The sequence below is a fragment of the Astatotilapia calliptera genome, chromosome 23 (genome assembly GCF_964374335.1).
Source record: "Astatotilapia calliptera chromosome 23, fAstCal68.1, whole genome shotgun sequence".
Taxonomy (NCBI): Eukaryota; Metazoa; Chordata; class Actinopteri; order Cichliformes; family Cichlidae; genus Astatotilapia; species Astatotilapia calliptera.
Window position 1 is genome coordinate 21,437,320 of NC_137443.1, and position 131,144 is coordinate 21,568,463.

At 41.0% G+C, this 131,144-nt stretch overlaps 1 protein-coding gene across 2 annotated transcripts; it reads left to right on the forward strand.

Annotated features, from left to right (window-relative positions):
• Positions 1–4,568: 4,568 nt before the first annotated feature.
• Positions 4,569–98,469, forward strand: LOC113016477 (zinc finger protein GLI2-like). Of its 2 annotated transcripts, none has more exons than XM_026159321.2 (14): positions 4,569–5,007; positions 18,455–18,563; positions 56,878–56,983; positions 67,441–67,643; positions 70,075–70,257; positions 79,982–80,183; positions 80,611–80,803; positions 83,188–83,298; positions 85,137–85,277; positions 89,272–89,421; positions 89,986–90,150; positions 90,932–91,210; positions 94,383–94,734; positions 95,700–98,469. In XM_026159321.2, the coding sequence occupies exons 2-14, from the start codon at positions 18,464–18,466 to the stop codon at positions 97,724–97,726; spliced, it is 4,212 nt and encodes a 1,403-aa protein (XP_026015106.1). In that variant the 5' UTR covers positions 4,569–5,007; positions 18,455–18,463; the 3' UTR covers positions 97,727–98,469. The 2 variants fall into 2 exon arrangements, with proteins under 2 accessions (XP_026015106.1, XP_026015107.1); XM_026159322.2 differs by having other exon boundaries at positions 4,638–5,002.
• The last annotated feature ends 32,675 nt before the right edge of the window (positions 98,470–131,144 follow it).

Consider the following 131,144-nt stretch of genomic DNA (forward strand, 5'->3'; position numbering starts at 1 on the left):
TTATTGTCTTTCCTCAGGAGAACAATCTCAAATAGATGAAGACCTGGTCAGCATGGTGATTGAGGACTCACAGCCATTTAGCATTGTGGAGGACAAAGGATTCAAAAGATTTGTTAAATCATTAAATCCTAGCTATGTTCTCCCCACTAAAAAGGTCATAAAAGCAGTGAAAATTTAGTTTTTACAGAATAAAATGTGAACAGGCAGGACTGAGGCTCCTCAGTCTGTAGCTGTCCATACCTCAACGTTACAAAAGCACAACTACTGTCCACACCCCAACCACACCTCACCTCACAGTAAATGATCATTTCCATTTCAAGCATTTCCAAATAATCATTTCCCATACTGCCAGTATAAATATACACAGTGTACTGCCATCACTACAATATACATGTTTTACACACTCCTTTTGTTGTTGACATTTACAGGCTGTGTGCAAAATGCCACACTCTTCAAATTCATGCCAACTAATATTTTTACGTCCAGTAGGTGTCCTACTAGAGCAAATGAAGCTTCATGAAGCTTCGCGTTGGGGTGAACCAATTGGATGAAAAGCTTCAGTGCTTCATGGGGCTTCATCTGCCCATCACTATTTCTAAGTATTTCTGAACATGAGCTGTAACCAGCAAATTGTTTCTGGGACACTGACATCTTCTCAGACTGTACTCTGTACCTGACAGACACCTCGCTACAAATGTAACCGCACATGAGGTCACTCTTGCCTGCAGTGTCTGTGATTGGCCTGTTCCGTATGATTGTTTCCTGACACACATTTCTGTTTTCTTCTACTGCCATTTTTCAAATGACCAGAAGACGCTGAATCAACTTGAACAGAGGAACACCAGCTCCAACTAGTGTCTTGATGGTGAAATGACAAATGTGAGCCAATTGTAAGTTTAAATCATAAATCATAACAGATAAAAATCTCATAATTATGCAAGGTCTGATGTAGGGCCCTCGGGGAAATAAACATTCTGGGTTTATCATGTTTACTTGTTATACGTTTTTACACATTAACACTTTTTAGTCAAAAAGCAATCTTTTTTTTACCATTTACCCCAAAATGTCTTTAAATCTTACTGTTAAGTCTCTTCAGTTAAGTATGTTTCCAGTGTTTTTGATGTGAATGATTCTTGTACATTTTAACAAAAAGCAAATTAAAAAGAAAATGTGCTCATGATATATTTGGCATTGTTTTGTAAACTGTATTTGATGAAGAAGTTTTAATAACCAACCAAACATTTTGAAAGTTTTTCATCTCATTTAGTTTTTTTAATGTTTCCTATCGCCAAATGTTGTATGTTCATACATCTGAACACTTTGGGAGAGCCCCTTCAGTATAAATGTCCAAACCTGTCTAGACCTGTTTTTACACTTACAGCCAGTAAAGAGCAGAGATGATCGACACATCTCCAGTGAACAGTTACATGTTCAGAGGCTGATGGACTAAAGCTGTGAACTTTGCCTCCTCCATCCACTATGACGCACTTCACTTTAAACCCCGAAAAGTCAGATTTCTTCCTGCTCTGGGGACGAGCACAGGAACGTCTGTGGAAGTCATCAGGATCAGGTGTGGAGATGGGAGGCAGATTTCTCACGCTCTACTTTAAACAAGAAAAGATATTCAATATTATTTTTGCTGTGAGGCAGGATTATCTCCATATGGAAGTGATACGAGTGATACATCACCTTTTTTTTTAACCGTCACGAACTGAGCTGCTTTATTTTCATTTAATTTGGCCGCACAGATGCAGTCGAGGATCAGACTGCAGATGGTCCAATTTTCTGCCAGGAGGTGACACCACATGTTTAACCCATCATAATTTATTATTTACAGTAATATGTATTATTATTAATATTATTATTATTAAAGCTAGCAGTAGTAAACAAGTAACTGGAGAACCGTGTGGTTCTTATAAAACTAAAGTTCTCAACACTCACCAGCAGGTGGAGATAATTTGATGAAATACAAAAACATCTCTGCTTTCTCTGCTTTTTGTCAGGTCCTCACACCTGGCTGCAGAGTAATCCGAGTACAACAGCTGATGGATGTTTCATTTCCCAGGAAGCATCTGGAGGACTGCGGAGGCTCATCAGTGGAGCTGTAATCAGTTAAGCTCAGGAGATTCCTCAGTGGAAGAGTTTTTATCTTCCATATATACATACAGAAGACATAAACTGCCATAAATAAAAAATAAATGCATTTAAAAGAAAAAAACATGAAATTCAACATAAATAATATTTTTAAATGGATGAAATTATAATGTATTATAAATGTATATTTTTATTTGATACAATTGTATTTTCTACTCTTTTAATTTCTCTATTAATGCACTTACTGTTTACCTACTAAAATACGGATTTATCTACACGAAACATAAATAGGTAGACGTAGATAGATTCAGACATTTTAATTTATTATCAATTATAACTGATAAAATTTTCAGTCACTTTTATTTCTTCAATTTTTTCATTCACTAAATAACTGAAATGTATTTAAAATGATTAGAAACATGACTTTATTTACAATATGTAAAAATATATTTCTGATTTGATCTGATTTCAGGCAGCAGATTTAGATTCATTTTTATTTAACATATTTAGTACTTAGTGTTGTAAGATGTACAAATATTTATTCTGTTTTTACTTTAGTTCGGTGATAAGCTGCAATAACGAGAGCTAAAGAATTGTGATTAGTTCATATCATGTCAATGGCTGAATGACAATAATGTTGAGTCTGAGTCTGATCAAATGTCTGTATGTGGACAAGAGTCGCCCAAAGTCATGCATAATCACATTTACCACATTTGGTGTAGGGAATTACTCGCTTTAGCCTTTTATCATCAATGAACAATAAGCTGAAGGACAGAAACACCATATATTCACCTTGTGTTTGTTGTAGTCACACAGTTTATCCACTGGGGGGCGCTGTCACAACACAAGTGTTGGTCACAGCATTTTGTAAAGATAAAATGAGTGTCCGTGAAGAACAGTCATGTTGAAGGACACGTGGGGTTCATACTTGTCTGTTTAAGGTCAGATACCTCAGCGCCTCTGCTTTACTTCCTGTTTGCTGTGTGTCAGTCATTTATAAAATTAATTAATACACTTTAATTTTTTTCTGTCTTTGCAGAAATCTCCATGTAATCCAAAACTGTCTGCATTCCTCCTAACTTTATATTTTTTTTCTATTAAAATGGTGTAAAACATGTAAGAATTATTGAATGTGTACTCTAATAATACTCAATACTATTAAAATATTAAAAGAAAATACAAATTTGCGTTATGATTGCATTATAAACTAAAATACTATTATTGTTGCTGTTATTCATATACAAAATACAGAATAGCAATAATGTTTAACAAATCAAACTGTGTGATTATAAAACACAGTACATCTTTAAAAATAGTAATAATTATTATTAAACAAAATAAAAAGTGTACACATAAAACAATTAGAGCCTCTGCTGGATAACAATACTACTACTACTACTATTAAGAGTAGCAATAAAATGAAATGTATAATAAAAAATAGTACATAATAATTATAATAGTCATTATCAATAAAGTACTAAATGCAAAAATAAAAATATGAATTCACTGTTAAGATGATTACACAATAATAAACCACTGTTGTCATCATTATTAATATATGTACAACATAGATTTGTTGTTACTGTTATGCCCAAGATTAAAGTCACAGTGATTTAACTTTAACTATATGATAATACAATAGTTTTATTTAATATTTCGGTGTCTTTTAATCAGAAAGTCATTTAAATTGATTAATTAAATAGTTAATTAATTATTAATCAATACATTCATTCATAATTATTTAATATCTGTGTGTCTTTGATATGAGAAGGTTATTTTATTTCATCTATGTTTAATTTTTTTTCTACTCCTTTACATTTGGCACGGAGCACATATACATTGATAATAAAGGGAAATTCTATTCTATTCTATTCTTCTATAATTATGTGTCTAACAAAGAGAAAGTCATTTCATTTATTTTGTTTATTTATTCACTACATTTTACTGTCTTCATGTTCATGCGTCTGTTATGAGCGACACTCGTCGTGCAGTGGAAGGCAGCCACCGCGAGGTGTCAGTATCACTCTGAAATGCACCTGTGCGTGTTCTCCTTCCGCTTACTGCGCTTTCAGGAAAACTAAGTTTAAGTAAAACTCTCAGTCAGGAGCCTGAGTCCAGCTTTGAAGACAGAACACACACACACAGTTAAATTAACACAGGCAGTTTTTTTAATCCTTCTTTTTCACAGAAACACTCGGAGTGTGTTTGAAATATTCACCTTTAAAAACTGAGATCGTGTTCGCAAACCTCAATTATGCGGAGACGCGCTGAGTGGCTTTAAATAGGACACACACACACACACACACACACACACACACACACACACACACACACACACACACACACACACACACACACACACACACACACAGTTTTGCACTAATATTAAACATCAAACTGATGAACTGACGGGGTAAAGTGAGCCGGTAATGCCTCTGAGGTAACCTGAATCTCTCTGTTTCAGTCTGAGTTATTGGGAAGTTCTGAGGTTTGCTGTGTGCGCGGAGTCAGAGTCACTCCTCTCCTCTGAGGTGATGAAGAGGAGGTCTGTCCGTCCCATCAGAGAGAGAGAGAGAGAGAGAGGGAGGAGAGAGAGAGGAGAGAGAGAGAGGGGAGGGCGGTGAAGCCATCCAGAGTGACGCTCCGCAGCATCCCCGGACAGGAAAAAAAGTTCCTCCTCTCTTCCAAACTTTGGCGTGGAGAGCTGATCGGAGTCTTCCTCTGCTGCTCCGAGTCCCACTCAGGCTGTGCGCTCGGACATCTTTCTGCGGATACTTTTCCACCCGAGGCGCGCACTCCTCCGCGTGTCTGCGTGCACCGCACATGGATTTCAAGCTTTGTGGGTCTTAGATGAGAGGAAAAGTTTGAGTGGAAGGACAGAAGGAGAGAGCAGAAGACTGAGGAGAAGGTCGGGTGAGTCTCCGCTGGTCGGCCATGTGCTTACGGAAACATTAGAAACTCCGAGCAGAGCGCAGTCTGCAACTTTTAAATCAGTTTAAATAATTGAGTTTAAATATCACACTTGCTTTATTTTCTATCAGTTATATTTTTTAAAATTAATTTCAGAGTATTTTTACTTAAATTTGCTTTAAAAAAATCATCTGATTTTAATACTTGATCGTTTTCTGGCACAAGAGGAGGTGAGAAACGGGAGAAGAAGACACTTTGGGAGCTTTTATTCCAGGTGATGTTTGAAGGTTTGCAAGGAAGCAGGAATTCCAGGAATGTGCAACCTGATATTTAAGATGCTCTCTGAGCTTTTCCTTTACATTACTGTCACTTTTTACAGCCTCAAAATCAGATGAATTTAAAAGCTGTTCTGATGGAGGCTTCCTGAAGGCCTCAGACAAACATGAGGCGCACTGACACCTCCTTTCCTCCCTCAGCTCCAGTCCACAGCAGATTTTTTTTTTTAATTTGAATCCTGAAAGGCCGGTTGCATTAATTTGCATCAGAAAAAAAAGTTTTAGTGCATTTCCATTGTGCAGGATGAAGAGTTCCAGCAGTCAGGGAGGAGGAGGAGGAGGAGGAGGAGGAGGAAGGGGTGCAGAGATGGGAGAAAATAATGGAGGGCCCCCCTTTATTCAGGATGACATGGGCATGGGCGACGGCGGACGGGGACGTCCACTTTCATCCTGACTGAGGCTGGAAGAAGTGAAAGAGAAAACTGGGGGAAAACGAGGGATTCGGGAAGGAGGAGGGGGGGAGAAAAAGATTGAGGCGAGCGAGAGAGGGGGGGAGAGAAACGCCCCGCTGTGAGGACTCAAAAGTCTCTTATCCCACAAAACAACAAGTCCGCAGCAATTACGCCGTGTGGCCCCGGGGCATCGCTCCTGGTGGGTTTCAGTGGGATGAAAAGCAGAGGAGGGAATTGGAGGGAGAGAAGCAGATTCACCGTTTAGCACAGAAAAAAACACACTGTGGACAACCTGACCTCTGTCCTAGGAAAGAGGGAGCCCCGAGAGCTGAAAAAAACACATTTGAGTGTTTAAAAGTGAAAAATGCCTGAAAAGAGACTTTTTTAATTGTCTGAACACCAAACTAAACACACAGATTTACAGCTCCTGCTTGTTTCAGACACAGAAAAAAAGTTCTTTCTCTTTTGAGAAAAGAAGCAAATCTTCCATCTTTGCATCCTGTATGATTTGAGCTTGAAACTTTTTGTTATTTTGAGCGAATATTTGCACCGGTTAGCAGCCGTCTTCAAAACGCTCAGATTCTCAGCTGCTGCAGATGTTTCCCACCTGAATCAAAGGTCACGCTCTAAAGTGAGAACAACATCCAGATGTGTCGCTAAAGCCGTTCACTGATGAGTCGGGAGTTGTTGTTTTGTTCCAGGATAATATTTGCTGCTTTCCTTCTTCCTAAATGAGAGCAATCTGAGCAGGACTTTTTTAGGAGTGTGTTGGAAAAATAAAATCAGTGTGTTGTGAATTAACTGAGATTAAAATGTTGAAAGTGCAGAGAAATCAGCAATGCAATGATTGTTTTTTTTGTAGGATTTAACAAGGGGCTGAAGGTGAAGATAAAGCCTGCTTCTCCTTCTGCCTCTCTCTGTCTCCTTTTGGGTTTCAGTCCAATTGAAACACTTCAGGAGTTTAAGGGAAAATAAATAAAGTCGTATAAAACCTAAAAGCCGCAGAGGAACTCAAAGATTTTCCCATCTTTATTAATTAAAGCTGACGTGAAGCTCCGTCCGCTGATTTTCTTTGGTGCTTTGACTTCATGTTGAAGGACTGAAGCAGTTCGGGCTGAAAAGGAACCGCGCTGATTCTCAGCTGTTCTAAACATCTGGATCTGTCGCTGAAGCTGAAATCTGTTTATTAACTGAAAGCGGTCGGCTTCTGTTTCACATATTTTTGCTAAAAGACCTGCTCTGTCATTTCTGCTTCATGAAAGCGGCACATGTTCAGGCTTTTTTGTGTCATTTTCCCCTGAAAACAGAAATCATTAAACAGATTCCAGCAGCTTCACCGACACGTCCACAACGTTCAGATACAGCATGTTTTTGCGCAGTCGGAGATTTATTTCTCTGTGCTTTAGAGAAAAACAAAAGGACTCCTGAGAGCAGATTTCAAAAGACCGAAAAAGAAACCGAGAGAAGAGAAACGTCCACGTCACAGGCCTTAGAAACTCTAATTAACCTGCACCTTCTTTCTGACCTAATAATCATTTCTACCCCTAATTTATCTGTAAATTTACTTAAAGCATTTGAACAGCCTTTCTTTGCCCCAAAGTCCCTAAAACCTTCTGAGATTGTACAGATTTTTGTGTCATTTTTCCCTGAAAATCACTACCTGACTCATCAATAAACAGCTTTACCTGCTTTTCTTGTCCCTTTAAGTTTATGGTGGCCTTTCCCCATAAATATGTCCACTTAGTTATCTTGATTCATCAGTCACATTAAACATTTAAAGCCAGAATGATGAAGAATCCGTGGACAGAGCTTCCTTTCAGTTTTTCCTTTCGGAGCTGTTTGGTGGTTTTTAGGCTGCAAGGACTTTGGAGGACGCTGATTAAACAGTCTGATGAACAATTCAAACCTTTGGTTTTTCGTTTGTTTTCGTTGCAGAGAAGAACTTGTTTTGGATGTGATCAGCTTCGCTCATGTTTTCAATAACCAGAAACGGACAATGTTTGGGTTTTAGATCGTTGTTCAGAGAAAATGAAACATCTTTTCAGTCTCTGAGAACTTGTCTCAGGCAACAGTTAACCCTCGAAAGGTAAACTGTGCTCAGGTTTTAGTTGACCCTCCTCTGCTCACTCTCTCTGCTGGTTTTAAGTGGCTGTTTGCTTTCCTTGCCGGCCCCAGCGGGTCAAACGAGGGGAGGATTATTCAGCCGCTCGTGGGGACAAGCTGCAGGAATAAAGAGTCTCTCAGTCGCTTTCAGATCTACAAACATTGACTCTGAAGCTCGCCCCGCTGCTCCTCCACGACACGAGAAAACTTCCTCCAACAGAGGAAACGCAGCCGTCACAGAACGTGTTGACAGCACGCACATGTAGAAAAACACTCGGAGGACCGGCAGAAATCAAAGGTTGCCGTGGTCCGCCGGGGGCCTGTAGTTCCTCCTCTTTGCTTTTCAGGATCAGCTTTGATGCTTCTTATAATTAACTCCTGCAGGGACAGCGAGCTGATCTGAAGGGCGGATGTGAAGGATGCTCCTCGCTGCGCGGATAGACACCCGCCATGACGCGCTGACACGTTAAGGAAACGCTGCATCCTTCCTCGCCTTAAAACGAGCTCTGAAAAGCTGCCAAACTACATCAGCTGACAGAAAAAACCACTTTCTTTTAAATACTTCTCCAACTTCTTTAACACATGGCGTCCCCGCAGGGCTTCTGGGATTCTTTAGCAATCAGTCACCCCTCAGTAGCGTTTGTACATGATTGCCGACCCCCCCGGACACGCCCAAAACTCTGAGACAGGAACCTGTGAGGGGTCGGGGATAGACTTCATCTCCCAGGAGGCTCTGCAGGTATCAGCTCTGCTCTGACCAAACGACCAAAAATCTCCTCTCAGGATGATGCCTGGTTCACATTCACTAAAGGCCCATTAGCTCTGAATAGATAAAAACTGATGAACTTTCCTATTTACTAATCATGTCTACTACGCAGCAAAAGCATCAGAAGGAGGTGTCAATTGAAACTCTTTGGGGAGAGCACTAAACATGCAGCACTTTGCACCGCTACCACATCAAACTCCAAACCGTGCAGTCGACACCATTTTAAAGGTCTTAAAGTTTGCAAATGTTGTCATTCAGCTTGTAGGATGGCAGTGATGTGCACCTTTACCGGCATATAAACTCAACAGCTCATCCTCGATCATTGGTTCAGCAGGAGCCGATTAAAGAGGCATTTACCCAACTACTTCTAGTTCTTCTTTAATACCGATACTTTGGATTCAGGTGCTTTTCAGTATATTGAGTAGAAAAGCGCTATGTGAGAACCAGTTCATTTACCATTTACCATATGATTAAGCTTTAATTCTTGCTGTGGCAGGGACACTTCTTATGTGTGTTATCACATCAGGATTGACTTAAAACAGCTTTCCTAACAAATACATAAAATAATAAGAATCTACTGAATCTGAATTTACTGTATTAGGAAACAAAAATGAATGATTCTGGGGACACAGAAGTGACAGAAACCAAAACTTATGAGGAGCAGAAGATTCATCAGTGTTGTAGCCGTTTACTGTTAGCTTGTCACTTCCACAGCTGGTCCGTCAGCTTATTGTCTCCCCAAAAACGGTTGTGTTGTGTTTTGTTAGGTTTGCTGCACTTTTCTGATGGCTGGTGTTTTCTTAAGCTGCAGTGCGTTACTTTCTCCTGTCACTGTGACGACACCTCCTCACACACAGAGTGCAGAAGTTAGACACTAGAAAAGTCAAATAAGAATAATCAAGTTGTCAAAAACATGTTATGTTACTGTTAGTGAAAGTGAACCTGACCAACAAAAGTTAAACCAAGCGTAAGGAGAGAGAAGCTGACAGGGAAACCATCATCATCATCAGCGTCGTCGTCTGAGTTTACCTTAAGCCTGCCATGACCACTGCTAACAGGTAATCTGTGCCTTTTAAAGATGCAGCAAAAGAGAAACTTATGTACATGAATAACCTTTTCCTGCTGTGATCTTTGTGGACATAAACCTGAAAGTTCATGTGGGTCAAAAGTTGCCTTCATAACACTTAAATAATTCAACTGTGAAGACTTTTCTCCTTTTTGGGAAAAACACACTGAATTTATTTAATCTGATTGGATTTACACTTCCACTTTTTTTTATTTAATAAAAAACATCTTTATGAAATGAGAAGCATCCACACACAAAACGAGTTCTTGTCTGAAGTTCACTGGATCCTTTTTAACATCCTGTCCTCCAGCTCTATTGCAGGTTGCTCTGGTCACACAGCAGTTTCCTCGCTATCATGTCACAGTATTGAACAGTTACTACTTCTAACACTAACTCTAAGAATGAAAATGTAAGAATGCAGTTTAAAAGAGTTCAGTAACAACATCTGGAGTCAAAATAAGGGTGCTGTTTCCATCAGTAGTATTTATTTATTTGGTTGGGTTGTCAACCTCAACATGACCGTTTATGGACAAATAAATTCAAATTCAAATTCAAATTCAAATTTTATTTGTCACACACACACAACCATACACAGTATGACATGGGGGTGAAATGCTTGTAGCTGTACAATGCCCGACCATTAAATGACAGAAGAAAAGTTTTACAATATTTACAATTTACTACAAAAATTTACAAATTAACTTCGGAATTTACAGTAAAGAATGTGCAGATAGCAGAAGAGATTATAAAGATAAGGATTATAAATTATAGGAATTATAGGATTATAGGAAATGTGTGGTGGTGCGTGTGGTGACGAGTGGGAGAGTCCAGTCCTACACCTGGTTCAGGCCCCGAATAGCCTGGGGGAAGAAGCTCCTCCTCATTCTCTCTGTTTTGGCCTTAAGGGAGCGGAAGCGCTTCCCAGACCTCAACAGTGAGAAGAGTCCATTGTTGGGATGGGAGAGGTCCATCATAATCTTCCTAGCTTTGGACTTGCACCGCTTGGTGTAGATGGACAGCAGGTCAGGGAGCTCTGATTGAATGATGCGTTCTGCCGAGCGCACCACCCTTTGCAGATCTCGTCTGTCCTGCTTGGTGCTGTTCCCAAACCAGGTGCAGATGTTTGACGTCAGGACGCTCTCGATGGTGCAGGAGTAGAAGTTCTTGAGCACCTTCAGTGGCAGATGGAAGTCTCTAAGTCTTCTGAGGAAGAAGAGACGCTGACGGGCTTTCTTAACCAGGGTGTTGATGTGACAGGACCATGACAGGTCCTGAGTGATGTGGACACCCAGGTATCGGAAACTGTCCACTCTCTCCACTGGCGTGCCACTGATGATGAGGGGTTTGTAGTTCCTCGCCTGCTTTGTAGTGAAGTCCACGATCAGCTCCTTAGTCTTGCTGATGTTTAGGAGGAGGTTATTCTCCTGGCACCAGGTCTCCAGGTTCCTAATCTCCTCCAGGTAGGCCGTCTCGACGTTGTCGGAGATCAGGCCCACAACAGCAGTGTCGTCAGCAAACTTGACAATGGAGGTGGTGTCGGATGTCAGAAAGTGCATTTGAGGATGAGGTGGGGATGGGTGTGGGTTGCAAAGCAGCTTGCAGATGCACAGACACTCGCTCAGCTTATAAGATAAGATAAGCAAAAAAAGGTGAATGATGTAAAAACTACTTAAAAGAAAGGAGCTCAGTTAAATAAAACATGAAGTAAAAATCAAATAAAGGAGCTCAATGAGTAAAAATGTAATTAAAATAAATAACTGCTCATTCAAAACAGCAAAAACAGACTTATTCAGACTCTAGTCAACAAAGAAATTATGATTCATCATTCAGGCTATGAGGCCTTTAGTTTGATGTAAATCTGTACTGCTGTAATATCCATGATATATCCAACCAAATCTGTGTTTGGTGTAGATAATGTAACTGTTATATTAGTTATTTATTGAGCTGTGCAGCAATTGTGTGTCACTATGGAAAATACTAGACCTGTTCCAGAATCACCAAAGTTTAGGATTTACTGTAGATCCACCCAGGCAGCGAGGAGGAAGTCTGCGGTCCAAAGTGAGGCTGTAAAACAGCAAGAGGCCGGGCTGTAGACGGACCATTTGGCTGGGGGTCAGGGATCAAAGCGATTGGTCAGCGTGGACTCGACGCCATCGGCACGCTCAGGCGGTCCTTCAGAGTGTAACCTAATAAAAAAGAGGCAGAGAAGAAGGAGAAGGGAGACACTTTAGGTGTTTTACTCACGGTAACGGGATTAAGTGTCAGGAATCAAACCTGAAACACGTGCAGGACTCAAGTAAACTGTGACTTGATCCAGTAATTTACCAAAACATTAGGGACACAGCAGTATTATTTTAAGCTGTGAATCATGCAAAGCTATTCAGTGGATCTATTTTGCAAATGAGCAGAATAGATCCACTGTAAGGCAGAACTGATAGATAATCCCTGCTCTGGAGACAGAACTATCAAACAGGATATCTGAGCATTTGTTTTTCAACTTTGATGTTTAATGTTTTTGGTATTACAATTAAAAATTAAAATTTCAGTTAATGTCAGCTGGAAGTGTCTGACCCTTTAAAATCCAGATTAATCATTTAAACGTAGGGAAAGAAGTGAGAACATCTAAGCTCTGCTTCTTTATCGAAATGAATGCAAATACATTCAATAACAATAAAACGGAATTTCTCACATGTACAAGCTGAAAGAAATATCTTCCTGATTAATCATCTAATTGATAAAGTAAATAACACATTAACCCTGTTTATGTGTTTCATTTTCACTTCTGTGTCTGAGATGACTGCGTGAGTTTTGTTATTATTGAATTATTGAGGAGATTTAGAAGACTAAAAATAAATAATAAAGAATTTCAAACAGAACAGGTAAGGAGAATACAAAACACCAGTCAGGTATCACAAAGCTCTACTGTCAAAAAACACAGATTAAAAATAATTCATACATTTTTTTTATTAGAAATATAGTATATTAAAATACAATTTTGAGTAAGATTAAAAGAAGAATTTCAAACTTGTGTTCTATAATATTCTTGTGTTATAAGTAAAACTAAATTATGGTTTAGTTAAGATAAACTGTTAGAATTAGAAAATCTATAAATATTTAAATTTGTATCAAATTGTAATAAAATATTATGAAATGGCAGTTTGTATTTATTTATAATAAATAAGCATTTTAATAAAAATGCCACAAAAAATGAAAAAGGTAACAAAACATGGGGACATCTTGGTAAATGAGTTTAAAAATTCTGGTTAAATGTCTCTAAAGTTTTATTTTGATATTTTAATTGGTAGCTTTACTTAAAACATTTTCCCAGGTACAGGCCCTCGTAGTGATGGGTTCAAATTTGATGCTTTTTAATTACATTTCCAGCATTTTTCAACAGTAGTACAGGAAATGGAAATATTTTAAATTTAATGGTTTAATGGTTGACAAACACATTTAGGCTCTACAAAGAAACTAAAACCAAAACTTCAGAGAGAGCCTTTTTGTTAAACTTTCAGTGCTCATATCACCATGTGGCACAGGCGGCTGGTCCAAACTCCTGGTTGTAGTGTATGAAACATCTCCTTCTTGGTGTATATGTATGATTTTTTTCGTACCTATTTAAAACATTTTCTTTCAGGTAAAATGTGGGTTTTATTTCCAGCTTTGAAATAACATGAGTGCTCTGAATTCCTACGAGCCTCGCAGAAAGCTCTGGGCTGCCTCAAAAACAACATAAAAGTGAGGTCAGGGCATGCCATGGCACTCAGGTGGGAGGCATCCATTCATCCCGCCGTGCTGCTTTCTCCTCTGAACTCGGCCGCCACATCTGTTTGCTGTTGGCGAGGGCAGGAGGAGATCAGCCACAGGATATTGAACATCCTCCTCTGAGGGGAATCTCACGGAGAAACATCCAGCCTGGCTGATGGTCCGAGTCTGTTTACCATCAGCTGAGGGACAAATGGGGGCCTCGCGGGGGACGTTTCCTCGGTATAAATCCACATGTCACCGTTAGCCTCTGTTTGTGCTTTCACACAGTAAACAACCACCCCTTCTATTTATTTTATTTTAGACTTGCCACCGACCCCGGCTTCTTTTACGGGATAGCTATTATTCAAGGGAGAATAGGTGTAGGCCCCAGCCATAAATTCCAGCAAGTGGCCCTTGGAAAAGGGGGTACCGCTCCGAGGAATTGACTGCGTGCTCTGTGATTTTACTCCACTGCGCTGTGACCTTTTGAGTCGAGACAGAGTCATTTGTTTGCCTGACAAGAGCTGCTCTAATAATTCAGGCAGACGCTGGCTGATGAGCCAAACTGTACTCGAGTACACCTAGAAAGGAGAGGCATTTGTTTCCCGGACGCAGGGAATACCCTTCCACTGCAGGCCCTTTGATTTCTAGAAGTCGTGGCCCTCCACAGGAGGAAGATATATCCTGTGTGTCAGCGGCTGTTAGTTAATTTACACAGTGGCAAAGGTGTTTCTCTCAGGTGACTTGCTTTGAAATTTCAGAGCGGAGGCAAGCACAGAAAGAAAAAAAAACACAGGTTGTGCAGACTGTGCATGATTGCACAGTTAAAAACTGTACGTTTGCGACCAGGAAAGCCATAAAAATTAAAGTCAGATGTGTTAGTTAAACAAACTGCTGTGTTTGTGATTTAGAGTGACGGGAAAAGGATGACTTGGCAGGATAAACAGCCGCTGATTTCCTCACAATGACTCTGCAGAAATCGGGGGAGGGACGCTCTGAAGCTGTTGTTCCGTTAAATAACCCCATTGCAGGGCTCTCTTTCTGAGCTTTTCCACTCAAATGAATCATTGTGAGGTTTTTGAAAAGACCGACAGACAACAGTGGGAGGCCACGCTTAATTACCTCACTGACTGAACTGTTGACTTGCTAACGTGGTTGTTAGATACTCCCACGAGTAAATTCACTGATGCTTTTGCTCACTGCCATGCTCGCCATTTAATTTTCACCATAGTTTACTTTGTAGACTTTTTGAGGAATTAAAAAAACAAACATATGTGACCTCCAGCTACACAACAGAAATCGTGCTAGATAACGTTATTAGCTAACTTTACTAGCTATAAGTTATTAGCTAGTAAAGCAAGTCAAGTTGATCGTATGTCTTTAGAGCTAAAGAGAAAAAATGGTAGGGTGCAAGCTCATCTTTTATCAAGAAAATTAGTGCTTTGGCAGTTCTTCAGCACTTCTTAGCCAATAAATAGCTGGCATCACCTGATGACTCCATCATGTCATCCAAATATGGCCACTTTTGCATTTACAGATGCTACTAAGCTAGCAAGAGATAGACCTGATATAAAAAATTAAATGGAAAAAAAGGATTTTGGTTAAAGTTTAGTGAGTGAAATTTTGGTATTTTATTAATCTGTCATTCAACACCAATTAGCTAACAAAGCTAGCAAGCATTAGCTGATAATGTCCCTTTTTTCCTAATATGGTCACTTTTGCAACTTGTGTCACTATGAAACGAACTAATTGTATCTTTGGAACTGCGCAGGGAAAAAAGTTCAGTTCAGGTTTTATTTAAGTGAAATTTGAATAAGTTATTAGTCTGATGCTCACAATTAATTAGCAGGTATATTTGTTTTACCAATCAAGTTAGGTGGTGTTAGCTGGTGACTGACAGACTAATGTGTTGAATCTATACTGTACGGACATTGTTAGCCCTCCTGAAACCCTACAGTGTTACATAGATCTAGATTAACCCGACATGCACGCCCCTGAAAGTGTAACTACACCTCAGGTTGGCGCAGCCTACAGCTACCATGCTGTCAGTTCCTCTTATGCATTTCTATTTCCTTTTTTTTAATGTATTGTTGAAAATTCTGAATCATGTTAGAAGTTTACATTATAAAATTAAATAACTGTCATATTTGTAAGTTTAGCAATTGGTATTTCTGCCTTTGTGTCTTTACAACAATTTCCCAAGTAATTAATCCCCTTTTTAGGCCAAGAACTGTGACTCTTAGAGACGAATGTTTTCTGAGAGGCCTACACAGCTAAATGTGTGAACAGTAAATGTTAAGCTTGACTAATAATGATTTGCGAGGACACATCAGAGGGCTGTAGGCGTGAAAGGCTGCCATTACGTGCCTCATTTATCACCTCAACTAAAAGAGGTTTGTGTGTGGTGAGGAGCTTCCCATGAGGCTCCACTGCTGTCCTCTCACACCTGTTACACTGATTCATCCTGAAGACAGCAGGCACACCTGTCAGTCAGACTACCTGCTTTTTCACTAGAGGCAGTAAATTGACTTTTGGTCACTGACAAACTCAGTGAACTGAAGGTTTATCAAAGTCTGCAACCTACAGCAGCCAGATTGTTGTTGGAGCCAAAAGGTCAGAGGTCTGTCTTCTGAAACTGCCACTAAATCATTAAAAAGATACAGAAGATATTATACATGGGGCAGGACCAAAGACTCTATTAGGGACCAAATCTGCATATGTCAGTTTACCATGTAAAAACATTAGGGTTTTCAGAAAATGTACTTTAGTGGAAATAATCAGAATCAGAATACTTTATTAATCCCTCAAGAAATTATGTGGGTTACAGTTGCTCCAAAACAGTAACAGAACTACAATGCAATACTGCAATACTGCAATACTGCAATGTAAAAAGCTTACAAGCAAAAGACTTAAAACAACTTACAGTATATACATTTAATGATAAAGTTAATCTTATTTTATTTTAATTATTTTATCTTATTTTATTTTATTTTTTAATTTTTATTTATTAACAGTGCATTTTAGCACTGAAAAAAATCAGCAATTTTAAGTTGTCAGAAAAACATTATGAACCTGAATAATTAAGCTGAGAGAATTTTTCATTGGTTTCTTTACACGACTTTCAGTCAATTCTTGATACGTAGACTCATTTAAAAAAAAAAACTGAATTAATCCAAAGATTTGTTGTGGTTTTGATGCAAGCTAGTCCTGAACTAGCATTTCTACTGTGATACGGTTTTGCTAATAAAATAAGCAAATATACTAATATTAATAAGCTATACCATTTAGCCAGCTAACTGTCAGTTAGCCTCACCAGTCTAGCGACGTTTAGTGCATAACATCATCTGATAAAGTAATTTGAAAATGAAGTTATTTAACTTATATTGCTTTGTTTTATATTAAAAGACCAAAAATGTCTTTTTAGAACGATATACCAGCATAGTACTAACTGATTACCTGTTTTGGCTCTTGTTGAGTAGGTGGCATGTGGCAAACTCTTATCAGGTTTCTAAATTTATAAACAACTTAAATGATCAGATGTCTGTGTAATTAATTTACACTGACCCTCTTTCGTGTCATGTAAATCGCTTTCTATCCGTATTTTCATCTTTAAATGCATGGGATTGTTGCCAGTGGTGCCCATTGTTTGACACCAGATTTACTTCTGCTGGTTTTGGATCCAGTCCAATCTGATCTGCCAGGCTTATTAAAGAAACAGAAGGAGGAAATCAGGTTCCCAGATGTTTAGTTTTTTCCTCCTTAAAGGAAAATCCCAGTCACACTATAGAAGCTGAATTAAGAGTCCTCTTCATCTCCATCTCAGCTTTGAAGATAAAGTTGTATTGTTCCAACTTTTTAAACCACGCAGCAGCTCTGAATAGCAGTGGTGGAAAGGTCAGTAGTCAAATAAACTTTGATGACATGCGAGCTAAGACCCCCACCTCCTTATCCTCTAACCCCTTTAACCCACAAACTGACCCCCATGGTGACCCCCGAGTCCCCCCTTCCTTGTGGCAGTGGAGCAGATTGAGTCGTGAATAGCGAGAGTTTGCGAAAAGACAAAAATCTCGTGAAGTGAGCTGCTGCTCATCGTAAAATCCTCTGACATGTTTGCTTGGTGCTCTGTGAGATTATCTCACCCCTTCGTGGGTGACTAACGAATGGTGCTTGGCTTTGAGCCAATCACAGCACCAAGTGGAACTAGCTGATGGTTTATGTTCAGATTTTATAGCAGCACCTTCATTCACAGATCATTCACAACTTTTTCTTCTTCAAGGAAATATTTGATGATATTTCCCCAAATTCACGAAACTATAGATGATATAGTGAGCTTTGATTTGTGTATTACGATCACTTCTTGCAGTCCAACACAGTTTAATTCCAACTACGGGTTAAGAGACTCAGTGAAGAGTCAGAAGTCAAAGAACTGTATTGTTTGACTGATGCATTTCGGCGTACAGCCCTGTCAGGGTCATCGATGGAGGTCCATAAGTTACAGTGTGTTGGCTGCACAGTGCGTTTGTGCATTTGCCCCCCTCAGAATAATTTTTTCCATATAATTATAAATGTACTGTCCAACCAAAATGCTGGCAAAGCTTTAAGGTGCTGAAAAAACATCTTCAGAAATTAAGAGTCCAGAGTTTTTTGAATGGGTTATCTTTCAAATAATATCTTATATGTCGATTTGTGCTGATTTTAAAGTGAAATTTCTGCTTGGAGGTGGAAACTTCATAAAAAAAGAGGTTGATATTAACAGAACCATAACAGAACTTGGTTATGTTGGTCGATGTAAAGAGGTTAACTTGTTAGACATGTATTAAAACTACTTTAAAAGATTTATTTAATATAGCTGCTGTTCCATTTTGAGGTCTTGGCCTAAAAAGGCTCTCTTTGGGTATTTTTCAGGAACCTCTAAGTACTCTTAAGTGCTTCCAGAGTGTTTGTGGAGTGTCCTTTTCCTGGCCTAAATGAACACTTTCTTTCGAGTGTGCTCAACTTGGTCGGCTCTAACACCTCTTTTTGTCTCCTCTTGCTTTTGCAGCTCTCGACCATGGAGACTTCACCACAGAGAGCCACAGATAAAAAAGACAAAATGGACGGTAGCGGATTCACCGACCTCCCAAAGAAACCCTCACCCTCAGAGACCAGAGGTAAGGCACTTCTTAAAACTTTCTCCTTAAACCAGTGACTGAATTTGAGTTTGGAGCCCAGCATCAGGCCTGGCCACGCTGTGAACCGAGGTCTCCCAAGTGTTCAGCCAGGGGGCAAAGAGGGGAGCAAACCAAGTGATGAAATATACATTTCAAAGACAAGGCGCCAACTAGGGAGCTGATGCTCGTGGCTCTCCTTAGATACTAGCAGCAGTCAGAGGTGACTTACAGTAGATGTCTGATAGGAATCCTAAGTAGACAATGCTCAGATGAGCATCATTAATGGGCATCAAGGCCCAGTGTCTACAGTCAAGGAGTGTGGCACCATTTGTAAACGCTGATGAGTGGATAACAAGAGAGGTGGTGGTGGTGGGGAGGGGGTGTTGGGGCAGGTGAATGTTTGTGTTGTTGAACTAAATGAAGAGTAGCACCGATGCTGTCTCACAAGGGAGGGACAGACAGAAAGAGAGAACCCATGTTTTAAAGATGTCAGCGAACGTGTGATGAAAGCTTGGCATAATGAGGCTCAAAGACCTTGTTCTTACCTCCAGAGTATAAAGGCAAAAAAAAAAAGTGGAGCTGACGACACGGAGCTTCAGAGATCGACAAAGATGCAAGCCGATGGGCTGGCTTTGAAATGCAAATTAAACGTGTGATTTAGTGACATTTTTACTCATTCATGAAGGACTTGGTGGCCTGCCATTATAAAGAAACACTCATTAACTGGTAAAGAGGCGACAAAGCTGGCAACGCGGCCCAAAAGTCAGCACCTCGCCAAATCACAAAGGATTTTCTAGTTAGTACAACTTGTATTTTGTCAAGTTTTATTGGATATTATAACTCAGTGTGTTGTTTGAATAGAGACGTAGAGGAAATGGAGTTGGTTTCCTATCATTTTCCAACAGTTAATCTTTAATAATTCAATGAATTAAGTGTTTAACCTGCCTGTGCCTTACCTTTCACAGTGTTTTTGCAACTATATGGACTTGATAAAGCCCATTCAGAAAATGGGCTTTATTTGTACTCATGTGATTATCAGGAATAATTTGATGAAATTAATAATAATGATTAGTTAAACCAGTTTAAACCACAAATCCGAGGTCAAACTGAAAGCCTTGGTCACGCCAACCTTATTGCAGTGAATGTGGGTTAAACTACAAACTAGAACTAAGCACAAAACCTTTTGTGCAAGTTTTTTCTATCAGGAAACTCAACAGTAAGTTAATTGTTGTGTTTGTATTGTATTACTTATTTCGTACGTCTTATATTTTAACACAACACAACCTAAAACTGGATGGGGTCAAGAGGTAGAGGAGGTTGTCCGGTAATCGTATTTTGAAGGATGGTGGTTCGATCCCCAACTTCTCTGTGCGTGTTAAAGTATCTTTGGGCAAAATACTGAACCTCGAGTTGCTCCTGTCTGAGTGACTATTAGGTCCTGAGTGACATCCGGAAAATATTTACTGAGCTCATAATTAATGTGAGAAGTAGGCTCACGTTCCTATAGACGTCTAATAATGAGACTTCTGTTTGCAGTCACATCCTGTTGGATGAAAGCAGAATCACTGCACTTCACTTTTGTCTTATAATATAATGTGGATCTGCTAATAACTCATAAACCACAGTCTATGCTCAGCCTGTATTAATGTGTACAGGTCCCTGCAGGAAGACTGGATATGAGCAAAGATGAGTGAGTTAGGATGAGGTGATAGCTGGACATTTTTACTAGCCAGATTGTTTTTTTTTGTTGTTTTTTTTTTTTTTTTTTGGGGGGGGGGGGGGGGGGGGTCCCATTAATGCATAAAATCAATCAATATTTTCATTTTAATTATATTTATATAAAATTATTCAGCCTTGTTACAGTTCCACTTTGCTAACTTTCTTTTAGAGCTTAAAGTAACTGAGATTTGCAGAGACGTTCAATTATTACCTCAAATCTTGGTTTCACTGGCCATAGAAACGTGAGCCATTTTACCCAGACTGTATAAAACAGATTGAATGAGTTAGTATAGCTACAGGTTTAGATATGAAATTGGAAATCATCTTTTGGCTTTTCGAATTGGGGGGTCTCTACTCTCACCTCCACACTCCTGCCTTTCCTTCTCTCTCACTATCTCCTAACATGCCTCTCCCCTCTCCTCTTCCTCTGTCTTCGACCGACAGTAGTACAGTTTCCAACCTCCAACAGCAGCAGAGGCAGTTATTAACTGAATCAGCTTATACTGGCGTTCAACTTCATCTTATAAGACAAGCCATTTTATCTCATGAATCTTTAGGGTCCAACTCCCTAAAAACCTGCTTTCTTCTGACTGGCTGACTACAGAAGTAAAAATAACAATGGTTACTTTTAGATACATGTATCTGCTTTTCTGAAGCTTCAGTGATGTTTAATCCAACGTTGTATTAATGACAGAAAATAAGGAAAAGAAGAAGATGAAATTGTGTGAGTACCTTCAGCTGAGCCACATTTAAACTACATGAACCACCTGCTGAGGTATTTTCATGATGAATGTCTCGTGAAGTGACATGAGAGGCAGAAAGAGATGCATGTTTTAAAGATGTCAGTGAACGTGTGATGAAAGCTCTCGATAATGAGGTTAAAAGACCTTGTTCTTACCGCCAGTGTATAAAAGGGATGAAAAAAAAAAGGCCTGGTGGAGCAGCTCTGACGTGGATGCAGAGTGGGCCGCGTTTGAAATGTAAATACAGCCAGTGATTTGGTGACATTTCTTCTCTTTATTAATGGAGAACTTGGTGGCCTGCCACAATGATGAAGAAATACAGCTTTAATTGTTCATATGAGACTACATGTTGGGTTCAAGTGAATGGCGCTCCATTTCTGGACGTGGACTTCTTTAATATTTTAATAAAACCACACGCTTTCTTCTTATGGCCAACACTTGGACACACATTTTTACACACTGGGTATACCCTTAGCCTATTCTTTCAACATGTAGGGTAGGCATCTGGGCACTTAAGGAAACGTACTCTCGGACTTTCACCCAGGAGACTGGGGATCGTACTGCATGTCAGACCCAGAAACTGAAAGTAAAAACATGAACATAGCCACTGTGACATTACTGCTTTTTTTAAGCATATTTGATGAAAGACTGCAGTTCTCAGCGAGTTCCCAGCTAACAGTACCTAGCTTAGTTGGCAGTTCATTATCCCATAAATAAAACTACAATGATAATCTATAATTCCAATATGTCCAGATTTTAACTGTGGACTGTGAGTATAAAAACAGGACATTTCTGATACATGGCGATTCATCTAAAGTGAAAAAACAACAACTAGGAGCTTTTACCAACCACACAAATCACCACTTCAAGCCCGACCAATTAAACAGCCATCAGTCGTAAGAGGAAAGGTGAATAGTTGCGGCACCAGAAACCTCTTTACAATTGCTAGCGCGGATGCTGTGCCAGCCTGTAGTTTGCAAACCTAACAAGTGGAACATTTTGTGTTCCACTTTTCGGTTTCATTACAACTCAGAGACCAGTTGGCAAGTGTTTCTAGACAAGTTGACATCTTCTGTGCAAACTATAGCAACCGTAGCAATCTACTACCGACAGAAGCAAATAGTGCCGCACCGTATCCCTCTTTGGAATCAATTTCAGTATGTGACTGCTAGCAACCTGTCACCAACCAATTCAGGAAAAAAACATTTTTCCCTCATGACCAGTGGTTGCCAGATAGTTGCGAATTGATCTCTAGGCCTGTGTGACTGAGGTCATTATTATTTTGTTGACATTTACAACAAAAACGACATCACATCTACTGGTACAAGCTCCAATTTGATTTTAGTCACCTCCAGCATTTTGCTGTTGCCACAAAAGCACCATAAGAATAGAATAGAATAGAATAGAATAGAATAGAATAGAATAGAATCGAGTAGACTTGCTCATTATTGTCATTGTAAATGTACAACAGAATGGTAACTGCAAGTATAAATGGATGTGGCTGTGTGATGACATCAACACTGGTGCTCAAAGCAATGGGGTCTTAAGAAAGCTGTAAAACTCAACATACTTCATTGTTAATGAGAAAAGCCAAATTTATGTCCTATTTCTTTGCATTTTTAATTTTTTAGAGCCACCCACTGGGCCAGATTGTATTTGGCCCAGTGGGTATTTGACATCCCTGCTCTAAAATGTCTTTTGATTATTATTATTTTTTGTTCAAAGATCTGTCAGATTAAAGTCTTAAATAGAGAAAATCGACTTTGAGTCTTCGAGAAAGATTACTGGTACAGCTGCAGTTTGCTGCAGAAAAATGAAAGAGAAGCTCCATTTTTCATCCAGAATAAGCCCGCTTTGCATGAACTCCTCTGACCCTCAACACAGCTTTAGCTGAACTTTAATAAGCCTGCACTATTGTATATTTATATGTAGCCATTTTTAATCTTCTTCCTACCTAAAATAAAACGTCTCTCCATAACTCTTCCTCCCTATCAGCCTCGTGTTTTAATCTTAAATAAACAAGAAGCTTCGATTCTCCAGCCCGCTGCCCGTCTCCACCAATCAGATATCCAGCCTCGGTGCTAAAAACCACAACCGTCTGCCACTGCGTCGGGACAGAGCAATTACTTATCGTGGTAATATGCATTATTATTCCTGTTGCCAGCTCCTGATAAGTCAATATGCAGCATGAGAGGGAGGCAGATGAGCCGAGGTCCTTGAACCTGAGAGCGTATTTCCAAACAAAGCTCGGAAAAGTGGAGGATATACGGCTGCTGTTCGGCGTCTTTTATTGGCAGCGTATGCTTTACTGCTGTCTGCAGCATTCCTGTCACCTAAGTCATGCCCACCTCTGAGCCTCGGCTCCATAACAGCCCGCCCTGCTTTATATTCCCGTCCCGCGTTATTTATTTAGAACAATTTCCTCTCTATCAAAGGACATGGCTAATGCCGAGTTTTAATATGTTATTTACACATAAAAACAAGCTATTTACAGCCGCGTACGGGTGCAGAAGGGAGGAAAATGAATGGGCCCCCGCGCTCCCTCTCCGATCTGTTATATCACAGTTTAACAATCTGGATTGCTAATAGAACCATTTATCATGGAGCGGTCATTTATTTTACGTGAGCGGCCCGGGTCCCGTTCCCAGAGGCCTATGGAAATGGGGTGCGCATATAATGAAGCTCAAGTGAGAGTCACTTTGTTTAAAAAGTGGGGACGCCACGCTCCGAGTCAATTAGGATGGACCCAGGTGCTCCAGACGCTCCTATCTGCTCTGTTTGATGATCCGCCCTACCCCCTCGCCTTCCCCTTCAGGAGATTTGTTTTTTTTAGAGTGAAACATAAAATAAAACTCTGGCATGGCGGCTTCTGGACCAAAGTTTGCTGTCATTTACCAACACTCGGCCCCAGCAGCGGGGTTTTAAATAATTTTAAAAAATCTGAACTCCCCTCTCCTCGCCTGGCCGAGCCCGAGGCTCTGCTGCCCAGTTAATAGATTCAAATGAGTGCTTGTATTTCCTTTGACAGCACGCATCTGTCTGCTCATACAGGCCGGGCCACGGCACGCAGATTTACGCCAACTCTGGGACCTCTATGATTTCAGGCCCATTCTCATAACTGGAGGTATTTAGAGGGGGAAATATTACTAAGAAATGTGCGAAAATGACAAAGAAGCCACCAAGCTTTTATTGATGTATGTGTCAGTTTGTAGACGCGGGCCTCGGAGGATTAAAGTCACCCCGGATTAGGAGTAAAATCCCCCCCGCCTGTTTATATACATATATGTTCAGAGACATTTTATGAAGGCTGAGCTGAAATGTGATTTTGTTAAATTTAGAGTTATTGCCTTTTTTCAGGTAGTCGAGGAAACACATTAAAGGCACACTTGATCCATAAAGGCTCCCATACTACCTGAAAGTCATCCAGTCTGGCCAGTTTGTGAATATAAACTGGAAAACCTCCATTAGGATCAAAGGAGCCAAGCAGTGCCTACCTTGTTAACTACATTAATAACACTCCATTTAAAATTAAAAGGAGTTTTATGCGTAATACATAACATACACTTCTGTGCATTGTTTTTAACACCTTTATGCCTTTAGGGTATTCAAAAACTGTTAGCAATACTAGCTAAAAATAGCTTAGAATGCAGACTACTAATCACTAATGCCACCAAACAACTGTCTCCAAGCATGATAAGACTCCACATAAGAGCAAAAATACTAATGCTGATGTGGCTCCATAGCAAATTTGGGTAGATTGCAGCCTAGCTAGCTGCTGCAATCGGTTCAGATTTTTAGGTAAAATTTCTAGCTAAAATTAGCTCGCTTCCTTAACGAGTCTAAACCAATTTAAATCAAACTTTGCATGAAACAGATATAAAGTTAACCAAATGCAATTCTAAAAAAATTAGTTTTTAGTTGTTTTTTACAAGACACTACTGAGTCCACAGATCTTAAGCTTAGACGCAGAGAGTTCCACACTCTGGGGGCCACGGTGGCAAAAGCTCAGTCTCCCTTAGTTCTCAGCCTGATATGCCGTAGGCCCTGATCACATGACCTCAGCGACCTGCGAGGGACATAGGGCTGTTGAAGTTCAAAAATGTAAGCTGGTGCTTGTCCATGAAGAGCTCTAAAAGGCAAAACCAGAATCTTAAAATGGACTCTGAATTCAATGGGGAGCCAGTGCAGCCGTATTAGCAACGGTGTCACATGTCAGTACTTAGATTATTTGGTCAGAAGTCTTTCTGCCTTGCAGCCTTGCTGATGTTCCCCATTTGCATTTCTTTCTTGTGCCACAAAACGCACATGACCGCACGTAACCGCATGTAACCGTATGTAACCGTACGTCACCACGAAATACGTTATGAAGAATTTAAAAAGTAGGTACACAATGGCTTCCAAGAACATGCCCATAGGACAGGTTTTTCCTTGCAAACAAGAGTGGCCTACAGACCACTCAGTAGGGCTGTGCGATATGACCAAACTCTCATATCCCGATATAAGAATTTTATCGTCCCGATAACGATATAAATCACAAAAATGTAACATTTTCTGTAAATTATGTGAATCTCGGGCAGCTCGACTTGCGGGAAGTGTTTCCAGCTGCGCGTCATGTACCTGGAGTCGAGTGTTTTAACAGATGCATGAAACGATACATTTTTAGACATAAGTTGTGACGGCCGCCGATTTCTTTGTGAGTATTTATTACACGGCGTGCTGCGGGGGAAAAGCCTGTTCTAACATTTGAGTCTAAGGTTTATTTTTTAGCACCTGGCAGCTCTTTTTTAATTCTCATCCGTAAATAATCTGCTCTTCACGTGATTCTGTTTATTTTGAAAAGTCTCAACAGGATCTTGAGCTTTATTGTGAAAGGTTTATGTGGAACATAAACAAGCGGACATGCGATGGTGTTACCATCGTTGTTGCTAACCACAACGCATAAAAACAGGTGCATGTCCGTCCTTAGTGTGGTTATGTAAAATATAAGAGAAAGAGAGAACTTTAAGAAATTAATATAGCCACTACAGTGACCATCCAAACGATGAAAAAATATTGGCGTAAACAGTTTATTTTGCGACACCAAGAAACAAACGATAGCGTAAAATGAAACGATAGACGTTTTTATATCGTCATCCGATATATATCGTTATATCGAACAGCCCTACCAAAAAGAACCTCCTTGTGTTTGCTTTGGTCGCTAGCATACAGCTGCAACCGTTGTTTGAATGGAAGTAGCGGACAACTCTTGAGGAATGTGAGCCTGACATAATGTGAAAAACCTCGACATATGTATTTAAGTATTTAAGTATTTATTTATTTATTGTCATTGTCAAGAACAATGAAATTGCGTTTGGGGCTTCCATACAACCCAAAAAAAAGAAGAAAAAAATAATAAATACCCCTTAAAACCCAAGTGTACATATTTAACCCAGTGTGACTCCAATGCAATAAGACAATCCTTAGCAATAATGTTCGTAGAAATTCAGACAAAGACCTGAGAAACATGACAAAATACAACAATGCAACCCATTCAATATTATTGTACTGTGAGATATGATATCAGATATGATAGTTATCTATTTAAGAAAGAGGGGGGGGGGGGGGGCAGGAGGGGGAAGAGAATAAAGATATGATGCACCAATGCAGACCAGTTCATTGCTATTAAGAAGTTGGATATGGTTATTGTCCGTGAGAGGGGGGCAGAGAGTTCAGGAGCCTCACAGCCTGTGGATACAGGCTGTTGGCCAGTCTGGATGTTCTGGCCTGTATAGACCTGTACCTTCTCCCTGAGGGCAGCAGATGGAAAAGGTGGCGCGCAGGGTGATGTTGGTCCCGCAGGATACTGTGCACCCTCCTCAGACAGCGAGTGGGGAAGATATTACTGATCTCTGGCAGACTTGTTCCAATAATTCTGCCAGCTTCTTTCACCACCCGCTGGAGTGCTTGCTGATCGGCCTTGGTGCAGCTGGGGAACCACACTAGAAATCCATACGTCAGAACGCTGCTGATGGCACAGTTGTAGAAGTTCAACATCAGAAATCTGGGAATGTGTGCGCTCCGCAGTCTCCTCAGGTAGTAGAGGCGCTGTTGGGCCTTCCGTACAACTGAGGTGATATGGTTGCCCCAGGACAGGTCCTCGGTCACAGTTACCCCCAAGAATTTAAAACTGCTCACCCTCTCCACCGCCTCACTGCCAATGAAGAGAGGCAGATGGTTGTTATGACCCCTCTTCCGGAAATCTACAATGATCTCCTTGGTCTTTTTGGTGTTTAAGACCAAGTTATTGTCGTGGCACCATGACTCTAGTTGTTGCACCTCTGTCCTATAGTTTGTCTCATCATTGTTGGATATAAGTCCGAGCACTGTAGTGTCATCTGCAAACTTAACAATGAGATTGGACGCGCAGGAGGAAATACAGTCATGGGTGAAGAGAGTGTATAGCAGAGGGCTCAGAACACACCCCTGAGGGGCACCGGTGTTGACCACAAGGGTGGAAGAGGTGTTCTTACCCACTCTGACACTCTGTCTACGGTTATGAGCTGTCATTGTACCGATACAGACAGTATTTATGCTCCTCGCAGTACAGTATTTGTAAATCTGCAGTTCCAGTGGCTGGACGTGCCATTGAGATGAGTTTTTCTGGATGCTATGCTCACCTAATTCAATCTTACCACTATGTCCTTTTAGTGGTGCTTCTTAGGATTTCAGTGATACCACATCATCCATCACTTCAAGCCACTTTTTCCTGCTTTGACTTCAAAGTTCATTCTTGGGAAATGCCGTTTTTCCTCCTGGTGTATTTAGAGTATTCTTCCAGGGCTGTTTCGATCTAACATCAGTCTCCTCTCCTGCTGTTTCCAGGGTCGGGATTGGTCAGTGAACCTGAGCATTTTTAAAGCAAGCGTGGGTATGAAATCCTTTTACATGCTCTGAGAAAAATGGAGGCCGCATATCCCGGTGGTTGTGTACTTATTTATTAGTTTATTCTTATCTGGCCCCGGAGCTGATCTGAAACCAGAGTTATTACACGTGAAAACCATGTGACCTTTAAATCCTTCACCGGCTGCAGATTTCTCTCTGTTCTCGCAGCATTCAGCCGGAGCTCGCCGCTTCCTCTCAGTCTGTGTCGCTAAACTAGGCCAGAGGAAGCTACTGGGTGCCGCTAATGATTTGATTAACTGGTTTCGGCGGCTCCTGACATACATCTTACAGAGAGTGAGTTTGTCATTCGGGAGGGAGATTGATGTGCCGCGGTCGGCGCCCACCGCCTCCCACCCCATCCGATCCCTCCCAGGTCTATCTGCTGAGCCCGGCTGGTCCTCCGGGAAGGAGCCTAAGTACTTAGCACCTCCTCGGCTTCCCCGGGGCAGGCTGGGTGTGTGTGTGTGTGTGTGTGGGGGGGGGGGGGGGGGATGTTGAGGGGGCAGCACACCTAAATAGGCTGTAGCATTCCTGAGCACATATATTCTGGAAGCCTGTCAGGAAAAATGATCAGTTAACCAGTTTTTAGCTAGAAATGTATTTAAATTTGCTAAAAATGATAATTGTTTATTTGTTTTACATCGATGCAGGTGGTTATTTCTGGGTTTTTAGCCAAAATAAAGAAATGTTAAGATTTAAAACACCAAAATTGCTCTTTTTTTTTAAACAATACTAATGTGGGACTAGTTGCCACTTTTTCTTTGTCCTCACTAAAGTGGTGTGTTTTTTTAGGGATTTAAACTAATCCTCTGATTGGCCGTGACAGCAACCGGCCTCCTTTGAGATGCTTAACAAATACAAACATCTGCCTCGGGTGTCACAGAGTCAAACTGGAGTTGGGCAGAAACAATGGGATCACGCCGAGCTCCCTCCGTTAGATGAATGGCGACATGGCTGGGCTGTGTAAATAGTATTTTAAGCGAGCCGGGGTTCGTGATAAGGACAGATCTCTTTATCGGGCCGGGTGGACAGTGAGTAATTGATGGTGGCTGGATGCGCGGGGCCCCGCCGCGGGCGAGCGAGCTGCACGGGGAGCGCTCAGGGGGTCAGGCCCGCTGGCAGAGAAAAATGTGACAGGGAAAAAAAACTCAGCGTCCACTTCCTACTCCAAAAGGACGGCCACTAATCTTCCTGAGAAGAAGAAGAAGAAGTAGGAGGAGAAGACGGCGAGGAGGAGGCAAAAGAAGAAGAAGAATAGGGGGCAGTTCTTTTCTCCTTCTCTGCCTCTGTCTAAATGAGGCCCAGCCCGGGGAGGCCAGAAAAAGAGCCCCCTGACATCAGATCTGGATTACTGCACAGATGAGCTGAGCTGACACTGAGCGCTCATGCTAAGCTCATTGTTAGTGTTTCATCATAAAGTGACCCTTAAAATCAAACTTATTTACAAAAACGTTCCTCTTTATCCATCCAGATCAGGGATGCCAAACATCTGGCACAGGGGCTACAACCAATGTAGTGTGAAGCGCTTTGGGGTCCTTAGGGACTAGAAAAGCGCTATACAAATGCAGGCCATTTACCATTACTCTCTGAAGGACCTGTGATCTAGGTTGTCGTCTAATAAGAAGAAGATGACTTGATCAAATCCCCCAGCTCCTCCTGTCCACATGTTGAAATATTCTTGGACACTATACTGAACCAGGAGTCGCCCCCGATGCATCCATCAGTGTGAATGTTAAAGGTGCTTGTGTGAATGAGGCTTGCAATAAAAAAGCAGTTACTCAAATAGATAAAAGAAACACACACACCATATAAGTACAATTTACTTTATCCTGTCACTGTAGGCATCATTGACATCAAAATAATGACCTGACGCAGCAGCGCTGGTTTGTGGGCTTTTAAAAAGGTCAAAAACAGCAAATGTCTTGTACAGATGTGAGCCACAGCAGAAAGCTGCCCAGATGTGGCTGCTACACCTAAAGTGTACTTTATACTTCCACATTGAATCTTTATGGAGAATGACCTGAAACGTAACAGAAGAACCAATGAAGAAGCTCCTTCTAGCAGGTAGATGGCCTTCTGATGTAACCCAAAGGGGAATTGTGTCTCTGACTGGAATTGAACCAGCAACCTTGCACTTGCCAAGTAAAAGTAGAAGAACCAGTAGCTGGGAATGCACATAAGGAAGTGTTGGAACTAAACAGACCAATCACAGTCATTGTGGGCAGATTACAGGTGTTTCTGGATCTTTGGGTCACAGCCGTGTCACTACACATCGTTTTCCAGAGCTTTATCTCAACTAATATGTCTATACCACAGCTTTAAAGCAACATGCTGTGACAGGGAATACAGAGAGATAAACATTAGACAAATTTTGGACAAATTTCAAGTTAAATTGAAACAAATGGAAGAGACAGTTCAATTAAAACTTGGTGTGTTACTAATAAGAATAAAAGCAACACTAGATCAAAAAGAAAATCCACAAGAAAAGATGAACAAATGACCAACACAACACCAAAGAATGTGTTTTAAGGAGCCAAGAGCCTCGAATGTACGGTTACCTGCTGGGCTGAGCTCAGATTAAGCCTGAATGTGTCTGCTCTGACACTCAGGAGTGTTTACTTATTGTGTTTACAGGAGTGTTCTGTACGGTATTTTTCACAGGATCAGCTGTGAAAAATTTCTAGAGTTTTCCCAGATTTGTGTCAAAAGACGTGCTTTTTAAGCCTCAAATCTGGCTCTGTGTCCCCTGAGCACAGCCCCTCAGTGCAGTACAGTTTCCAGTAATCACAGTGGCTCTCTGCATTTCCACATGTGAACCCGCTGCGTATACAATCATCGAGGCTAATGGGCTTCCTACACACACACACACACACACATTTCTGCGGCTCTTTGTAAACATTTAGCTTGATGACTTTCCAAGATGCCCTCGTACCATTTGATCTGAAGTTTCCCTCTGGGGACCGGCTGGTCTGAGGAGCCTCGAGATTAAACGAACTGAAGTAAAAGCAGAATTTTTTTTTTTTTTCAAATTTCATCTATTTATAGGCGGGTACAGATTGCTGGATAGAAAAAAAGAAATTCTACTTCCAGGCACTTATTTTTCCTTGTTAGTTGTTTTCAGACTTGCGAGCAGTCATTAAGGAAACTTGTAAAAATATGGCCTAGATTCACGGGATGAACGGCACCTCACATCTGCTGGGAATCTGGCAAGTCCATACCAAACTTTGGCACTTTTAATGCCTCATACCTCCTCTTTAGGCCATTTCCTGGCACCTTAAAGATGATCAAACATCTCCTGTCTAGTTTCCTTTTAACAGAGAAAACAGTAGATAAAGAGAAACCCAGATTAACACAACCAGAGCTGAGAAAGTGGCGTTTTGGGCTTGAGGATCAAAGTAACTGAGGCTCTCTCGGCCCTGAAAAATACAACCACAGGCTTCAGGCGACGTCTGGAGACTCTGAGGTTTTCCTTGCACTGGATCCAAAAACAACAGGCTGCATTCCTGCAGATTTACAACTGTGGGGAGTGAGCGCTTGGGAGCGATGTATGGATGTTTTAGAGGATTAAGCCAAAACTCCCCAACCACCACCACCGCCTCCTCCTCCTCTATGGTGTCCCTCCTTTCCCCATCTACTAGACTACAAATGAGCTCTCCGCCCCCTCTGAGAGGTGGCCTTAGAGGTTTGGGGGGCAGGTCCCAGGTTTGTCTGGGCTCAGCACACAGACACTTGCATGGGGACCAGCCGCTTTGTCACCATTCAGCTGAAAGAGCTATGACTAAATGTATGTGTCGCCTTCCGTGGTTGGAGTTTGGGAGGTGCAGAACTGTCAAAATTCTCACAGATAAGCCACGAAAATCAGTTTGGTTTGGACCACTGTTGTCATAAAAGATTTTTATGTATATCTGCAGTCAATATGATGCTGATTATAGCACGAAACTGCATGGAAAGAGCAGGAATGGTGGAGGAGGGTTGCAAAGTAGTCTGCACGAGCAGCAGTAGCACCTATAGGCTTACTGACTCATCATTGCCATAACTTTCAACACATGCAAAGTCTGTGCAATCAGGTGAATGCGAACAAATCTGAGTTGATTAAACTTCACAGAAACACATAAGCTGGGATCCTCCTGACATGAACACCAATATGAAACAGAGGAGGAGCGTATTGATGCACATATTGGAGAACAGTGAGATGACTTGATGGTAAATCCTGAAAATACTTGATTACAGCTATCAGCTGGACTCTTGTCATCCTGGTGGCTTCCAGTGTGACTGCATTAATACCCCATGCTAAGTATGAGAGCACCATTATTTTCTTCCTGTGCATTTATACTCTGACACAAACTGTAAATGCAGACTGCTAATCCAGCTATTAAACACAGCCTACCTCCACCATAGCTGCTCCTGTCATGTCTTTGGTGATTGATCCTGATGCTGAAAGAATTAATAAAACCTTCTTTTGATCAAAGCGGTCCTGACCAAGCTGATGTTGGTGGGTTTTAGACAAATTAGACTTTTTCCAAAAACAGAAACGCTGATTTTAATGAAAACATAAAGACACGAAATCATATATTTGTTCTCTGGTTCGCTGAATGCTACTTAAAAAAAATATTTAAATCAGCAAAAGTCTCTGCTACAGTATAGATAACCCAGTTTTTTCCCTGTGTGCCTCTAAGATTTAAGATCTTAGAGGCACACAGAAATATGTCATCATCTGAACTCTCCACTGTCTGTTTCTGAAAAATAAAAAATCAGTTCAAATGCCTCACACTTTAAGCCAGCTTCCCCCTGATTGGTTGACACTCCTAAACAGAGGAGGATGGGAGGAGCTTCTGTGTCTGAGGTGACCCTATTAGTTATTTCCCCCACTCTGTGAGATCATGCAGAGCCAAGAGTAGAAAAAAATTGTCTGAAACTGAGTGTTTACATCAGTCTCAGGTTTGAGGCTTTGATTCACAGGGATGAACCATTTTTCCACCAGTGGAACAACTCATCTTCATCAGAACAGCATTCAGTCCAACACAAGTTGGAAGAAACTGAGCTTTCCAAAAGTAAAACTAGATGCTAATTTAATAAAAACCTTCTCAAAGGCAGCTGAGGAAGCCAGGGCTCCACAGACTAGAGAGCTGTAGCTCAGTCAGAGCTGCTCCGAAGCTCTAAAGTTGACCACAGATCCCCTCTAAACACACTGGTGGTGGTGGTGGTGGTGGAGGGCCATCTTACTGTGTATAAACAGGCCGTAGCGGTGGACTTGCTGATGAAGACCCAGACTTCTTTTCATTACTGCAGGCACATCTGCACAAGTCAGACAGAAAACATGTGGAAATGCTGCTTGTGTGTGTTAGTTTAACTTGTGACCCCCAGTGCAAACAGAGGGATCAGTGTAAATGTCACTGTGGAGGCCATATTTGCAAAGCACTCTTAAACCATGGATATCAGAGCGAGCTGAGTAAACCGCCAAAACAAACAAGTGGAGTGATGCTGCAGCCGGGGGAGAGCATACAGCATACAGTTATTAACAAATCCTCATTATCCAGCAGACCCCAACCCTGCACTCATGCACATGTGATTGTTGGCTTTTGAGAAATATGTCCTCGAGTCTTAGCGTTTCAAAAATGATCCAAATGACTTGAATAGTTTCCAGAAAAGCTTTTTTGGCGTTTCTCTGAAACATGAGGCAGGAGGAACATGCTTCTGCAGCTTCATCAGATCATTAAATCAAATCTTTATGTTTGAAACTGTGATTCTGACATTTTTGAGAGCACGGCAGAAACTTGTCTGTGTCCACTGCAGGAGCCTCCTTTGGGTAACAGGAGCCACTGGCATGTGTTTATATGCCACTGCTGCAGGACTTTAACTGTAGTCTTCTCTTTGCTTCATTTTGTGTTTGAGGTCTTTCAGATGGCTGAGGCTGGTGGTTGGAGGTCTCTTTCTTCACTCCTGCTCACAGCGGATCATCTGACTGTTAGAGGGTCCTCTGTAATACTGAGGACTGTTCGTGTTCCTATTTAAGTTCTTTCAGACAGCTTTGATGTGAACTGGCATATATATGAATTGAATTTTGAGGCTCTCGATTCTTCTCCCTGCATTTTAACAGGAGGAAGCTGGAGCTGTGGTCAGGTAATCTTATATTCAAGAAAATATTTACGTCCAAAGTGCTAAAAGTATTATGCATACCAATTAAATTTTATACCTTGATTGGTATGCATTCAGTGTATACCAACCAAATTGTTCATAACGATTAATTATCATAAAAAAGTAAACCTTTGATTTTTTTATATTTTAGCTGCATTTTATTCAGAATTGTTTCATGAGTATAAATCTAAAAATCACTCCTTCCTCCATACAGAACACTGTTCAGCCTCATTTCTGACACAAGTCTGAACCTACAACGTCCTGAAGGTGAAAGGCATGTGTTCTCACCATGTTGTTCATGCTTTGGTTTATTTTTACCTCCTAAAATCACTTCAGCTGTGACCAAACAAGCTGTTATACTAGTTACAATTGCTTATATTGTAATACAGTCATTAACTATAGTTGAAGGTTTCACAGCCGGATGTCGCCCCTCGTTTCTGTCGAGGCCTGAGAGGAGACGACGGGGCAACGCTCAGGGTCAGACTGCTCATGTGCTGCTGATCTGACCTGTCTTTAAATCAGCCTGCTCCCACAGGTCCAATGAACTCATGTAGCAACTGTTAGCTGCTGCTGGTGCTTTAAATCTTTAGCAGAGAGTCTGATTCTAAACTAAAACCCATAAAAATTAAATGTGCTTTGGTTAGAGTGGTGTAAAGAACCATGCAAATACCGGGACAGTGACTGTAGGAAAGCAGAGGGGATTGGAGACGTTGCAGATGCAGAACATTTTCCTCCCCTTCTTCCCCTCCCTGCCAGCTGATGGAAATCCCCGGACCTCTTTCCATCCAAAACAAACACCAACCGCATAAAGTAAACCTTAAAACACCCTCCACATGTCCTCACATCAGCTCGTCTCAGGTCAGGTCTCATGGAGACAGCAGCGGCCTGAAACCTTTACCTGCCCACCAATGTGGACTGCTACCCTCGTTATCTATCAACAAAAATCAAATTATTCCACGTTATTCCAGGCTAAAGCTAAGCATGTTTTCCATGTTAGTGAAGGCCTGACACGTCAGGTTGACAGAGTGTAGTGACGGGCCTACAGCCACAACCTCTGTCCTGTGAGGCAGCCGCCGACTGAGCTCCGGCGCTCTTTACACAGTTACAGTGAAATGAGAAGAGGCACGCTAATTGCCTTGTAAGTATTGCAGAAAGCAGCTGGAGATTAGCAATAACAGCTAATTAGCAGGGCTGCACAGAAAATCAAAGCTCGCACATGAGGATAAACACACGGTCTGGTGTTTGCCCGCCGATTATAAATCTTTATGAAGCACAAGCTTGTCACGTTCATGGATTTTTAAAGCTCCGGTCTGAGAGACAGCGAGTCGGCTCGCGTTTCACAAACTTTCCCCTCTTAGCACTAGCGCTGTGGCGACCGTTAAAAAACACGCCACAAATGACGCGGCTCTCCGCTCAACGCTGAGGAATATTTTCCCTCGTAAACGCACTGAAGTAAGTGGTTTACACGCTGAAAGCCCATGAAAGTGATTAGAGCCTCATTAAGAGGCCTTTTTGTTGGAGTCGGACATCAGTTCTAACACTCTGAAATGACTCTTTAAAGGATCGTGTTCAAAAAGACGTGGACTGACAGGATGGTCTCAGTGAACAGGCACAGGCTGCCAGAACATGAAGTTGTAGAAGTTGTAGGGCTGCAAAGGCCCCCGCCAACAGAAATATGCAGAGGACACTGGTGGGGGTTGTAGAGGTAGGATGTAAAAGTCTTCAAGATCTTTTCAGACCAGAGAAACTGAGAGACACATGATTCTCTTACAAGATTTCCAAACCCACAAAATCACCTGGTTTTATGATCTAAATGCAACTGGGATCATAAAATTCATCAGCAAACACTTTTCTGTGGTCATAAATTGAGTGAGAAGTTTGGATGTTTCCTGATAGACTTCTAGAGGACTCGACCCCGTCAAGCTATTAGAATCAAGGTTCAGATGCTGATTAAATATAACACTTACTAGTTTTTTGGATCCATTCTCATCCTGAAGATGCGGTTGGTTCGTCAGCCGTAGCAATATTGGCCACCGAGAGTTTTAGAGACCTAAAGGAGGGGTCACACATGATGTAACTGGCTTTCTACTCACTGGTTTGGTTTAGTTACTAAATACTGCTTTGTTACATTTAGGAAAACACTGTATTTTGTGGTAAAATGCAACCGTTAGTACTGCAGTAGCCATGTCCTGCTTTAAAGCCTTGACTTTAACCTTGTGGCCGTCAAGATATTGTTCTTAGCCTCTGTTTTTTCTGTAAATCAGTTTTTTTCCAGTAATGCCCTTTTCTTTCCTTCTTTTGTGAAGCTTTAACCTACTTACTGAAGTGAAGCAGTGGAGCAGTGAAGGTGAAAGGGTTACTCGTACAGGGAGTGCAGAATTATTAGGCAAGTTGTATTTTTGAGGAATAATTTTATTATTGAACAACAACCATGTTCTCAATGAACCCAAAAAACTCATTAATATCAAAGCTGAATGTTTTTGGAAGTAGTTTTTAGTTTGTTTTTAGTTTTAGCTATTTTAGGGGGATATCTGTGTGTGCAGGTGACTAGTACTGTGCATAATTATTAGGCATATTTATTTTTACCAGTGAAACCAATATAACATCTCCACATTCACAAATATACATTTCTGACATTCAAAAACAAAACAAAAACAAATCAGCGACCAATATAGCCACCTTTCTTTGCAAGGACACTCAAAAGCCTGCCATCCATGGATTCTGTCAGTGTTTTGATCTGTTCACCATCAACATTGCGTGCAGCAGCAACCACAGCCTCCCAGACACTGTTCAGAGAGGTGTACTGTTTTCCCTCCTTGTAAATCTCACATTTGATGATGGACCACAGGTTCTCAATGGGGTTCAGATCAGGTGAACAAGGTGGCCATGTCATTAGTTTTTCTTCTTTTATACCCTTTCTTGCCAGCCACGCTGTGGAGTACTTGGACGCGTGTGATGGAGCATTGTCCTGCATGAAAATCATGTTTTTCTTGAAGGATGCAGACTTCTTCCTGTGCCACTGCTTGAAGAAGGTGTCTTCCAGGAACTGGCAGTAGGACTGGGTGTCACGGTCTCGCTGGCAGACCGTGGGGATGTGGGGAAAGGAGGACCCAAAACGCAGACTCTGCGATGCAAACAGTGCTCTTTATTTACAGTGGAAAGCTGTAAACACAATAACTCCCCGTTGCTCCCTCGAACCCCGTGTGCGTGCTTCCCTCCGACGTCTGTGCTCGTGCTCCCCGCTGTTGTGTTATTGCACACCCTGTGCGTGCTGCCCTTCTGGTCCCTCGTTTCACCTGCAGGACAATACAGAAGCAGCCGTTAACACTGAACCCGCGCGCACACACACGATCAGCACTTCCTAATGCTACACACTGACTTGGAGTCTTAGCTTAATGATCCCGCGCCGGTGGGAGCTCCAACTCTCTCCTAAGTAGCTCCCCCGACGAGCCCTGATCACCAACAGGTGTGGCCAGTCCTTCCGCAGGGCCACACCCCTCAGGCCTGCAGGTGGCTGAGCTCCATCCTCCAGCCACACCCGCAGACATACACACCCATACCCTGCCTATACATATGAGTGGGACACAGACTAACACAGCACAGTGCAGAAAAACACACACATCACCAAAATAATAATAACAACAATATCAACAGTCAAAACTGCTCACGGACCCCGAGTCCTCCAGAGCTGGGTCCACAAGCTCATCTTTGATGATACCAGCCCAAACCAGTACTCCACCTCCACCTTGCTGGCATCTGAGTCGGACTGGAGCTCTCTGCCCTTTACCAATCCAGCCACGGGCCCATCCATCTGGCCCATCAAGACTCACTCTCATTTCATCAGTCCATAAAACCTTAGAAAAACCAGTCTTGAGATATTTCTTGGCCCAGTCTTGACGTTTCAGCTTGTGTGTCTTGTTCAGTGGTGGTCGTCTTTCAGCCTTTCTTACCTTGGCCATGTCTCTGAGTATTGCACACCTTGTGCTTTTGGGCACTCCAGTGATGTTGCAGCTCTGAAATATGGCCAAACTGGTGGCAAGTGGCATCTTGGCAGCTGCACGCTTGACTTTTCTCAGTTCATGGGCAGTTATTTTGCGCCTTGGTTTTTCCACACGCTTCTTGCGACCCTGTTGACTATTTTGAATGAAACGCTTGATTGGTCGATGATCACGCTTCAGAAGCTTTGCAATTTTGAGACTGCTGCATCCCTCTGCAAGATATCTCACTATTTTTGACTTTTCTCAGCCTGTCAAGTCCTTCTTTTGACCCAAAGGACGTTGCCTAATAATTATGCACACCTGATATAGGGTGTTGATGTCATTAGACCACACCCCTTCTCATTACAGAGATGCACATCACCTAATATGCTTAATTGGTAGTAGGCTTTCGAGCCTATACAGCTTGGAGTAAGACAACATGCATGAAGAGGATGATGTGGACAAAATACTCATTTGCCTAATAATTCTGCACTCCCTGTATATGTTAACCACCTGTGTTTAAAAAGCATTAACAGACGAAGAAAATTTACCAAAATCACGCCTGCTAAGACAACCTTTATTAGCTCTGTGAGCCCGTCATCACTCATAGATCGTCCTGATTGATCCTCCTGGCAGAGCAAAGCTCAGGGACTTACAGAGCAATCTGAGAGACGGAGGGGAAGCCCGTGATTAGGAAACGAGAGCTCGCCTGAGGGGATTGGGGAGAGTGGGGAGGCCTCTTTGTGAACGTGGGCGGGAGGCTGCATGCAGTGGTTTCGTGTCAGCCCTCGTGGTCACTTAGGCTCGTGTTTCCTCCCGAGCTGGCGGTGCTTTCAGGAGGATCCATGATCCAGTTTCCCCGTCAGTAAGAAACATGCCATTACACCCACCCTGCTGTTTCCCTGCGCTCCAGGAGCCGGAGGTGGGAGCAGATTAACTCCTGAATGACAAACTGTTTAGATTTAACTCCTCTTCTCTCCTGTAGTGATCACACAGAAATTAAATGTTAAAACTCAGCTTCACCGTTCTCCATGTCTACAGGTTCAACATCTTCACATCCGCCACATGTGATGCTAAATACTAGCACACACTTAATGACGACTAATCAAATGAATGAATTTTTGGTCTAATAATTTACTTATTTCAAAATTTGGTCATTTGGGTTTTTTTTTATTTTGTTGTTGATTTTGGATGTGTTTTTCTTGCTAGAGATGGACTGATTTATATATATATATAAAAAAAACAATATGGGTATTGGTTAAATATTGGCCTAGTTGACTTATATCTGTACACCCACCATCCTCCTCTTTTATTGAGAAAATTAAACAATTCAGCAGGGTGTTGTTGGGTTCTCTGTTTGTTTGGCAGGATTACTCAAAAAGTGAATCAACTTGTAAGTGATTAACATCTGGAGGATTTGTTGGAAGGACACTGTATTGATATCGGCTAAATATCGGCCCACTTTACTGATATCGGTCAAATATCAGCAGACATCATGAACAATATTCTAGCAGCTAAACTCTGATCTTTAGCATGAATTTGTTTGTCATCTACAGGCTCAGATGCTGCTCATAAACTATGGTACTCTACCTGTTAACAGGTCTTTTATTTTAGCTCCCTTTTGCTTCCCTAGACTCCCGGAGCTGGAGGTGGGAGCAGATTGACCTGCTTGACTTAACTCCTCTTCTCTCCTGTTGTGATCACACAGAAATTGAATGTTAAAGCTCAACTTCACCGCCCTCCACTTTTACAGAAAACTTAAACCTCTTCACATCCACCAAGTGTAATACTAGACCCTAGCTGACACTAATGACAGTGTTTTGAGGTTAATCTCATCAAAATTGATATAAAAGGTGAAGTTTGTAACCCTCTCCTGTATCTGTTTTTTCTGGCTCTAATTTATTCAGGAAGCTTTTTTTTGGACTAATTGTTGTCCTGATGTGCTTTGTCTTCTCACCATTGGTGGTGTTTTCTCAAGCTAATTAGCCACCAAACCAGGCCAAACTGGGCCTGAAATAAGGTCAGGAAATATGCAGATTAGAGCTCTTTTTTAATAAGTCCAAACATGAGTCATTAGTCAGGACTTTTAAGATGAATCACTGTGATGATTTAAAAATTTTTTTGTTGTCTGCATATGCTTTAAAGAGGAGCTATTTTTTTGGTCTGAAATGGTGCACTTGATCCCTCCAATTCCCGTGCTTTTGTCCCGTTACGATTCGCTGAGGCAGGTCGAGATGAGGTGCGAGTCAGCGTTTAATTGTGCTCTCATTGTGTGAGGCGGCCTCTTCTTCTTCTCCTCCTCTAAGCTAGGCACTTTATCTTTACACACTGCGCTGCTCGCTGGGCTTTGTGGAGCACGCAGCTTCCATTCAGCAGACTGAATTGTGCAGGTCAGAGGTCGCCCACTGGGGATGAGATGGAGGGGGAGAGGCCTGATGCAGATCAATACTACACTCTGCTGAGGAGCTCGGTGTATTGTTACTGCAGCTGTTTGAGTGCATCCAGTAGAGTCAGTTATTAAAGAACGGTGGGATCATTGTTCTGATAGAGGAAGGTCACAGGTTTGATTCCCATCCTAGGTACTAATCTAGCTGGGTGTTTAGTCAATAGACATGGCTGAAGGAGCATTTCCAGCTGTGGAAAGTGAAATTACTACAATTTGACAGCTTTTAAAAAATGACCAATTATGAAAGAATACAGCTGTCAAAAAGTAAAATAAAACACTTAATGAAAATAGTGTAATTTCCTTAAACACATCAAAGATATACATTAAACATCACCCATGGCATCAATTAATTCAAAATGTGACATTTGAAATGCTTTAATTTGCTTGATGACTAACTTTAAATGACATCCTCCACAGTGGCATTCTGAAGGTGTTAAACAGAAATAAAGTTTAGGAAAATGAAAACTGGGCAATAAAAAAACAACAAATAAAGCAATTAAGTAAATAAAAATAAATGAATCGTGTATTAAAAAATAATAAAGATATGTAACTAAATCTTTCTTACTCTTAAGAAATACTGAATAAATATAAGAATATATACATAAAAACTGAGGCAGAAGGGAAAGTAAATAAAAACAAGAATCATAAATTAAATAAAAAAATATACGTATTGTTCATTTAATTTTAGATTTTGATCTACTGATATAATGGCCAAGTATTGGTAATGGATAAATATTGGCTTTGTTGACTGATAGCTGTGTACCTATCATCGTCCTCTAAAATCAGTAGTGGTTTGGTTTGTTACTCCAGTTGTTTTGCCGGGTTATTCAAAAAGCGAGCCAACTTGGAACTGACCAGTTACTACAGGACTATTTGTTACTGCATCAGTATTGGCCTGGTTTACTTACATCTGTCAGCAAACATGATGAGTTTTACCAGTGATTTTATCTGCTTGTTGCACATCAACTTTAAGAGCTGAACTCTGATCTTTAGCATGAATTTGTTAGGTTTGTGCACCCACCATCCACCCCGACCTCCTCCTGCAGACTCACATGCTCATAAATTCATGTAATTTAGCCAGTAGGAAAACTAAATTACTGCACCTGCTCAGAGTTTTAGTTGCTAATGACAAGACAATAACTGTGATGAATAACCAAAAAAATAAAGAGCACAAAGATGAGATTTGGCCATTATTGACTATCATGAACTCTGATTTCTGACTGTGAGCTCCGCTAGGTGATGCAGAGATGCAGGGCAGGTTAGAGGAAAAGCAGTTTGGCCTTTCTCAGCTGGAGATTCGTGACTTTTATTCTTCCTAAAATCTATCCAGAACAAATGTTTAATCAACTTCTCTTCATTCCCCATAAAATCCAACCTTCCCTCTCATCCTTCTGTGATCCAGCAGCTGTCTTTACTCACGGACAAATAGCTTCATGACAGCGGGGATTTGCGCTGGCATGCAACCTAACTGCAGACACAATAAAGCTGCTTCTGGTAGCTTCTCTTCTTCTTTTTCTACTTCTTCTTCTTCTTCTTCTTCTTCTTCTTTTTCTTCTTCATTGTGTCACGTCTGTAGGTCAAAGCATATCAGATTATCCAATCAGGTCAAAGTTCTGACTGATACACATCAAATTTCTGCAGATTTAAAAAACTGTGACCTGGGGCTTCTTCACGCAACGGTTTCTTTGAATTCCCATCGTAAAAGATCATTTTAGATCCACTATTAAGGTAAAAAGGTCAGAGGGATCCGCTCTGAAGCAGGACTTAAGTAACACTGGGATTAACCCTGAGTTATGAATGAATTTTCAGTTTAGTGGAATCACCTGCTTTGAAATTTCCTGGAAGCCGTTCTCCTCAAAAATTTCACCACAGTCTTTGAGCTGGTTTGGGTTATTGGTAGAAATCTTCAAAGCTTTAAAGGCCTGTGGGTTTTTAAGATGTATGAGATGTGGGATATGTTAAATGATGACCATTTTGGGAATGTTTTCAGCTGTAGCAACAGGCAGTTTGATTTGGGGAAGCATGCTTGAGACACTACATGTAGATGGCTGAGCTTTAGCAAGCAATATAACCTGATGAAAAATTACCCAAAATGTTAACATCAGCCCACCTCCCTTTGAGCCATAAACCCAGGCTGATTTGTGCTGTAAAGTCAGAGCGAAGAGAAGGAGACAGTGAATGCAGGCGGGTCCTCCTGCATGCTCGGGTCTCATAGGGTGTAATTTTTCCTCTGTTTAAAGCTTCATGGCAAAGTTTGTGAAACGCTTTGCTTCGTTTTGCTCGATTACAAGCCAAGCAGGCCTTCTAAACTAAACTCAAGTCAGGGAGTGGTTTATGGGGGGGGTTCTAACGTGTCATCGAGCTGTGGACGTCTGGGTCCTGTAATTTTCTGCTCTGCATTGTAATTCCCCCTCTGTGTGTTCAAGACACTGATCAGAGGCAAAGTTGTTGGAGTTTGTGTGAATCCAAACTTCCTGACCTGCAGCGTTTGCACTGAGTGTGTGTGGCTCCTGAAGCAGTGGGAAAGTGTTAATCAGGATTAGAAAGTCAGCTCCCTGCAGCTTTGTCTCCTTTTCTTGACTCCTTTCTCCCACAAGCTTCTGTTTAACACAGAAAGGAAGGACCAAAGGAGAGTTTGAAGTGTCTAAAGAGAGTTTGTGTGAGGAGTGTCAAGAGTAAGAAAACAGAGGTCACACAATGGTGGTGAGTGGAACAATCTGACTGGGTCATTCTTTTTCTGTAGCATCAGTTTATACATAAAAGTTTACATTAGAGGTTCTCTGTTTAATACAGAGCTGAACACATATAACCACTCACGCTGGATAAAATTTGTGGTGATTAAACAAGACGGGGACCTCCAGGCTCAAAAGGAAAAAACTGTGGTTCCTCTAACCAACACTAGAGGCTCCAAAGGTGAGTCACTCCACCACAGACTTCCATGGTAAAATGTTCATAAGTAGAAATATTCAGGCTTAAAATTTGTATAATTAGAAGCTCCTACTTGCCTGCTTCACTTCCAAGTTACTAAACTGGACCCCTGGAACACAATTAGCAAGTCTAGTACTAGCTACCCAGCCCTTTTGAAGTTGGCCAATCAGAAAAATTTGACTTTTTAGTGAGCCTAAATTAAGCAACCTTACAGAGATTGGAGCTAAAATAGTTTGTTTTTTGAAAAAAGATTCATCAAAACTAAATTTTGAAAAATATCTATGCCAGGTGATGGATTTACTCTGCTAATTAAGCTAGCTAGCATTAGCTGCTAACTTAGCACTGCACCCACTTGTCCAAACATGGGCACTTCTGGCTGAACTGACCTGATATGGCAAAAATTCTAATATTATGACTCCAAAATGAGTCCAAAAACTGATGTGTGGCATCACAGTTTTTTATATACAGTCTGTGATCGTAGCAGTTGTTGCTTTGCTTCTTGCAGCTGTTTCTAGGTGACCTTCTTGTCCAAACATGGTCATTTCTGGTCCCAACAACCAACATGTTAAAGACCAGAAGTCCAGGCTTCAAAATGGATGTTTGCAAACGAATGGGTGATGTCACAGTTACTCCGTCCATCTTTCATATACAGACTACGATGTGACCATGAGCCCTGGTGTCTATGCTAAGGCATTTTCTTGTATTAGATCAGACTTCTGATTTCTTCTGATTTCCAGTTGTAGTCAGAAATGTAACCCAAATCATCTTCTGCCCTGTCTGCGCCTGCTGGAGGGCGTTCATTGGAGACAAGCAGCTCCTGGCTCATCTTTATAGGCCTGATGAAGTCAGCCAGGGGCCTGCTCTCCATCACACGCAGCAGCACAATGTCAAACAAATAAAATCGGTTCAGAGAGTGGAGCCGGGGGAGTGGCTGGGTCAAAAAATAGAGACAACACTGCTTCAGCAGATTGTGTCAGACGTGCGGCAGAGCGTTTATCAACACGGGAGGTGGACGGGTGCTGACACCACAGGACGGAGGCTCCATCTATTCTGGTAGATCGAGCCGGAGGTCCGGGGCCTCCTTGGAGAGCGGTGTGAAGACAGAGAAGACGTCTTCTGCTTCCACCTGCGAGACATTCATCATCACAGGCGCATCACTCAAAAGATTCCCCCGTGCTGCCTCCCTCTCATTGTTCACCAACATCTGTACCTGCAGAGGCCTCCGCCTCATTAAGACACCAGCACAACAACCTTACAGAGCTAATGTGCGCTCAGGTGTTATTCATAGCTCAGGTTTGTTCCCCTCTCACCCTCCACACTCATTTTCGGAGAGGAACTAGGTCTTTGTTTAATTTACAGATGGCCCATTGGAGTCATTTCCCTCTCAGCTGCTCCACCAGTCCGGGGTGAGGCATAATCCCAGGCGCCCCCCTAGCGAGGGTGCCGGCGGGGTAATATGGATGTTAGCTGGGGAGCATGGTGACAGCCCCAGAAGCGACAATTTAATTCATTGTATTTTAATTATCGCTCTCATTCAGCAGCTCCGAGGCCTCTCTGTGGCTCCTCTCGACAGCAGGCCTTTATCACCAGCCCGTTGCACCACATAATAAACTTTTGCTTTCAGGTAATTACTTAATCTGGACAAACCTGTGTGTTAAGCAGTGCTATTAAGCGAGGGGGTGATAAATCAGGCGCGCAGTGGAGGTGGCTGATTACTCGACGGTGCAATCAGTCTTTGAACCCTCGCCGTCTTTTAAGTACCTAAATTACACAAACAGCATGCTAACAACGTGCTGCTTGTAGGACGGCCCCGTCAGCCCCCGCCGCCTGCTTCATTTGGTTAATGCCTGCCGCCGCGCCCTCACCTTCAGCCCGTTGATGCATGGAGGTTATTAGCACATGGCCTGAGCCCAGCTGTCCGAGGCTGATAAGTAACTCTGTCCCTCGTGGCCTCCATGCTCCACACAGTCCTGCATGGAGGGACTGGTGGTGGTCTGCCTGAGGTTGAATACACTGATACGCAGCAGGGTGACCACAGGATATGCCAAAAACTTCTTAAAACTCTATTTTTTGAGTTAAATTTAGTTATCAAAGAGAAAAAACAAATTATTTAACAGACAAAAGTATGTGGGCATCAGTGAAAATATGAGGAAACCAACCCCAAACCATCCCTCAATGTCATTATTTTACATTAATTGGCTAATCATGACTGATTTATGGTCAGAAGCAGTGAATGACCTGCGAGACCCCCATGTTGAGAGTTCTTCAGGACTGCTACAAGAAGATAATCGCTGCAAAAATCAAAACGTTTGTTTTCTGGTCCGGTTCAGTCAGAACAGCATTTTGTTTTCATGGCAGCAGCGAAAAGCTAACTTTGAGGTCAAAACCAACTCCTTCTTCTATGTGAAGTCCTTTACTAGCTCTGTGGTCGGCATGAAGCTGGACACTCTGGTGACAGTGGCAGAGAAAAGGACATTAAAGAAACTGCTGGACATTATGAACAATGCTGGGCATCCTCTGCACACGGCCATAAACAATCAGAAGAGTCTGTTCAGTGACAGGTTGCTTCTCCCCAAGACAAGAACTAACAGACTTAAAAACTCCTTTGTCCCACACGCCATCAAACTGTTTAACTCCTCTCTGGAGGGGAGAGGGAGGGGAAACAGGAGGACAAAGGAGGGGGGAACAACTAAGCTGTAGTGCCTCTGCACCTCACTGTACAATACCTTGTGCAATACTTTTTGTAAATAGTCAACAGTGCAATAGACTCAATACTTGAAATGTGCAATTCACTTGTATTTTTATTTTTTATTCCTATTTATTCTATTTATCCCCTTTGTATATTTTATTTATATTTGTCTCTGTATTTATATATGTGTGTGTGTGTGTGTGTGTGTATATATATATATATATATATATATATATATATATATATATATATATATATATATATAACAATTCTGTAACTGTGCTTTTTTTGGAAGTCAAATTTCCCAGAGGAACCCACCCGAGGGATTAATAAAGTTCTATCTTATCTTATCTTATCTTACTGTTGTTGAAGATTCACAGATTGATTGGATCAATGCAGCATCAATTTTTTATTCCAGTTTGAGAAATTTCCCCAGTGAAACATAAAGTGAGAGGGCATCAGAGATGGTGTTGAAATACATTGGAAATAGACAGACATGTTTGAAGGCCTGACTCATTCCCTCTGTGGTAAACTGCTTGTACCTTGCAAAAATACTAATACATTTCTGCTCCTGTAGAGCAGGACTTGCTTATCGTCAAGCTTCTGTAAAGTTGCAAAGTGATGTTTACACTGAATGGCATTTTTATGGCTGCAGTTTGGGTTCATTTGTCCAGGTTTTGAGATTTTTGCCTAAGTCTGTCATGTCTATAGTCATTCCAACACAATGGAGGTGACGGTGATGGAAAGTCCCAAACCACCCCCAACTACCACAACCATCAGCTTTGTTCATGAGGACTATGTGTCTGGTAGACAGTAACTCCAGTTTCACTATTTCTCTAAACATGTGTTGTTTCCATTGAGCTGGGATGGAGGCAGAAACCTATTTTTTAATGGTTTATAGAACTTGGTAACAAATAGAATCACATCATCAACATGTAGGGATGGTTTATGCTTAATCCAGTCTTTAATCTGGCCCTTTGGATAGACTCATGTATCTAAACTTTATTAAACCTAAATTTATGCATAAGTAAGGGCTAAGCTGACTCTCCCTTAGCTAACTGGTGTTAATGAACTGTTTGAACTGTTGCAAATGGCCTGGTAAAGTTACTGGTCCATGCTGTTGTCCAAATACAGCAACTAAGGGTTCTAAAAAAGCAAGGTGGTGATGGCCAAAAAGCAAAGTCAAGGATTTACAAAAAGCTATATCCTCCTATATAGCTATATCATATTCATCCTACATCTTTATGTAAAGCCCATTTAAAGTGGATATGTGTTATGTGATCGTTGCCGAAATGAGTCAGTTGACGTTAATTCCCACCAATTTCAATTAGACATGCTGCCAGTCAAAGCAGTATGAATTCAATACAATTTTGACCAGCCAGAAACTCTTGTGAAGTCAGAATACTTTAGACAGAATGCTGAGTGAATCATTCCTACAGCACTGGTGATGGTCACGCACTACTTAAGGCTGCACTTAATGGACCTTTGTGTCATGACGATGAGACGTCAGACTTGGTGGACTGTTCTACAACAAAATATTTCTTCATTTAAGCAAAGGCAGGGATCACCTGGGTGGGGGATGACTCAGAGGGGTGGGGCTGTGCGATCTGCAGGGTGAGAGAGAGAGTGTAAGTGAGAGGTAGTGAATGGATCGCAAATCGGGGGGTCAGAAAGTTTGGTCTTAGCCACGGGGGTTCCAGAACTGGGAGGGACGAGTCCATACTACAGTCCAGGATACTGGGGAGTTCGGTGGAGAATGGGCAGGTGGTTACAGTTTGGGAGAAGTGTTGTTGAGTTCAGCTGGCAGGCTAGAAATGACCACTAGTAGGTGAACCTCAATACCACAGAAGAGGTTAAGATAATTTGGCGATGACCTGACACACATGCCACCCTTAAATATTCCATGTCATTACAGACATTACAGCATACCAATGTAAATATTATCTTCCATGAAGAGATGCAGTGCAGGTGTGAGGGAAAGCATCCAACTTCCAGACTCCACCCTGAGGCAGACCCTTCCTCTCCAGAGGAAGTGAGGAAAAAAACAGTTTCCACACAAAACAAAAAGAAACAGAAATACCCTGGTCATGACATATTTGATGACATTTCAAAACAGGCCACATGTTTTAAACTTCTACGAAATACATGTCCTGACTTTACTGTTGGCTGCAGAAAGAGCATGTTTAAGCCAAAAAAGGATCGGATTCAGAAAATTAAGACTTTGACAAAAATGCAAATATGAACATCTGCAACTGTACAACTGAGCAAACTCTCCTGCAGAGGCTCTGAAATTGCTGCTCAGAGGACCTTGAAGTAAATTGTGGTGTTAACTGAAACTGGTTATATGCACATATTCTCTCTGCACGGTCATCACCAGCCCTCCTCGCAGTTTTGCGACTAAATTTAGCTCGTGCTTCACTCTAACAGCAGAAAGCCGCGTTTCTGCTGTGTGTGTGCTGAACGGAGGCTGACTATGAAAAACTGTAGCCAGCCCTCTGCGGCGCTTCACCAGCCGCTAAAACAAATGTTACCAAGCAAAGACTAATAGATGGCTAGAGCCCGAGCGGGGGCGCGGCAGCATTGCCTTACGCTGCGTACGCCCAGGGGGGATCGGGGCCCGGTGAATCAGGTAAACGCGCCTCTTGAACTCTCACGAGCACTCGCCTTTTGTTCTTCCTGTGGCGGCAGAACAATGGGGCTGTCTCGGTGATGGAATAAGCCTGCATGGTCAATCCCCGGCCTGGACTCCCAGGCCCAGGCCCGCAGAGGAAACCTCAGTGTGGATGGCTGAAAAGCTGACAGAGCGACCGGCTGAATTACTTCCTCCAAGTCCAATGTTTCCAAGGTGGAAGAGGAGAAATCTATGCTAGAAACTCTTCTAGAAACAAGTCATTACCTCTTGATTTAAGTCAATTTAGCTTTGACTCAGCTCGGAGTGCATAAAACCTTTCAAGCACATTTATTAAATCTCAGCCAGTTTAGTTTTGCATGTCTTCAAACACTTGGCAAAGTTTTACCTGGTTCTAAGTAAAGATTAATTTTCCCTTTTTTGTGCTGCTGTAAACAAAACCTGCTGTTTTCAAAGGATATTTATGAGTGTGATGCTCAGTTTACTCTATGCAGCCAACTTTCTTACAACCATCTTTTTTCAACTTTGATCATTTTGTGTCTTTATATTTTTTTCTTATCTCCTGCACTTTCCTTCCCATTCTTCCTACTTTCTTTCATTCTTCCTCTTTTGTTTAATCTCCTCTCTCTCTTTACTTTTTCCAGTCTTAAACTGCATTGGGGCTTTTATTTGTCTTCCACGGTTGCTTACAGTGGTGTAGAATTAAAAAGACCTCGTCCCCTGACCGTGCTGTTTTGGTGACCCAGATTTAGCTGCTCTTTGTCTCACCCCCATCCTCCCCTGTCCTCCTCCTGCCCCCCCTCGCTGACCCCCTCTTACAATTCACCCTCCGACTGTTATGAATGGGGCATTAACTCGAGCTGCTCTTTCAATCAATGGGGCCCTTTAGTGCTCTCTCGCATGCACACCGAGCTGCTGTACTCGTGCAGTCAGTCAGAGGGTAATTATACCGGAGCGAGCCAAATTACAGCCAGGGATGTCTGGGACAGTCGGAGAGGGCGGTCACAGAAAGCAGGGAGACGAGGAGGGAGAGAAATAGAAAAGAAAAAGAATGAAGATGAGAAAGGCAAAGCAGAAGTCCACAGAAAAATTGGAGAAATTTCTCTCTGAATTGTGACAGAAATACATTTATATAAAGAAATAACAGTACAGATAGAGACGGGGAAGGAAAGGTGTCGACACAGAGATGGCTATAGAGGTGTAGGACTTATAGAGAGAGACAGAAATAGAGAAAGAGAGCAGAGAGGAAGGGAGAGCTATAGAGGCAGATAGGAGAAATACAGAAATAGAGACATAAACAAAAATAAACAAGTTTACAGGTAACATAAAGACAAGAAAATTAAATACAGTAATGACTAAGGTGACAAGAAAAGGCAACAACGTGACAGACTGACACATGAACAGATAATACAGATTGTAATAGAAAGAATCATTGAAAGAATGAAAACACAGTGAGAGAAATAAAAATACAATCAACAAATAGAGACAAATGCAGGGAGAAATGTGGGTACCGGAGATAGGAAAAGACAGCATAGCAATGAAAACATTATCTGAGGTTACAGCATAAGGGAGGAAAATGCAGGACACAAATAAAGATTAAAATAGGAATAGAGAGAGAAAAAATGATAACAGAGGAAGATATATAAATGTTTCAAAATAAATGTTTAGGCAGATGTTAGGATTTATGTGAGGAGCTGACTATAGAAACAAGTAAGAGTTTAAGGCATTTACAGATAGGAAGGCTGGGATATATAAAGGCACAGCCGGTGGTATTGAGAGCTATGCAGAGCCATCGAGGTAGATAACAAGTGACAGAAAAGAAAGAATTAAAAGAGAAATTAGGTCAAGAAATAAAAATGGATTCAAATGTTACAAGTCAGAATAGAGATAAATGGCACTGTCAGCAGGATGGATGTAATAGAAATAAACACTAATGTGCATATATATATATATATATATATATATATATATATATATATATATATATATATATATATGTAGGAGAAGATGGTTACCACAGAAAAGTGTGTGTGTGTGTGTGTAAAAGTCAAAGAAACAAAAGATGCAGTTATAGGAATTAATGTGATTAAGTAAAGAGGAAAGACATGACAGAGCAGGACTGATGGGAACATGTAAAACAATAAAGAACAGAGATCATCATGAGAGAGGGAGAAAGCTGTGGAGTTAATAACAGAAGTGGACATAAAAAGACAAATAATACAGATGAAACAGACAAATTTGTCAGAGAGACTGATATCACAGAGATGGGTGGAGTGATTCACGCCTCCATTTTTAGAACTGACTTTTGAAAAGTCAAATCAAATCCTCTGATTAATATACTGTACATCCGAGGATTGGGATAGTTATTTATCTCTTTTTTGTGTGGGATAGAAATAGAAAAGTAGAGATGGGGTTAGGGAGAGGTGGAGACGTAGCTGTGGAGATGCATAACAGGAAGGAGATAAACAAATGAACAGAGACATAACAGAAAACATAGCCAGGAAAATTAAACTTCAGCCGGATGGATAGAAGAAGAAAGAAGAGAGATGAGACGAGTTTCACAGAGAGAACAGATTAGAAATAGAGACAGAAATGGAGCTAAAAGAGATTAGAAGGGACATAAAGAATATAAAATTAATATATCATCAAACTGGCAATATGAACAGAGATAATGGAAGGATAAAATGATGTTAATTAAAGACTAAATAGAGATAAATACAGGAAGAGGGGTGTCCCTAAATAACAACGATCTAATGAGACATCATTAGATAATATAACAGAGATAGGAGAAGATGATTACCACAGGAATGGAAGTCTGAGTTATGTTGACAGGAGGTAGACAAATAAAAACAAAGGATCAAAAAAAGAAGAGTTTATAATGTTGTGAACGGAGATAAAAATGACAAGAAAAGAGATAACCTGTGATTGAAAAACTGATACAGAGGAATTGTAGAGATACAAGGACATAAAAGAAGACCAAATGAAAAAGAAGAAAATGAAATAAATAAACATGGAGATATATTTGGATATAGAGATGGCTGAAAATAGCTGTAGAGTCAAGATATAGAGCGAGTTAAACAGTGACATAAATAAAAACAGCAGATGGAAGTAAATTTAGGCAGAAGGATGATTAAAGAAGTTGATTCGTGGCTGTGGTGGCTGCAAATGGTAACAGAAAATAGAAACAGAAATTCAAAACAGACATAAGACTTAAAAACATAAATACAGATAACATTTGTGGAAGGATTTCAGTGTTTTTGAAGAGCTCCAGAGGTCCTTTAAATAGAGATCAGTAGAAATCAATAAAGGTATCAATAAAGCATGAACAAAGACACTGACAGTTTCCTCTCCGCTCCACCACGTGCTGCCGGGGATCGGTCTATTTACTGGTGTAACCTCTCTGCAGCACTTCGCTGCTCGTCCTCTTCACAGCTGCTGCCGTCTGACTTTTGAATGTCACGTTTGGAGCCTTTAATTAATGTGAAGCACTCCAATAAAAACACGCGACCGCGGGGCTTTTTCCACGACAAACAGCGAGGAAGAGGAAGGGGCGGCTTCGCCCTTAACACGAGTCAGTCATGACTGGAACTCACAGGAACAGATACAAGCGTCTTCACTGCTAACCACAGATCAGTTTCACCCATTTAAAGACTTTTTTTTTTTTTGAAATCCAACTTGAAACCAATCAATAAAAAACTAATAACCATCAGAACTTTTTCAGAAGAGGAGGAAAAGTAGGACTCTCCCACCTGTGGTTCATTAGATTTGGCTTGTTTGTTGAGGTCTGCTTCATCTTCATCATCACATGAAATATTAGGTAAACACAGGTGTTACTGACCACATTATCAAACTGCTCTTAAATCCCACAGAAACATCTTTAACACTGTAAGTAAAACCTGTTTGTCTCTTTCATGCCACACTGAAGCAGAACTTTGTTCCTGACGTTTCTTCATCTTCTCTTGTGTATATCATAAAGACCTCGGTCTTGTTTGGTCACACTCTCTCTTTGTTAATAAAATGTAGGAACAGTCAGTGCCTCGCCATGTTGGAGTTTCACATAATGCTGTTTCATTTCTTTTCACTTCAAAATGCCCATTTAGTGTCTACGCCTCCATGTGCACCACAGATACGGGTCCTAGACCTCCAAAGTCTGTGTTAGGGGGTTGGTGGGACAGCAGTGGTATGTGTTGGATTGTAGCTCCTGGTTGGGCTTAGAAACTAAGATGTCTTTATTAAATTTGTGTTCAGTATAGGTTTAGGCAATATAAATGACTTTCGGCATGGAAAACTACTAGTTTGATTTAGGAAGAAGTCTTGGTTTGAGTAATTAAGGATGGGAATTGATAAGATAAAGATAAAATACGGTTCCATTATTGATATCAATTATCGATTTGATTCCTCATTTAATTGGAAAACATTTTTCCGTCCATTACTGTCTCCTACTCCAGAAATATGATACCATTTTTAAGTTTTAAAAATGTTAAAATATTCAAGTTTGCTTGTTCTGTTTATAAGAGCTTATATGACCTTGCCCCGCACACACTGGGTGAGTTCATCACGTTTAAATCCAATATCAGTAGAAGAGTAACCACAGCCTCTAATGCACTGTCAATTCTAATAAAAAAAACAAAGTAAAGCTTATTTACGATAACCACGTTAGGACAACTTATTCATTGCAAGCACACAGGACTAAGAATAAGTTGCTTTTTCTGAGTGAGCAACACTAATTGTTTACCCACTGACAAACATTTCAATTTCTACTAAATTAAAAAAAGATTTGTGGTAACTTATTATTTTTAATTTTGCTTACATACGAATTGAATGCAACTAAATCACTTTATGTTTTATCATCCTTGAACTTGAGAGATTTCTAGTGCAACACTTAATATAAACACTGTATGTGAGTGTGATTCACAAAAAAATAATTAAAAAAAACTCTGGTTACAGAGTTCAAATCAGAAAATTGCTGCTTTCGATTCATTTCTCTTCACTGCCATTTGTGTCTCTTTGCTTTTTGGTCTCTTGATTGAACAAAGAGGCATCACCTCAGATTTTTTATAGTTGTGGTGGACTTTATTTTGCTGTTTTTTGTCGTATCAGAGACTAAACCAGCTCTCCACTGAGTTTTGAAGCCAGCATTTGATTAAACTCTCTGTGTTTATAATGTCTCAGCTCAGCTGACGGTTTATACTGGTACATGCTGTCATTTTTGTGGCATTTGCATTTATTAATACCAGATGTGTTTGTCAACGTCAGGAAGCAGGGTTTAGTCTTCCGTGATGACTACAACAGAGTAGAATGAAAGAGAAACACTTTCTTGTTTTTTTCTGCGCTGTTTCATCGTAATGAGACACTGCTGAACTAAAAGCTGCTCTTCAAGAACCCTGGGACTCGATTAAGGGAATAAATAAAAGTTATTTGCCAGAAAACCATATTCCAAAGTTTAATGTTGCTCCTTTGATTCAGAGTTTCAGTTGCATGAAGCCATATCACAGTCCTTCTCACCATATAACCAGAGTTCACACTCGCCTAAATAAACTGAACTGAGTTTATTTAACAAACGGGTCAGTTGCGAAAGCACCAAAACAACCCATTTAGCGTCTTTCTTAATTCCCCCTCGTGCTCTGATGAGTGACAGCGATGACCCAAGCACTTCATTCAGAGACATTTCCACACTGAAAAAGTGAAAGCAGTCACTCATTCCAACTGTCGGCGACAGGAAACCGGCTCCCTCCTCAGCAGAGCCTCTGAATCGCGTCTTCCTCCAAAGCAAACACGGCCCAAACGATGGTGTGACAAGGCTGAGCTGGTCGCCTGAAGGAATCCAGCCCCCCGTCCCTGCGGGCCCCCCGCGGGCCCCCCGCGGCTGGCCCAAAATGAAGTAAAGTGGGCTATTTCTGCAGGCGTTCAGGGACCGGGGCTGTCCGTCACGCTGTCAGGGGCAGAGTGAGAGGAATGGACCTGGAATGCTGACTCACTCAGGTCTGAGGCCCCTAGAGGCCCCAGGAGGCCACGTTATCCCTATCCCGCTCGGTGGAGAGCAGATAATGATCCGTGGCCCTGACCCCGCCGCTCCCAAATCCCAGGTCACCCTGAGAGATTCCCGCAAGAGCGCCCGCAAGAGCGCCCGCGCGCGCGCGTGTGTGTGTCACACAGGAAGAATTTTAATGCAATCCAGAGATCAGCTGGCTCACCTCCTCCTCCTCGCTCTCTGTCTTCTTCGTCTCTGATCCGGCAGCCCGGAGTCGAGACACACCAGGATGCAATTAGCAGGACGTGAAAACTGCAGCGAGGACGAGCGAGGAGACGATGAGAGAACCATGTAGAGAGAGAGTCAGGCAATGCCCTCGTGGAGCTTTTCCAGATTAAAAACCTGAGAAAAATGTTAACAAGAAACATAACTCCATAAAGCTGAGCGAGCCACCCCCCAAAAGGCTCTGTTTATGTGGTGGTAAAATAAAGACACGACATCTTCTGTGGTTTCGTGTTATCGCAACAGCTAATTAGTTCTGATGTTTTGGGTAAACTTCCCAGATCCGAGAAGAACCCATGAAAGGAAAACAGCGCCTTAATGACAAATAAAAAGGGCCATTAAAAGGATGCTCAGAGCTTGTAAAAACAAACGGCTGGGTAAATGAGAAGCAGGAATGCACCTTTATTAAACACAACCTGGGCTTTGTCTTCATGCTTATCTGACACAAACAGTTTTTATCTAATGTAAGAGGAATCTGAGTTTACAGGAAAAAGTTAGATGCGTTTGGAAATTCTGCTTGTATTAAAACAAAACGACATCTGTTGCTACAGTTATTAGCTTAGCGTTGCATAAAGGCTGGAAATGTGGAACCATTAGCATGGCTCTGCTAGAATGCAACAAAACACCAATCAGCAGCTGGTTTGTAACTTATCTTTTGTGGGCAAAGTCAACATTTTGTGACTTTCTGTGACATCAAAATTAGATTTTCTGTTAGCTAGTCATTGTTTGTAGCTTAGCTACAATTGTGGATAGCTTTAGAGATTTTAGCTAATGCCTTTCTTTGTTCTTTCACAGCCAAAGCTTGCTACAAAATCACTTTGTCAGCTCAGGCTGTCTTGCTTACTAACAGTTTCAAATCTCTCCTGAATCATTTAGCTTTGGTGTTGTTTCAGCATTCACTTCTCAATTTTTTGAACCTCAAGCATGCAGCATGGCCAGGTTGAAGACACCAGTCTATTGTCATTTTAATGATAAACCAGTGGAATGATACAGAGGTCCTTAGATTATACAAAGGGAGATGTTGTTTCCTTTCCCTGGATGATAGCAGGTATTCATCCATCATGTACTATAGAATCAAGGGCCCCAAAGCTTTAATTGCCTTATGGGAAATGTAGGCTCCAGCGTTTTTGGAGCTTGACTCATGCCTCGGATGAAAAAAAAGTCCAGATACTCTGGTCTTTGTTGTTTTAAGTTTTTGGAATTACACCTCAGTAATTTATCCCAACACTGAGCCGACAAACACAGATCAGGAACCATGCATCCGGCTCTTCAATCCCAGAAACAGAAAGCACAGTCACACAATTTCCTCCTCCAGTAATTATGTCCGGAAAAACAACCAATAATCAGTCAGACACATGCACTTGTGTTTACACCCGACACAGGGGGAGTGTGTGGACTCTGTGTTGAGTCAGTTAAGGGCTTTAGCTGTGTTTTATGAGCCTGTTTGGAGCTCCAGAGGAGACTCAGGCTGTTTGGATGGAAAGAGCGTGAGTAGAAGAAAGCATTTTCCCGGCGCTGTCAGTCCCAGTTTGAGTCGGGGCTGCAGCTTCCCTCCACACAGTCCATCATCCCGTCTAGTTCAAAGACCGTCTAGCTGCAGGTCTTTGTCAAAAGCCCAGTTGGATATCTTTTATGTTCAAGATGTAGGATTTCTTAGGACAACTTTGATTATTTATTTATTCCACTTCTCTTGTGTGATAGTGCCAATATTTTACACGAAAGTGCTCAGCTTGCTCTGAAATTCATGTTGCTTTATTGTAGCCCTTTTGCCTTTGAAATTTCTCTCTTCTTTTTTTGAAGTCTCCTCTCTCCCGCTCTGCCTTCCTCGGCTAACTCTCTTCTTCTTCTTCTTCTTTGCCTCTCTGTTGTTGCAGCCCCCCACCACATCTTCCCAACCTTCCACACGCCGATCCCGATTGACATGCGCCATCACGAGGGGCGATACCACTACGAGCCTCACGCACTCCATGCCATGCACAGGTAAGTGACCGCCTTCTTCTTCTTCTTTCTGGGTAATTATCTCCAAAGAGGCTTCTTCACTAAACTGGCTTCAAGTCATCAGATCTTCTTGATGCAAATAGTTATTTCATATTCAGTTACTCCAGAACAGTACAGAGGTTGTTTTTTTCTCTTTTTTTTTTTTTAACTCTGGAGGATTTGCTGTGATAGCACGCTAGCTGATGAGAGCTGAACGTTTGCCAAGTTCAATATCAAAAGCAGATGACAACATGCTGACTTCCAAAGTGAATAATCAATGCTAGTTCCTAAATTTCCCCTCTACAGCCCTTGTTTCCGATACAGTTTGATTATGTGGGCAAGCTTTGCTCTTCTGGCTCCAGCCGTCTGGGGATGAAACACTCTGATGCTTGAGAAGTCTGAAGTTCAGCTGCTCGGATCCAAACTGGTAAAAATCTCACTGAGAAGAGAGGAAAATATTCTCCTTTAATAGCTGAGGTGCCACTAAGCAAGGCATTTTACCAGCAGGACGAAGATTTCCAGCTTTAACTGAGGTTCCCTGTTTTCAGCGGTGTTGAAAGTATTAAAGTTTTACTACACTGGAAGTTTTTGTCCTCAGTTTGATACAAGATTTACGGACTTCTTATGTAAATGCAAAGCTCTTTAAAGATTGATGTTTTCCTTTTAAGAAATAAGTTATATCAGATCAGGTCTACCAGTGAAAAATAAGAATAAACATGCCCACAGTGTCTGAGTGGAGTTACATTTATGGCTACTACTAGCTATATTTATTTCCCTTTCTGTTTCTGACTAAGTGAAAAGTTAAATAAAATTTAAGTTGGATGGTGTCAATCTGCAGCTCGCTCCATTAGCAGCGATCGGCAGGGCCGGATCCATCACTGATGACATAATACACCCCACCTCCGTCCAGCACCTCTTTATATTCATTAATGGCTTGTTGTGGAGCTAATCTGTGTGGTGCAGGCCGTGTTGCCCCCGAGCTAGCACCGTAATTAAACTCCTGGAGTATAGAGGTCACAAAACAGGCTTCAGTGCTGGTGGTGAGTCCGACTTCTGGGTTGCAGTGAGGTTCAGTCGCAGATGAAATCCCATTTATTTTCTCTAGGGAAATTCACTTTGTTGAGAAAACACAGTGTCGGTTTTGTTCTTGCTTTTATTTAAAAGTCAAACCAGAATTTTTCCTCTGAATTCTCCAAAACCTATAACCGTGCAGCAGACTGAATGAGACTTTGGTTTCACTTCATTTCACAGTTTGAAAGACTCTGAAAATGTGTCTGGTTTAAAGTTGGTTCTCAAAACAGCGGTTAGGAAAGTCACTCCTTACGTTTTCAACTTTTATGGAGAGCTTTTGATCAAAATACATGAGTTTCATCAGCAGCTGGAGTCATTTGCAAGGTCAGGAATGAACTTCACAACAGCTTTGCAAACTCAATCTGCTGATGAGGTCCATTTAACACAATTTAAAACTCCAAAAAGACTTCTAAAGAAACTTTACAATAAAGCCATTATCCCACAGGAACTGGAGCCACGAATTCTATCGGAATCTTAAACCTCCCAGCTATTTGGGAAAAGTCATTGAGATGTCAGGTTAACCCCAATGGGGAACAGAACTCTTTCAAGTGGTGAAGTCAACCATCATCCATGTCCAAACCGCCTTTGACTCAACATATTTTATATGTAGATACATACTTCACTGATCTAGGTTTTAGCGTTGTTTCTGTTTCTGATTTTTATTAGATTTTCCTCTAAAAGGATGATGGGTCCACTAGAGGGTTGGACCATGTGGCTAACATGTTCCATTGATTGTCTGTCCGTAGATGCCTTGGTCTCTTGGGGTGGTTGAGGTCTGTTGAAGTGATATCTGATTAGGATGCTTCTAGGTGAGGGATTTTGGGTATGTCCTCCTGGGCAGACCCGGGACATGCTGGAGAAATTATATCTCTTGCCTGGCTTGGGGATGGGAGAGGGAGGTCTGGGCTTCTCTGCTTAGACTGCTATCCCTGTATCTTGACCCAGATAAGTGTATTTTTATTTGTTAAAATTAAATTCACTTTTATTTATTTAACATCAATTCACAACAACAGTCATTTCCAGGTACTCTAGTATCTAGTATAGTAAGGTAGAGAGAAAACCCCACCGATCATAAGATCATCTGTAAGCAACACTATGATGATTCACTCTTATTGGTAATTACTTTAATTGCAGGATTTGAAGTTTAACTCGGGACCCGCCCACTACCCTTTAGATGAAGTATATGAGTCTGGTGATGGCTACTTCATAACATTAACTGTCAAGACAATATGTAAACGGCATTAAGGTTAATTAAGGGTCTGGTGATAGATGGCAATATCTGAGATTAGTGACATTCAGGTGGTTCTGCAGGTTTTTTCCCCATTATTGCATTAAATTTCATAATTATTGGAAGATTTATGTTTGATTTAATCCATCACTATAATTTCATGTTGGTCTCTTCGAATGAATTTGTATGTAAGGAGCAGCTACACTGGCAATCCCAATTAAAACAAGAGAGAAACCAGGAGGAGGGTATTTGTTTTATTGACTTTAAACTAGAGCAGAGACATTATACACAGTCAATGGGACAATCTTGAAACACTAAAGATGGTTTTCCTACCCCTGCCCCCAAAGAGCTAGTAAAAAAGCCAAAATGGGAAACCAATCCTGACACATTAGAGGTTTATACTTGTTTCAGAAGTAGCTGTAATGTGTTTTCTGTTTTATAGGTGTGTGTTTTCTTTATTGTATTTAGTTTTAATTATTGGATTTTGAATCATTTTAAATTTCACTGATCTGCATGAAACATGCTAAAGAAACAGAGTTTGATTAATGATTACTTGACTGGTTTGTGCTGCCTCTTGAAGACTGAAGTGGAGTATTCCTGCTGTGTCCCAAATTAGAATAAGGACAAATGTCTTCTCCCAAAAAAATACATCGTTAGCAGGAGTGAAGGCCTGCTAGTGTTAGAAAACCTGTAGTGAAATAATAAAACTTAAAGTATTTTAACAAAAACAACAAACAGAAACTGCACGTCTTAATTGTAAACTTTTAAGAAAGTGAGCTATATAAAATCAGGCAGGGGGCTGCCGCATTCGTGGCACACTTTGAACAACGAGGAGACTTCAGAGTTACTTTATCACCGAAGAAAAACTGGCGGCGGGACAAAAAAAGTCAATAGAATCCTCCAAATAGTACTCTTACATTTAAATTCACAGATTTGATGGTGATGCATACTTCGCGCCTGGCGGAAGCAGGGCTATTCATCACGCCGGCTGGGAGAAGGGAGGGAGGGGGTAGGGAGGGGATGGCTGTCCGCGGACTCGGCCACCTTGATTAATGTGATTTGATCTTGACAGTGGACCCCTAATTCATCAAGACCTTGATCTAGCTGTCGCTCCCCCCTGCCTGTGCCAAATTCACCTAATTACAGGAACATTGCGCAGCAAATTAAGTGCGGTGTCATTTGTCGCCTGCCGCGGCACTTTATTACACACTCGTGGCAGCGTGTCAGAGGTCCCCTCCTTGATTGTCTAACATGACATCTTGCCGCCGTCCCCTTTATCATTGTTTGCATATACCGTAATGAGAGGGCTGGTTATTTTGTCAGGCCTGTCATAAAAAGCAGCCGAGGGAAAGCTTCTTCTTTTTTTCCCTCCACCGGATGCACAGGACGCTTTTTCTTCCCTCGCTGTTGCCGGCAGATGACAGTAAGGCAAGAAGGTTGCAGATGAGGAACACTTCCTCCTCCGTGATGGTGTCTCTGCGGACGGAGCAAGTCTGCAAACAGCATCATGTATAAGGCAGGGATCAGATCTACATATTGAAACTTTTGGTGGAACAAAGTAACTTTTTTGAGAAGACATTTTTAGTTCTGTAGATGGGGCAATGAAGGACACTTTCCTCCTGCTCTACAGTTTACCTGCTTGTGCGGCACTTTGACACAGTCCACATTACAAAGTGATTCACAGGGGCAAGAAAATAAAACTTAAGAAAGATATAACAAAAGACTAAAACTCAAGCAAAATCAGGAAAGTCTTTACCCTAGAAGTTGCTTTTAAGATCAACTTTCCTTTAACTTTAAAGTAAGTTTTTACACTACCAATCTGAGTTCCTGGAGATCGTTCCAGACGTTAGGGTCCTGTTATTTTTCTGCTGGTTGCTTGACTCAAACTACAAACCTCTCAGAGATGTAGCTAGAAAACATGCCATTTAAGGCATTAGAAATAATTAACATCTTGCCATTTCCAGACCATCCAGGCTAAAGATGGGAAGTTTTTCCAGTTTAAATGAAGAAAATCTCCACTTTATGGACATGCATCAGTATGTATGAGACTGGACAGATGGAAAGCCTTCTTCAGGGGAGCCAAAGTAGAATAAGGGGAAATTGATCTCAGACAACATGGAAAAAAAGATCAGAATTCTTGTTCCAAGACATTTGTTAATAGATTTTTTCTGCAGCAATGGAGAGTAATGAAAGTTGTAAAATACTAAACTCAGTTCTTTCTGTCCTGGTTAAAAGCCCAGCATCTCAGTTCTGTTCGATTGGATGGGTTTTTTTTAGCTGCCTTTGTGTCTGTAGATGCTAAACTCATGATGTGCTGGACAAAACTGAAATTAATATTGAAGCTGATACCAAGATTTCCAAAAGTCATAATTTTATCAGAGAACCAGCTAATGACAGAGATTTTCAAGTTAGAACCCAACAAGAAATTTCCCTTCTATACCTTATACACTGGAAAATGATAAGCGAGGAGTTACAGCAGCTCATGAGACATGGACTTTGTGTTAAATTAAGCTAAATGCTTCCTGTTGCTTTTAGTGTCTTCTTGATGAGCTAACAGTATGTGTGTTAAAAATTCGACTCAGATTTTCCCTCCTTCATTTGTGATCAGTTGTAGTGAGATAATAGCCTGCTCTTTGTTAAGCTAGTACTACCATTGTTCCAAAAGATTCTTGTTGAAACTCTTTCACCATCTGAGATAACAGTTTGTAATTAGTAGTTAAACACAGTATTTTTTAGCAAGTTTCAGCTAGTTTCAGGTGACTAATTTCATTTTGATGATTCAGTCTGTTCATTTGGAAAAAAAATACTGTCCATCCAGCTTAGAACTGAGTTTTGTAAATTTGTCAAATTTGTGATCGACATGACATTGACCAATCAGCTGAAAGGAAGAAAAATTGGGTCAAAATTCGTACTCGTAAGTTGAAACTCACACACAGCCAGGGAAGCGCAGAGTAGTTTTTTGCTTTGTGTCTGTAACCAGACCTTAACAAAAAGAATTTGTAACTTCTGCAAATATTTTTCACAAACAAATTTTTTTACACACACAAATTCTCATCTATAGATGCACGAACATAAAGTTTTCAGATATTTTGGTTTACAAGGTTACAAAACTAACTAAGCATTTGATTTACAAGTACAAAATATTTATGACAACAATTTGAGCCAATAGTTTATCAAGGTGTCTTCAGCAGTAACTCAAATTACTTGAAAGCACAACATATATAAAGAAAATAAATGTGGCCCAGAAACAGACTCCTGTGGCACACCACAACTAACAGATACCTAAGAGACACAGTTTCACAGCTATATAACAAAAATGAATACAATGTTCATGTTAAAACGGTACCTCTGTCCATACAATTTTTCAGCTCAGAAAAAAGCTTCTCAAAGTTTTTTTTTTCAATTTCAATTTAAAGCTAGGCTTACATCTGCTTGTTAACATTGATTTCTATTATTTATTTGTCATTGCCTCACATGTCAAATGGAAAACACAGTTTTAATATTTAATAGAAAGACATCCAGAAAAATGTTATTTAACAATAAACACAACTTCTACACATCAGTGTGTAGACTCAATTTCTAAACTTATCCATACTTCATTAAAATTTGGTTTTTAGAAACGCTCATAAATAAAATAAATCTCCTCAAAGCTTTAAAGAGAAAACAAACTGAGGATGAAATGATGAATTGACTTCTGAAGCAGGCCGTGATTTGCAGCCCCATCTTCTGTTTGTTTGTATCTAGGTCATTTCTTTTACCTCATGAGGCGTTTGGGGGTTTCAGGTTGGCGATGGTGGAGGAGGTGGAGGGGGCATTGTTGCCTGTTAAGTTTGAGAGGTCTGCTTCACGCAGCAGACTCATAAACCTACAGTGGAAGTTTATTCAGTGGCGCGCTGCTGCACGGCGTGATTTATCTAAATCAGAGAGCTCGCCGGGCCCGACACCAGAGACGAGAGTCACTGTCACACTGTAATTCATCTCTGGTGTCATCCATGTATATGTGCACGCACACACTCACAAATAAAACAAAAATAAACAGAAGGATGCAGAAGAGTCCATATAGCTCAGATGCATCTTTTACTGCACAGGAGTTTTTGAGGATAAAAAGACAAGATATGAAGATATGCTGTTCATGTGGAGGTTTAACTGTGAAAAATTAAGCAGAAATGAGTCATAATAGCATTAGAGATCAACTCAGTGAAACTGATGTTTCAGAGTCTGTCTGCCAGTCTGTTACCTCCAGTTTAAAAGCTTTGTAAAACACAGGAGCAATCACGGCTCGGCTGTTTTTTATTGTCTAACTTCATGATCCATCAGCAGCACTAACAACTTGGGAACCAGACGAATCCAAGAGCTTATGTGCAGAATGCCTCTGGCCCTCCTCCTGTTCAAACCAGGCCAATCACAGCCATTTATCTAATATAGAGTAGGCCTAAAAAACAACCTAGATGGCTGCTGCTGATATGGCCTTTTGAATCTGCCGTTATCCGGTAAAAGAACTGGTTGGCAGATTTCCTCTAAGAGAGCATTTAAATGTTTTTTGTTTGTTGATAAGAAAAACATGCTGGTTGCACTGTGTCCCACATCCTGCTATACTTCTGTTCTTTAGCTAGGTAAAGATTAATGTGTATAATAATGCATAATAGTGCACTGTAAGCTAAAAACAGAGCAGAGGGGGTGATAATCAGAGAAAACATTCAGAATTTCAAGTTTAAAGTCATTAATTTGTGCTAAAATTAAAATTAGATTATTTTTTACATAGAAAGCATTAGATTTGCAAAAACAGTCTCAGAAATCATCAGACATAAAAGTCAAATTTATGAACTTTGCCAGGTTAAAATGACACTGCAGTGTATTTTGCCTGCAGTTAATGGCCTGATTGCTTCTACTGTAAAATTTAACATTTTAATATCTGTGAGCACTAACTTACCTTTAAAGCCGGTTTCAAGTGGCCATTAGAGGAACTGCACTTCTTTGCGGCGCTGCATTTTTCAGTTGAAGAAGTTGCCGCTTCATTGCATGCAGTGATGTAAAAACTTTTGAGAGTTCAGAAATGTGTGTTGTACATTTAAGTTGAATTAGATCAGATTTGAATGCTTGCAGATAGAAAAGCAGCTGTAAAAGAAGTAACAGTAGATGAAAAATGTCTCCCGATGCATAAAACAAATTGCGCTCAGTATAATTTGAAGAACTGAGATGTATACCATAAGATTACATTTTTTTCTCACGAGACAGAAGACAGGGATCCTCTTTGTAACCACCACCTATTTCCGCCTCTCCCGGGCGGCTCCTTCCTGTCTCAGCCTGCTGCATGGCGCCAAACCAGGACACGCTTCGAAGGTGGAGCATTGTGCTCAACCTGCAGCCTGCTGGCACCTTCTGAACATCTGAATATTACATGACTAGCTCTTAGTGTTCTTAAACAAAGCTTTCAGGTTAGATTTAAAGAGAGAAATATTTATATTCTCATCTGATTCAGACTGTGATTGTTGGAGGAGCTTGTTATCATGGTAAACAACCCAACTTAGGCTGGATTCAAAGACAGACAGGCCTCAGGCTGTTACATGACGAGAGTGTTAATATTTCAAACAGACCGAGGGGCTGATTATGTTTTTGGGTGGAAAATCAGATCTTTATTGTGTGCATGGGGAGACAGAAAAACATTGCCTCAGTCGTGATGCAATCCAACGCTCTGGCTGTGAGGCAGTCAAGTCTTTGTTGGATGGACGGACAAGGGAGAGAGTGTATTTTTAATGAAGCAGCCATGTGAGAGATAGAAAAGATTTGGTGAACGTTAAGCAGAGGTCGTCGCACAGATGTGGAGATGACTGACTGAAACATCAGCTGTGGGTTCAGATTCAAACCACTTGAATGAATAATGATAAGAACTTTTTCATTTTGATTAAATGTTCAGTAGTTTTATTGACATTTCTAACTTTGAAATTGGTCAAAACCCCGAAAGGTCTTTTGAGTCTGTGGTTAATAAGAAATAAAAGAATTCTTTTCATCTAGCTGAGAAACTTTCCTCCTTCACGAGAGGTTTTTGCTGACACCGATGATTGACTTTGGCAGCGACTCTTTGAAATTCCGCTGTCGTGGTGAAACATGAGATCAGCACATTTTAGTTCAATTAATACTTGATGATAGAACTTTTATTTTCTCTTCCTGCATCATGTTCTCCATTAACCATTGGCTTTCAGGATAAAATTTCTATTTTTTAAAACACATGCTATGGTTTAATCAAAAAGTGCACCTTCAAACTATGAACTCTCTCTTTCTCTTGAATTACTCATTGATTTTTACCACTTTGACAAAGCCCCTCTGGACTTCCAAGCACTTTGGAAACCTGCTGTATTTTATTTTATAGATATGTTTAATACTATCACTGAGGACATAGCCAAGATAGACCAGGAACAGCCACACCTAGCATAGAAAAAAGCCTGGCAACTCAACACAATGAAGCCCGTTACAGAGCTATACATGTACTGACAGAACTGGAAGTGCATCCAGTGAGTACTGTTTTCTGATTGTTCGAGGAAGTTCTGCTTCAACAAATCCATACAACTTTTGCTCCAACTTATACAAAATGCTCCAGAACCAGTGGAATTCTAATGAGCCCAAACCTGAGTCACAATCCAAAGACGAAGTGAAGAATAAAGTGAAATCAAGCCAAAAGCCAGTCCTAAAACTATGAAGTTCAAAACTAAATCTGCAGTCAAGTCCTAAACCAAATACAAAGTCAAAAATAAAATTATAAGATAACCAACTCCAAAATGAGTCTAAAACCCAACTCTAAACTGGAGCAAAACCAGGCTAAAAGTATGTGAGGACCAAAGACACGTCAAGAAACTAGTTTAAAACAGCTGAAAATCCAGCTGTTTTAGCCAAACCCAGCAAAAATCTCCAAAGCCAAGTCCCAAATGGTCCAAAGGTGAGCTGAAAAACCTAAAATAAAAGTCCGTATGTAATCCAAAACCATGTGCAAAGAGGTTCGAAATGAAGTGCAACGCCATGTTAGAAATCATATAAAAAGGAAGAATAAAATAAGATAAACAAATTAGTCCAACACCTGATCTAAAGCCAAGTTCAAACCACAGTGTAAAACAAAGTCCAAATTAGAATGAATCTAGTCAAAAATGTATGAAACTAAGACCGAAGACAACAGTGAGAGTGAAAAAACCTCAAATAATGTCAAAAACAGTCTAAACTATGCACAAAGCAGTCCGAAGCCAAGTTAACACCTAAATATGAAATCAAGAATAAAACCTGGCATTACAAAGTCTGAAACGTATCTTAAATCAAAGACAAAGTGGAAGCTTGTCTAAAACCAAGTGCAAAAGCAGTGTATGGCATGTGTAAAACCAAGTACAGACATGCAATCCAAAACTCGTGCCCTGATCTGAACCTCATGGTGTCAGTCTGAGATGAAATGACTGTGACAAGCAAATCTGACAGAAGAACTCTGAGAACATCTCCAGTTTTTCAAAGCTTGCTCACTTCACATTTAGTAAAAATATACTTTTGTGCATATATTTGTGTAACTCTGAAGTTCACAGATTCAGGACAAAGGTGTCAGCTTTGCATTCTTTTATCAGGCTCATCTTCCCCAAAACCGCAGAATCAGCCGTCTTCCAGATAACCTTACACAGGTGAAAGACGCCCACAAAATGCCCCGTGGACACAAGTGTAATCTGTAGAGGCTGTTCTCCTCGCCGTGCAGCACTTCCTCCCCCACTGTCTGCTCGTCCCATGACCCTGATCTCACCCCTTCCTCCTCCTCTCCCAGATCAAAAGCTCGATAGAGGAACCGCGTTAGACGTGATATCACTCTCAACACTCTGTGTACACTGAGGTGGATGCTGGGAGGATTGGGTTCGCAGGTGGATTACTCACCGTCACCGCAGGAGTTTGTGGAGTGCGAGGGCGCTTCAGGTGGTCGTGTCAAAGCGTGCTTCATGTTGATGGCACGCAGCTTTTAAGGGGGGAGATCCTAAATCTGGAAGCTAACAAGTATTATGTTTGTATATCCAATTCGTCTTTGCTCCATTGTTACAAAAGTGTGAACATAACCTCTGGAGCTGGTTGCTGATTGGGTTAAAGAAGTGTAAAGATCAACTGCAGTATGCAGCAGTTTGCATATAATTTGTCTTTTCTGTTCCAGCCCTGCAGGTTTGGCCGGCAGCCCCGTCATCTCCGACATCTCCCTGATTCGCCTCTCGCCAGCTGCAGTGGCCACGGGTGACTCTCCCTTCAGCCCGCCTCACCCCTATGTCAGCCCTCACATGGAGCACTACCTGCGCTCTGTGCACAGCAGCCCCACCCTATCCATGATCTCAGCGGCCCGAGGACTCAGCCCTGCGGACTGTAAGTTCACCCATCTTCTCTTTTTTATCTATGAGACAAAGAAAGACATTTATTTCTCTGTCTGCTTTTACTCTTCCACGTTGTCCAATCAGTTTTCAGGGGACAAATTCAATCTATATTGTTGTAAAATGTAACATTATTTCAATGGATTTTTAAGCTTTATACATCATTTACACATTTTACCATCTTTGCCTTAGTTTAACTTCAGGACCTTAAAATCCTTATTTACTTTTATATAACTGTTTTTCACTGCCATCTTCCCAAGCTGGCAGACAAAACAAATACGAGTCAGTTAATATTTTTTTGTGCATTTTCATAATTCATTCACGCTTTGGACAAATCACTTATTGGAGGATCTCTGCAGATTATCAGGTATTGGAGAAGGATATTTGCTTTGTCTCCTTCTAATTGTGGATACATGTAACCATTTTAATATGTCTAACTAGTCTTTAAGCTGAAATCAAAAACAAATCCCAGCTAAACTGAAGCTTATCTAATCCAAGTGTGAAACCAACTCCAAAATCCAGTCAAATGCCATTCAAAACCATGGACAAAACCAGTCTAAAAGCCAAATATAAAAACTAATAATACATTTTTAATTGGTTTCTTTCTAAGAAACCAAACTGCAGGCTCTTAACATTACAATATAAGTGCCTTGAGGTGACTTTTGATGTGAGCTGGAGCTATATGAATAAAAGTATACCAATTGAATGTACCATAACCAAGCCAAAAACTAGTGTATGAGAAGTATCTTTTTAAAAATGTAGATATTTTAAATTCTTTTGAATAAATCCAAAGATATGAAGCCATATCTTTAACCTTCAAGCCAAATAACCTCCAAGCATGTTAGGCTAGTTATATTTTGTATTTATCATAAAACTTTATGGTTTTATTTCCACTGGTTGAAAACTCCTTTGGAGCATCGTTAAGTAATATTGTGATTTTAGAAGGAACTACTTATGACTCAGTCGGCAGTCTGGGTTTGAAGTGTTTGGTGACATGTTTTGGGGTCTTTCTGCAGGGAAACCTTGACCTCCTCATCCTTCCACATTGATACTAAGAGGATTCTTTTAGAAACACTAAGTTGAAATTGATAAAACAGTGCTGGCAAACCCTCAACAACCCCCCACCCCTCCTCAAAATCTACCCGGACGTGATGACAACTCTTTCCTCAGCGCTGAATTACAATAACAGATTGGAGCGCGGTGGTGGGACGGGGTATAAATCTTCTTTTACAGTCTGTCAGTGGTAATGTGGCAAACCTTTTAATGTGAAATAAGCAGCCGCGCCTGAGATCGGCCCGTGATAAAGCTGCACCGAAGGAGAAAAGATTGTTGAAAGACAAGGTGTTGAGTTTGGAAATGAAGACTGCTAGCCTTCCAGGTGACCTCTTTATTCACCTCAGCATGGAGATGTGACTTCCTGTTATTTTCACATCGCTGTTAAAGGACACTTTGGCAACAAAGAAATGTAATATGTGAAAAAAAGTCAACTGGAGCCCGTTTAAATAAGCATCTTTTTGTTTTTCGGAGGTTCTGCAGTTTTTAACCTGCTGGCTCTCTTCCTGCACTGCGTCTCTTTTCCCACAGCTTCATCTGATTAACTAGCTCTCTGGTCATCATTCAGAAGTTTTTAAGGTGGAAATGTGATCCTGTGAGGGCGAATTAAGGGCAGCTACTTCAGCTATGAAGTCAGCACGAGCACGGCGTCTGCTCTTTTTTACGCCCAGAGGCCTGATGTCGTCTGAAAGATCGATTAGGACTCGAGCAAGAGGTAGAGAGCCTGAAAAAAGGGAGCAAGACACAATGTGAGGACGTGGAGGAGAAAAACAGATTCATAATTCAGACTTTGAGGTGCTGACACATTTAAAAGGATCTTACTATGTGCAGATGTTAACACCAATACGATTCACGAGTTTGCATTATAAAGTAGCTGTAGGCTGCCTTTAAAATCTATAAACTAGATTAATTGGCAGATTAATTAAGTGGCTGCAACCACCTTAAAAACTGAAGAAAAAGTAGTGAAATTAGGTAACTAAACTCATGATGTGAAAGTTCCTCCACTGTCCATCAAAATAATCAGTAAATCAGAACTAATATTTACACTCCGGAGTCTTTGACCTTAACATACACCAACAACATAAAGACTTGTTTTCCTTGTGTGCCTGAAGAAATGGGGGGTTGGTGGGTGGGAGCACCTACACGGGCTGTTGCACATCAGCGATCCAGCTCCACCCCACTGGCCCCTCTCCCCATTCAGAGATCCCCTCAGTGTGAGGCACCAGGAATTTGCCCCTCTCCCCCTTCCCTCCCTCCTCCTGTTTAGCCATTCACTCCATCCCTGCATCCATCTATTCTCCCTGTCCTAATTTCCTGTTCTCATAGCTTTCTTTAACTCTGCTCATTCGCACCCTCTCTGCTTGCTCCTGCAGTGGCCCACGAGCATTTGAAAGACCGTGGGCTGTTTGGACTTCCTCCTCCTCCACCTGGAGCCAGTCCGGCTGAGTATTATCACCTAATGGCGAGCCACCGGAGCCCCTATAGCGAGCTGCTCATGCAAGGGGCCGGGGCCACGGCGGGGGCCCACCTGTCTGACTACATCGCTCCCATTGATGGTGAGTACCTCTGAGATTTGACTTGAAAGGTTTCCAGCTGCAGTTTCCTAACTTCTCTAAGCCCCTAGTTTTGGTTTTCTGGATTCCTGTGATTTTTAGGCTAAGAAGTTCAGACATAGTACGATGACAGTAAATGAAAAAATGTGAAACTGCAGTTTCTGTCATTACCAGTGGAAGGTGCCTCCAAAACCGAGTCGGTCCCCATAGACTGCCATGTTACAATGTCCAGCTTTACAGCAGTGATGCACCCATACATTCTATTTAACTTCGGCCTTTTGCCCCAAACAGGTCACCTGGGTGTAAAAAAAAAGAAAGGAAAGGGGGCTTTAAAATATCAAGGATATGAGTGACAATGTACGCCACCGTATGCTTTACGCAAATGGTGAAAATGTGTGGAAACAGTTTTAAAGTTGAAATAAAACCTACGTTTGAACCTCTTTTGGCTTTTCATATTGTTGATTTTGACTTTCCAATCCAATGTATAGAAAAAAAAAGTAAACCAACATTTCAGTTAAGTTTTTCTAAGTTTATCTTATTTGTTTTGTCTTTTCTTTGGGAGATGAATCACAAACTACAAGTGTATCTAATCTGAGTTGTATATATTTCTGATAACAAACAGTGTATCTGTGTATCTTATGTGTTTTTATAGGTTATTTGGGGTGTTACCGTGTTGTGAGCGTTATTTCAGGTGGCAAATCCTGTATCACGTGAAAAGTCAGTTCATCCAGCTGACTAAAGCGGACTGTAGAAAGGTCTCTTTTCCCACCAGCCCACCCGGCTCTACCCAATGAGCTGCTTTGACCCCGATTAGGGAGATGAAATTCGTATCACGTTGGAGATGAAACAGAGATCACAGGAGAGGTGTATAAATAAAAAAGCCCTGTGTACATTTTTCATGTCAAACATCTTCAAACATCTGAAGGGCTTCAGGTATTGGACATGTGCTGAGCAGCTCGCCTCCACACCAGGCCTCCACCAGCACTTTTCCGTAAACATGGAGGACTTATTGTGGTGCTGTGATATTTCCACTGTGGGGCACATTTGGCTGCAGTAGGTATATTTAATGTAATGGATGCCTGCTTTGATCCGGCGCTTTGCTCTGCGCCTTAAAAGGGTACCCGTGTCTGAGAGTGAGACTAATGGTGGAGGGGAAGTCCTGGTGATGAACACCAGAAAACTTCATCTGTCTGAGTCATTGTGATAATACCTGCCAGCTTAACGCCTCTGCACTTGCACAGATGTGACATTTCCTGTTAGTGTTTCTCATACAGTAAATTTCTAACTGGGTTGTAGGATATTTATGGCCATCTTCCTGCTCATCCTTTACTCACCTTTGCTTTTCTAGGTGCTTTACATAACTACTGTGTGCCACAAGACTCATATAAAAACACAGCAGGGAGAGAATTAGGTTCCTCTGGAAAAAAAAATCTTTATAAGAGATGACTTTTTCTAGAATTGTGAGGCGAAAGATAGAATTCTGGTTGTTTTCCTCATAAATCTGGCTTTTTCTGTCAGAAATCTAAAAATTTTCTAGTAGAAATCTGACTTTAATCTCAGAATTTTGAAAAAAAAGTTATGGGTACCCATCAATATATATTTTTTATTGGTCATAATCCCGAGCAGGTGTGCTGGAAGTGTTAAAAACAAAACTGGAGTGTGAGAGTATGAGAGCTGTTGATTTTTAAAAAAATATTATTGTTGGCCTGTTTTTGACTCTCGTGTCTGGTGTGGATGCACGTATATATTTATTTTTTTGCTTTTTTATTGGGTTTTGTTCTAGGCACATGCTTAATAAGCAAACCTTGAGAAACTAGTTGATGTTACGCTTCAGAAAAGTCTCAAAAGTTATTCCAATGCTACTCATGGATTTAGATTGATTTATCTGAAGTGCAATTATGGATAACATTTGTAACCTGCCAAGGGACTGCATATATAAATTGTCTTTAAGCTAACTTTGCAGCAATGCATCAAAAGGCAACATTTGTTAATATTGCAATTTTCCCTTTCAATTAAAGTTTAAATAAAAAACAAAACAAAACAATTACTCTATACTCCTCAAAGCAATAAGCTTATGCATTGCTTTTCAGCTGGTAGCTGGTTTCCAGTACTTATTTCAGGCCAGTGGTTGCCTTGGTAACCCGGTCACATGTGATACTTTTCCATTGGAAGTTGCTTTAATTTATTGTTAATTTGTTGCCTCAGTGATGGGACTGATAATTCCAACAGCTATGTGGCGAAGTTGGTGACCTTCATTGACATTGGATAGTCTCTCATTGCTGCATAGCTGTTCATACACTCTTTAGTAATATTCTATACAGCACTAGTTACACATTTTAACCATCCACCATGTTTTGCTCAAAAGGGTTTTAAAGGATTCTTCAGGACCTCGTGTGTTTCATGACTTACCTGGTTAAGTAAAGGTTATACTTACTCGCTGCAACATCTTGTGCTACTAACTGGTTTTATACAAAAGTAAAGATTGTCACCAGTTTAGCTTCCATTTGATTTCTCGTCAACACATAGATGTCTTTCATTAATTTTGGATGATTTGGATTTTAAAGTATTTTGAAACAGTAAACACACTTATGTTAAAAGTCTACCTTTAAGTAACCAGGTCGTGTGTGACTGCTGCATATATTTGCTGTCTGCTTGGAACAATCATTCTCACCTTCTTCTTTCCAGTAATATATGTAAATTCCAAAGCAGCTCAGGAAGTCTGAACTCATAGAAGAAAGCACAGTGATGTTTCCTCTATAAATGAACTATAATGAGCTTAAAGGACAGAACAACACATTTGCGTGGGAATTTTAGGTCTTTACATTTCTAAAACCTTTACATGTGGTTTCTTGCTGGAGTATCCTGAGGCTGTAAAATGAAAAGGAGAACTCCAGGTTGTAACTTGCAACCAATCTATGAGGTCCACAATGACACTGAAAACAGAGCACATCTGAAATTAAATATAAAAATACAATATATAAATGTACAAAATAACTGGTGACTTTAGGCCTCACCCCAAGTTTTACAGTGAGTGATACGGTTGCCTGCTGAGCCGCTCAACGAGCCGTCAGCGTGGGTTAAACTCTTCCCCACAGGCTTGTGAATGAGCTCGCTGTGTTATGGTGTTGGAGGCCAAAGTTGTGCTGCTGAGAGCTAAGGCAGGCTGCCAGCAGCGTGAAGCCGGCCAGCCGCGCTCACTAAAGCTGTCATAACTCAGTTTCCAGCCGTCCCGAAACACTATGCAGGCGCAGGAGCCAAAGCAAACGGAAAGCACGTTTGGCTCCGTCTCGCCAAAATGTCATTGTTAAGATATTCACTGAAACTGTGAGCAGGGAGCAGCAAGATCACTCTACCTGCCAAACACGGTGAAATATTTCCATTCTTAGAAATGAGGTGAGGAAAGCTGGTGATGTTTGAGAAAAACTACTCAAAAGAAGCAACACATAAGGTATCTGTCTAACAGGAATGCTGTCTAAGATGCTTTCTTCATATTCATCTTCTGTGGTTGCACTCAGTCCTACAAATATTTAGTTTTCCGCAAATCTGTTACCAGGCTTTTGGTATCAGAAGGTTTTGATTGGTTTGTTTTGGGGCTTTGTTAAAGCTGAGTAAAGATTCAAGGTGGAGATATTCAACACATGCAGCAGATCTACTAATTTCTGTTTTAAGATCTTTAAATCAGTTTTGTGTGTGTGTGGGTGAACAATTCCTCTCGTGTCTCCCTATCTTTGACACCATCTGTGGTAGTTTCATGTTGAATAAGTAAGCTCGAAGTTTTTATGTTTTTGAACGTAATCTTTCACACCATCAGATCAGTTTTGTCTTCAGTTTGACTTGTTTATATTATAATGATTTAAAAACTTTCTGTTACAAATAAAACAGTCTCACGCTGCAGGTGAAAGAACAGAAACTTGGCAAAGTCATAACATGAGATTTTATTTTATAGTGATTACATCTTTATTTTCATGAGAAAAGGCATCGAATTTACTCATCTGTTACACGTTTTCATGGTTGATGGTCTGGTGTCTTTTTATTAGCTCCAGAATGAGAGATGTGCAAAGTGCAATCATGTAAAGTTAACCCAGAGAGCCGACACATCTGGGCCTAATCCGGGCTTCTTTTGGCACTTGTCGTGCTGGCGAGTGTCGTTTCTCAAAAACAGAACATCCTTGACCTCTGGCTGCGTTGTGGCAGCCATGCTAACCCCATGTTTATGCAGTCATTCAAGGCCAAAGAAAACTGCAGATGTGGGCCACATCTGGGCCAAACATTCGCTTCTAGCTGGGAAGCATCTTTGACTGGTTTTCCTCATATTTATTGCTCACATAAGGAAAATATTTTTGGCTATCATTTAGTCACTTTTGCTTAAATGTTTATTTAAAATTAACAGATGTCATAGTTGACAGACTCCTTGTGAGTTTTTTTAAGTGCTTATGTCAAAGTTTGACTCCAGAATAATCGAAAGTTTAAGCAGCTTATTGATTTTTATCTAAAGTTTATGACTTTCCTTTAATTGAGAGCCCCCCCCCCTCCCCAAAATGTTTTCAACACACCTCACCCCCCCCCCTCCCCAAAGCAGCTTCTAATATAAATCACAATGGAGAAGTGGGGGAGGCGGCAGTGGCAGCGGCGAGCGAGTCGAGCCGGGGTTTTCCATTGGTCCATTTATCAGTGGAAGTGGCACATTAATAAACACATCTCCCCAGAGGTGAGAGGAAGTAACAGAGATGAATATGGCTGCCAGTCCTGAACGGCGTCATACGAGCCGCTGCCGCCATCACCGATAACAGTAGGAAAAAAAAGAAAACCTCACCCCCACCACCACCATCAGCATCAGCATCAGCATCAACCTGGGCTTTATCTGAGCTTCGTCTGGTTAAATGTCCAAATTAGCATCCAGCAACACCGGCCGCCCCTCAAACAGTAACAAACCTCCAGAGCTAAGATGTCCCTCGAGAATCGAGGAAATGTTTTTCCTCTTCTGTGGATTTGTTAGATCATCATTCAAATTCCATATGTCCCAGCATAAAGATGCCTCCTCCTCCTCCTCAAGTCTTTAAACAGGTAACATATGCTGCAGGACATACTTGGAAAGACCCTCTGAGCCCCATCGTTAATAAGCACGGCAGTGAAAGCAAACAAAGCAGAATTAATTGCTTGCTGAGCTCCTCGCTGTCGCAGGAAAAGCTCAACGTCAGAGCCTCTAGTTTCTGAGCCTTGGTGACAGGAAGTGAACCAGATGTGCTCCAGGAGTCCCCCCAACTGTTTCTTTGTAAGGAACAAGGACAGATTTTAACATTTATCTTAACAGCCCTTTTCCAAGCAGCATTTAGTGTCAGGTGTCCAATACAATGCTTTAATGTGCTTTAATTAACTCAGTTTTTGAGAACATTAGAGCCACCGTCAGTGGTGGAAAACTCATGGATAAACTCTTTCTTTAAATGTACATTTTTTAAATATTCCCATCTTTGAGGAAGATACCAGCTTCTTTCACTGTTATTATTTGGTAATTTGATGTGCAAAAATAAAGGGCAACTTTTAAGGCTTCCATTTGTTTTTGAGCAGCAAACAGATATGGCTGTATGCACTATGTAGACTAGCCTAAAAACAGCATGTTGCAGATTAAGACCAGATTAACCTGCCACATTGTAGTCATTACCAGGGTTTCAGAAAACGTATTTGAATCTTCCCAGAGGCTTAGCTCTATACATGGTAATACCCACCATGATGTCACCCATGAGCTTGTTAACTCATATTTTGAAGTATTGTCTTCAGCATTGGGCTGTTTTTTTTTTTTTGTTTGTTTTTTTAATCCAATTCACAGGGAAACGTGATATAACGTGCATATCTGAGTTTACCACCATTTCATTGACAGAGCTCAGAGATTCCAAGATTGCAGAGAGGGAGACACTGACACAAGATCTTTTAGGGAAAAAAAGAATTGAAAAGTTTATGAGCGGTAACAGATGTCATTCAGGATAATAGTGCTAATTATAAATATTGCTGATACCGTAATTTGTCAAATAATTGTGCTAATCTATGTGATGCACCGTTACAGTTTATGGGTGCAGCTTGCTAGCCAAGCTATACCAACCAGCATTAGCTCATAACTTCTTCCCATCCTTTCATTCAAATGTGGTCTGACTCAGAAACCCAACATGGAGATTGTTCAGTCTGCTCACTTTAAGGGTTCACCATGCCAGAAATACATGGGTGACATCATAGTGGCTACTGACATCTTTTATATACAGTTTGTGGGGATTGACTCACTCTGACTTCATAGGAAAAAAATATCTATAGTCTCAGGCTGAATCGTTTAAAATCTGTTTATTTACTTATGTCACATTAAACATTATTATTTAACCATAACACCTAAATACAGTCAGTGTGCTTCTCATTGTCTTCTGGACTAGCTGGTTAGGAAAAAAATGACAATTAAGCATGCAATGAGTTCTGTATGTCCGCCCAGTGTTACAACTTAAAGAAAAAGGAAGTTTGGAGCCTGTTTTACCTGCCTGAAGAAGAGTTTTGTTGTCTGAATTTACATGTCAGAGCTGAGATCGATCAGATGGTTCTGCATACATTTCCTTGCAGTTGAAATCAATTCTTTGTAAATTGCCCTCATTTAGCATCGTGAAGTCCAACCCAGACTGGGTGATGTTTATCTGGAGTAATTACGAGGAATTATTGCGGGAAGATTGATTGGTCGTGTCTGAATCTTAATGAGGTCGCCACATGTGGGCAGATGTGAGAGCTGCATTGGATTTCATGCAGACACATGTTTGGACTAAAGACTAAAGTTGTGAAATGTAATGATCAGACAGCTGCAGAGGAGGCTAATTCCCTGCTTCACTCTAAGGCCTGTGAGAATTGAAATGAGGGTTTTTCTCCAAAAGAAAACTTGGGAAAAAAACCATGTATTTGTCTGTAATTTAAGCCCTTCTCATGTTAATTTTTTAAAACAATAAACAGCCAGTACATGTTGACCTCTGTCAAACTCTCCCAAATCCAACCAAGAAACACATTGATTAAAAAATGTCCCTAATTTTTCTGATTTACGCAGAAGTCAGTTTTATTGATTACTGTTTAAACAGCACCAAATACATGTCAACGCTGTGATGCTGGGGATATGTTTCCCTCATTCTTCACCTTTGTGTCAGCCCATTAAGGACACATTTCATTGCAGTGCATTTGTATAAAATACAACCCATTACAGATGGTAAAGTGACCTGCCTGTGAGTATCAGGGATGTCTCAGTAGGATGAGGCACTTTGGGTACTCAAAGATTACACACATCAACCGAGCAACAGCACCTTTCAACCACCAAACAAACAGTTTCATATAGATGCATGTAAATTATGGTTTAACTACAGTTCTAAATGTGCCATCAAGGGACTAAGTCCTGTTATTAGCATATTAGCTTCCTTGTAAGAAAAACAAATTATTTACTGATGCTTCTTATCTACATGGACATAATAAATGTGGGGTCCTTTGTCCATTTGCTCAAATTGATTGAGTGCCATTGTGATGACAGCTGTTTTTAGATTAAAGGTATTGACCAGTGTCAGTGTTTTAGTCTCTGTGTTGGCTTTTTTCAAGACAGAAATGAACCTATCAGAATGACAGGGTAAGTTATCAGCTAACACAGACACCGATTCTTCCTAATTAAAAGCCAAATAAAATCAGAATTTTACTAAAACTGGAGGGATGGTCTGTTAGTACAATAACCACACAATAAGCCATATTATCTGTCAGATGATCATATGAAAAGTGCACCAGAAGGAACAAACTGATCGCAGCTTATAACTGTATGCTGATGATCTGATTTTATTTATTACCAAAATTAAACAAATCCTTTTAAACTTGGTCTAGAGGTCCATTCAGGAACATAGCAGACAGTTAGCAGCTAAAGCCCCTGTCAGTCAAGGCGGCACGACCTAATAATGCCGATGTCATGGTCCTGGGCCATGTTGGCCCAGTATTCTTAGTTTTCGTGTGTTTTGTATTTTGTTCTTTATTTATGCCGTGGTTCCTAGGTTGTTCTGTTAAGATGTTCCTTATTTGATTACCCCCTGTGTGCCCCTCTGTGTATCTGTGAGCCCTCGTTTCCCCTCCTTGTGTTTTCCCCAGCCCGTTATGTCTGTGCTCTCCCCGTGCTCTCTCTCTCCTCCTGTCTGAACCTCTGTGTACTTCCTGTTTTACTTTGACAGTCTCTTGTCAGTATGCGTCATGTTGTGTTCACTCCTGCCCTGTCTCATTACGATTATCTGTCAGCTGTGTTCCCCGTGTGCTCCCACTTCCCTCGTTAACCCTCTGTGTATTTATGTCTGTGTCTCCCTCATGACTGTGTGCCCCTCCGTGTTTCCTCGTGAGTCAGTTCCTTTATGACTTCACAGTTTAGTTTCATATTATTTTGTATCGCCTTAACTTCCGTCAGCAATAAAACTGTGTTTTGAGTTCATTCCTGCCTCCGTGAGCTTGCGTTTGGGTCCTCATCCTGCCTGCACACAGCCTAAACATGACAGCCTTAATGCAATTTAAATAGGTGAATTATAAAAAAAAAATTATTCCCCTGTATAGTTGTCATGAGGGCAAATTAACTACATAGGCTAAAAATGTTTTTTTTATTAAGCTGTAAACACATTTATTTCTGCTGGAACTAAAGAAATTAAGTTGGACATTTTAAGTTTTGGAGCCCACCTCTAGTGGACATTAGCGGACCGGTTTATGTCCGACAATATTTTCACCTTTAAGGTGTTGCGGATAAATACAAAAAAATAAAGCCAGTATTGGTACCAAAAAAACAGAAGATTTATTCATAACACATGGGAAAAGACCCAGGGAAACCGAGTTAATGATAAAAATGATTAACAAAAATAACGATAAAAAAAACCCATACATTTCACACCCGAGCCTCAACTCTCGCGGCCCGGTATCAAACGACTCACAGACTGGTCCCCCGGGGTTGGGGACCGCTGACTTAGACTGTACAGTAAAGACAGTTTTCATATAATGTTATGCAAATCAGCGTCAGCATGCATAACTGTTAAAGCCAGGTGGCATCAGTGTTATACTTTATTCCCTATGTAAAGACAAACTGAAACCCAGCCTGCAACTATTTGAATTCTCCCTCCACTGAAAGTGTTCTTTACTTATTTTAGGAAAGTAGGGAGTTGTAAAGCGAAATACCCTGAAAACATGGTGATTCTTCTCAGTGTTGTGCAATCAAACAACAACTAACCCCCTCGACCCTTCTCCATTTAAAATTTGTGTCACTGGGACAGATCCAGTCGGATGTAGGTCACTTATTCCAGACGATTGCTTCTACAGTGTAATTCCTGCATCCTTGAGGCTTGAGTTTATTGTCTAATATCTACAGTAATATCTGCCAGGCTCTGTTTGTGTCAGTGAAGAGATAGTTTACTATATTCGCTGTGAGCACTTATTGATAGGGCTGTTGTGAGTCCGCGGGGTTTTGGGTGTCACAGCGATGCTGCAGCAGCATCCATCACAGCAAGCATGCACTTCCACCCTCACCGCTTTAATGCCTCCGCCCCAAAATAGCACAAACAGCAGACACAGGCTGATTCTAAGTAGACTGCATTCAGGTGGAGAGTGACTCGTTAGATTTAAGAGTCTTTCCTTTAGACTCCTCTCACTGCTAACCTACATGTTACCAGTGTGATGGATAATATCACCTGTTCACCCACCTGTGTGTCATCCACAGTGTCGCGGTTCTCAAGCCCCAGACTGACGCCGCGGCTCAGCAGGAAAAGGGCGCTGTCTATCTCGCCGCTGTCCGACGCCAGCATCGACCTCCAGACGATGATCCGCACCTCGCCCAACTCCCTGGTGGCATACATCAACAATTCACGCTCCAGCTCGGCCGCCAGCAGCTCCTACGGACACCTGTCGGTCGGCGGGCTCAGGTATCCGCACCCACACTGATGTCAGATAACGTAACACCTGGATCTGTCACTCAAAGGTTCAGTTCCACTGAACTTAAACCTTCTCATGAGACAAGTTTTGATTCTTTATCTCAATCACTGAACCCTTGCAGTGTTTGATCGCCTTCTCAGACTGAACAGGTTTATTCCAGCTCAGGTGTCTGATTTTCTCTCTCTCTCTCCTGATTGGTTGTTATGTTGCAGAAGGGAAAAGCCACAAAGTTTTTTCTTCTTTCTTTCTGATTTTCATTTTTAATTTTATTTCCTCAAATAATTAAAGAATGGAGGTTAACTGCACAGTAAACCAAAGTTTAATTTATTCATTGTAAATATAAGTATCAAGTTTTATGTTTACCGCTGAGATTCTCTTTTATACAAAAATCCTTTATACAAAAATTTCCTCTTGCAGCCCGCCCTTCCCCTTCCCTCACCCCATCAATCCCATGGCCTACCAGCAGCTCCTCTCCCAGCAGCGAGGCCTCAGCGCCTTCGGCCACACTCCGCCCCTCATCCAGCCGCCGCCCACCTTCACCACCCGCCAGGGGGCCCTCGGCCTCTCCTCACTTCCTGCCTCCACCCACAACAGCGACCTGGTATCCAAGGTAAAGGGGCAAGGGTTTGATTCCACTTCGCATCATTTTCTCCATTTCATTGCCCCTCGCCGTCCTGCTTTCCTGTGTGATCTGTCATGTCCTCTCCAGTACAGGAGAAAAAAACTAATTTACAGAAATGAAAGAGGAGTTTGTGCTAAAGGAAGCTGTTCTGTACCTTTAAAACCATCAAATATGGTATCACACAGGGATAAATGTAAGAACCGGTGCACTTTATTTTAGAAGTACTGCAAGTGATTTTATTAATTCATTTAGTTTCTACACAAAGTCATATTTGCTGATAATTTTAGGTTCAGGTTAGTATCAGGATGCAGGTTAGAAATGATTTTTGTATTGTGTGGATGTTATTTGATGTCTGCGCTCCACGTGCTCTGGACCTTTTATGGAGTTCTGCTTCACAGATGGCTTGATTGAATTATTGATTGATTGATTAACTGGTGTGTGACTAAAATTAAACACATCCACATTTCTGAGGAATGCTCAAAGCTGAGAATTTAGTCTAAAAAAAATTTTCCTGTAACTTGATTCAGTTTTTTTCCTTTTCAGTATATTTTCCAGTCTTCACATATTTATATGTGTCTATAGAAGATGCTGTCATATTGATTTGGACAGAATTTAGCAGCAGTTTCTGTTAGAAACAAGTTCAAATAATCTTGAAGTGAATGAGAGCTTTTGGTTTTCCACCTCTTTTAAAGAAAAAATGCTTTTTAAAGATTTAAAAAAAAAAAAAAATTGCTAAAAAAGCCCTACTTGTTCTTTTTTGTTTAACTTGTCACATAGGACCTGGTTCTGGATTCATTTTTCAGAAGTAATAATCTAATTTCTATTTTTTGTTGATTTTCAGCATTAAACTCTTTTTATTTGTTGCTAGTAAGGATTATTATTTTTTCATTTTTGTACTCAGTTTCTGGTAGTCGCTGCATTTTCCTTCTATAAAAGTCATTTTTTAAGCACATTTTCACTGGTTCAGTAACATCAGCTCTGTTGACACATTCTTATAAGGCTGTTGTTAATTTTCTATTTTGACTAAGCAGACGTAAAATGTTTATTCTTACAGTATGACAGCTTCTTAGGTGGAAGTCATAAACACACTGACATCTGAATACTGTCATTACTAGATATTGTAGATTTCTTATACATTTTTATTTCTTTTGCCGTTTTAAAAAACAAGACTGTAAACATCTGCCTCGTATATTTGAATCAGTATTTAAAGTTCTTCAAACAAAAGACAGTTTTGTCTGGTTTGAGTTTAAATAAACAGAGAAAATAATATAAGTTTAAGACAGCTGTAAGCTGACAGAGTTTTGTGTACTCGAAGCTTTCTGGATGATTGAAGCCTCTGATTTCTGTGCGGTTGCAGGAAATTCCCCCTTTTTGTTCCCCAGGTATTTTTCTCCATGCCAGCTGCTGAAATAACTGTTTAGCCGAACCCTGAATTTTGCAGCTCCGGTTTCCAGCTGTTTGTTCTCACTGTAGATTTTGTTTGTCATCATCCCGCCCTCCGCTCGCTCACCGGGTCACGGCGCTCTCAGTGTTTTTATTTGCGGTGTCAGCCTCCGCACATGCTCGGTAAACTCTCGGGGGCAAACCCATCATTTCTCTACTCCAACACTTGGTTTCTCTGTCTAATCTGGTCGTTTAATCTCGGAGTCTGGCTCAGATTACAGATGTTTGTGTGAGAGGTTAGGAAGGGCATCGTGTAGATCCTGCAGAAGGGAACAGGGGCCGGTGATTTGCCTTGTGTTATATTTTGAATTGGATTTGCCTTTTTTAGAGAGTTTTTCAGCTGAGAATATGAATTACTCTATGATAAATATAGAAATGTTTGCATAGTTTAATTTTTGTTCTAGTGGGGTTTTGTCTTGGTTGCTTGTTGTTGTTGTTGTTGTTGTTGTCACTATTTCATATAAATAATATTAAATCTACTCCACAGGGTGACACCATATTAATGCAAAAAATGTTAAATTTCAACTTAAATGCACTTAAAGTAAGTTAGTGTAATTTATATAACCCAGTATCACATGTAAAACAGCATAAAAACAATAAATAAATACAGTAAGAAAAAGTATTAAGTTAGAAAGTAAGAAAATTACAAATTAAAACAAACAAAAAATAAAATAAATAACAATAAATATATACACAAACAGAAGGAGAACAGCAGATAAATCACTCAAAATAGTAATATTGTCCTCCACGGGCTTCCGTACATCTTGAACTTTAGGTTACAGTAACCCTCCTGTAAAAATATGATTATTGTGCAGGAGTAACAGGATTTTTACTGGAGATAAACTTTTACTTCAATTCATTTAAATCCGTTCTAGATGTTCTTGCATAACATCTAAAGGTGTCTGATCCTGAATCTTTCCCCTCCTCAGAACCACAGAGGCGACTCGGCCGTCAGCAGCACAGTTGACCCTATGAACACCAAAAGGTCAAAGGTCAAGCCTGAAGCAGAAGGACTGAGGCCATCGTCTCCCTGTTCACCGGTACGAAAGAATAAGAGAAAAATGTGTTTTACTGCTTTGCATCAGGGTTATATGGAGTAAAATGACCTTTAAGTTAACTGAGACTTGAACTGTAAATAGATAATTTGCTCAACAAAGTCTGAACGTAGTTTCAGGAGTGAGTACTCTTTAGAAAGAGGCATTGTGTGGAAAGACGGGACTTAGTTTTGAAAGAAACTTTGGCGCCACTCATTAACAATGCTTTTAAAAAAGTCACGACCTTTTGTAATGAGTAATCAGATGTTTGTAAAATCAGGACCTTTTTTGGATCATGAGGTGACGTTTTTGGACTGTTTTGAGAAGCGTGGGAGTTTGGACAGGAAAGTGGGAACATTTGTTTGCCTTCACTCTCTGTGTCCTGATCCGTGGCCCCTGATGCGCCACAGCCTCCTGTGACCTTCTTGTAAATCGCATCTCGGATACAGAAAAACTCCACATGATAAGAGCTTTGCATCCATTCGTTTGGCTCCCCCTCCCTCTCCCTCCGCGGCCACTGTAAACTGTGCCAGAGCACTTCATTTTCATGAAATATTGGCCGGGCTTTATTGTCATGTGAGGAGCCTTTTCCTCTTCCTTTTGACAAATTTGCGGCTTCTCTCCGATAGCGAGGCAGGTTTGGGCGTGATGCATGGGGACGGCGGTGCGCGCAGTCGTCTTGGGGCCACCAGAATTGATGAAGATCGCGTGCGTGGGGCAGAGACAAACATGCTGCAGTCAGCACCTTGTGTGTCAGTGTGTGTGTGCGTCTTTGTGTTGGTGGAAGTGTACCGGGAGCCACGTGGGACAAACTACGTGTCAGTTTGTGTCTCAGACATGTGTGAGCGTCCCTGTACATTTGTCTTGGTGAGGACACTGAGCAGGAGAACATTTTAAACAGTGACACTTCCAGGAAGTGGGGACATCTGAGGAAAGTTTCAATTTTTTACAAAGTTGTGAACTGGAAAGTCTGGTAATTTTTTGGAACGCGAATATATATATATATATATATATATATATATATATATATATATATATATATATATATATATATATATATATATATATATATATATATATATATATATATATATATATATATATATATATATATATATATATATATATATATATATATATATATATATATCATTTGGTTGGAATAATTGATCACAACTCTGGGACATTCTTTGATTTTTGTCAAAGTTGTGAAAGGAAAAGTGGGAACAATTTTGGAAATTCTGGAAGTTTTTTAGACAGTGAAAACTGGGGAAAGTGGAGGCGATATTTAGAAAACAGGGAAAGCTTTTATCAAACTGAAAGAACTGTTTGAGAAACACAGTTTCTCAACAGGTTTACCAGATTTGCCGCTGTTGAAGACGAGCCCGGACGCCTGATCACACACTCAGAAACACAAAGCTGACAATGTGAGATTTCAGTGTTTGGTTCATTTACGTTCACGCTGCTGAATTACAAGCTAACGTGGAGTTGTAAACAGAAGTCACGCGTGTGTGTTTGTGGTTGAGGTTGTCAAAACAAATCTGATGCCAACCTCTTCAACTTCAGTGAAGCATGATGGAGCGGTGCGAGCTTTAATCTGTAATTTACCATCTCTGGTGTTCGTGGCAGGTAAAACATATGAACAAACAGCTGAATGTGACTCCTAACAGCTGGGCAGTAAACGCTTCCACATGTGCTTGGTGCAAACAAGCCCTCAGATGAAGGCGAGAAAACGTGCTTATTTCAGTTCGAATAAATAACTCTCGGTGTTTTTCATTTATATTGAGAAAAATAAAGGACAGCTTGACATGTGTTTAACAGTGTTCGGTCTGGATTCTCTACAGAACCATCACAGTGGCTTGTTGGACCTGAAGGATGACGTGGATCGGGACGATTGTAAGCAGGAGCCCGAGGCTGTTTACGAAACCAACTGCCACTGGGAAGGCTGCACCAAAGAGTACGACACGCAGGACCAGCTGGTCCACGTAAGTGTGCGACTGCAAAAAAACCACCGTCTGCAAACTGATAAATATTCTGACATCTCAACACCTTTGCTAACCTAAAAGAAATGAAGCTGACAGAAAGATTTGTCCTGAAACCATAAAAATCAGGCCAATGAAAACCCTATCTGCCTCTTGAATAAATACCATATGATCAATGTAGCTTCTGAAAACTCAGATAAAGATATTAAATCTAGACTATTAGAGTTTGGTTTGGCTCAGTTGTGGTTAAAAATCAATCAGTTTAAATTCCAACAATGAGAATGTCAAATCTGAATGTTATTAGTCATTTTTTCTTGCATCATTCACACATCATGCACCAAGCACTCATTTAAAACAAAAGTAAAATATGAAGGTCCCAGAAAGTTGATTCTGTTCATCTGGACATAGCTTTTTCAGTGGGGGAAGATATCAAATATGATAGATAACTGCGACTCAAACTGTATTCTATATGAAACTCTGTTGTTGCTTAACAGGTTAAAATGACTCCTGTTTAGACTGGTGACCTTGGTTGGGTTCCTCTTGTGGCAGCCAAACTATGGTCTCCTTAAACCTGACCAAACAAAAATTAGAACCATAAAAATTATGATCGTCACATATTATATACAAACCTCAGTTTCCCTGTGAACATCCAACACATTGTTATGCCACAGCATGAACTACTGCCATTCTGGCAGATACTGCTGCTGACAAAGAGAGAAGTACTGCCCATGATTCAATAGCTTGTTGAACCACCTTCAGCACCAATAACTTGAGGTAATGGTTTGCTGTATGACTTTATCGGTCTTTCACATCATCGTGGAGTCAATCTTCTTTGCAACATTACTTCAGTACATTGACTTTTGCCACTGAAACACCTTTATCATTGTCTTTTTCAGTCATTCTGTTGTATATTTGATGCTGTTCTTGGGATCATTGTATGCTTTACCCATCAAACAAAAGGCTCACATTTGACTCTGGAATACTTTGGTATACAGAAGAGTTCATAGTTGACTTGATGGCTGCAGGGTGTGCAGACTGCTGTGTTTAGTTTTGTGCATTACGACCAAACGTCTCCATTATGGTCTGACCTATCCAAAGGACATTGTTGCTGAACTTTTTTGTTTTGTTCAATGCAACATTATAAACCTAAGCTTGTTCAGTCTTTTTCTAAGTGTGCTGTCATGAGCTTTAACATTCAACATGCTAACTGAGGCCTGTAGAGTCTGAGATGTACCTCTGAGATGTATTGCACGTCTGATCTTGCTGGGATTCCCAGTCCTGGATAGTAGTATTGTGTAGTATTGTGTTAATACACACCTGAATGCTGCACATCAGAAAACTGACAAAACCTCTGCTTTTGTAGAGGTGCTCTAGCTTGATGATGATCAGTTAATCGAGCTAATTTACTTTCTCACTTAATTTCAGTGGAAGCAGTGAGCTTGTGCTTAGTTTTTCACAGGACAGCAGAGAGTCTCCAGTTTTGCAGATGATAAATCATTTGAAATTTGGCCTGCTAAGTTACCAGATGGTTTGGATGGCTAGCTGACCTTTTCCACTCAAGAGATGGAATACTAGTGTTAGCTTTATGGCTGTAAAAAACAATCTGCATTAGCTGTGTTCTCCTACCTAGAGAAATAAGTTAACTAAATATAACAGCAACATTACTTCGATACAAATAAGAGTTGAACGTAGGTGCTGTAATGTCTCCTATTTGGTCCTGACATTATGAAGCTGCAAGTTTAATGCCGACCTTACTGGAAGACAACTCGGGATCAAATTTGATACTGAAAATGAGAAAATCTGCCCTGAAACAAGGGAAATAAAATCTTTTAATTCCTAAAAACTAAATGTTGACTTTCTGTTCCAAAGGTCAGGAATGAGCTCTTTGATCATCTACGTGAACATCTACCTGGACACTGAAAACAACCTCTGTGTTCATTCAGTTCTTGTACATGCTTGTTTTGAGTTTTTCCTCTGGCTGACGAGCTGACCTCCAAACCATCATCGCTTTCATTTTTTCTCATCGCAGCACGCAGAGTCTTGGCTGAAAGGGTCTTAGGCATTCCTCAGTTGCAGTGAAGCAGAGAGAGAAAAGAGGCAGCAGAGTGAGGAGGATTAGTGAGGGTCCTGCAGGGCTGGGAGGCTGCTGTCCATCATTCATTAAACCCCGATTCTTCTGTCCATCTGAGGAAAGTCTCACATAAACCAGCTCTGTGACCGTTTACAGACTTTTAAAGCTGCTATGTGTGGCATTTTCAAACACCGGAGCTTCAGATTCAACATGATTCTGATGCTTTGATCGCAGCGCTGTAAACAAATGAGTCTGTGGTCGAGGTAATTGTCAGCTGTGCCCTTGTTTTTTACAAATCGAGACCACATTTCCTGTAAACTTCATTAGATCCTATCCTCTCCCTGGCAGAGCTCCACTCATTTGTTTTCTTTAGATTCAAGGGTAAACATGTGAGGAATCATTTTTCCATTGATCAGTAACATGATCAAAACCTGTGCTCACTGGCTGTATCTGCATACAAAGACACAGCATGGAGGTGGAAAGTGGATGGATACACTAGTCTTTACCGCGAGATATCAGCAGGTGACTCATCCTAACACCACTAATATCAGTCCTGTGGCTTCTCAGAGGAATTTGGTTAAATCAGTACTTTATGTAATTGAAGGAAGTTTTTTGGGGGACTTGTCTGGAATAAATCATGTAAGCATATTTCCCAACATTGCTGGCAGCTTATTTAAAGGAAGAATTCATCTCAAAATCCATTTTACATATTTTTCTTCTGATCTGTAGTGATGCTCGTCCGTCTAGATAGTTTAGGCGTGAGTCGTCCAGTTTTTGGGACATCAGCAATTTTGGCTTTTTGAAACCAAATGCTTGACTTTAATTTGGGATCATAGTTTACATCATCAAATCACCAACCTTCTGATTAGCAGATGACCCAACTTTAGTCATAAATACAACAATCCTCAGACCAGTAAACGCAGTGATATTCTTAAAAAAAAACTAAATTTGGACTTATTCATTTCCATCAAAGTGAGCAGTTGGAGACAGCCAGAACAGTCACAGGTTCACGATCCCTACTTTATGCTCTCTGTTATTAAAAATCCACAACTGTGTAGGGGCTACAGCATGTGGGAACTATTTTCTTTCACTGTCTACATCCACTACACATAGGAAGATTGTGGCTCACCTAAAGGTGCACACGACATCCTTACACAAATATATGCACGATTCCTTCTGCACAGTGACACATATAGCAAATGTTATTTGGTAGAAAAAAATAGTTGATGCCTGTAGTGATTTCTGAAAAGAGACAGTCATCGGGTCTTCAAGTGCATTTTACTTTAACTATACTGGTGAAAAGGCAGAATTTCTGACAGCTGATAGCTTTAAAACAGATACCAAATCAAACTAGAGCATGAGGAAAGAATAGATCATTTATTTTGGGGTTGAACGGTCCTTAAAAGAGGAAGTCAAGCAGTTGTAATCACGAAAATAATTGTGTTTGTGCAAATATTACAACAAACTGTCTTCCGCTTGGGTTAGATAATCAGGTAAGTCAATAACCTTCCACGGGAGGCTCTATTGAGTTTTTGAGGGCATTTTATTCTCTCAAAAATCTGTTAAAGCAGGAATAAATTTGAGGTTTCAAAGACACATAAGAGAGAAAAAGGTCAATTTTGAATACACTCACAATAAAAGGATGAAGCTTGTCGAAAATGCTAAGAAAAAATATGATTTATTTTAAGAAGAAATGGTTTTTAGTGAGCTGTCTGATTTCGCTCTTTAACCCATGTTCATTTCCACTGTCGCAGGCAGTCTACGTATTCCCAATTAGACTTTCATCTGCTGCAGCCTTCCTTTGAGATTTCCGCTGATAAGATGGATTTCCACAGAAACATTAAACCGGGAACAACGTGGGAGCCTCTTAGTGGACAGCTCTCCCCAGAAAACCCTCTCATTTCTCTGTGTGTGTGTGTCCCACAGCACATCAATAACGACCACATCCACGGAGAGAAGAAGGAGTTCGTGTGCCGCTGGGAGGACTGTTCGCGGGAGCAGAAGCCCTTCAAAGCTCAGTACATGCTGGTGGTTCACATGCGCCGACACACGGGGGAGAAACCACACAAGTGCACGGTGGGTAACGGATGGCCTCTGCGCCCTCTTCAGGCTCCCACAGGGCCCCTCATGCTTTCTAAACACCAGCAACTGCACATATGCACACATCTGGAAAACACACAGATTTCTTCAGACTTCCTCTTACTGAAGCATTCATCATTTTACTGTCAGATTAAAAGAATTTATACCCAAACAACATCTGTAAACCCCTGGTTTTGACCCAAACCCCAGTTGATGGATTTATAACCTGTAACAGTATATTTAAGTTTTGTTCCAAAAAAATTGCTAAACTGCTGCTTTGCAACCAACTGGTCTCCAACTGGTTTTTCTGCCTGTGTGACTGAAGCTTTAATCATAATTATCAGTCTCACGATATGATTTAAAGTCTTTACTTGTATAAATAGAAGTGAATATCTACTTTTAAAGTACCACACAAATATTAGGATGTCCACTATGAAGGCCTTGTGTTACCCTGTTGGTTATTTAACTGTTTATCCAGACAGTTATCTGTGTTTTGTCTTTATTTTTTTGCTGCCATTTGTTTGTTAGAGTCACTTAATTATTTCCTGTCTTCCTGTGCAGTTTGAGGGATGCTCTAAGGCCTACTCCCGCCTGGAGAATCTAAAAACCCACCTGCGCTCGCACACCGGCGAGAAGCCATACGTCTGCGAGCACGAAGGATGCAACAAAGCCTTTTCAAACGCCTCGGACCGGGCCAAGCACCAGAACCGGACGCACTCGAACGAGGTACAAAAGACTTCTCCGCTCACTGAAACTTCACACAGACTCTCTTATGGAGCTGCATAACAAATTCTCTCAGAGCGCTGCGATTGAAGTGGTGGAGATGTGAGGCTGCAGGTAGTGACAGCAGTTCACCTCCGCCTCAGGTGAGCTGAAGGCTTCATGTTGGGCAGCAGGTTTGTTCCTTTGTGTCTGTACGAAGTGGTGCCGGCACCCTTTGTGTCCCCCTGTGCAAGTCTTGCAGACATTTGTGAGTAAATAATGAGGTGGAGGCATAATGAGCTCCACGGCCCACAATGCATTAGGGCGAATCATGCTTGCCGCCCCTGCAGGAGCCAGACCACCTGCAGGAGCAGAAAATGAATCCTGGCAGTGTTTCAGAGCGCTCAGTGGGACTGCAGAGTGGGAATTCGGCATCGCTGCAACAGCCCACGGTCACACTGAGCTGCTCACATGCAGCTCAGATACAACTCAATAAAAAAAGGTCCGCAGCATTAGAGAGGGAGTTAAAACCTGCAGGTTGCCTCTGACTGCTGAGGAATCCCAAAGTCACTGATTGTTTCTGCTGATTTCCTCATTAAACGTTCAGTGCTAACAGCTGTTGACAGCAGATCTGCACAGCCTGCTGGAGTCACAGTTCACTATGTACCCTCACAGTGAATATGCAGGCTCTAATGACCGTATATATAAAGATGGATGTGGCCACCATAACATTTGGGAACTGCAGTTTTCGGTAGTTTTCAGTCTTTTATTTCAGCATTGAATGATTTTTTCTCTGCACCTACAGAAACCTTACGTATGTAAGATCCCCGGGTGCACCAAGCGCTACACCGATCCCAGCTCTCTCAGGAAGCACGTGAAGACAGTGCACGGCCCTGAGGCCCACGTCACCAAGAAGCAGCGCAGCGACCTGCCACCCAGACCACTGCCACCCCGGGAGAACAGCGAGAATGAGACGGGTCCAAGAGAGCGAACCCACAGGGAAGACAAAATATTGGACAACAGCTCCCCCAGAGGTGTGGAGGACTACCTGCAGGTCAAATCCATCAAGACAGAAAACTCTATGGTAAGACCGCTCAAATCTGCACACACACACACAGGGGCACAAAGTTAGACGAGTTATGTACTGCATGCTGACTTTACTACACAGCTTTTGATTCTAACAACTCTAGTATAAACCTCTTTTGTTTAATGAAGTATTTCTCTTATTTCTCTTCTTTTAGTCCAGCATGCCTTTTTGTTCTAACCTTTCTTCAGCTTCCTTCCTCATTGTTTTCATTTCTCTCTCCTTTCTGACTTTCCTTATGGACAGACCTTACTGAGGTGAGCTCATCTGTGGCTTATAACTATTGTACATTATTTAAAGTCCTTTTTATTTACCATCTTTCAACTTCCTTCCTTTCCATTGCACTGATTCACTTCCAAAATTACATTATGACCAAAGAACAGCAGCTTCAAAGTCCCAAACACCTCCAGATTTATTCTCCCCACTCTTGTTGTAAAGCCATCTTGAGTTATGCCTCATTACCCTCTCCCATTCCTTTCCTCATTTTCATTCCAAGGTGCCAGATTTTCTTGTAATGTTTTAAAGTGGCCGTGAGCAATATTAGTTCAGGCTCTTTGAAGGTCTTTCAATTTTTTTTTAAACACTGGCTACTTTTTCATTAATTTTAATTCCATTCCTTGTACCTGTCCATTTCCAGAGGATTGTTAACTCTCAACAGAAGAAACAGTGTTGTGTCTACACCAGGGTTGTCCTTGATCCAACACAGCTGATTTAAATGGCTAAATGACGTCAACATGTCTTGAAGTTCTCCAGAGGGCTGGTAATGAACTAATTATTTGATTCAGGTGTGCTGACACAGGGTGTCAGCACACCTGAATCAAACAAGTTAACAAAGAACACATTTTGAATTGCATCTTTGGCCACTTTATTACGAGCTGCCTGTCACATAAACACATAATTTATGTGCCAAAGACAGACCAAAACAAAATAGAATTTTTGCACCAAGGTGATTCCCAAAGAGCTATTAGCTGAAAACTTGTCATAACTCATCATGGTGTGCAGTGTGTCCTTGAAAATATTAAGATGTATGTGGCCCTTCACTGAAGCCTCATCAGAAATGGTCTCAGTGGAAGTTTGGCTGATAAGAAGCCATTTTTAATGAAGGGGACCAAGGAGCAAAGACTGAGGCTGGATTATACAAGATCTGGACTGAAAATCAGCAGCAGCTCTGATAGAGTGATGAATCCAAATAAAAAAATCTGTGGTGAAAATCATTATCAGTATGTACAGATGTGGTCAGGTACAACAGTGAGTGTCTACAGACATCTGTAAAACACGGTGGAGGCTCTGTCATGGTTTTGGGCTACATATAACTCAGTGGTGTTGGAGATCTTGTCAAAATTGATGAGATATGAACAGAGAAAAGTACCATCAAACTGTGATCCACAATGCAATATTTTTTGAAAAGCATCTGATTGATATAAGCACCTTTTTCAGCATGATGATCCCAAACACACTACCAGTGCAGTAAAAGAAACCCACGGTGCAGCACTATCAGTCATTAATGAAATGACAAGAAACCTTTCCAGCTCATTTGAATTGCCGTATGCTTTATTTCCATTTACGAGTCCAGTTGTTCCCCTTTTCCTAGCTAAGTCTAAAGAAATGATGTGAGGCTCAAGACTTTTGCACAGTACTGTATAATCAAAAAATGGTCACATTTCATAAACCGTTGATTTATGCAAGTGTGCAACAGACTTGTGTGTAATCACGTTGAGTCAGGTTCAGAAGTTTTGTTTTTAGCAACTGCAGTATAATCTAAACAACTTGAAATACTGCTAGAAATACTTTAAGTCTCATGCTTTTCTTTTTAATGCTGGTATTCCAGCAAGACAAACAGAGCATTTTATTGATAAAACTGCAGTTTTTTTCACTGTAATTTTCTTGATGAGACTATAACTTGCCATATATTTGCCACCATTTCCATAGGCTTTAAATATAAAATGGATGAAGCCACTACCCAAAAAATAAACTCTGTAATTTCACTCATCAAAACAGCCAAATGTGTCAGATAATGGCAACTAAAACATGCCAAAAGGCACACAAAACACAAACATGGTGGAAAGGTCAATTTCATTGACTCCAAAGCACTGGGCTTAACCTCTGGCATGGGGGCTGGTCCTTGATTAACGTCTGAGAAGCCCTGCCCTATTTCAGTAACAGCTGTTTAAAGTACCAAAAGTCAAGAAGGACTATAATCCTTTTCAGGGTAGAATATTAAAAACAACTCTACATTGCCTAATCTCTTATTGAAGTAGCTTTTCTTGGGGGTTTTTTTGTTTTTTTTAATGGGATTTGTTTAATTTGTATAATTAAATTGGAATTAATTGCATCCAGTTAGTTTCTGAGATTTTAGTCATCTGAAACAAGCAGGGAGTTATTTATGCATGACGTTGTTATCTCGAAATGATACGGTGTACATTTTTCCATTACACAGGATTACATTCACAGCAGAGACCTATCAAACACCCATCACAGACCATGATAAAAGTCACTCCTGGATGAATATTCAACCACTGGGAATTGGTTGTGCAAACTGAGCCAACCAGCAAGCTGTGATCAAGACAGCTTTTTTAGCAGCGAATATATTAGAGACTGCAAGGAAACAGGCCAGGCAGTGGATATACACCGTCTAATCATTGCTGTCCTTAGTCCGACTGGAGAGGTTTGTCATCATGTTAAACCCTCTGTTAACTCGAATTTGATGTAAACAAAACTAACATCGAAAGATATAGTTGTGAAGGTAAGAGAACAACAAGCTTCACCTAAATGCTTGAGCAGCCTCCACCCTGACAGTTGATTTTTTGGAGAGGGAAATGTGATCACATGTTGTGATGATTGGCCCGGCGCTCTGGCTCAGGCTCAAGCAGCCTTTCATCCTGCCCATTTCTAATTCACAGACAGACTAAGACAGTCTGTAATCTGTGGTGCGCCCCCACCTCTTCACCCCCATCCCCAAAAAACACACTCATTATTTACAATTAAGCTGGGGGAGGATAAAAGACTCACTGATTCACTGTTTTTCATGCCATGTTAACCACTGTCCCATTTTTGTTCTACTACAGAAAAGCTGTTTTTAGGACAAACTATTGTGTCTCTTTCTGTTTTGCTCATGTTCTTTTTTTTAAATCTCATTTTCTGCATTCCTTCTCTTTCTCTTCCTTCTTCACAGATGTATCAGTCCAGCCCTGGTGGTCAGTCATCATGTAGCAGCGAACCATCACCACTTGGCAGTGCCACCAACAATGACAGTGGAGTAGAGATGGCGGCGCACAGCGGGGGGAGCCTAGGGGACCTCAGCACCCTGGATGACCTGCCGTTTGTGGAGTCCTTGGGCTTTGAAGATTCCACCAGTGGGGTCGCAGCGGTGGGTCTTCGCTTTAGAAAGCAATTCAGCACCAGCCAGCGCCTGGAGCATCTCAAGAAGGAGAAACTGAAGACAGTGAGGGACTCCTGCCAGTGGACCAACAACCCAACACCACCTGTGGTCCTCGGGACGAAGCTCCCACCCATACTGGCAGGCGGTGAGTTGATAGAAAGTCTAGATTAAAGCTGCTTTGACAGTTATTCACTTCACTTCAACCTTTCACTAAAAATATAGAAACTTTTCCATAGTTAACACTTTTCTTAGGTGATTTGGTTTCCAATCCAAGAACTAATTAGTAAGCAGGTGGACACTTTACTTTAACGTTTCCCACACATGAATAGACTTGGACAGGACTTTACTTGGACAATCCTCCTATAACCGTGCAGAAGAACTGAGTGTGAAGGTTGAAACTGTCAGTTTACTAGATCCATCTTTGTTCCATCCTCATCCATGGCCATAAGCTGTAGGTAGAAACAATAGGATCATGGATATGTGCTGAGCTTCCTTAGCACTTTGTCTGAGACCAGCTTTGGAGGTGATGAGCTCAGTCATTTAGGAGAAGATTAATAAAATGAACATGATTACATGGAGTCCTTCCCTGGTACCCAAAGTATCTGACTGGACACCTGAGAGAGATGTTTCAAGTATGTCCAACCAAGGCAGACCCAGGGATCCTTCACATTATTCAGGTGCTTTTCCAGTTCTGAGTGGTAGTCCTTCTACTCTGGAGGATGGAGGTTTATGCTGCTGTGCTGAACTCACTGAAGCTGCAGAGCACAACAAAGGACTTTCATCAAGACCATGGACTAGAATGAGAAACTGCCCAGTGAGCTATCTGAATATTGATCTGTTTTTTATTGCGGAAAAAGTATATGTGGTATTACTTGTGGCATTAATTGACGTAGAAAGAGCAGGTGCACCTTCTTTCATATGAACACATACACCCACTGCCCCCTCAGATAGAATCTAATTCAATGAAACGCACTACATTTGGTCCACCAGCAAGTTCCTAGTATTTTATGTTTGTTCGATTGAGTTTAAAAATACCTGAAAAAAAGCTCCACAAGCTTGACAAAGTAGCTCTAGATCTAGAGTTTCTCATTCTCGTCTGTTTGTTCACAGGTTCCCTCCTGGAGAGCCAAAATATGGGTGGGGGTCCGGCGTCCTTCCCTGGTTCTAGCTTTGGTGAACTGAGCTCTAGTAAAATGACTGTGCTAGAAAACCTTTCCGAGAGACGTGATAGCACTTCCAGCACCTTGAGCTCAGTCTACACCCTCAGTCGCCGCTCCTCAGGCATCTCCCCTTGTTTCTCCAGTCGGCGCTCCAGCCAGGCCTCACAATTTGGTGCCAACCGCCCCAGCAACATCAGCTCTGCGGACTCCTACGACCCCATCTCTGCCGACATCTCACGGCGTTCAAGTCAGGCTAGTCAGTGTGGTGGGAGTGGCGGAGGAGCAGGAGTGTTTGGAGCAGTGGGTCTTCCCAGCCCTCTGAGCCTGACCCCAGCCCAACACTACCGTCTCAAGGCAAAATATGCAGCTGCCACTGGGGGCGTACCACCTACACCTCTTCCATATATGGACCAAATGTGTCTGCAATCCCATGCAGCCCTGTATGAGGACTCCCAGAAACCCTCCACCAACAAAGGCCTACCTTTCAGACAGTACAGCAGCTATGCCACAAGAAGTTTGATGCCCCACGAAGTCCCATCTAACATCCCCCGTCGAGCCAGTGACCCTGTGAGACAGGTTGCCCCAGAAACTTTAAACCAGTCGCAGTTGCACCGCTACAACAGCATGGGCACGCTGAGTGGAAGGGTGACAATCCAGCCTTGTCCACCTCCTGCAGCAGATCACCGACGTTTATCTCAGCAAGACTGTCATCGATCAGATGGAGGTCTTCACCGTTACCCTTATAGTCTGCGACCACCAAGCATTTCAGAGAATGCTACCATGGAGACAACAAGTCACATCCCTGATAATGGAGACAAGACAAATGAAGATTTCCAAGGAGCCTCGGCTATCCAGCAGCAGCACTTCAGTCAGAGAAGGATGGCTATTGTGAATCTGCTCTCACAGATTTTACCCACTTCGAGGAATAGTCCAGGTCAACAGCAACAGATGTGTCCACCTTCGCCATCCAATGTTCCAGCAAGTTCAGGACTCATGGATGCCTCCCAGGAGTACTCCAGACTACAGGTTCGAGGGAACCTGGCTGTGCTCCAGCAAAACCACAATTTTGGATCTCTTAGCAACCATTTCAGCTCCAACCAGCAGTTGAATCAGAACCTCACAATGCAGCAGAGGTACATTCAGCTGAACTCCGAGCCAGGAGCAAACTGCCTCCAGCAACAAGGATTCCAGCAGCCATCGAATCTCAATGAAGCCCTGTTAATTGAAGGCATCCAGCCCTATGACAGGAATGGTAACACCACCTATAAGCCTTGCATTAACACCATTAGTGGGAGCAACTGCAAACAGGAGTCATGTGACATGGAGACCTTTGACTTGCACTTTGCTGATGCTGGATTTCAGCCTGTGCAGATAAAAATTGAACACACTGACACATCAATATGTAACATGAACTCCCCAAATCCCTCACAAGTTGGAAATCAGAACAATTTTCAGCCAAGGCCACCAACCGAACCGAGATCTCTGAACAAGAACCCTTCAGTTCCAAAAGTTACGCAGCAAATGATGCAAGCTGCTAATGCTAACTCCGAATTATCCACTGCTGGAGTTTTAGGACTTCACCGCAGCAATAATGCTAATGACAATGCCTTGTACTACACAGGGCAGATTCAAGTATATGAGCCTAATGGTAATGTAAACTGTAACAAGGTGGTGCCTCCCACTTCAAGCGCCAATCAGACGGCAAGAACCAGTGACTGTACCACAGCACTGGAGCAGGCCCAAATAGACTTTGATTGCATGCTGGATGATGGGGATCACTCCAGCCTCGTGTCGGGAACGCTAAGTCCAGGTCTGCTCCAGAGTTTGTCCCAGAGCTCCTCTCGCCTCACGACGCCCAGGAACTCGGTCACGTTGCCTTCGGTGCCTGCGGGGACAGGGAACATGGCCATCGGGGACATGAGCTCACTGCTGACTGCTCTAGCAGAGGAGAGCAAGTTCCTCAACTTGATGTCTTAGCCTCAAACTGTGTGCAGACATTTTGAACCCCTGATGCAGAATAACCCTTCAACCCTGCAGTTGGAATTGGTGTGATTGTGAGCTGAAAGCTTCTGTAGCCTGCCTGTTGTTTCCTTGTACAGTCTTGTTTATGAATTATTTAAAATGGCAGTTTTTTTAGTCTTTTCAAAAAGCCATATCATTCTTTTTTCTTTTTTTTTTGCCTTAGGTAGCAAAAATGATGAACAAGGGAGTTTATTCAGTTGTTGTACAGGTCTGCAGTAAGATCAGTTTACTAAGTGCCTGCCTCAGATACAACAAACACATGTTGTGCGTATAGTTATATTCAAAAAACGTGCAAATTCAACCAGGTAATTATCTGTGTACTCAATTAAAACCTTTCACACTGTAAATTACTTGAGTTCAACTTTAATATTTGTCAAGGAGAAAACAGTTCACTATTCTTTTTTTTCCATCTATCATCAAGTTTACAGCCACTTCCCTTGGTGAGCTGTGATTTGATTGCTGCATTGCTGCTGAGATTAACTGTGGCATCTCAGATTTGGGCATCAGAGACTTGATTTGTGACTGGAATTATTGATAACTTGGCCGTGCTGTCACAGAGAGAAGAGGAGAAGACTTCAGAGCAGAGACTCAAGCTTTCTTCTTTTTTACACTGTTGAAAACAGTTTGTTGTGCTCGTTATATGTAAATATCCTTTGTATATTTCTAAGAAATACAGTATTGACTTTGATTTTTTTAAATGCATGTGTTTTGTGTTGTCCTTCCAGCCCAGGTTATCCACAGCAGAATCAGAAATACATTTTTTTTCAGTATCTAAAAAAAACTATTTGGCTGTAGTTTAGGAAACACTATGCAATGCCATGCAAAGAGCAATATTAATGTTTAAAATGCACCTACTAAGCCAATTTCAAGCATTTTTTTTCCTGGGCCCAACAGAAGACTTTGAAAGCAGGCCAATTGAGCTTGTATGTCTATAATTGCCTGGGTTACTGACATCCACTCTCTCTAACATCATAAAGATCTAAGAGTAGAAAAATAATGTATGAAACAGAGCGTTTGGAGCAATCTGAAGCCTCAGCCTTTGGCTGACTGGGATTACTTTAGCCATGATTAACTTAAGCATCCAATATTCCAACAAAATATAAATGATAGTCCTAAAAATGTCGTTTTAATGTGTATTGTAGGGCTTAAGGACCATTTTTGTAACAATTAAAGAAACCAACTGAGCCCAACCAGGTCTTTATGATGTTTGCAGAGCTATACAATGTCAAACTTTTATTCTCATAAATGTGATTGTCACAAGCCATTCCAACAAGATATTTAGTTTATTAGTAAATATATAGATATATAGATATAAATCCAAGATATCTCTAGAAAATACCAAAGGTTTGTATCCAGCTCAGTTTGTATTTAGCTCAAAGTGTGCCTGATTTAAGCTGTTTTCACACATGATGGTGTGGGGAGAAGTTACATGTAGCACAAAATAATCAACTTCCGACCTATTCTCACTGCTGAAAGAACTCTGGTTTGGTCAAGGTAGCGATCATGACAGCATGCAAGGTGCAGCACACATTATCAGTACCACTGAGCGAACTGGCTTCTTACCTACGCATTGATCACATTCTCAAACAAGACTGGCTGATGTAAACTGTGACTCCTTTCGACATTTGCATTTTCACAATCTCTAATCCCTAGAGATGTTCAGGGCTGGAGTGTTTAAGATGTTTTAAAATGGTTCTGCTTTAATGTAAGCGTTTGCTTTTGTTTTTTGCAGGATGGTCTCTAAAGTTGGTTTGTACCACAGTCCTGAACTTTGCAAGGCATTACAATTATTTGGCAGGGGTGGGCAACTCATTTCTTCAAGGGGTCACATGAGAAACTGGGGTTGTTGTGAAGGGGCTCTACTGGTGGACCTATTAGTCCTCCTAAACAGTCCCAGTTTTTCATGTGGCTCCTTGGGAAAATGAATTGCCCACCCCTGAAGTCCAACAAAATAGGACTAGACAGTCTTTAACCTTTTCACGTTCACATAATTAAGACCATATAATGTCCCACACACCCACGTGAGATAATCCAATCCAATCCAATCCAACTTTATTTATATAGCACTTTTAAAAACAACAAAGTTGACCAAAGTGCTTTCCAATAATAAAACAGAGATAAAGCAAGTCTAGAGCATTAACACCAAGCAAGTGGCCATCATAAGTTATTTTTTACAACTCACTTGTTTAAATGTTATTAAGGCTTAAAAGTATTATTTACTCACAAATGGTTGGTGACACAGGTGGCCAGGCTTCACCTTAACTAATTGGAGTCCCTGAACTGGACTTCTGGACCTTGTTTGTGCTGTTGGAACATTTCAATAGAATTATTTGACCAATAATATACCTCCTGTGCAGTTAACTGTACTTACAGACCATCTAAGAAGTCTGTGCTCTACTTTTTGTAAATAAATTTCTAGGATTTTATTTGAATATTACTTAATTACCAGTTATCTGTGTCTATGTGATGCATATATACAGTTTGTCAATACATCCTGCTAACCAAGCCAGCTAATAATTTAACAGCCACTCATCCATATACAGTCACTTCTAGGACCCTCAAACCAACATGACTCTAGCCTAAAACCACAGTCCACAGTGACTTTTATGCACAGATTATGATCTGGACCTGATTCTCTCAAAATCTTATGTAGTTTGTAATTTATGAACATGGTTAAAGTATGTTAGGAAGATTCTTTGTAGTCAGGTGTTTTGGTATTCCTTCGCACTAATTCTAAAGTGTTGAGATCTACTAGAGGGATGATCCCTGTTCCTCCAACCCTTATACTATACCCTCCTTTAGTGCTTTAACAATAATGCTGGAAGGTCCAGCATCTACCATGTGGGGTGGGGCTCGGGAGGTAGAGCAGGTCATCTACTAATCAGAAGATTGGTAGTCGTTCTTTGGGTGCTCCAGTCTTCAGTTTTAAGTATCTAAGGGCAACATACTGAATCCAAAATTGCTTTTCAATGAGTTCATTGGAGTGTTAAATGTTAGATAGAAAACACTTAGGAGGAGAAAAAAGTGTTTGTACGATGAAGTGTGAATGGGTGAATAAGGCATGTTGTATGAACAAGTGCGTGCTCAAGTAGATTTGAAAAGTGCTATAAAAGAAACAGTCCATTTACTTTTCACCATAGCTGTTCAGTCAAGTTGAGATCTGGTAAGCATGAAGGCCACAGTTCTGTAGTCCCATAGATGGATGGTACTGTCATTCCAAATCCCAAAATATGGCAGACAAATGTAGGGTCAAAGGTTCAGGTTCAGGGTTTTACTTGAATCGATCACCTGTCAAGCTGAAGCAGCAAGAGGACGGCTATCAATTTCATTCCACTTTTTTGCTAACAACTGCTCTGGTAATGAGCCCAGTCCAAAAACATAAAGCCTACTCTCATGTAAATCAAATAAAGCGTCAACTCAGTCTGTTTTCCAGCAGGTTCTGTCGTCTCCTGGTTCTCGCTGTGGCTGAGTAAATATTATTATTCATCAGTCCGCCCCTTGATCATTTCCTGCAGGAGGAGGAGGAGGAGTGTTGATCGCTTCAATAATTCAACAATAAAACTTTCGTCTTTGAAGCCATGTTCCCACACCCCGTGCCGACAACGCACTTTCTTCACTCCTTCCTTGTTGAATGTCAGGCTGAGGCGCCAACACATTCTTAAGACGACCTCTTTCAGGGCGGCTTTGAAATAACTTCCCCTGACCTCGTCTTGCCTTGCCGGCGAGAACAGGCTTGACATAATGTAAATCCTCACTGGTAAGCTGATGAAAAAGGACGCTAACAGGAGGCGAAAGGGCTCGATGAGTGCAGAGCGGCGGCTGCTGCTGCAGTTAGCCTGTGTGTATTCCAATATTGGCTCTGACAGAGCGGCCCAGAGGACTCGGCTGCTGAAACCACATAAAACAAACCAGCTGAGAGGAGCGAGCGATGCTGGGGACGCAGCGCTGAGCTGAGAGGAACAAATGATTTTAGTCTGTCAAGGAATTCAGCCGAGGATACGTTTGATCTGGAGCTTGTGATTGCTTCTGCCACTGGAATTCCTTCTCCTCTCAGAGATGTGAAGTGAGAAAGAAAATAGCCCCGGGCTGTGAAATACAACCAGGGCCCGAACAAGAGGTGGAGATAAGACTCGCAAAGATGGTGCATTAACAGCACCTTCATTTATTGATGGCGATAACTGAGTGAGGAAGATGAAAGACGGGTTTCAGCACTCATGAAGTATGACTGTACTGTAACTTTGTTAGGGAAAAAACAATGACTGGGGATGTTTTGCAGCAGAGAACCTGCCCTAACCTGGCGTTAAATTCTTATTTGGTTTTTAATTTAAGCCTTAATGAGTTATTTAAGATTTGCATACAACTCGTTCTAATTAATCTAATGTTTCCAAGTTCTTTGTTTTCTAAGCTGCATAATCTGATCACTTTTGCAAGGTGACAGCCACATTTTAACTTTGTTAAAGTCGTTATCTTTGCAATCTAATACATACAGCTGTAGTCAGAGGTTTACATCCATTTATCATGGGCATAAGGGTCACAGCAATTTTTGGCTTTTAATGCTTTTTTTGAATTCTTTTACAGGAGTGTAATGATCGTACAGCAAACATCTTTAATGTCTTTAATAAACAGTACCTGGGTTTGAATTTATTTTGAATTTTCTCTGATCTTTTTGGGTCAAAAGGCTCTACAATATATTTTAACCTGACAATGCTAAAGCCTATTAACTTCTCATTAGTCATTATGATTGACCACACTTGCTAGTTTCTCTTGCAGCATAAGAAGGATTTGTTTGACGGCACTCACTGGACTGATCAATACTTAGAACAATGAGAGAGTCCAAGAAAGTCAATGAAGATCTAATGTAGATCCAGTGTAGATTTACACAAGCTGGGAAGATTGGGAAGCCGTTTCTAAACAACTGCAGATTCCAAGATCATGAGTTCAAAACAACTGTACTTAAATACAAGTTATTGTGATGCGTCATCGCTTTGCCAAGCTCTGCAAGAAGACCCAAACAGACACCCTGAGATGAGAGGAAATTGGTTAATATGTTCAGGAACAACCCAGGAAACACCAAGACTCAAGGCTGCCATTAACTGGAAAGTGCTGGAACACCAGCATCACTGGGCTGTACAATCATCCCAGTCTGGAAAAAGAACAGTTTGAAGAAATCATTAAAAGCCCCAAATTACCATGACAATCATATTTCTAAACTTCTGTTCACAACCGTTGGTGTCTTGGACATAAAGTTATGATTTCATTGACTTGTCACATTCTGTTGGTAAAGTTTAGTCAGCTGTTGGAAGGTTTTAAGCTCTTTCTGAATAAAAGGAGAAAAGTACATCAAAAGCTTAAAATTAAAGACAATTTAACTAACTGAAAGCCACATTATTTATGAAATAATTGTATTAGAAATGTTCCAAAAGGCTCCATCAGCACAAACACATTCCAGAGGCCCAGTTCAAGGACTCCAATTAGCTGCTACCTGTCAGTGAGAGAGGCCACATCCCCAATGTGCCTTGCAAAATCCAGATGGGTTAGTTTGTTTCCTTTTACAGTTGTTATGAAGGGTACTATCTATAGAGGCTAAAACTGTTTTTATATCAGGCTATAAATATGTTTATTTCTGTAAAGTTGGACATTTTAATATGGAAGTCAATAGGGACTGACTCGCTTTTGGAGCTACCACTGCATCTCTAACAAAGTCATGCAACAACAGAAGTCTATAATTGGTTAATCTGACACACACTAGATATCCTATAGATACAGTTACTACAAAATTGTTAAAGATCAGAGAAATTCTAGATAATTCTCCAGTATTTCGCTGCTTTGCTACATTCATTACAGTCTTTGAGTCTTCATTTTAAAGACTTGATCAGGTGTATCTGCAGTTTTCCCAGGATGAGGTCAATCACAGACTTATTTCCCTTCATGTGTCTGTTTTTTTAATCCATCTATCTAAAATATTATGCTGCAGAAACACAAAGCTCGGACAAACAAAGTTTGAGATTGGACAGAATGAAGATGATTACATGAGTCTGGCAGCTTCACTTAAATCTGCCATTCAGAAGTTCAGCAAAACTGTTGGAAATTCTTGAAGTGACATCTGCTCCTCCTCCCTCATAAAGAAACCCAGAATCTATGTATATGGGAGCATTTTTCATTTTTAAACTTTAGCTGCTGCATACCAGATGTCTCCTACATCACTGGACGTCCAGGCTCATGTTTCCACTTCACTTCACTGTGTGTGTTTGTGTTGGCTGTTGGAGCAGGATGGACTTCAAACTACAGCTGTGAGGTCACAAATTCTGCTTCGGGTTCGTGCCTCAAACTCATATTTTAGGTGTTAGCAGAAACATGAACTTGCATCATTCTCCAGAGTGGCATTAACACTTCCATCCAGTAACAACCAAAGTACATTGTTGTGCTTGAAGGTGTGTTTAAAAAAAGCCAGAATAACTTCAAATGTATCTTTCAGAGATTGTACGTAGAGCAAAAGCTGGAAAGAGATTTTGTCCAAACTACAGCGAGCCCCAAAAGTGCCCAAGTGTCACCTTCAATCAGCACCATCAGCGGGTGGACATTTTACAGCCTGAGCTCATGGTGGGGCGACAAACAGGCCTGCCTGCAGAGAGTTTAAAGACCTTCGGAGGAATGTTTTTTACAGTGAATGCTACATTCTCAGGCGTCTCTCAGGGCTCCAAGTTTGACAGGCTCTTTATGACCGACAAGCTTTTGCAAACACTCAAACCTTAGCAAAGCTGCCTGCAGCTGAAGACGGAGATGGCATCAGTAATTCCCAACTACGGGTACAAAACTCCCACGTGGTACTAACCAGTTGATAATATGGAGAGAGTATGTCAAGTAACCTGAAAAAAACAGCTAAACAGCTAAAATCAATGCTGTATGGTGCATTTCACAGCAGAGTACAGCTCATTTTGAAATCTTACACAGGGCCTCCATTCATGCACTGACTGAAAAAAGTCATTTTCAGTCCATATATTTTAAATAAATATTTAGATATGGTATAGTTTGAGTATTTTATTAAAAATTGCAGGTTATTCTAAGGTTTGGAAACTGAGTTTTATTTTATTTTATTTTTTTAAAACCCTATATGCTGTATGTCATTGGTCTGTTGGTTAGTTAATTTCCTGATTTCTAGTTATTAATTTACGTTTGCTTTACTGTTGCTTAGTTTGTTAGTTTGTTTTCAGTCTATTTGTTAATTTGTTGGTTTTTTATTGGTTGTTTTTGTTTTTTTTCTGTAGGTTTTCTGGTTGGTTATTTTTTAATTTAATTTGTTGCTTTATGTGATTGTTGGTAAGTTTGCTTGTTGTTTTGATGGTTGGTTTTGTTAGTTTGTTTTTTGGCCTTTTTGTTTTTACTTGTTTTGTTATTGCTGCTTGTGTTGCTCTGTCGTATGAGTTAATGTTAAGTTTATTCATTTAGTAAAGTTGTTTCATAGTTTGTAGGTTGTTTTGTATGTCGGTTAGTTTATTTGTTGGTTCTGGTTGTTTTGTTTGTAGATTCAATAGTAGGTTTATTTGTTATTTTGTTGGTCGGATGGTGGGTTGGTAATGTTGGGTAATTCGGTTGGTTTGCTGGCTCTTTTATTATTATTTTTTGGCAAGTTTGTTTGTTTCATGTGATAGCTAGTTTACTGGTTTGTTGGTTGATTAACAGTTTAGTTTGTAGGTTAGTTTGTTGGTTGATTTGTTGGCGATTCTATTGTTAAGTAGGTTGGCTTGTCTGTAAATTGGTTATGCTTTGGTTTATAGATAGTTTTTTTGGGTAGTCCTTGGTTAGTTTGGTTGTTGGCACATTGATTTGTTGTTTAGTTGGTTGCTGGGTTTGTCGGCATGATTTGTTGATGGTTTATTGTTTTGTAAGTAAAACAAAACTTTATTTATATAGCACCTTTCAAGATAAAAAAATCACAAAGTGCTTCACAGAAGCTAAAACCTAAAAATCAAAATCAACCAAAAGCAAGTTTAAAAAGATGAGTTTTTAGCTGCTTTTTAAAAGCGACCACTGAGTCCACAGATCTCAGGCTCAAAGGGAGAGAGTTCCACAATCTGGGGGCCACAGTTCCAAAAGCTTTGTTGCCTTTTGTTTTCAGCCTCGTGTGTTGGACAGCAAGCAAGCCCTGGTCACATGACCTCAGGGACCTGCTGGGAATGTATGGATGTAAAAGTTCACTTATATATGTTGGTGCTTGTCCATGCAGAGCCCTGAAAGTCAAGGTCAAAACCTTAAACTGGATTCTGAATTTAACGGGGAGCCAGTGCAGCTGAATCAGCAGGGGTGTGACATGGGAAAACTTGGAGGACGTGGTCAGAAGCTTTGCAGCAGCGTTCGGAACAACTTGCAGATGCTCCAAAGAGGCTTTACATAAACAAGTAAACAAAGAATTACAATAGTCCAGATGAGATGAAACAAATGCATGAATGACAATTTCTAATTCGGAGCGCGATACAATGGGACTCAGCTTAGCAATGTTTCTCAAGTGATAAAAACAGGAGCGAACCAAAGATTTTACATGGGCATCCGAAGTCAGAGCTGAATCAATACTAACACCAAGGCTCCTGATAGACGGTTTTGCAAATGTAGCAAGTGGACCCAAGTTTTCCATAACACTAGGTACAAAATTTTTAGGAGCACAAACAAGAACTTCAGTCTTCATTTAGTTGAAGAAAGTTTCCAACCATCCAACATCTAATGGAGTCTATGCACTTATGCAAAATCTGTAGCTTGGAAAAATCATGGGGCTTAAAGGAGATACAGGGAGTGCAGAATTATTAGGCAAGTTGTATTTTTGAGGAATAATTTTATTATTGAACAACAACCATGTTCTCAATGAACCCAAAAAACTCATTAATATCAAAGCTGAATGTTTTTGGAAGTAGTTTTTAGTTTGTTTTTAGTTTTAGCTATTTTAGGGGGATATCTGTGTGTGCAGGTGACTATTACTGTGCATAATTATTAGGCAACTTAACAAAAAACAAATATATACCCATTTCAATTATTTATTTTTACCAGTGACACCAATATAACATCTCCACATTCACAAATATACATTTCTGACATTCAAAAACAAAACAAAAACAAATCAGCGACCAATATAGCCACCTTTCTTTGCAAGGACACTCAAAAGCCTGCCATCCATGGATTCTGTCAGTGTTTTGATCTGTTCACCATCAACATTGCGTGCAGCAGCAACCACAGCCTCCCAGACACTGTTCAGAGAGGTGTACCGTTTTCCCTCCTTGTAAATCTCACGTTTGATGATGGACCACAGGTTCTCAATGGGGTTCAGATCAGGTGAACAAGGAGGCCATGTCATTAGTTTTTCTTCTTTTATACCCTTTCTTGCCAGCCACGCTGTGGAGTACTTGGACGCGTGTGATGGAGCATTGTCCTGCATGAAAATCATGTTTTTCTTGAAGGATGCAGACTTCTTCCTGTACCACTGCTTGAAGAAGGTGTCTTCCAGAAACTGGCAGTAGGACTGGGAGTTGAGCTTGACTCCATCCTCAACCCGAAAAGGCCCCACAAGCTCATCTTTGATGATACCAGCCCAAACCAGTACTCCACCTCCACCTTGCTGGCATCTGAGTCGGACTGGAGCTCTCTGCCCTTTACCAATCCAGCCACGGGCCCATCCATCTGGCCCATCAAGACTCACTCTCATTTCATCAGTCCATAAAACCTTAGAAAAACCAGTCTTGAGATATTTCTTGGCCCAGTCTTGACGTTTCAGCTTGTGTGTCTTGTTCAGTGGTGGTCGTCTTTCAGCCTTTCTTACCTTGGCCATGTCTCTGAGTATTGCACACCTTGTGCTTTTGGGCACTCCAGTGATGTTGCAGCTCTGAAATATGGCCAAACTGGTGGCAAGTGGCATCTTGGCAGCTGCACGCTTGACTTTTCTCAGTTCATGGGCAGTTATTTTGCGCCTTGGTTTTTCCACACGCTTCTTGCGACCCTGTTGACTATTTTGAATGAAACGCTTGATTGGTCGATGATCACGCTTCAGAAGCTTTGCAATTTTGAGACTGCTGCATCCCTCTGCAAGATATCTCACTATTTTTGACTTTTCTCAGCCTGTCAAGTCCTTTTGACCCATTTTGCCAAAGAGAAGGAAGTTGCCTAATAATTATGCACACCTGATATAGGGTGTTGATGTCATTAGACCACACCCCTTCTCATTACAGAGATGCACATCACCTAATATGCTTAATTGGTAGTAGGCTTTCGAGCCTATACAGCTTGGAGTAAGACAACATGCATGAAGAGGATGATGTGGACAAAATACTCATTTGCCTAATAATTCTGCACTCCCTGTATATTACTGAATATCATCTGCATAGCAGTGATACGAAATGTCCTTAAAAGTGCTCAATAAGTGTTGAAGAGGAAGTAAATACAGTAAGAACAATAAAGGCCCCAAAACTGAACCTTGTGGCACACCATAGGCAAGAAAAGTAGAAGAGGAACTCTACTTAGAGGTAGCCACAGAAAAGAATCGTTCATGCAAATAGCATTCAAACCAGTCCAAAGCAGCCCCTGATATACCCACCCAGTGTCTCAGCCTATCTAGCAGATTATGATGGTCCACAGTATCAAAGGCGGAGGTCAGGTCCAACATCAACAGAACGGAGCATTCTTCTGCATCACATCTCATCAAAATGTCGTTGGAGACTCTAAGAAGTGTAGTTTCAGTAGAGTGAGCTCTACGAAAGCCAGATTGGAATTTATCCAGAATGCTGTATTCATCTATCCATCCATCCATCCATCCATCTTCATCCGCAGCCTAAGCAAAGAGGCCCAGACCTCCCTCTCCCCAGCCACCTCCTCCAGCTTATCCGGGGGAATACCAAGGCGTTCCCAGGCCAGCCGAGAGATATAATCTCTCCAGCGTGTCCTGGGTCTGCCCCGGGGCCTCCTCCCTGTGGGACATGCCTGGAACACCTCACCCAGGAGGTGTATTTATCTAGAACAGCTATAAGCTGCTTAGCCACAACCTTTTCTAAAATCTTCGAAATGAACGGTAATTTTGAAATCGGTCGGTCTGTAGCTACTAAGAAGAGAAGCATCAAGCTTAGGTTTTTTTTAACAGTGGGTGAATAACAGCATTCTTACAATAAACAGGGACCTGACCAGAAACCAGTGAGGTATTGATAATTGTGGGCACACAGGGACCAACAGACTGAAAGACATTTTTTAAACAAAGATCCAGGTAAAATATCAAGAGAGCAGGAGGATGCTTTCATTGAATTAACTAACTTGACCAGCTCAGGTAAGGACACAGGTAAAAATCTTTCTAAAATTACAGGCCTAGCTTGAGTTGGAGTAGACAAGAGAGACACAGAAGGAGAGATTTTGTTCCTCATGTTACTGACTTTTTCAAGTAAGAAAGAAATTTTTCACAATCTTCATTTGATGAAATTTGTAGGTTGGTTTATCTGTAAGTTGATCAGTTTACGCGTCTATTACAATAGTTGGGCAGTTTGTTTGGTTTATTTTTGGTTTTCAGGTTAATTTGTTGTTTGGTTGGTGGGTTTGTTAGCTTACTGATTGGTTGTTTTCTTAGTTGATTAAATTGATTTCATGGTTTGATTTATTGTTTGTTGATTTTTTTTTTTATTGTTTTGTCTTTGGTATGTCAGTTGGTTTTTCTAGGTTTATTTTTCATTGGCTTGTTGGCCGATTCATTCATTTAAACTAACTTTTCTTAGTTTCCTCAAATCCTGAAAATCCTGCACAGGAAATTCTTTTAGCATGCACCACCAGTGACACCACCCACCATCATAAGAATGTGAGAGTCCCCGCATTCTGTGCGGTCAGACACTGAGTCAAAGTGATGATATTGTAAATGACTACCAGCTCCATCACAGTGGTGACACTCATTCCAGCAGACTCGCTCTGATGTGAAGGAGACTGTTCTTCTGCTCTGACCTCCACCGCCCCTCTTCTTGTCTTTTTCCTTGCGATGACACCACATCACATCTCCACAGCTCTGCATTATTTCGTTATTATTACTCATGTGACAGTCTAACAAGGCCGACTCTCTCCTCCTGCGCCTGGTGTCAGAGCAGATGATGGATAGTGCTCTGCACTCACCGATGCCTCATTCATTTCTATTAGACTAATATGTAAATTCCATCCAGATTTCAGTCTCTGCCTGCTGAGGCTGGAAGACAATATTAATTTACGAATCAATTTCAGAAGCTTGTGGTCAAACTGGCAGCTGAGGAGGATGTCTGTCTCCATTTGTATCTGCCCACAGATGATCAGACGTCAGTAAGGAGTCAGCCACAAGCAGACACTCAGTAAAGTAAACGCCCAAAAAAAAGAACAAGCCTAGAAATGACCTACAGAGAGACTTTTTCTACAGAAACTGCTTGCAGTTCACATAAAGGACAATAATTAGATACGGCTAATCCTTTACACTTGCTTCAAAATAGAAAAAACCCAAATTTTAATTTACTGTTTGCAAATATAATACTAAGTTGTTGTTGTTTTGTTTGTTTTTACAAACAGACAACACTATTTTGTCTAACATATGCTAATCAATCAGTTAAGAGTTTACAACAATCCATCTTCTGTTCATGGTGACTTCTTCAATGAAAACTGCCACGTTTAAGCTACACCTCCATAGGGCCCTTTATATTCTGAACTCTCCTGAGTGCCCTCTAAGAAACTGTGGAGCTTTTTCTGTTTTCCCAGAACCTCAAATATTACAGTTTTCTCAAAGCCAATTTCTTGTCACATTTATGCACAAGGAGTTCTTCAGTGATGGAGATTTGTTTCATTAATAAAACCCTAATTAATAAGTAACTAATTACTAATTAATAAGACTTTAGTAGTTAATAAGACCAATAACTAATCCTAAAATTGTCTCTAATACCACAACCGTCATCAGCATTTCAACATGCAGTGTTAATAACAAGTTTCCATCAGAGGGCAGGACATAATGACATTTTATCAGATGTCTCCTGTGTTTGCCCATTACATACAGGTTGCACTTCACCATAACGTGCTGATGCCAGTTACAGATAATGTTCACATTCTGGAGATCTACAAGTTTAAGGAGGCTTGAGAAGTGACTGTGGCCCAAGTAAGCAAGTAACTAGCAAGAAGATGGTAGTTTGCCTCCAGTTTGGACCTTTGTGTTGTCCATAATTCTTCTCGCTTTCTTTACCCACAAAACCAACAAACCTGCAAACTACTGAGTTATTTACCTCTCAACTCTCAGTTGTTCAGTGCTTAATTGAACAAATAACGTGTTGAGAGATTTCATTATGTCAAAGCTGTCTCTCAGCTTTAATGCATGAGGGTCTTAATGTGTTAACATTTATGAATTTGTGTTGCAGATCTTGTAATAAATCAAGATCACAGACTCCCGGATGATAAGCCTGCAACTTAAAGATCTGCATTAAAATGTAAGGGGTTCATTTTCTGGTGAAAATGATATCTACCTTTTGTTTTGTTGCTACTTGGACCATATTTGTTGTTGTCAGTGTTGGGAAGGTTAGAGCGTCATCCTGTAACCATGGGCCTGTGCTTCGTACGTCGCTTACTACATCCAAGATCAAATGAAACATCCAAGACCAAACCATCGCGCTAACCGTGAGCGCGCTAATCCGGTTCCCCGAACACACCTGCTGTTGGCGATTAGTACAGCTGGATGAAGTAATGTGCGATCACTGGGTGCCGTAAAAGGGGATACGCATCGATAGCAGAAACAGTGATCGGCAACCCTCTGATTGGTCGGCGAAAATGTCGAAGGAGTGCGCTCGGCTCGGTATTTTTCGGCAGCAGAGCAAGAACTCCTGAGTGAGGGATTTCAGGAGTTTCAGAGTTAAATCAGAACGCAAGGGAACACTGCAAAGGCTGCAAAAGCAAGGAGAGAGGGCTGGCAGAAAGTTGCTGACAAATTAAACTCGTAAGTAATTTAATAATAATAATAATAATATATTGGATTTATATAGCGCTTTTCAAGGCACCCAAAGCGCTTTACAATGCCACTATTCAGTCACTCTCACATTCACACACTGGTGGAGGCAGCTACGGTTGTAGCCACAGCTGCCCTGGGGCAGACTGATAGAAGCGAGGCTGCCATATCGCGCCATCGGCCCCTCTGGCCAACACCAGTAGGCGGTAGGGTAGATTTATTATATTACACTATATTATCCAATATTATATTACATTATATTATATTGTTATATTATATCCTCTTTCACATTAGAGCCACAACAGGACCCACTAGAACATGGGAACAAGTAAAAGTGAAATATAAGAATATTCTACAGAATGGTAATATTTATCACTTATATTGCTTTTAGTCTCTTGGAAAGAGACCCTGAAATAATCTGTTTGTTTGTTCATAACAGCAACCAAGAAAAGGGCAGAGCAAAAAAAGACAGGTGGTGGTCCTGCACCCCCTCGTCAACAAGTTGGTTAAGTGAATAATACCCTCACGGGAAAATCGATATCTCTCAATGAGCACACTGTCGCGCTGAGCTAAAGGATCCTGTCTATCCCGCAATATACGCTGAATTCTGAGGACTCTCCTTATCAATCTTGCACCTTCCTCAATGGGTGGCTCGCGTAAACGGACAGGACATGGCTGCGACAGGCTTCCCAAATCCACCTTGGCTTTTATAGCCGTGGTCTCTCATCTTGATTACACGAAGTAATTTACAATTACTACTCTGAAATCTGAATTACATCTGTAATAATCACATACATGTAATAGAATGTTAATAGTACATTTCCCTTTTTTAGGAAATGACCTGTATGTATCTGTGTGACATCAATAAAAGGATCAGGTGCTGATTTATCTTTAGTTACATTGATGTTATTTATTTATGGTGAAACAGTGGTGGAATATCGCTGTTGCTTTCGTATAAATGAAGCGGACATACCTGCGTGGCCGCGATCTAATCCTGTTTACATAAAGTAAGCCTGCTCCCGAGCAGGTTTACGCTTACGGCTCTGTTGCTATGACAGCAAGTCCCGGATGAGCTTCGGGGAACCGAACGATCCAGGATCACGCGAAATCGTCAACAATCTAATCCAGCTAACTTACTTAGCGAGGTACGAAGAACAGGCCCCATGGCAAAACAAAACCCAAACAGTCCTGACCTGCAACAATATGAAACAGGAAAATACCACCGTGTAATCCATTTATTTCAACAAAGTAACTGTATTCTAAATACCACCTTTTTAAACGGTAACTGTAACGGAATGCAGTTACTCATAGTTTGTATTTTAAATATGTAATGGCGGTACATGTATTCCGTTACTCCCCAACACTGGTTGTTGTCAAAATATCCATCTCTGGGCCAATGACTGGGAAGATTGATGATGCTAACAACTATGATAACAAAAAATTACTTTATAATTGCATCAAGCTATTTACTTAGGCATCACCATTAGCAATTAACAGAACAATGGAATAATACATTTGCCTTACAATGTTTCATTTTTATTTGTCCTAAATTAAAGACTATTAAATAAAGATCACTTTGTTTTTAAATCTTGATTTTAAATACATTAAATTTTATTAGATGCTGGAAACTGGATCAAATCAAGTAGCTGTTGTAAGTCAAATTCTAAGTAAATATGAAAAAAAAATCCAATCGGACTTTTGGATGGGGAATGAGCAATGTAAGTTCTGCCAGGTTGACTGGGTTTATGAAAAGACAGGATAAGCACAGATGTATCCAGAGCAGCAGAGGCTCTCTCTGGTATCCCCACAAAGCTTCACCATTCTTATGACTGTGAAGCCAGTAAACCAACCCTAGGCGATTAAGATTCAAGAGATGACCTTCCAGCCTCAGACCTGAACGTGTTGAGATTTGAAGCACCTTGCAGTTCCTGAAATGTCTTAGCATGGGTGGCCCCTGTGGGACAAATGTATTATTAAGGCGCGGCTCCTCATTTCAATAGGGCCAACTCCCTGCCGAGAGCGAGCACAGGGGCCCCCCGTGTCATCGCCTGCTTAATATTAACTAAGGCCGCGTGAATAATCCTCAGAAACTGAGGTCAGTGCCACGATAAAGTCTGAAAGGACAAAAACACCGGTATGGTCCTTTAACGAGCCCTGTCTTAAAATTTTTATAGAGAAAGTGAAAGAATCTGCAGAACCAAACCAGCTCTGTGAGGTTTCAGACACTTTTCTGGGTTTTCCTGAATGAAGTCACACGCTGACCTGCTGGAGCGCAGCGCTGTCTGGGAATGTTGCTGAGGTGTTTCTAAAGTAAAAGCCCCTTGAGCTTTTTTTCTAAACTGCAAGCATTGAAACCCAACAGGAAAATTATAGTTGGTAATTTATGCAGCATTCCGGAGCTTGTTTTATTCCTTGGACTTCTTTCCAAGATAAAAGGTCAAATGTAAGAAATGGGATTTTGCTTCCAACAGTTCTAGACTTGAAAAGTCTCAGTGGCCCAACATGATTTTTGGTGATATCACAAAAATCACCTATTTGATATCTTTAACTTGAATTAAATCTGGAAACAGAGCTTAAAGCAAGCAAAGAGATTAAAAAGAAACCCTGGTTATTACAAAAAGAGGCCAAAGTACTCTCAAATTAATTTGTCAAAAATAAAAACATTGTACTGTCATTACAAACTGCCTTTATGGTCCAATAAAACAACTCTGGGTCGATGGACACCCTGATATTACTGTGAATGACTTCTTTTGAGTGTTGTGTGGAGTGTCCAAACTGCAAAGTCTGAGGCAGGCAGAGCTGAACTTAGTAGATAGTTTGCAATAGTAAAAAAAAAAGGTCAAACATAAGGCCAAAAAGGGGGAACAGTGAAAACTGTGAAAAGTAAATTCTCTGCAGCCAAGAGAAAATCCACATTGACAATTAGAAACAATAGACCACTAGACACTCTAACAAAGGACCACAGGTGACAGCACCTGTTTAGAAGGGCAATAAGGGAAAGTGGAGACAGTTGAGGAGAATGGCACAAAGCTGAACTAAATCACAGAAGACAAGAATAGGGAAGCAAAACTAAAAGCAAAGCACAAGGAACTCTCAAAATAAGGCAGGAAGTGAGATAGCTAAATGGGGACATTTAACACAGGAGACTTGGCACAAGAGGGCAGAACACTTAGGGAAGAACTAAACTCTTAAACAACTGTACACTAAGAGGACAAATATACACAAAACAACCTAAACACTAAGAAAACCACAAATCACATAAAATATTTAAGTAAACAAAATTTGAAGTCCAAAAATACTCAAAAAAGGCTGAGCAAACTGACCCAGGGTCATGATCCCAGCTGTTTTATGGCGAGAGGCAGGGTACTCCCTAACACACTGAAACAACCGTTTGCACTCACAGTCATACCCGCATTCACACCTATGGGCAATTTAAGGTTTCCAAATAACCTATCCCCACTAACTCCATTTAAATATTGCAACTGTAAGCTTTAAAATACCAGAATCAGGTAAGGAGAAGCAGAAGTCTTCGTGTTTTTACTCCACACCTCCCTTCCTTCTGGCTCTAAAACACAATCGTAGCGGCATTATTCAACACTGTCATCGGAATGAGAGCTGATAAAAGTCAGGTAGGAACTTTTTAAATATTCAAAGTTCAGAGCAGAATCACTTGAAGATGTTTATCAAACTTCCAGATTTCTTTATACACGGACTGAACACCTGTAAAATCATCGGTACTGTCTGGCACTCAGGTTGGTATTGCATATGGCTGCAGTGATGAGGTTACAACAAACCATGACCATTGTTAGTTTTTTTTAATCTCCCACGTCAGAGGTCAAAAGATGCTACAGTTAAAAGATTTCCTTTACTGCTAACTAACAAAGAGCGGGCCAATCATCGACGAGGCCTTCGGTGTCATGAACTAATACAGTATGCATATTCATGATATGTTTCTATGCAAAATAACATCTGTTTTCCAACAACGTGCCATCTGTCTGAGGCGCTCTGTGATATTAACGGCTCATCCCGACACCGAGAGCTTTCACACAAACAATTGTGGTGGTCATTATCTGGGCTACCTCATGCAGGCAGAGTCTCCACTGTCATTTACATGTAATGACACACACACACACACACGCACACATACAAACACACACCACTGTAAGGACATCTGGCAGGAAGTTGGTGTTTCTGTACAGGGACGTGCAGAGGGGGGGGGCTAGAGGGGCTTGAGCACCCGCCCCTTTCCTGATGAGTGCCCAAAGTGCCCTTATGTTGAGGCAACTTTTAAATTTTTTTTATTTATTTATTTATTTTTTTATGTGTGTGTGCGTGCGGAGTCCTGTCTGTGCCCCTCAACAATAATATTTAACTAGTAATCACAGTTTTGCTAAATAAAAGGATCTGGCTTGCATCAGTCACATGATCACATTTAACCAATGATCGCCCTCGACGGCAGAACGCGCTGGTTACGAGCCGGGAACGAGCTCACAAAGAGCACGCGCATTTTTTGCGGTCCGGAGCTGTAGGAGAAACACAAGTTAATTCAGAGACACAGACTGATGCGACAAAACCAGTAAGGTGTACAGCGTACACTGTAGTGTGTAGCACACAGGAGTATTGGCTTATTACGTACACGTTGGTAAGCTGTCTTGTGGCAATTCGACGAACTGAAACAAACGAGCGTACTGTGTGTGCAACAGCGTGACAAACATTACCTGTCCTTTTATTAACTGCACATGTAGTGCTGGTCACAGCTGCTGGCTACCTGTGTAAGGCTGTCATGGGTCTGTAGCTCTGTCACCGTTTTAGGGAACATATTTAGTTTTAAAGTAAGTTTCCGGGCTTTTCCTGCCTTTCTGGAGGGATTATATTTCACTAAAAAACGATCTAATATGAATGTCCACATAATAATTATTATAATTATAATATATTAAAAAACACACGCTGTATTTTAAAGAACATACATTAAGAAGCAGATTATATTAGATTTATATTTTAAATAAGACAAAAGTTGGATTTTACAGCAGTAAAATTATTGTATCTCTACAGTTTAAAATGTAATAAGCTTTGCCCCTGCACAGAGTGGATAGTGAAACAAATGGAATCATCATAAATACATTATTTCATATTTATTACCCCCTCCTCATTGCTTTATTATTGTAGCTCTAGTAATAAATAATAATGTAAGGATGCCCATAGTATATACAGTATTCTGAAGAAGGTCTAAAATGTCACTGTGTGTGCATGTGTGTGTTTTATTTAGCTGGATTTAAAAAAATATTACTCATGATATAACATTGTCCAGACATGGCTGGTAAGGACATGAGGAGGAAACAGTAGGAGCTGTATGAGGCTACTAAAGGCAGTGCTATAACATTTTTCTGTCATCATTTTATTATAGATTAAGTGCAAGAGTTGTTAGGTGTGGATAATTAGATTATAGTTTATTGCAATAACAAGTTGTGCCTTGTTCTCAGATAGACAGCAAGTGGAGAGTGATATATGAAATGATGGGAAGGAAGGAAGAAGAGAAGCAAAGAGTGATTCACAGGCAGAGCCAAGTTTATGTCACAGTTTTTCGTTGCCTTATGGTTCCAAGTGCTGTCACCAATCTTTGCATTTTGTTATTATCTCATGACACTTGTTTAATCTGCTACCATCTCTCCTGTGGACTTTTTAATGTCTACAGTCTCAGATCAACACAGCCCTGCCCTTCCCATATTAGATTCTTGATGAATGTGTGTTGTTGTTATTCAGCCTGGTTCAATGTGCCCCTTTTTAACTTTGAGCACCCGCCCCTTTAAACCTCTCTGCACGTCCCTGTTTCTGTACAGGTTAGGGTTTTGTTCAAGGACGCTTTGCAACAGGAAGTCGGTTTTACTTGTCAATCATTATCGATCATCACACCTTTTTAGAGAAAACTTGCAAAACTTCCAGAATCATCAGCTGGTATGAGATTTGTCTCTGATATACTGTAACTAAAAAGGAAATTAGTCATGAATAACACTCCAGGTATTTACATTTACTTTAAACACAAAGGTTTGAAGTAACCAGAGAGCCCCAGATAAGGGTTGAGCGCCTTCTTTGCATTGGGAATTGGGAATGAGTTGATGCCTCAAGTGGATGACTTTAAGGATCCCAGGTTCTTGAGACAAATGGGAAAATGTACTAACATGCTGTGCCAGTATAAACTGGGTTTGGCTTGAAAACCGTACTGGTGTGTAGTGTAGTGATTGCTTGTAAGAGGTGGGAATGCTTGTGAGTGACGCTTTTGAGTCCTTATATGTCTTATATGCATTCCAGGGAGTTCATTTTTCAAGGAGCAGTAAAGGGTGGGAAGTGCTGGGTGACAGACGCAGAATATGCTGGAGAGATGAAGTATCTCAGCTTTTTTGGAATTGCTGATATAAATAATGAATAGAAAGCCAGTAAACGCTAAATATTATATTTTATAATGAGAGATAATGTTTTTTATTTTCCAGAGGACAAATTTTGACATTTTTCAGCCTCTCATTTCACACCATTAATCACTGTGAATGAAATCTACGACGATCTGATGTATTGCCATAACATGAGACGCAAAGTAAAGTAAGTAAAATATACAAAAATAAGAAATGTTCCTTATTAAATACTTGTAACAAACTAATTGTCAGGTTTAAAAATTTACATTTTGTTGTGTAAAGTTGCTCAACTTTTCTGTGAATGGATGGCTCAAACTCTCCAGGAAGTGGTGGATGGCAGAGGCAGCTGAGGGAGGTCAGCACCGCCACCTCACAGACAGCAGGGCCCTGCAGGTCTTGGCTCTCTGGAGGTTTGAGGATGGAGGTCCTCATTAAAACCTCCTATCACTGTGCCCTCTCCCCCTCCTCCTCACCCAGTCCACCCACTCTGAGGATTCGCAGCACTAAACGTATGCTGGGCCCATCCAGGTGTCATCCAGCAGGTGTGTGCTGACAGCTGGAGTATCCTGATGAGAACACACAGAAAGACTGAAAAGCTCAGTGCTCGCTAGAAAGTCTCAAAAGTCCTAAAGGTTATTTAACATTCGCCTAATATCAACATGTTTCCCACTTTAGTCAGGTTTGAAGAAACTTTATAAACACTTTATAAACAGGGCCCATGACTAAAAGTGTTATTCCCCTGTAATTAAATTGAATTTCATGAAATTTATTTGAAATTACAAAGTAATTATATTTACTTACGCTCTTCTCCACAGCTGATGATCCAACAACAACAGCATAAACAAGAATGGTCCACAGACCAGTTGCACCACTTGTTTTGCATGCCTCCTCTATCAGCAGCAGACACTGTCTGCAGGTAGACGCACTGCCAGTGAACAACCACTGCTGAATCATAATTTCGGCTTAACACTGAGAAATATCCCAGTTCGAGACTGGAAGGAGGCACAGATCCTGGTAGGGCTACTGCAGGAAGAGCACATGGCAGTAAAATCTTTCAGATCAAATATTTGGATCCATGTCCTGTTGTGGATGGTTGTAAATAAGGGAGCAGCTGAAAGAAGCTTACGGAGGTTACTCTCATGTCCACCTGAGTTTGACTCCAAAGTTAAAATGTGCAGCTTTAAAGCAGTAATAAAGACATCTAGACCTGGACACAAAAAACTGTTTTGGTCTCTAATGCAAATTTCCTCCTTCACAACAACTGTGAAGTGATGAGGTTACAACAGGGTGAAGTGCAACTTTTGGCACTTCCTGGCAGTTCTGGAGGCCAACTGAGCCACTCCCAAACTGCATATTTTGGTTGCTTGCTCATTGTAGCCGGTCATATTTTCTCACAGAAAGGCCGAACTTACCTGTAGGTCAGAGGTGTGCAAGGAAGCGACTCTCAGGTCAGACGAGTGGAGAGAAAAGAAAATTGTGAATCTGTCCTAAAAACCAGCTTTAGCTCAAATCAGCTCTCATGCCCACTAAAGTTTGCCTCGTTCACTTTTGTTGTGCCTCTCAGCTGTCCCCTTGTCATATGACATGCATGTCATCACGACATGATGGCACGCTGAGGATCCGTATGGGGGGTGCCAAGGGCAGAGGGAGCTTTTGAAGGTGGACTCTCTAACAAGCTGGAGCTGGGCTTCTGTCAAACATCCCAACCCCATCACCACCACCACCTCTCTGCATCCCTGCAGCCGGCATTAATGCAAATTATAGTCTGATAATTTAATAACTCTGCCGGCTTGATCTGTCCTTTTTATTACAATTATCATCAGGCAGGGGGTTGCGTTCCATCATCAGAAAATAAACATCATCGATCATCCTTGTAATGATTAGACGCTGACAGGCCGAGCTACGCTTTGCATAAATGGGCTTTAATGTGGAGCTGGAAGAAGAGGAAGAGGTCGTTTTCAGATGTTCTCCGCTAACTTTGGCCTCGCGTCGGGGATATTAACCGCGCTGATAGTCACAGCAAGCCTCCCTTTTATGCGAGGAGAGCCGTTTCTTAAAGGATTACGTCAGGGGAGGCCGACTCCAGCTCAAATCTCCGAGCCAAGACATGCAGTCGGGGCCTGTTAAGTCTTTCCAGAAAAAGGCTGGAAGGTGCCAGAGCCATACACAGAGCTGGCACCTCAGCATCAGGGCCTCCCTGTTAATTGCAGTGGAAAATGATGCTGCATTTCCCGCCTGTTGAAGCAGCTTGTAAAGAAAACAAGGCCCCTACCCCCTCCATCCGAGGAGAAAAGCTTGATTTATAAACTCGGAGTCTTAAATACAAGAAAGAATAATCAGGCTTTGGAGGGTTCTTGGCACCAAGTGAGCTCATTTTCACCACGGGGAGAAAAACATTAACCAACTTAAATCACCGTTGCATCAGGTGCTGAATGTTTTATGCCGCCTGTGTTCTCTTTGTGTGCTCTTCTTGGCAAAGCCCCGCAGCGTGAAAATAATAAAGAATAAGCCTTTCTGAACAAGGTGTATCACGTTGCTCCTGCTCTGATTACTCTTCTGACAGGTTTGAGGAGAAATCAGGTATTTATGATTTGTGGTTAAAATTTACACGCGCTTCGTTTCTCCGTTTTCACGGGCTATGAAATAATAGCTCCCTGCCAAAGCCTCGTCTTTGCCAGCGATGAAGGAGGAGGAGGAGGAAGAGGTGGGGGTAAAAATTGAGACACAAACACTCGGTGAGCAGCCGGCCTAAACACACAGAGCTGCTTTGTTCTCTGCCTTTTGCTATTTTGGCTTTGAAACGGCAAGAAAGGATGAACTCCCCTCTAGGATAACATGTTTTTTTTTTACTGCCTGACCACAACGGGATAACATCCTCCCAAAAAAAAAAATCCCCCCCAAAAAACAGCACCTTTCATGTGAAGACTCAGAGAAGAAATTTTCAAAACACACTCCACCGTTACACTGTCGATCAGATCTAAAGTGGCTGCGCCTCAGGTCGGGGACTCCTGAGTAAGGGTATCGTGGTGTCGCGGGGGCTCGAGGGTCATGAAACATTCGTGTTGGCAGGATCTCATCTCCCCATGTGGGGCTTTAATTGTCTCTGGAGCGCAAGACAATATTTAAAAGTTTTAAAACCTTCAATAAGCACAAAATCAGAGGTCACTGTGCTAATGCAAGTGAAACAAACAAACTTTATTTAGAGCTGCAGCTTGTTAGTTTGAGCAGATTTAACAGTTTTTGTTTAAATTTCTGTTTTTCTACAGATTGCATATCAAATATGGCTGCAGCCACCATGCTGTCACCCCTTCATTTTGGTCTCACCTTTTCAAAGTTATGACAGTAGTGTTTTGTATACCACTATTTGTTTAAGCCAAAAGTTATCACATTTGGATGACAGGAGATGTTATCAGCTAATGCTAGCTATCTTAGTTGTGCAAACTGCTAAATAATGCTAGGTAACAGCCATAAAGTTATATTATAAAATTGCACCACAACTAGTGCAGAGATTTCTTGCCTGCAATTAACCACACAGCAATCATATTAGGCTGATACTGTCGGTAAAGATGCTTCAAAAGGCAGCAACACCACAAACTCAGTCTAGAGGTTCACTTCAGAGCCCCCCAGCTAGCTGAGGTGAAGCCTAGTAGACTGCTAGCATCTACACCTGCCTGTGGGGTGTAAGAAGCATGCCTGTCAGTGAAAGAAATCAAGCCAGTAATAATGCAAACTTTAAGGCTTCAAAAGGTTTAAACAGGTGAGTTGTAAATAAATTTCCCTCCTGTTAGATTTGGTTTGTGAAAATTAAAAATGTGTATTCTTCAACCAAAAATCTTGACACTTTGGCTGTTTGCATATTCTTGTGGTTGTGAGTGGAAGTGACAAATTTGTCTTCAAACAATATCCTTCTACTTTCCAAACTGTAGATAAACTGTGCAAAGTGTCACTTTCTGAAGCGTGCTGAGACACAACTTGTGCTTTTAAGGTGAACCTTCTCCATTTCTGGTTTGTGCAGCACTACGTAAGTTTTATTATCAAAAACCTGCAGGCAACCATTGAAGTCTGCTATAGCAACCAAAGCAATTACTGGAGCTTTTTGATGCAGCACCAAACACGATTTCACCCAGTGAGAGCTAGAAACATCCAGAAAATTCTTGCCAACCAGTTGGAGAATACACTTGGTTGTATCATGTCCAGTGTTGGATGTAACGCGTTACTGTAATTAAATTACTTTTCCACTGAAAAAGTAGAGTAACTAATTACTGTTCATTTTTAGGTATTTTAATTACAGTTACTTACAAAGTACTTGCGTTACATTGTAAAATAATTAAATTCGCTGAATATCATTATTTAATTTCAATAATTAGAAAGCATCTGAAGGTGAGCTTAAAAAAAATGATTGCAGGCTACATTGTGGAAGAGATGCTACTGCTGCATACTGTAGAGTCTCCATCTTTAAAAAAAATGTATTTATTATTTAAAGAATTAAATTTCTATTGTTTGCCCACTTTATAGGTTTATAGGGATTTTAAGAAGCATTTAGTTAAATTACTTATTTAGTAATTAAGTTATTTTTCTGACACAGTAATTAGATAAGTATTTTAAATACAATATTGACTAAGTAATTAGTAATTAATTACTTTTTTAAAGTAACTTACCCAACACTGATCATGTCCAATATGGCGGACAACTCTTGAGCAATGTGTTCATAACGTAACATGAGAAACCTCAATAGAGAAAAGAGCTGTTTGTGTACCAGGCCGTAAACCTGTTTGCTTCGGCTGTAAAGCTAGACAGTTGTACATGGAGTCTATGGGCACTGACTGATTTTTGGAGCCATCCAACATAGAGGAAGTGTAGAGTTGGCTGTTTTTTTATTTTATTTTGCAGGCCTTGATGTTTCTGTTTCCTACACATTTATACCAAAAAGCTTGCATCATCTCAAATTGCTGGGCATAAGGTTTGAACCACTATCACTGGTTGTGGGAGGGGCAAAAATTCTCCAGTAAACATTTGGTCTGCTAGGACTTTCGTTCTCACTGAAAAGTCGTGCACCATAATCCATGCCCATCAATCCTGTCAAAAGAGGGTATAATTTTTTAATCTATTTCAGCTACAAAGTTAAATCCTTAAGATCCACATTTTTTTTCCTCACACATGTGTAGCACTCTTTGATTTCCCTCAGTGACCAACACTAGTATTTACATTTCATTCATTTTTCTATTATTTGTTTTTTATTTGAAAATAAGATGTTGTTTTTGTTCGTACAGAAATTTCTTGCAGATGTATTTGCGCAAATATATTCACTTGAGTGAACAGACTGAAAATCCAAACCGAGGACAATTCAATATGCACCTTTTTCCTCCACAGTCTTTGTACACATTGGGATCTCCACATTTCTTTCTTGGTATCCAGATGATGTTCAAGAAGAGGATGTTGAGTTAAAGTCACGTGTTGTGCTTGAACGTGCTCCTCTGCCACTCGCTCACACATGTGAGTCACCGTCTGAAGCCTCTCTGTGTTGTTTGGTTTTGAAGTCCTTCTGCTGTGATTTGGGGGAAAACGGGGAATTCTCTACATTCATCTATTCCTCTGGCACGTTGCACTTAAAAGCAGCAGAGCCCCATTAGCTGCTGCCCTCTTTTCTTTATTTTCTTTCCCCCCCTCTGCTGGATCTTTTCTGTCCAGCTGGCTCCCAACCAGAAGCTCCTGTTCCCTCCGAGACCTGTTTCAAACACTTTAAAAAAACAAAGATAGAAAGAGGGAAAGGACAACAGACAGAACAGAACTGAAGTCCTCAGCCTGCTTAATGATCACTCGCCTGTGATGTTCAAGGGCCCGTCTGGATTCGACTTCTGGTCTAAGAGTGTTTTTCAGTCAGATGCTGGAGTGTATTTGGGTAATCGGCCCTTTATGTTTCATTCAAATTTTATCTTTGCATAGATTCTGATCAAGATATATGACTTACACTCTTTTCTTGAGGATGGATTTTGGCTGTTTCTGCAGTTCTTACTGATGTTCCTGGTGAAATTACATGTAATCGATTTATTTGGATACTTTGATGTGAAATTCTTTAAAACTATTTGAACTTTTTTAAAAATGTTGTGCATTACAAAAACCTCTCACAAGTTATGTTGCCTCTGAAAACAGAAATGTAGTTCTTTGACTAGTTAAATTACTGAATAAAGCAACAAGGACAGTTTGTTCACATCTGACATTTTTTACTTAATGATTATAGTTTGAACAACAAAAGAATGAAAGAAAGAATGAAGAGTCTTCTTTTAGGTTTAGTTGAATTTAGTGTTTTGTGTTGTGTGTATATCAACAAACACAACATTTTTTTAATAATTCATCTGTGGCAGCATAGGGACATGGAGGCTAGCAGAGTCCTAGAATCCATCATCTAGGCGGGGTCTTTCTGTGTGGAGTTCACATGTTCTCCTCGTATTTGCGTGGGTTCTATGTGGGTCCTTGACTTCCCCCCCAGTCCAAAATCAGGCACTTAGTGAGGTTAGATTTATTGGTGTTTCTAAATTGACCTAGGCGTGAATGCGAGTGTGAATGGTTTTGCATGTTTCTGTGTTGGCACTGTGACAGGCTGGCGACCTGTCCAGGGAGTAAGCCCTTGGTAGCTGGGATAGCCCCCTTGTGACCCTGAACTGGATAAATGGAAGAAAATGGATAATTCACCTGTTTAGATTATATTGAAGCTTTGCTCTATTAGGGGACTGACTGTGAGGTGGATGGTGACACAGGCAACTCTAGCTGTTAGCTGTCAGCTAGGTTTCACCTCAGCTAACTGAAGTCACTGTACTAAACCATGTTTGCATTGATTTGTAATGAATTTAAACACATCATCATCATCATAGAGTAATTGTGTATAATCTATAAATTGTAACATTTTTATCCATTTTGGTGCAAGTTATAAAAACGTCACACTGTGATATGATTCCTAGAACAACAACTTGTGCTTTGTGCACTGGAAACGTTGAATTAGGAAGTGTGTCATCAGTCACAGCAGCTAATTGGAAAAAGAAGGATAGAAGAAGAAAAATGAAGAAAATGTCCTTTTGCAAACACTGATGAAGTGTTGTTAAGGGTTTTTTTTGTTTATATATTGCCGTAACTATCCATCCATAAACTCTGGACAGTTCACCAGACTGTCATGTCATAAATATTATCACAAATCTTCTTGAAATATTGTGATATAATTTGGAGGCTCTATCGGTCACGTCTAGTTGTTGGTATGTTTTTGTTTGTTTTGTTTTGTTTTGTGTGTGTGTGTGTGTGTGTGTGTGTGTGTGTGTGTGTGTGTGTGTGTGTGTGTGTGTGTGTGTGTGTGTGTGTGTGTGTGTGTGTGTTTTAACAAGAATCTGTCAGAATCTGACCTTTAAAACAGATTGTTGACAAAGTGAATCATGGTCCCAGACATCGGAGGACTTTGGAAAAAGACTAATATGTTTTTCAGTCCAGCGTCTGGACTTTAATTTTTTCAATATTCACAAGTTTTCTAACTTGTGCATTTACAATGACAAGTGAATTTACTGTTAAGTAGGTCTGTTAAGTTTTGACTTGCACATCTGTATTTTCAGTGAAATCTTTCCAAAGTGTTTTCTTTTTTTATCATTTATAACAAGTAATACTCAACACGCCAGCTGTTTTTCTGTGCCTCTCAGCAACATCACACACACTATAACCAGCTAATGTAACAAAGTGATCTCTACATAAAATCCTGTAGTCATGACTGAATCTCATAATCTGAGAGCTTGCTGCTATATCAGTGGCACAAACCCACCCATCAGAAAAACAGTGGCAGGTTGCTTGAAGTGTTTCTGACTCCCCTCACAGTCCCTGAAAAAAGCTTCAAAAGTTACGCAAACCTAAACCATCCATTTCAGAATGCGTCAGGACATAAACCTGCAAAATGCATGTTTTTATCAAGCTTGGAGCTTCATATTATACATCCAGAAGAAAGATCCAAACTGTAGGTTACTTTAATGAGCATGAAGTTGTTGATAAAAAGCAAAAACACACCTCTGGTGTGCCTTTGTATAAAGTCAGAAACCCTTAAATCGTGCAGAAAAGCCTAACAAGCCATTCCCCTCCTGTCTTTGAGAAAACACTGAGATTCAGAAAAACAAACTCCCCCAACACACAGGCAGAAAAAATACCAAGATCATGCCCTCAATTATCGCAAGAAGAAATTCAGACCAGATGCACGCTGGGATTTGATCCACATCCAAACAACACGGCTGCTTTGGGTTGCAGAATCCTACAGGGGCCCATCAGAGGTCTCTGAAGACCCCAAGGTCTGACCTGAGGGCCGACTGAGACAACCCCATAAATTCCAAACTCACATCTCAGAGGAACTGATCAGACTGAGTGGAGATCAAACTGCTTCCTGCACAGAGAAGAAACACTGCAGTATCGACTTAGTTCAGGGGCCACATACAACCTATTTTGACCTCAAGGAGACAGCTCCAGCAAAAGCAGTGGAATACCCCATTAACTCTGATTTTCATTCACCCCAGCTCTATGATTTTGTGTTTGGGCTCTACTAGAGCAGCTTCCAAATATTCAGCTCATACTGGGCCTTTGGTTGCAGCTATTTAGTTCAATTCATTTCAGTTCAGTTCTTTGTTTTAGCTGCTTTACTTTTGTGTGGTAATCATTATAACACTTTCCGGGATGCAAGGGCACACAACAAGACTTGCACCACATTTTTGTCTCACTGCGCAATCCCTTACGTGCGCAAACCTTGCACCTCCTTGCAGGTCTACTTTTACTGCTGGTGGGCTTCAGTTTTTCAAGTTGGTGCCTGCCTAGGTCACCGTCTAGCCTGCTATCAGGGTCGGTGTTGTAAGGTGCCCTTGGGGTTTTTCTGCCTTTCCAGTCACCTTCCCCTTCAAATCCCACACCTGCCCCCTCCCATTGAAAAATGTAATTGACGTCTATAGACGTCAATTACGGTCCCGCCCCTCATCACGCCCCTCATCACGCTCTATAGACGTCAATGGCAGTCAACGTAAGTTTTTCAATTGACGTCTATAGACGTCAATGGCAGTGAATGAGTTAATATAATGTCTTAAAAAGGATTAAAATGTCTTAAATTCAATTTTGATGAGTGTTAAGTCTCCAGTAAGTCTCCACTTTTTCTAACTTGAAAGGCAACTTCTAATTCATATTTCAGTGTATTCATTCAAATAAATTGTCTGATTAAATGTTGAGCTAACATTAGCTTGAATAATGTTGGATACGACGGTGACTCACTACTCCATCTGGTGGTTTAAAGTAATATTACATGACAGTGCATCACAGCTCTGTTTGAACAAAATAAGTTTCCACACATAAAATTCGCTTGTTACATGATGGTTAATGTCACTGATGGTCAGTCGCTAATGGACATTCTGGTTGCCTAGGTAATCCTATATTCTATTTACCATATGTTATATGTTAGTCATCACTGTCCTTCATTTTCATTGGTATTGGCTTCAGTCACTTGCATCATAGTTGGAAGCTTACTGCCAAAAGTTATTTCGCCCATTGTTATTTCATGTCACCAAGTATCTTTCATATTTCACGATCTGCTGCTGTGATTTACTTCTTGTGTGGACGCCCCTTTTGCTGACATAACTAAATTAATGCTTAAGAATTAACAACTTACCTCAGGGGGGTCAAAAATGTGGCCCAGGGTCCTGCTAAACAGTCCAACTTTGCTTGTGGGATGCCATTTCTACAACATTTATTGTTAATCTTTTTTGTGTGCATTTTAGTAAATTAACACAAAAATTCTGTTTTTTAATTTGATGACAAGCCCGGATATTGAGCTGCCAGAGTTTTTCTGTAAATTTACACAGTTATTTCTTGAAGTTTAGGCTTGAACAGCCATCCTGATGGGCTTCTTTCATTTACTGCAACAGTATTTCTGTATACTGTAGAAATAAAATGTGAAGTCTGATATCTTTGCAGTGAAAAAGGAGAATTGTAAAGAGTTCATCTGTTGCTTGGTGTTATACAGGCTAAATTTACTTGTTAAGGTCAAATTGGGCTGTATGTGCCCCACAGTGTGAATGTCACAGCTGTTGTTGTTTCACATTCTGTTGATAGTTTTAAATTGTTCTTTAGAAGCAGAAAAAGTAGACTTTCCTGTTCTTTCGTATGAACACGTGAAATGTAGAAGGTGCTAAAGGCGAGTGTTGCAGCAGAGTCAGGCTGCAGTGGATCCTGCTCTGTTAAATAATCATGATGAATAATGAAGGTGTGAGTCGGCCCTCCTGGGCGGACATTTAGTGTCAACTTGACAGCTCTCGGAGCAGCTCGGGGACGAGGGGGAGATGAAGTTGTCTCCATATTAAGCAGGCAGATTAGACCCATTAAATGGAGGGCAGCGTGATGAGGGGCGGGACCAGGACCTCCGGGGTCTGCATCTCATCAGGTGAGACAGGGTGGTGGGGGGAGGCTCTGGCCCGCCTCCACCGCACCTCACGTCTTCCGCAAACTGGAACTGACCCCGCGCTTCTGCTAGCCTCTGCCGCAGCTCGGCCCGGCCCTTCCCATCATGCACAGGGGCTGCGTCAAGCTCCCATGAGTCTCGGCTCGCTCCCTGCCATCTGCCGTGATTTATAGAAAACGGCCGATGATTTATGGGCCAGTCATCTCACAATGAAGTTGTTCTCTTTCATTTGTGCGACCTCCCGACCCAGCCGCCACTCCCAGCCAGGTTGGGGAAATGCGCGCTAATCATACACTATGAGGGCTTTTAAACAGGAGGAGCCGGGCGGGTGGAGGTGCAAACAGAGGGCCTTTAATCAAATTAATTTCCAGCAGCATGTGCATACTGATGAAACAGGCGGGCCTGAGAGATGCCAGTGCAACCGCTTCAAGGTCTGATGGCAGAAAGAAGACTCGGGCAGTCAGTCTCATCCCCATGCCTCGCTTTGATCCATGTATGAAATGCTCCGTTAGGAGCCAGTGATCCACGGGATGTGTTTAAATATTTATGCTGTGTCACTGTGGAGCTTGTAAACTAAAGAGTTAGGCCCCGTAGATCAGCTGTAACTACCAATATGACCCATCAGATCCAAAAACATCCACCTCAGAGGGGTTTCCATCTAAAGGAGGAGCTCAGTGGCAAAAATCTGTCTGTTTCTTTACCACTCTGACTGACTTTTCAGTCCATCAGGGATGCTCGAGGAGATGCCACATACAGTGACTACAGTACAAGCTGTGCTGCAGGGAATATAGAGGCAGATACCTTCTTAAACCCACTGGAGGAAAGGCTTAAAAAATCTTTACCAGGCAGATCAAATTTAGAAATAGGAGTATTGAAAGTTTAGCCTGGCACTCAAAGCTGATGGTAGCCTCAGGTCTGTACTCTGAAAACTTGGGATTAAACCTAAAGTTAGCTCACTAAGGCTCAAATCCTGCTTCAGAGCTATGAAGACACAGACCTAACCTGCTGCAGAGCAGAAGAGCACACCTATTGACAAATCAGATCACTGGAAAATAGCATCACCGTCACTGGAAGATCCGTCAGAATACAGGAGACCGTTTGAAGGAGAAGTGTGAAACATGTTTTACTTTGCAGGCTACAAACAACAATGAGAAGTTCATTCTAAAAAGGTTTTTAAAAAGCCGAAGCACAAAGTCAAAGACATGCTTTTAAAAATATACCTCACAGTACAGTCTTATTTAATGATCATGCCACAAAAAAGACGAAGAACAGCCTGAGATATCTTCAGATGAACAGTAAATCTTACTTTTCACACATCTGAGTCTGCTGCCATTACATGTTTGTTACAGTTCATAACAACAGTATTTTTATGTCTTCATGATTCCAACTGCTCATCAACATCTAGAAATATCTAAAACCTCCCAAACATTTTCACTCCAAAAGGAACAGAAATCGATTTCATTGAAATATTGGATGGATTTGATGAATTCCTTTGATCTTCCTCTAATGAGCATCAATAAGGAATAAAGATCCATGGGAGCAACTTTATTTCTTTGTTTTTATTTCTTCTGGCTGCAAAATTATTTCCAAACATTTTCATTGTTCTGTGAGCTTTAAAGCAGACTTCAGTCTAAAACAACACCTGAGCCTTGAAAGTGTTAGCTGATATAAAACCAGCATGTAGGCCTCCTTGAATTTGACTGTTTAGTTCTGCAGGGTTTGGAGCTGGAAGAACACGATTCAAACTGTGTAGCACGCCATAAGAAAACATCTCAGCAGCACCTGAATTTAACTGAATAAAAAACTATTTGATCTGAGCACACTCAGAGTTATTATAGATTTGAGAAGCTTTGACACCATGAGGGAGGTGGTTTGCTGGACTCATGAGGATCCTGCCTCATTTTACAAACACCTTACTGAAACAGAGAGCTGCTAAACTCACCACTCCTTATACCAATTATGCTTCACACAACTTCCAACGCAGAATGAAACCAGGTAGACAAGGTGAATATCAGCTGATATCAATGACGCTGTCAGTCCCTAACAATACAGACTAACAAAAGTGAAAAGTCTCAAACCAGAACTGAGGGATCCTCAGGGGATTAATCCTGTGACTTCTACTGTGGGAGAAAATGAAGCTGAGCTCCACAGTGGCCTCGCAAACAGCATCATGGGGATTTTTATTTAAAGAGTGAGAAAAGGGGAGCAAAGAAAATAATTCCAAAATAAAACCAACATGTGCTGCACAGTGAAGCTGAAATAAACTCTCAGAGTGAAACACTGAAGCAGCTCTGATGAGCTGAATAATCACTAATCAAACACACACACACACGAGTTTAAATGGTTCAAATAAAGCACAGCAGCAGAGACAAAGCTGCCCTGGCTCAGAGCGCCCTCTGTTGGATTTTCACTCAAAGTGCTGTATTTACATTTACAGCTGTCTTAATGCAGGCTGAACATCAGAGAGGAAAAATAATGAATCAAAACTTAAGTACCCAAACCAAAACTTTACATGTGCATCATGAACGAGTCACAGGGATGAGAAGGAAAAAGGACGAGTTGAAG

Coding starts and splice junctions, on each gene's coding strand:
- LOC113016477 (XM_026159321.2), top strand. CDS start 18,464: ATGGAGACTTCACCACAGAGAGCCACAGATAAAAAAGACAAAATGGAC. Junction 80,184..80,610: donor CTGTCGGTCGGCGGGCTCAG/GTATCCGCACCC, acceptor TTCCTCTTGCAG/CCCGCCCTTCCCCTTCCCTC. Junction 80,804..83,187: donor ACAGCGACCTGGTATCCAAG/GTAAAGGGGCAA, acceptor TCCCCTCCTCAG/AACCACAGAGGCGACTCGGC.